This window comes from Onychostoma macrolepis, chromosome 06 (assembly GCF_012432095.1).
Source record: "Onychostoma macrolepis isolate SWU-2019 chromosome 06, ASM1243209v1, whole genome shotgun sequence".
NCBI lineage: Eukaryota > Metazoa > Chordata > Actinopteri > Cypriniformes > Cyprinidae > Onychostoma > Onychostoma macrolepis.
Window position 1 is genome coordinate 25,652,521 of NC_081160.1, and position 108,672 is coordinate 25,761,192.

At 37.1% G+C, this 108,672-nt stretch overlaps 4 protein-coding genes across 8 annotated transcripts in view; 2 read left to right on the top strand and 2 right to left on the bottom strand.

Moving 5' to 3' along the window:
• Positions 1 to 8,571: 8,571 nt before the first annotated feature.
• On the bottom strand, positions 8,572 to 47,459 carry shq1 (SHQ1, H/ACA ribonucleoprotein assembly factor). 2 transcript variants are annotated; one of them, XM_058779374.1, is made up of 12 exons: positions 47,358 to 47,459; positions 46,187 to 46,348; positions 45,200 to 45,264; positions 38,489 to 38,611; positions 38,203 to 38,360; positions 37,951 to 38,063; positions 37,701 to 37,801; positions 32,332 to 32,489; positions 30,965 to 31,018; positions 26,918 to 27,041; positions 19,222 to 19,342; positions 8,572 to 9,395 (listed from the first exon to the last, which is right to left on the bottom strand). In XM_058779374.1, exons 2-12 carry the CDS (start codon positions 46,327 to 46,329, stop codon positions 8,741 to 8,743), a joined length of 1,815 nt encoding a protein of 604 aa, XP_058635357.1. In that variant the 5' UTR covers positions 46,330 to 46,348; positions 47,358 to 47,459; the 3' UTR covers positions 8,572 to 8,740. The 2 variants fall into 2 exon arrangements, with proteins under 2 accessions (XP_058635357.1, XP_058635358.1); XM_058779375.1 differs by lacking the exon at positions 45,200 to 45,264.
• A 723-nt stretch (positions 47,460 to 48,182) lies between these two features.
• gxylt2 (glucoside xylosyltransferase 2) lies at positions 48,183 to 64,253 on the top strand. Its single transcript, XM_058780171.1, has 7 exons — positions 48,183 to 48,633; positions 53,541 to 53,736; positions 56,029 to 56,160; positions 56,254 to 56,505; positions 58,571 to 58,694; positions 60,747 to 60,919; positions 62,373 to 64,253. Exons 1-7 carry the CDS (start codon positions 48,365 to 48,367, stop codon positions 62,550 to 62,552), a joined length of 1,326 nt encoding a protein of 441 aa, XP_058636154.1. The 5' UTR covers positions 48,183 to 48,364; the 3' UTR covers positions 62,553 to 64,253.
• Positions 64,254 to 65,065: 812 nt separating this feature from the next.
• Positions 65,066 to 70,860, top strand: ppp4r2b (protein phosphatase 4, regulatory subunit 2b). Its single transcript, XM_058779912.1, has 9 exons — positions 65,066 to 65,308; positions 66,426 to 66,507; positions 67,063 to 67,233; positions 67,419 to 67,512; positions 67,931 to 67,968; positions 68,061 to 68,135; positions 68,213 to 68,353; positions 68,570 to 68,889; positions 68,974 to 70,860. Exons 1-9 carry the CDS (start codon positions 65,179 to 65,181, stop codon positions 69,300 to 69,302), a joined length of 1,380 nt encoding a protein of 459 aa, XP_058635895.1. The 5' UTR covers positions 65,066 to 65,178; the 3' UTR covers positions 69,303 to 70,860.
• A 14,053-nt stretch (positions 70,861 to 84,913) lies between these two features.
• pdzrn3b (PDZ domain containing RING finger 3b) overlaps positions 84,914 to 108,672 on the bottom strand; it is a 90,533-nt gene continuing 66,774 nt past the window's right edge. For all 4 annotated transcript variants that reach the window (XM_058778389.1, XM_058778391.1, XM_058778390.1 and 1 more), the window contains 7 exons: positions 92,318 to 92,571; positions 91,325 to 91,412; positions 89,436 to 89,534; positions 89,227 to 89,289; positions 89,041 to 89,142; positions 88,829 to 88,945; positions 84,914 to 87,202 (listed from right to left, as the gene is read on the bottom strand). In XM_058778389.1, coding sequence (XP_058634372.1) covers positions 85,667 to 87,202; positions 88,829 to 88,945; positions 89,041 to 89,142; positions 89,227 to 89,289; positions 89,436 to 89,534; positions 91,325 to 91,412; positions 92,318 to 92,571 — 2,259 coding nt within the window. In that variant the 3' untranslated portion in view covers positions 84,914 to 85,666. The remainder of the gene's footprint in view (positions 87,203 to 88,828; positions 88,946 to 89,040; positions 89,143 to 89,226; positions 89,290 to 89,435; positions 89,535 to 91,324; positions 91,413 to 92,317; positions 92,572 to 108,672) is intronic.

A 108,672-nucleotide genomic window follows, 5' to 3' on the forward strand; every position in this document is an offset into this window, starting at 1 on the left:
AAACCGTGACACTTTATTTTTCATGATTCTTTGATGAATAGAAATTTCACAAGAACAGCATTTATATAAAATAGAAACCTTTTGTGAAATTAGTGTCACTTTTGACCAGTTTAATGTATCCTTGTTGAATAAAGTTATTGATTGAAAAAATAAAATAAATAAATATGTGACCCTGGACCACAAAACCAGTCTTAAGTGTCAATTGAGCGAATTTATGCATCAATGGAAAGCTCATTTATTCAGCTTTCAGATGATGTATGATTTGTTAGGATCAGACAATATTCGGCCAAAATACAACTATTTGAAAATCTGGAATCTGAGGGTGCAAAAAAATCTAAATATTGAGAAAATCACCTTTTAAGTTGTCCAAATTAAGTTCTTACCAATGCATATTACTAATCAAAAATTAAGTTTTGATATATTTATGGTAAGAAATTTACAAAATATCTTCATGGAACAAAGAAAAATCAATAATTTTGACCCATACAATGTATTTTTGGCTATTGCTACAAATATACCCCAGCGACTTAAGACTGGTTTTGTGGTCCAGGGTCACATATCTTACTGACCCCATCCTTTTGAACGGCAGTGTACCTCAATACCATTGAGTCACAGTCTGGTTTTTTATAGAGTCTGGTATGGACCAGGTCTGGGTCTTGACTCTAACTCTGGTTTCTATTAAGTCCACAGTGTCTAGTTTCAAACAACAGAATTCTGGTGGCACTGACAAGGCGAGGGAAGTCCTTGACAAGCCCAAGAATCCTTGAGAGAGGAAGGAGAGAGAGAAGGAGCGACCCAGACAGCAGCAGGGTGACACATTCTAACGACATGCCGGGTTGATGAGACCTCCCTTCACACATCCCCCTCATTGTATGTGTGAGAGTGTGACATTGACAGAATACGTTTGAACCTAGAAATTTACAATCTGTTTGTTAGCACGTTAGCTGCACATGAAAGTGTGATATGACTGATGGATTTGACTTTCACAATGTATATTGGACTGAATGAGTGTCATCTACATTTGCACGGCACCGTGCAGGCTCCAAAACCTAGCGAGCTGCCTATCTAAACAGCATTTCAAGGTCTAGTGAAATATATCCTTCACTAAAAAGAAACCCAGAATGCAGTGGAACAAGTTCAGTGGGGAACAAAAAAAATTCATGATGTTTCTATATTTTAATAAATATTATTCAGACTATAAAAGACAGTCAATCTGATTAAAAATGTGTGCTGGATTAAAATGTATACTACCATTCAAAATTTGGCATTGGCAAGATTTAATAATGTTTTTGTAAGAAGTCTCTTATACTCACCAAGGCTGCATTTATTTGATAAAAAAACACAGTAAAAAACAATATTGTGAAATATTATTACAATTTGAAATAACTGTTTTCTACTCTAATATATTTTGAAATGTACTTTAAAATGTATTTATTTTAGCAAAGCTGAATATTTTGCAGTCATTACTCCAGTCTTCGGTGTCACATGATCCTTCAGAAATCACTCAGAATATGCTGATTTGGTGCTCAATAAAATTAATTATTATTAATGTTGAAAAACGTTCTATTGTGAATAGAATGTTTATTTGAAAGTATATAACCTGCATTTATTTGAAATAGAAGTCTGTTGTGACGTTACATCTTTACAGTCACAATTGATCAATTTATTGCATCCTTGCTAAATAAATGTATTTATTTAAATAATAATTAAAAAAATAATAATAATAATCTTACTGACCACAAACCTTTGAATGGTAATGTAGATTAGCAATATATTCTAAAAACAAATTCTACACTCTGTTTATTTATTTAAATAGGGACAGTATAAAACAACATACAGTATATAGTAGAGAGAATAACAGAAGTACAGCATACCATATTAGTCACGTATTAGTTAAGTTGTTAGTAAAACATTATTAGTTGCATTAAAGTTAGGATGCTATATAGCCAACAAGGCAGTTCACTAGGTTTTATTAACAGTGCTAGCATGTTTTGTGTGTGTTGGTAGGGCCATCACTTCCTGTTTCTGTCTATGCATATTACTACCATCATTCTGGTGTGTGTGGCTGTGTGTGTGTGTGCAGTTGTAACGCACACCACTCAGGCAGTGAGAGCTGTGCTACAGGAGTCACAGAGGGCAGTCTAGGGGGTGACAAGCTAACACATTCAGCCATGCACATGTAAGGAGATCTGTCTCTCTACACCATATCCCTAGGGGCACTGGGCCACTCTGTGTGTGCGTGTGTGTGTGGAATGAGAGAAAAGACACTAAGCCAAGCATGTGACAGACCCACAACCTTGCAATCTATGAACACAAAGACAGTGGTTGGAGTGAAAGGACACCAGGCTCTATCAATGCTAAGCGCTGTACAATGTAACAAGAGCTTATAAAATGAACAGCTAGAGTACCAATAAACAAAACAAGGTGGGAAGCTAGTCAAACAACATTCACTGAAAAGCTAAGAGCTCAGTGAGCGAATGAAGTGCGAAGGTGGATGAGGTAGCCTTTATCTGTTTTTCCATAGTATGTTTTGTTTAGGACAACAGCGGAACGCAAGTGTTGCTTTTCCTTTTTTTTGTACTTTTTTCCTTAGCTTCTAGGTTAAAGTGTCTCACTGTAAGGCATTGTTAGTGCAAAACTCTGCTGTGTGGAAAAGTTTAGACAAATGTTCAGAAGTATGCAAATGTGAAGTGGACAGACTAAAGTTCATGTGCCGACCACACTGAACAAGAGTTTTCAGTTTCACAAGTTAATTTACTGTGATTAGTTCAATTTAAAAAAAATAACGATCAAAAAGACTCTTAAATACATTTTATAAGTGACCTTCCTACCATCTGAGTATTTCAAGCCACAGAATAAATAAAGTGTACATGGTCAGTTTTGATCACTTTAATGCACTGACTGGGGTCAGTAAGATTATTATTTATTTTTTGAGAGAGAGAAATTCTTTAATCAGCAAAGATCCAATTAAATTGCTCAAAACTGACAGTTCTACATTGTTATAAAAATGCTATTATAATTTTCTATTCTGTTTTTTTCTCTAAAAAAAGTATCTGGGTTTCCATAAGAATATTGCATAATGGAACTGTGATAATTATAAGAAATGTTTCTTGAGCACTAAACGAGTGTATTGGAATGGTTTCTGAGGGGACTTTTGACTCTGAAGACTGGAGTAATAACTGGTAAAAATGAATCTTTTTTTTCAGATTTTAAAATATATTAAAAAGAAAACAAAATGTCATAATTTTACTGTATTTCTGACCAAATAAATGCAGCCTTAAACATTTAAAAAAAATTTTTTTACTGACCCTAAACTTTTGCACTGCAGTGTATATACACATGTAATTTGATATTTTTTAAATGACTGACAGCCCTACTTTGGGTATATCACCATACAAACGTATCCTCGTGCACCTGGACTAAAGAAAAATGTGCTTCAGAAGTAAACATCTATAAAACTAAATGAAAGGATGCCGTCCACCGCTGTTACCTCAACTTATGGAAAGAGGGAAGGAGGAATGGAGAGAAGTGCTTTGACAGGTTGGCTCGCTGCCTTTGTGGCTTCCAATTCCCCCAAGTCTATTCCAGCAGATCTTCTCCCTTCCAACAGAAACTTGCACTAAAATATTAATAATCTCTGACTTTTGTTTCAAATGGAAAACAAATAAGGGACTGCGGCTTTTCTCAAAGCAGCAGTTCTTCAAAGTTAAAATTTACGGTCTGGTTTAGAAAGCTCTGTGGTGAGAACTTTCAGATTGAATTTAGAAAACTACGCATTGCTACGCTGACTTGTGAAGCTTTTACACAAACGTGGCGCTCTTGAAAAGTTGAATGAATCTAAGAAAGAAGCCTCTGGCATGAAGAGACAAAAAAAAGCCATCTTCATTTAGCCTGGAAATACCTTCAATGGAGCAAACAAAGGGAGTATATTCACATTACTGTCAAGCTACTTGAACTTGACACCTCGGCTAATTGTTACCGTAGCCTTGGGAGTAAAGCTATACAGCACGAGATTCAGCGCAGCGTAAAGTGCCTTTTGCAATCCGAGAGCTAACGATGGGACAATGGCTTATAGACACTCACTCTCTCTCTAACATTGCACTAGTGTACCAAACATCGACCTTGTTAGATAGGCAGGGGTAATAGTTTCCATTAGGTAGGCTGATAGCAAACGTCTGCTGCGAGAGAGGAGTGATTTAACACACACTCTCAGGCACGTACTACTTTAATTTCTCTGTTTAACAGGAGCGATTTAACGGATGCTGCTTACGCCAATTAGAGTGCATCCGGAAGCTCGGCATGTGGGAACTGTTGATGCAAGCACTCTCTGTGGGCCTCTGTAGCTCTCTATAGCTCAGCTGCTTTATGCTTTTCGCTCTAGTTGTCGTGTGAATGAGAGCAAATGCATCCATAACGTGAGACAATCACAAGGACTTTTACTTGCAACTAAGTCCAGAGAAGAGGATTTGCTGTTTCTCGACTGAAGTAACAAATGAAGGTTCATTGCATCCCTGACAATCAGAGAGAGACAGAAAGGGAGACATGGCACATAAGAAAACTTACTTGCACGGTCAGTGGAGAAGCCAGGCCCCAGAGAGGAAGAGATTCATTTCTCCTTTAGGGTTATTCATGTGCTCAAGTACCGGAATCGCACCACTTAAAAGGAAAGAGACTGAGTTTTCTATTAGCATGGCACACAGGGGGATCCTGTGCGTGGGGGCGAACACATTGTCCTTGTTCTGTCAGTAGTAAACCTAGTGCAGGTCAGGACAGTTTGAGGCAATGTGTCTCACAGATTTCCCCAGCCTAATGTAATGACATCTGACGGAAAAGCACAGAATCTCACCTTTAATGGCGAACTGTGAAGGATTACAATATGTTCTCCTATCCAGGTTTAACGTAAAAGCAAATAAATATGTTACGTTACCAAAAAGCAGGGTTTAGACCCAAGAAATATTTTTTATTCACAATTTATATTTCTTTCAAAATTCTGGAGGCGCATGGCATTGGGTTCTGTCAACGGGTTCTCACGTGCACATTCTGGAACATCGCACCAAAATACTGATCACATTTGCCATTGTTTGGGGAAGTTTCACAGGCAAATCCAGGCATTTCAATAGGAATCCACAAAAGGTTTCCTCACGCAGATTGGTCTTGTGATTTTGCCATGTTGACCAACAGAAAGTTGCTTGGCATGAAAGTGACTTCTTTGTTGGCTGTGCTTCATACATCGCTTGCGCTGCAAAGAGGTGGAAAATTTCCGGTAAATTTCAGAATAATTCTAGGAATTTTGGAAACTTTCTGAATTTTTACCAGAAATTTTCCACTCCTTTGTAACCCTATACACAACAATACACAATGGACCTTGTTGCCTGTGAAATTTAGCTGAAATGAAACATTCCAGAAATTTTGGAAACTTTAAATTGTTTTAATTTACCGGACATTTTCCACACTTTGCAACCCTATAGACCACTACACTACTGACAATACACAATGGAACTTGTTTCCTGCGAAATTTAGTTGAAAAGTTTGATTCCCAGTTTGCTTCCTGGACCAGTCTTATAAGGGAGTTCTTTTTAGGTAATCAAAAACAGAGCATGAGCAGTTTAGTCTGATTTCCAAATTAATGATTTTTTTTTTTTAGTGAATGAAACACAGCTTAAAACTAACTGTAGCTTTATAGTTACACTGTAAACAAGCCTCTATTTGTGACCTCTTTTGACTTTGAAACACCTAGCAACCTACCAAAAGGCTAGCTTTGTGGTAGCAACATTGCACAGAGAGAAACCACTAGCATTTATGTGATTTTCCTCCCAAGCCAGTTCAGCGCAAAACCCGCCCCACAGCCAATTTCATTGGTTAGCTCAATCATGCAGTCACCTTTCCAGAAAAGTTCACACTTCATGTATTAATGACCAGTGAAATCTTAAGAATTAGCTGAATGGTAGGCTTGCACTGGTTTGGGAAATCACGCCACATATTTTCAGATCTAGTCATTTTTGCAATTGCAGTTGGTGTCAAAATGACACCATTGAGAAAGTGACGACTGGAATTATTAGTACCTTGTTCATACATTTACGAGCTGTTAAAGTTTGATTTGAGCAGCAAGATCCCAACAAAGCTAATTTGGTCGCTCACTGTTATGAGCTACCCACTGACAATACGCACAAACAACAGTTAAAAGATGAGATGTAGCTGGACTTTAATGAGCAGCTCACAGCAGAGACTCAGAGCTGCTCGTAATTACTGCACACTGCAGAGGACGGAGAGAGAAAAAAGCCTCTTGAAACACGACCGCATTCATCCAGTTTTGTCAGCTGAATACATTTAAAAGGCACAAATGTCCCTTTAGCTGCAGGTGAAACCTATTAAAAACTTGGCTGGAAAACGCTCAAGCCAGCGTATGGTGTGAAGCACCAGTCCTGCTCCCAGGGGTGGGCATCATAATGGGAAATATAGGCACCTCTTTACCATGAAAAACGGCAATTCAACAGAGTGTCACTTAATCAATGTTGGACCCCACAGGGGAGAGGCAGCTACAGCCTGTGGGCTCCCACAAGCTACTGAGCAATGAAGTGAGAATAAAAGATGGAGGGATGAAGGAGGAGGGTTTGATAGAGGTCGGCAAATGATTAGGCTCCCAAGGTGCTGCTGGAGAGCCCGGTCGGTCCCACTCAGAGGGAGCTACTTTAACAATATCATCCATCCTCAACACACTGCGACAGGAAAAGAGAGAAAATACAAAAAGGAGAACTGCGAAGTGCAAGAGAGACTGAGCGATGGGGAGACGGACAGAAATAAAGAGCTCTAGTTACAGACAGAGACAGCGTCTGTCTCCAAGGTATCAGACAGACTCAGAGAGTGAACAGGGGAGACAGCCAACAGGAACACATGGCCTAAAACAGCATTTCGTCCAAGCTGCTCCTCACTTTAACAGCTACCAGACTGTCAGTGACAATGGCATTCACAGCCTATTCTACTTCCGTACTTAAGACATATTTCTGAGCAGAAAATTCAGACAAACGTCGAATGGGGCTTAATTTTATCCACTGAATTAATTATATAGAGAAAAATGAGAGTTACATGCATTTACATCCTTCCTGCAGCACCAGCGGCCCTACTTTGACAAGAGCAGGGCAAAAAGGTCAAGGTCAATTTCAAACTCGCTGTTTCCCGGTGTCAAATATAGCATTATTTTCTAATATTGACACTACATGAAATTAACAATTTGTACAATTTTAGAAAGGCTCTTTTCTTAATAACTGTGCATATTTAATGTGAAATCGTTATCTCCTTCAAAGTTGTTGCAACCCAGTCCCAAATGTAACTATTTTATGTGCTGACAAGTACATACGGTTTGAGTTGTATGAAAGCGTAATTTATTTTTTTTTAAAAATTTTTAAGTATGACATTCCACTTCCAAACATAGATTGTGTTGGTCGTTGCTTTATTTTAAAGCTCTTTAGTAGATAAACGTCTGTTAAAGTGAGGCGTGTATGCAGACAGTTAAACGCTGTCTGTTTTCAGAAAGGACGGAGCTGGAATCTTCCCACCTTATCTCCTCAGTTTCCACTTGCACATTACACAGTTCCCCATCTATCTGCCTGACAAGTGCTTCCCTGTTTGTTATCTTGCCTCGCCGCAATATTGAACTGTTTTCACCAGACTCCAACACCGATCAATCAAATCAATCAATTGCACTCAAAACTAGATAGCAAGTGAGGCTGTTCTGCCATGCAAATTTGGACTTATATAACAATCTAAAGACAAATAAATCAAAATTAAACATTATAAAATGACTTTTAAGAACTTAATAGTGCAAATATGCTAAAGTTTAGAAGCACAAAACAATTTAGCAGAACAAAAATGTAAAAAGAAAAAAACAAAAGGGGCGCCTAACAATACATGTCTTTAGTTATCATGCTAGCAGGATGGTAACAGAACATTTTTCGGAAGAGAGGGCTGTTACTAACATTTCCTGTTGATAAACCCCCACCCCCATTTTTTCTACTATCGTAAAACGACCACCTCCTACTCCTTGACTTCCAAGGAAATGACAACGTGCAACCCAAACATGCTAATCTCACACCCATCAGAGTGGAGGACTGACATGCGAGGGTTCACACTTCACCGCAAACAGGATGCGTGTCAATAACAGCAGCATCACACGCTGCAGAAACTCACTGCAAAAGATCAGTTCATACAGATAAAGAAACCCCAAAATTTCTGTGAAGTGCCACAGGAATGGAGACATTTGCCTTGAATGGGTAATATTTTGAAGACAACACTGTATACTTAAACAAAACTTGCTGCTGTGCTGTTTTGCAGTGGATGCCTTTAACTAGAATGAAAAGAGATGCACTAAAGGACTGCACTATTTGTTGCACCTAAAAAATAAATTATCATCCATTTTTGAGCTAAAAATAAAAGTATAGACCTTTAAAACAATTATGTATATAACAAAATTTGTATCTTTTATTATTGATATTAATTGCAACTCCATTAAACACAAATAAAATGTTTGTGAAAAATGTGATATGCTTAATATAAAACTACCCAGAATGACAAATGTACAATGGAAAAAGTCTTATTTATTTAACACTGCGAAACAAGCAATTACGACATTTTTTCACAACATAAATCCATGAAAAAGCACAAGTTCTTTGACTGATTTAAGGATACATCCATTAGTCTTAGAATGAAGGAATCGTAATGTCCAAGCAATAATGTGCCCTGCCCACTAAGGTACTTTTTTTCCCACCGTAAGAAGTAGGTCTTCATCATCGTCACTGTCCAGTTCATCATTGCTTATGATACGCAGTGGATTCCTCTGAAGGCACGGATCAAGTAGCTCTCTACTGGTTGCTGCTTTCGTGGCGTCTCTTTCTGTCTCAACTGCACACTGATGGTAATAATCTCCCTCGCTCTTTCTCTCTCCCTCTCCCTCTGTGTTACTGCTGCTAATAGAGCGTCTTTCCCGAGGCACATCCTCCTGAATCGTCAGCCCCGCCTCCAGCCTCTCTCCCAGCTCCTCAATCAACCGTCTGGCCAGTCGTGGCTCTCCACTTCCAGGCTGGAGCTCAACACGGAGGGAAGCTTCAGTCACAGCATCTACCTTCAGATCCTCACAGCTAACCTGTGGTTCGAAAGGTCTGAGTCCCATTTGGTTATTTTCAGGTTGTGTTTCTTCAGGCTGTTCTTCCTCACTCTCTTCCTCATCCTCAGTGTCACTACCACTGCTTGAGTCTTCCTCCTCCTCCTCCTCTTCTTCTGCTTCCTCCTCCTTCACCACAAGTTCAGCAGCTTGTTCGAGTATCTCCAGCTCCAGTTCTAGATGGTTCTTCTGCAGTTTGGCATTATGTAGGGATTCAGCCAGTGCAAGCACATGTTTGGATCTGGTGAAAAAAAGAGAAAAAAACATTCGATTGAGTTTATTAAATAAAAAGATAATTATGGACTTCTGTTTTTAAGTAGCTCATTGCCCATACATTAAAGATCGAAAGGTTCATAATACATACTCATACGTGTATGATTTTCTTTTCTTCACAAACCGAGATAACTAGCAGATTAACCCACATTTTCAGAAAAAAAAATAAAAATGTGCAAAAATTGTACCTAGGGCAGTACCTTCAAAAAGGACAACTCTGTATCTTATTTACCCATAAAAGCAGTACTTAAGGGGACATATTACTAGTCTAAGGTATTAATGTACTGAGGTATTAAAGTAATTTTATGCTGAAAATCTTGCCCTTCACCTTAATTCTCAAATCTTATTTGTACGAAACTTTGAAAGTTGCTCAGGCCACATTTATGATGCTTTTTGTCATTTTAAGAGCTCAATAGCTCATCACTTACTTTGCATATTAAAGGAGCAGCATGAACATTCTGTTAAAGATCTACACTGCCATTCAAAACTTTGCTGTCAGTAAGATTTTATTAAATGTTTTAGTAAGAAGTCTCTAATGCTCATCAAGGCTGCATTTATTTGATGAAAAATAATGTAAAACAGCAATATTTTGAAATTTAAATCTATTTTAAAATGTAATTCATTCCAGTGATGGTAAAGCCATTACTCCAGTCTCATTCTAATATGCTGATTTGGTGCTCAAGAAACATTTATTATAAATATCAATGTTGAAAACAGTGTGCTGATTAATATTTTAATTTAAACTGTGATGATTTAAAAAAATATATTATTTGACGAATAGAAATAAAGACTTTATTTGAAATAAAATGATCACTTATGATCAATTTAATCCATCCTTCCTAAATAAAAGTATACATTTAATAATAAAAAAAACAAAAACAAAAACAAAAAAACAGTACTGACCCCACACTTTTGATTGGTAGTGTACCTTTACGTTCTATTGAAGAAAGAAAAGCATACAGGTTTAAAACGACATGAAGGTGAGTAAATGATGACAGAATCTTTACTACTGGCTGAATAAATCCTTAAATAATTCATGCACAGCCAACATGCTTTTGTGATCCAAAAAATTGGGTTTGGCAGTTGAGCGAAATGTGGCAGAGTATATTTTAGTATTCAGTTCACAATACAGATGTCTCCATGGCTACTGTAAGAACTCTAGGACTTCAGCGCAAGCTTATCAGCTAGTGGAGAACTTATTTTACAACAGACACTTCACAAGCACGTATTTAGAGTGATATAAACATTAACCAGAGAGACTAAACACATATGTACTTACTAGCCAATAAATCAACTGAAAAGTATCAACATACAAAGTTTTAACAAGCATAGAAATGATCTGAATAGTAGGTCATTTATATTAATTTGATTATTAATTAGGTGATGTAACATTCAGCCAGTAGTCATTATTTTAAATTAGGTAAACATACATATATAGTAATTTTTTTATTATGATTACTACCCAGTTGGACTGATCTTATGCGAATCATGCACAAAATATGTATTACATGCAATATTAAACGTCTGGACACTACAATAAATACATCAATCTGAGTTTCACTAATATCGCATGCTGCCACAAAATTCCCCTGGGGATAAGCAATATGCAAAGTAACCTGACAAAGCATTCACAAGGGGAAAAAAATATATTGCTACAATACACTCAATGCAAAGATCCCAGTACTACAAGGGGCCTCGAGGCATACATTATTCATGCAGCAAATGCGACCGGGTGCTGCCAAAACTCAAGTGGCCACTATTCAGAGTTGCGAGCTGCACAAATCCTTCATCACCATGGTGATTAGCGAACGAACGGGGGGGGTCACGCTCCCTGACGGTTTCGAGGTCGTGGTCATTCACAAAAAGGATAAAAGCATGCAAGTCTGAGCCCCCCCGTCTCTATTGACGTGCGTCGCCGTACTCTGTGCTTCAATTAACCCACCGCTGAGAACCAAGATGCCTCGTTATCACGGCGCAGGCCTACTGATGTCCCACACCGCCGGAGGACAGGGATTCCTAGCAGGAGAGCAGCGCTGCGGTCTCAGGAGGATACTGTGTACACAGCGCTTGAGTCACAAGTATGCTTGGCGCCTTCAGAAAGTGCTTATCTGAGATAAAGAGGCGGTCTGTGATATGTTGAGGAAAAGTCACGGTTAGATGAAGAAGCAAAACCGGTTGTGCACATCTCAGAGACTTTACAAGATAAATGACTCATAAAGGCCTTGAAGGTGAAATAAATTATTTTTTGAGAACAGCACACATGAAATGTCCTTACAATACCATAGATGTCACTGATAAAGATGTCTTGAGAAATGTAAATAGGATGTAAGTTTTGTTAACAGGGGAGCGGCCTGCACTTTTTTTTTTCTTTTAGAAAGCTTAGCTAAACAGAAAGTGCTTGTGAATCATTTCAGTAAATCATCAGTGAAAGATCAGGAAATATCTGTTGTTTCCTTGACGTACACTGTTTTTTTTTTTTTTTTTAAGAAATTAATATTATTTTTCAGCAATTATGCATTAAATTAATCTAAAGTGACAGTAAAGAATAACTTTTTTTATTCAAAGAATCCCATACAATCCTGTGTCAGTTTCCACAAAACTATTAAGCAACAACTGTTTTCAATATGATTTCTGGATCATGTCTTAAGTAAAAAAGTAACAAAAAGCAAGTCTTAAACCAGCAAAAAGGGTCAATGTGATTGTGTTTACTAACTAAATCAATTTTCAGCTTTAAAGAATTTACCATCAAAGACCTGAAATCATATGCCTAGCTTCAAAAGGTATAATAAAAATTACAAGAGGAGAGGTCCAATGTCTGAAACTAACATTATTTTAATGAGGGCATTTCCCCCAAAACCATTTAAGGGAAATAAATTCTCAATCACAGCACTTAAGACTATTCTTTACATAAATCAAATCAACATTAAATATTTAAACGAGTTTTTATACTTTCACAATAAATGCTCCGCTAGAATACATTTAAATACCTTTTTGTACAAATACAGATCTGACAGCTACAGGTCACTGCAGTGCAGTGTCTACAGAAGTCCATAACTATAACATTATCAAATATCAGATAACAAACAAGAAGCAAACATTTTGAGTGTTATTTTGGCCTGCCCTGACCTGACCCTTGGTTAATTTCTGACCCTGGACAAATAGAGTTCTCTGAAAAGCACCATGTGCTCTCAGAAGAAGAAAGAAGGTCCATAAAACTATTAGGCACTTCCTGCAGTAATGCGATTGGTGGAAGTCCCGTAGCAGTGGTGGCGGCGCCTCAAACATTTGCCATATTCGTTTTCTCCCCGTGGGAAGTCATTATTGAGTTAGCATTGTAGAGGATTGCTTGTTTTCTCCGTCTCTATCTCTCCCTCTCCTCCTTCACTTCTGCGGTGAGAGAATGCACGCTTGCGGTAGAAACAAAGGCCCCTTTTGGGGCAAAGGATAATGTTGTACACAATTCAGTCATTACGGTGGCACTGTTGTGGTTCGCCTTAATTAACCGAGAAGGGGCGGCTTTCAAGGTTGGGAGAAGGGGGAAATAAAAACAAGCTTGCCGCAACAAAGACACACTAGAGGCAGCTTGAGAAAATAGTAGAGACCTTTATGTCTAGAGAGACGGGGTGAACCTGCGGTGAATTACTCGTCTACTTCAAACAAAGCTCTAGGGCTGCATCTACATTAAGCTCTTAAGATATACAAATCAAGGACACGCAAGGATGAAATATACCTCCGACTTTTCAATGAGGTAATTAGTCTTTAAGAATATTTAAAATGGTATTTTCACAGATTCACAGTGTCGCTGAAACTAAGTAAACGATTCATTTTAAGGCTGAACTGTGAGTTGGACACATTTCAGTCAAGCCCTTACTACATTTACATTCATTGATTTTTCATTCAAAATGACTTTTTACAAAATTTTACAAAATTGTGCCATTGCTTTAATCAGCCCTTTTCATATTACAAGATGAGAGGATTCTGGGACACTGGAAGGAGAGACAGCAGAGTCACTGCTCACACTGACTGTACAAGCCGAAGTGTTCAAATGCCGCTAAACCACACACTGAGAGGGAATATGATCCACTTATCTGTGTGAGCTCTAAGACCAGGATCACTTTCCTCACACCAGCGGGACACTTGAATCCTCCCTCCCACCCTCTCTCTCTCTCTCTCTCTCTCTGTATCTCACGCACTCAAAAAGACTATGAGACTATGTCCTACAGAGAAAGGATAGTATAAATGTTCAGGACTTTTCTGTCATAGAACTCATATAATAAACAATGTAAGACTCTTGTTTAAGTGTTTCAGAAAAATCAATAAATCATAAATTAAATCTGTACTTCTGCTCGCAAAGATTTAACTAAAAGAAATGAACATTTTTGTTTTTTTGATATCAGCCGTCTAAAAAATAAATAATGTTGTGATCACATGACCACTAAAACACTACTTAGTTGGTAATCATGATATTGACATATTAATACCTTTCTACATAATTCTTGGATCATTCACTAAATGCAATCTTGTGGGCTTCTAAACAGAATATCACCAACTATTGTGCGTTCACCAGGAAAGAATGGTATCACATGTCATGGTTCACAGCCGGTAAATTAATATTTTTTTATGTGCTGTAATTATTCAAAATTTTAAATAACAGCCATGTATGCTTACGATGCAACAAATGTTTGACATAATATTTTAAGCTTAAGTTAAAAAACGAAATAAAATAATATAATATTAATTATTAAATGCATTATTTCATAACGCAAATTGTGGTTTTAGAAGATTAATTATTACCTAATTGGCATCATAATAAAACTATTAAAATAAAATTATAGAAAACGTTTTTGCATATGGTTATGGAATACTTAAACATGAATTTAATTCATTATTAGACTATCATTCTTACCATTATTAACTATATTGAAATGCAGTTATAAATCAATTTCAGCAATAAATCAGTCCTGGGTGGGAAATTCACCTGCAGGTATTTCTACATTGGCATGGGTAGCTAAAAACTTGTGTGTGATGCCAAGTCCCCAAATTGTCAGTAAAGTCCAACAATATTAATTCCTTTTCAAAATCAGCATGCAGTCTTTACACATTTTCCCAAACACCACCAAAGCTGATCAGTATGATCAGAAGTAAACCTCTCGAATCGGATGGCGAGCTAGTGAAATGTCAGAACACAAAACCAAAAAGGTCACGATCAAATTCAAAGCCATCCAAACTGAAGCGACAGCAATCCTTAATAACCTAAACAGCGCTATTAACATGCACACACACCAAACCCAGATATTTTAAGCCTGATTTCCCTCAATGCTAGAGGGGGATTTCACAATTCACTTAGCTACTGAAGCAAGAAGTGAAAACTGTTTCCCACACCTCTTTACTCTTTCGTGATTTAACACTAATTGACAACAGTAACGTCCACTCTGGGGCAACTGACCACAAAGCTTTACGAAACCCCTGACCCATGTGGCCCCTGGAGGCCTCCTTACCCTCAAGCCAGGGGCTCTAGTCCCTGGAGAAAAACACTTGGCTGAGCGTCAATACTCTGACAATGTGTCGTTTCTCAATGTCAGAGAAAGCAACTTTCTCATCCTGTCAAAAGATAAACCCTTAAGCTCACCTTTAACAGGTTGCTATGGTTGCCGTTTGGAATCCGACTGACCCAATTAAGGAGTTTGAACACAAAGGGAAAATGGAAAGCGAGGCTCTGTTGCACTTAGTGAAACACAGTAAGTTACACCTTATCTTTTCTGTTTTCTGAACTGGGTGAAGAGTCGACTCACTGGAGTGATTCTGAATGCTGAATGGGAGGGGAAGAAACGATAAGAAAATGCCAGTGGTCTCAGTAGTCTGGCACCGAATCTCAGAGCTCGGCATCAACGGCACACATTGAAGCCACACTGAAACGTGTAACTGAAGTTCATCTGCGCCGTAATTGGCTGCAGAGTTGTTATAAGGTGACTTGTAACATTTAACAAAAGTATACATTGTATGGAAGTTTTGCAACTTAGCTAATGTCTGTAGGCAAAATTTTGTATGATTTTAGTCTCTCTAGAGCTATGAGATCATTCCATACCAGATATTTGTTAACACAAATCTGCTTTTCTTTGTCTCCTGCAAGTCTGTTGTTTTAAACAAATTTAAACCTCCGGATACGAACAGAAGGAAGCTATTTTATTTGTTTTCATTTCCAAATGTTAAATATTCCTGTTAACGATCAGAAGTTCACTAGAAGTTTGTAAACAAACCAAAATGCTAAACTAAACAAAATAAAAATGCATTTTATTTAATTAATACCAAAAAGATAGAACCTTAGTGTCTATCATTATTTACTCATCCTCATGGAAGTTCACAACACAACAAATTCAAAATAATTTTATAATCGACAAAGACTGTCAAACTCCAACAAGAAAGTCCATATGACTTCCTATATATCTTCTGAAGATATATCATAGCTTTGTGTGGAGTATATTTGACTATTTTTATGGTGTGTTTTTCTCCATTTTGAAGCTTGACAGTCTGTGATGACTATATAATTAACACTGAATGGATAAATGCATGTGAAGATTCTTTCAAAATTAAATTTTTTACAGCATGTAGGTTTGGAACACCACGAGGATGTGTAAATTATTACAGAATACTATTTCTATAAATAATTTAGGTGTCATGAGTTCAGCTAAAAGAAAGTTTGGATCCTCTGCAACAGCAGATGGATATGGAACAAGTTCCCTGACACTATTCGAACCATTCATAAAAGTGATGGTGGCTACTTGTCAGGCATGTTGCCATCAGCATGACAGACCACGAATTCATGGATCCATGTCAGTCAAACAGCCAGAAAGGGGAGCGCCCAACTCAATCCACTTTGTTTCACTGTTGATCGGGGGGCCCGCACAGAGATTTAAATCACACTTGAAGTCTTTAAGACATCATAAATTTGAGCACGGCATTCCTGCAGTCGGGAGGACTTCAAGAGTGAGAATGCCGGTCAGACCGCAGAGAGACATTATAAATCATGCCCACAGGGGCAGCTTTTATTAATCCAAGCATTCATCATGAGCAGCTGATCGTGTCTGACTGCCGATAAGAGATTTGAGGAGGAACTGCTGCCACATACAAGCTGGATAACATCTATAATCTAGAGATCTCACAAAGGCTACTTTCACACAGTCAGAGGTTAATTCACTAAACAGTTGTGTCACATTTCACACCAAAAACCCGCAGGAACGGGTTAGAACAACGATAGAACAATGCACAGAGGAATGAATGGAACAATATAAGGAGGAATGGATGGGTGAAAGGATGGAATATACAGATGGATGAATAGATGGTATGATAAAACAATATACAGATGGATGGATGAATGGATGGAATGATAGAACAATCTACGGATGGACGGATGGATGGAACAATAGAACAATATACAGATGGATGGATGGATGGAACAATAGAACAATATACAGATGGATGGATGGGTGAAACAATAGAACAATATACAGATGGATGAATGGATGGAATCATGGAACAATATATAAATGGACGGATGAACAAATGGAAGATAGAAAAATATACTGTACGGATGGATGGTTAAATAGATGGATGGAAAAATAGAACAATATATAGATGGATGGATGGAACAATATGGATGATGGATGGAATGATAGAAAAATATACTGTATGGATGGATGAATGGCTTAACAGATGGATGGATGCATGGAATGACAGAAAAATAAAAACAATATACAGATGGATGGATGGAATAATAGATAGATAGATTTTGCCCTGCCCTGCTGTGAACATGAATATATGGATGGATGAACGGATGGATGGAATGATAGAAAAATAAAACAATATACAGATGGATGAATGAAACGATAGAACAATAAATGGATGATGGATGGAACGACAGAAAAATATACTGGATGGATGGATGGATGGCTAAATAGATGGATGGAACGATAGAACAATATACAGATGGATAAAATTATAGAAAAATAAAAACAACATACGGATGGATGGATGGATGGATGTATGCATGGAATGATAGAAAAATAAAAACAATATACAGATGGATGGATGGAATAATAGAAAAATATACAGATGGATGGATGGATTGAGGGAATGATACAACAATGTGCAATAGATGGATAGATTGTCGTTAAGTTCACAGCAGGGCCGGGCAAAATCAGTTTAGCATTCTAAAAAAAGACTGACAAGCGCATTCTGCTGCTGTGTGAACGCAGCCAAAGATAACTTGCTCAGATAACTGGACTGGGGCGTCCTTCTGGGAGGATTTTTTGGGAAGAGAGAATTGTTTAAATAATCTGACAGAGGATATGTCAGATGTTGAAAACGCTGTCACAACAAACCTGCTATGATAACAGGGAGTTGTCTACACAAACCAGAGCAGTGGGGATTTGATCAAACGCTCCAGTACTTAAAAGGAGGAGCAAGTCTCCTGCAGTCACTTCCCATGACAAGAGGGGCTTTGTCTGAACTCAAAGGAAAAGTTTTCAGCAGTCTTTCTAGACAACTAAAGATACTCTAAAAGGATGCAAACTGGAAATCAATTTTCAGCGTGATGTTGAGAGATGTCAAGCGCCTCAAGGCAAGTATGACTAAGATACATCAGCGGCACTAGTGCGCTGTGACAGATCCTGCAAGCTGTGCCTTTCCACAGCTCTCCGGTCTGCTTTTCTTTTGTTCTGTTCAATAAAGCATGGAAGAAGGAGAGGAACAGAGGAACACAAGCATTCATTCACAGGTCAATGCTACTGATGCCTCAGATGATGCATTTAGTGATCGATGGAGAACAAGGTGCACAGTCACCCTAAGGACATTTTTTAATATTTTATGTTTATTTTATTTAAAGAAGAAGAGGAGAGAATAAAGACACGATAGTGCTTTGCCTAATTTGCCTTTTTAACTCAGAGGCCCAGCAAACGCGATTAAGCTTTCCAGCACACTGATGGTGGAACCGTGCAGTTCTCCGAGGACCACGGACAAAGAGTCTCTGTACCTACCTCCGTTTCTCTCCCTCTCATTTTCTCCCTTTGTCTCATTGAGAAAACAGGCACATTTAAACTCTGCCATTTTACACATCCATTATTAATTAGCTGTCAAGGCTGCGTTCTTGCCAGAAAATCTACACTTTGGCAAAACATAGGCCTGAAAAATTTCGGCATAATCCCCACAGGACATTTATCGCGTCTGGGCACTGGGCCTACAACTTCAGATACACATTTTTCAACTGGACTCTTTATAGACAATCATACGACTTTAGCTGAACACCAGCCGGGAAGCAGAGTATATCTCATTACTGAATTATGCACCGGCTGTAGTTTGCATTTTAAACGTGGAAGTGATTACAAAAAATGGCGAGCAGAAATCATGATTGCAATACCATTCATCATGAATCAAGTTCAAGCACTGTGGTTCTGTTTAACCACCAGAGACTGAACTAAAACAAAAAATGATAAAATGGATAGTTTGGACTCCTAACTTCATCATTTTTGTCATACTATTGTTTATTGATTTTGCATTGTGGCTAAGTCTGGAGCATCTCTCATATCTCTTTCACACATGGTGCGAAATGTGATCTGGACATTACCCCAGGTAAAAATCACTGTAACACCCATCTCGTTTGGCTTACTGCTTTAATGAACTGATGATTTAGCTTTCATAAGGGATTAATGAAACTGGTATGATAAGCAGACAATCAGATCTTGGACACACTTAATTTAAGGTTGGCTGATTTAGGCGACATTGTGCTGGACTGAACATACTTGACCCTCTGGATCCAGATGCAGTAGTCTGTGATGTAGAGGTCATTGAGGATATAGGCTGGATCGTTCTCCCGGAAGATCCTATGGATGGCCAGCAGACACTTCAGGACACATGCCTTCCCTGTGACAAAGGAAACAAGCAGTAGATCAGTCTTTTTCTTGTTTTAAGCATAAATCTAAGAAAAGTTAGTGAGGCTTATGCTTAAACCAATGGGGTAACAAAATTCTCTGAAAACAGTTTGATATAGATGGAAATAGCAAATGTGTCTTATTCTAAGGATCCGTGGATTTTTTTTTTTTTAACCAGAATACAAGACAAAAATACAGATAAAAGTGAAGACAGCTTATTTAGTGATCAACTATGCAACTTTTGTTGGTGGAAAAGTGGAAATCTGTGCTGAGCCAACGCTTTTTCAGCACTCAGGAAGATGATTGTATTTTCTATTCTGGCAGATGCTTCCACAACACACAAAACACACCCACAAACACACAAACACCTTAAGGGCACCGTGCCACAGCGATGATATTTGTTGTCATAACACCCGTCTCCCAAATAAGGTGCAAAAATATCCCCTCAGCGCAAAGCAACGGGCTCAGTCATGAAGCGAAAGAAGGCCGTGAGGATTCTCGAGCCGCCCACAGAATAGCCTGGCAGCCGGTGGAGACATTCCAGCCGCCTCAGAAAACAAACAGTGCACTCGCACCGAGGAAAGCCTTACACAAACATTTGGTTCCCATTTAAGCTGGAGCTCTTACCCGGAGAAGCCGTCGTGGCTTCCAGCTTCAGGACATGCGAGAAAAACTCCAGGAACTTGAACCGTACTCTGTCTTTCCCCATTCTTCCTCTCTCTCTCTCTTTCTCTGACCTCCATCCATCTATAATTGAAGGGTTTTCTACTTTTCTTCACTGCTCCCTGGGAGAGTGGAGGAAAAGTAAGGTTTGGATTCTTCCGAAGACCAGCTGTGGGACTGTGCGGTGCAGTGTGTGCTGGGTTTAGATTGCATGTTGAGCCAGTTAATCATGTGCTGCAATAAGGCGTCTCAGGGGAAGAAATTGAGGAGAAGAGAGCAAAGAAGAGAGAGAAGAGGAATGGGGAGACAAGGTTAGATTCAGGCCCTGGAAGTACAGATGGTAAAGGTCCACGGGGTGCCAATATTTAAAAGAACAATCTCACGAAGCCTGTTTAAAAAACATGCCTAGGTCATATTTCACCAAGAAAGTCAAAAGAAATAAAATGAAACCCACTTTTATGGACATCAAAAGTGTGCTTTTTATTTAAAAAATAAATCATCAAGTGCATGCATCAGCAACCATTTGAGCCTGAAATGTGGCTCTATTTCCATTTCAGACTTTTAAAAGCACAACAAAGAGATTCAGTCACTGGTAAAACTTCTAATATAACAATGATATATACAGGTGCATCTCAATAAATTAGAATGTTGTGGAAAAGTTCATTTATTTCAGTAATACAACTCAAATTGTGAAACTCGTGTATTAAATAAATTCAATGCACACAGACTGAAGTAGTTTAAGTCTTTGGTTCTTTTAATTGTGATGATTTTGGCTCACATTTAACAAAAACCCACCAATTCACTCTCTCAACAAATTAGAATACTTCACAAAACCAATAAAAAAAAAAACATTTTTAGTGAATTGTTGGCCTTCTGGAAAGTATGTTCATTTACTGTATATGTACTCAATACTTGGCTCCTTTTGCTTTAATTACTGCCTCAATTAGGCGTGGCATGGAGGTGATCAGTTTGTGGCACTGCTGAGGTGGTATGGAAGCCTAGGTTTCTTTGACAGTGGCCTTCAGCTCATCTGCATTTTTTGGTCTCTTGTTTCTCATTTTCCTCTTGACAATAATAGAGAATATATGGGGTTCAGGTCTGGTGAGTTTGCTGGCCAGTCAAGCACACCAACATGGTCATTTAACCAGCTTTTGGTGCTTTTGGCAGTGTGGGCAGGCGGCAAATCCTGCTGGAAAATGAAATCAGCATCTTTAAAAAGCTGGTCAGCAGAAGGAAGCATGAAGTGCTCCAAAATTTCTTGGTAAACGGGTGTAGTGACTTTGGTTTTCAAAAAACACAATGGACCAACACCAGCAGATGACATTGGACCCCAAATCATCACAGACTGTGGAAATTTAACACTGGACTTCAAGCAACTTGGGCTATGAGCTTCTCCACCCTTCCTCCAGACTCTAGGACCTTGGTTTCCAAATGAAATACAAAACTTGCTCTCATCTGAAAAGAGGACTTTGGACCACTGGGCAACAGTCCAGTTCTTCTTCTCCTTAGCCCAGGTAAGACACCTGTGACGTTGTCTGTGGTTCAGGAGTGGCTTAACAAGAGGAATACGACAACTGTAGCCAAATTCCTTGACACGTCTGTGTGTGGTGGCTCTTGATGCCTTGACCCCAGCCTCAGTCCATTCCTTGTGAAGTTCACCCAAATTCTTGAATCGATTTTGCTTGACAATCCTCATAAGGCAGCAGTTCTCCTGGTTAGTTGTGCATCTTTTTCTTCCACACTTTTTCCTTCCACTCAACTTTCTGTTAACATGCTTGGATACAGCACTCTGTGAACAGCCAGCTTCTTTGGCAATGAATGTTTGTGGCTTACCCTCCTTGTGAAGGGTGTCAATGATTGTCTTCTGGACAACTGTCAGATCAGCAGTCTTCCCCATGATTGTGTAGCCTAGTGAACCAAACTGAGAGACAGTTTTGAAGGCTCAGGAAACCTTTGCAGGTGTTTTGAGTTGATTAGCTGATTGGCATGTCACCATATTCTAATTTGTTGAGATTTGAGATTTTAATTTGTTGGGTTTTTGTTAAATGTGAGCCAAATTCATCACAATTAAAAGAACCAAAGACTTAAACTACTTCAGTCTGTGTACATTGAATTTATTTAATACATGAGTTTCACAATTTGAGTTGAATTACTGAAATAAACGAACTTTTCCACGACATTCTAATTTATTGAGATGCACCTGTATGTGATTATCATTTTGGTTGCACAGCATTTTATTTCATTAGAATACACAGCTGCTTTTTTAGTGGAGAAAGATTTTTTTTTTTTTTGTTATTTTAATAAAATAAAAGATCATGACAGTGTAATTGTGCTTATTTGTCATGAAAATCATGTAAAAATACAAAACAAATAAGAGGTCCATCAAACAGACATTTTCTTTGATTTTAGCATGAAATATGACCTGGATATGTTGTTGACAAGCTTGGTGAGATTTAGCCTCAAACCACCAATTTATTAATCATACAAAACTGTGACACTGACTGCTAGCTGTGTGGAAAACCCTTACATGACTGAACAAAGCAGCTAACCTCGAGAAACAGCTGCAAAAATTACATTAAAGAACATTGACATCAAATTATGCTGCATCAAATGGCCTACATCTATCATCATGAATTCTGCAATGTACTTCTTAAGATTGATCACGTTGGGTTAGAGATGACAATTCCTGCAGAGCAAAACAATGAATCTCAATAAGCTACGATGGAACTTGGCAAAAAAAAAAGTCAAGCTCTGACTGATGTGAAAGAGTTTTTAAAATGCCATGAAAATGAACCTGCTTCCAAATCAAAAGACAAAACAACTTCCCCAAATGAAACAATTATAATGTATAATTGATCAAACTGATTGATTAAATTGATCAAAAATGACAATAAAAAAAATTTATGATGTTACAAACTATTTCTATTTCTTATTTTCTAGTCAAAGAATGCTTCAAACAGATCTATCATGGTTTGCACAAAAATATTAAGCTATTTTGAAGATACAATAACAATAAATCTTTCTTAAGCACCAAATCAGTCAAAAATGATGGATCAGGTGACACTGAAGACTAGAGTTTTGACTGCTGAAAATTCAATTTTACATCACAGAAATAAAATCACATTTTAAAATATACAGTTATATTAAATTCCATCTGTACATACATTTTTATGAAGGGGTATTTACATCAGCAATTAAGCTGAGTATATATATATATATATATATATATATATATATATATATATATATATATATATATATATATATATATATATATATATATCTATCTATCTATCTATCTATCTATCATGGGGCTATGGAGGTAGCTACAACAAAAAGTTGGGATACACTGCTCTAACTGGCAAGCCGATACCAGTGCAGAGCAAAACAAGTGGAAACCGAATCCAAGCTATGCAGTTAAATTAAATACAGGCAAGCCTCTGAAAGTTCAGATTATATACGAGCGTTTATATTTGCCCACAGTGCATCTTCTAGGCCGTTACCCACAGTCTCCCTCCTCGATCTCCTTGAGGGCCCGCTGGCTTTAGCAGGATCTCTCGGAGAACAACCAGACAAGCTGCCAGAGGGCTGTTCAAATATTTACCCCTGGATAGCATTTCCATCACGACTTTACTCGTGCAGCATCATTAATGGGTTTGTTTTCCTACTAACTACAACTGTTTGCTTTCACTGCTGCTTAAACGAAGTGCCTCAAATTAGAGTACACACACATCAGATACACACCTCCATTCATGTTCTGCCGACAAATTAATTACCCAGGAGTCACAGTGTGACAGGGCAGTCTGCTTTCCGAGGGGAGTCACACCGCTGTTACCGTTCATTAAAGGGGAGCCTTATTGCACGTGGGGCTTTGATGGTTGTAAATCTACAAATTGTAGACTGGAGTGAAATGTCACAGACTCTGCGTGAAAATATACGCCAGTGAGCAGATTACAACTCAGCGGTGTGTTTACAAATCTGTACCTTGAGGAGAAGAGTAAGAGGACCAGTGTAAACCTCAGAGAGCAGATGGATATTATCCTATCAAGGCACATTTAAAAACCTCTAAGGGCAGACAATTATTCTGAAATACAATTTCAACTCAATTATGGAGCGTTCCGCATTGACAGTGATTTAATTTCAGGAGATCACCAAGTTGCTGCACTGCTGGTCGCTAGCAGGTGTTTCTACATAGTTGATCAGGAAGATCACAGGGGCGCTCTTCCATTGTTTGTTACTACTCATTTGCACAGAGTTCAACATTAACAACTGCACCTCTAACTGTCACATCCAAAACCAAACTTCATTGGAAATTAAACTTCTGCTGTCAGTGTAAACAGTATTCGATGCAGTGCCATGGTCCATTGAATTGTTCCTCATGGATCAATGGAGCATTAAGGGGCACCTATTATGTAAAATCCACTTTTACATGGTGGACATAAATGTGTGTTGGCAGTGTGTGAACACAACCACCCAACAATGATAAACCCTCACTCCTTATTTTTAAATCGCCATTAAACCAAATCAGTCTCACTAGGCCCGTTTTGATTCTCTAAGCAATGTGATGTCACACTGCATAGGGCGCAGCCACGACGGCTGATTGACAGCCCTGCATTGTCGTAGTTTTCGCCCTCAGCGGTTGTACGCTGTCTTCCATTTTCTCCGCTCTTGAGCAGCTGCAACGTCAACAATGTCTCGCAAGCAATCCCGGTGTTCTGTGTTTGGATGTAAGACTGAACATTAGAGTCTTCATTTCTCCCAACATTGGCCACTAAGGACACAGCAGATTACTTCTATTTTTCAAGGTTATACGCCTCGAAATCTACCTAAATTCGTTTATGTCTGTGCAAACCATTTCACTCCAGACTGCTTTGTGAATGTCATGTCCTTATAATGCTTAGCGTTTTAACCGTATTTGTGTGTGTACATTATCGAAGTATTTTAATTGATCAGTGCCGCGTTTGTGAGATCAGTTCGCGCCGCGCTGTCCGTTTGGTAGATGACAGGTCAGTGCGGCGCGAGCTCTGTAACATCATGCTGATTCATCCCACTTTCAGTGCATTTGGCTTCCCATATGTATGACTAAATACCGGTTCTCTCGCTCTGTCATGTTGCTTCTAACAGCTGTTTATTGCTGTCATGCAAAGCAGAGAGACGTATACGCTACGCCCTCTTCTGGAGAAGAGGCGGGAATATGCAGCTATTTTTAACCAAAAAAAAACACAAAAAAAAAAACAGAAAAAGTTACGGACTGCAGCTTTAAAGAATAGGGTTTTTTGCCCACCTCTGAAAGGATTTCCCAGCTGACGTCACCAGGTCGCCTCCTTTTTCAACCACCTGTCACGCATGATTCAACCAGTTCCTGTTGGAGGAACACTGAATTTCTTCACTGAATGACCTTTTATGGGCCTAAAATGGATGGAAACACTGTTTTACATTGCCTTTATGGAATCTTCCATGAGTACTTTTTTTTTTTTTTTTTGCCAGCAGAAGAAGCTGTCAGTACCTGACATGAACCTGTGATCGGTGAGGTGTGATTTTGCTTATCTAATCTTGTTCTGCCATCTAGTCTCTCTTCTGACTTAACTTCACAATCAACCATACCCTGCTAATCCCAAATCTAACAAGGCCTGTAATTGCAGTTATTTATAAGCGCTAAAATCAACGTGTTGGATAATCTCACCACACACACCTGAAAACGTGTTTACACAGCACTTCTGTCTCTCCCACAGATGGCTTCTTTGATTTAAAGGTTGCTCTTCTCTCAGAGATATCAAAGCCAACAGTGTCTACTCTGCAGAATTGCTGATTTCTTCAGAAGTGAGGAGACATCCCTCTCGGATTCCCTCGTTCTTAACCTCCCTCCCACTTACGTTGACAGAACAGCAAGACTAAGCACACCAAGACATGACCAATCTGTTGACTTTCCTGTCATAGAAAACGTCTTTTACCAAAGCACCCCGCTGTTCAGGGAGGGTTGGTGAGCGTCGTGTTAAATTTGGTCCCGAGTGAGCCGCTCTGTCTGCTGTGGGTAAATATAGGTTGCCTGTCAAGCTCTTGTTCTCATTAGTCCCTTAAAGTCAACATGAAATAGCATTCCCAGCTCACACTTCAGTAATGTGATGTATTTCCGAGATTAACTAAGAAAAAAAAAACCCAGTAAAAATATCTAAACATTCCTAAAATCAGATAAATTCACTTGCGAAGCAAAACTGAATAATAATATTTAAGACTTGTTTTGAACAGTTGAACATAAATTTAGTTTTTATTAAATACATAATTAAATAAAATAATGAAATAGATTAATAAAAATAAATTAAAATAACTTTTGAGCTTTCAATATTCGAGATATACTCTCATTTTTTTGGACAAGGATTTTTGATGAACACATGAAGGTTGAAGGTCAGGTTCATTCTCAAGAATATCTCAATGTATGCCAATATTAAAACCTCTTATTTTTATCTTAAACAGTAAAAAAAATATATCAGTAGCAAAAATAACATCTTTAACAGTAGTCTAAAACAGTCTTAACTAGCTTTTTGGTTACTGCTTATTAAAATTTAAAGATTGCGAACATCAGAAATGTGTATTAAAGCAAACAGGTCCATTATGATTACTTGTTGACTTTAATTGTTGTTTTTCTGAATATCTCCATAACTGTCAAATAAATGTTAATCAGATAATTTTAAGAAACCTTCCCCCATTGAAGTTGAAAGAAGTATGCTTGCTTTCATTGTGGTGGCAGCAGGGATTCTGGTAATGAGGTGGAAGCACTGCAGGGTTTATAGGGTGAGGAACAGGTCACACGTTTAGTCTTGACCCTCAACCTGATCCCTTGGTGGCTTGGAAATGGCTAAAAGGTCTGGGTTTAATCTTTAAGTAAAGAAAGAGAGACAGAACTCACCAGACTGAAAAATGCAAGCAACGTCTTTCACAGCTCTTGTGATCAGGGAGAAGTGCCGATAGAGCGGGTAGCACAATGTCCTTCTGCCGAAAGACACCAACACATCTTGTACAGAGTGATACGTCTGTAACACACACACACACACACACACACACATAAGCATGGTCCGTAAATTGCTCCAGATCTGTCCATGCATATTACATCAATCATTTTTTAACTCCACTGGTAATTACAGCAATTTGCTCTAATTATTCCCAACGACTTCCCGTTTTATTAGCAGGGTAAATAGTAGGTCAACTTTTAAACACCTTGGCAAACGGCGTGCTTAATTGTAGACAGTGCTTAATCGCTTGCCTCCGAGTTCTTCATAGTCTAAGCATCCACAGACAAGCGCTTTGGGGAAAAAAAAAAAAGAAAAAAATAAAAAAGTCTTTTTTTCTCTCTCCCTTTTCTCTTTGCGTTTTCCAGCCTCCCACTCTCCCTCCCCTCCGCTACTCTCTTAGCAGCTTGTTAAGAATGCACCCGGAGTCATTCTAGCATGTCATCATAGCTCATGCACTCCCCCAGGCTATTAAACACTGGTGTAAATAAGCCTGCTGAGGGGGGCGGCTCACCGAGCACTGCCGGCCGGGGTTTACAGTGGTTAGGCAAAACAGAGGGTGGGAGAGGAAGAGAAATGAAGGAGATTGAGAGAGAAAGAAAGTAGGAGACAATGATAGGGTGTTGAGGAGAAACTACATTAGCATTTCCTGAAGGAAATACCAGTGCTTGCAAGATAGCTAAAGAATAGCGTTGAGGTTTTAGGACTCTTCGGTTTCAAGTCTTTGTTCTGCAAAAATGAAAGCGGTGTCTTGCGTTCTATTGGCTGTGCACAAGAATCGTCACACAATGCAACAGCATCTTTGCAGAATGAAGATGGCAATAAATGGTTAAAAAAAATGCAAGAATGAAATGTTAGTATGCAAATAATAGCAAGAATAATAACCTATTGTAATTTGTTACACAAAAATGTGAAATATTTCTATCATCATTTACTCATCACATTTTGTCAGATCTCAGTGAGAGAACCAGATCAGTCTTGAATGAAGGCTGTCATTCAGCCTGACTTTATGAACTGGATCGACCAATTCACTGGAAAGTAAAAAAATCACTCAAAATAACAACTTATATGCTTTTAATGAGAAATAGCAATAGACAAAAAAATAAATAAATACAAACTACAAATAAATTAATTACATTATAATAAAAAATGTAATTAAAACATATTAAAGATGAAGAATTGCCATTATTTGGCCATTATCTTTTTCTTTTTTTAAAATTAAACTATTAACTAAATTAAATTAAACCGAACAACTCATATGGTTTTAATAATAAAAAAAAAAAAAAGAGTTTCAAGTGGGCTAAAATATATACAATATTAATTTAATAACTTTTTTTTTAAACTACTGACAAGAACCATAGCGACAAATGACTCCAATTTGTCAACAAATAATTCAGTAAGGTTTTGTGCACTGGAGCGATCAGTACATTGAAAATAAGTTTTTATGAACTATGAAGGAGAACTAGGCCAGGTGTCAAGATTGTTCAGTAAATAACAAAAATGGTCCGTTTCTCACATAAAGCCTCAAGTCACAAACTAAAAACACAGAACACAAAAAGCTGAAATGATCTACAAATCCAATTTTGAGCCTGTACTTTAAATCATTCAGGCTGAATTAGTTGCAGAATTAATACTTGAGGTCAAAGGTTAAAAACAAACTCCTAACATGAATGTTTGAGGAATATCAATGTAGCACTGCTTTGCAAGCACTAAAAAGGAAACAGTGAACGAGACAATGAGGGGGCAGAGAGTTTGTGCTATGTGTGTGTGAGAGAGAGAGCAGGCAGTTGGAGGATGTCATTACCACCCTTCCATTATCAGTATTGCAGTGGAGTGCTGGCTCTCAGCGCTCTGAGCTGGGAGAGGTGTCGGGTTACTCGTCCTCATTGTCACACTAGCCGTGGAAATATGGGGGATTAGGGACTGCTGCCGCCCCAGGAGTCAGGATACACACACACGCACACAAGGTTTGGAGCTCTCACTCAAACCACACGCAAGCAGTTTAAGGCTGAATTTCTCTCTCGCTATGGCGTTAACTTTGGCACAGGATGCATTATGCGGATGGTGAAATGTAAATGCCTGTCTGCTATACACACATGCAAGTTTATGCAAACTACTGATAAGCAGGAGTAATCGAGAACTCAGGAGAGACAATGATTGTTCATGAAAACGTGTTACTGGATCGTTTGTGAACTTTGAAAGAGTCCTTTTTTCATATTGCGATTGGTTACAGGAGCATTTTGGGCGGTACCTTGTGACCCGATTTGCAGGATATGTTTGTTCCAAAACAGTAAAACTCCACCTTGCTCTTGTGATTGCTTGTTTTTTGGTTCCGTTGCACAGCATTTTTATATTTAGACAAATTAATGGGTGCTGAAAACTATTTTTGTTGCTGCTGGTTAGGATACATGTTAAGAATAGAACAACTTTAAAGTTGCTAAGCTTTCAGATGGACAGTGGCATAATCTAGTAATCTGCATGTATTGCAACGTCAGCAGTGGCTTCAAAAGGGAGATTCCATCAGAGGAAGACAATGTCTTATGTAATGTAATCAAAACACTCCATACCCTTATTTTAGGCTTTGTTCAGGCAGGCAGCAGCATTTAGGATGTTAAGCACAAGTAACGTCATTAAAGTCTACAATACTTTTTGGAGCTGCGTCTGAAAACACTCCCTTTCTAGTTTCTTACATAACAAAGCAGTGTTATTTTAGTAGTATTTACATGATGTGAATTTTAACCCATTTAATCCCACCGGTCACAATATTGACCGTAAAAAAGTTGTTCATTTATAAAGCTCTACAAACCATACCGACTGATGTTTTAGCGCACTTCCTGCAAATATGGAAAAAATAAAGGGTTTCAATTAAATATGTGCAGTTTCACATGATTAGTGCAGTTTATTTCTTGTTTGGACCTTGAGCAGATGATGGATGCATCAAAGCTCCAAAACGAAAGGCTAGTAAAGTATGTTAACAATGATATGACACAGATTTTTGGTACACATTATCTTTAGGGTGTCTACTATTAATATATGCGTTTGCATATATTCAGTTTTGTTGAGTGTGGTCATAGAGTGAGTAAACATGTTGATGGTCACAATAGTGACCGGTGGGATACACAATTTTTCACAAATTTGTCCAAAAATATTTCAAAAAATAATTATTGATTATTTCAAAGGGTTACTAATGACACATCATTTGGATATTTTCATGTCTGGGAAAATTTGGGATTAAATGGGTTAATATAGTTGATTCATATTATGAATTGCTTTATTTTAATGTTAAGTTTTCTTTTTATTTTAGTTTTAGTAATTGTATGTGCTTTTGTCATTTTTATATTTCTATTTAGATTTAATAAATTTTTTATTTCAGTTCGTTTTAGTAATTTTAATACTTCAGCTTTAAATTTTCCATCTAATGTCTATCATTTATTTTACTTCAGCCATATTTAAATTACCAAAAAAGATTGTTAACAACACTGTGACATAAACTGTGGCATTCATTATGTTGACAATCATGAACGAATAAACAAGTCGGCGGTATCTCCATGCATGTGTAAAATCTGAATGCGCAAAAATGCCTTGAGTTCAGCATGATAGACATGAGCAGAGGCACAATTTCCATATTTTTCAACCTTTCTTTCCACAGTGACAGCTACTCTCACTTGTAGTATGAGAACGTCTTTTGGCATTGTGAGATGCTTACATTATTGCTATAGCAACTGAAGTAGATACACCGGATATTGACTACACTGTTTGAACAAACAGATCAGATTTAATCACAGAACGGCAATGCAGACAGTCAGTCCTAAAGATCGGATCTGAAAAACAACTCATGCGAAAAAAGCCCGAGTCTCCATAAGTTAAAATCACTCGCTCATTCATTCATTTGTTTGTGCATTCAAGGCCATGTCACATTTTGTTAAGCTGCTAAATGTAGCAAATACCTCCAGCCAGCTGAGAGTACCGCTGAGCTTCCTGATGGTCCAGGCTGACTCTACCTGCAAATCACAACAACATCAGTCAATACTGTAATCAATGATGCTGTGTACGCTAAACGAAACTCAACTGTACTGATGTCAGACGCTATACAACACAGACTCTACAAAGCTGGACATATAACTATGACACACACTTATCCTTCATGTTGCATACAATTCAGCATATTCTATAATACTGACCATTGCTGTGAATGCAATGACGTCACAAACAAACTAAAATTGCTTTTTTCATTTTATTTTTGGCATTTTTGTCTCTGGATGCATAATGTATCAGTACAGCATCGGTTATTAGCAAATATTACAGATTATTTCAATTTTTTCCCATAGCAACTTGAACTTTCTATTCATCAACTAATCCTGAAAAAATGTATCACGGTTTCCACAAAAATATTAAGCAGTACATCTGTTTAATAATAAATGTTTTCTGAGCACCAAATCAACATATTAGAATAATTCCTGAAGGATCATGTGAATAGTGAAAATTTGCTATTGTCATAACAGGAATAAATGACATTTTAAACAATAAAATAGTAAAAAACTGCTATTTCAAATTGTAAAAATATTCCAAAATATTACTGTTTTTACTGTGTGTTTAATTAAAAAAAATACAGCCTTCTGGTATGCATAAGAGACTTCTTTCAAAAACATTTTTTTGTTTTTTTAAATCGTACTGAAAGTAATTACATATATTTATACATTTAAAACTATATTTTGTGGTATCCGTTAGAAACATAATATTGTATATCCCTATTTGGTCAATTTTCATTAAGTCAAAAGGGGTGAAAGAACAAGAAATGATGGTGAAAAGAGAGGAAAATGTGTCTGGATTAAAACTTACGTCAGTCACATGAGCACCATGGCTCAGTGCACAAGCGTTAACCACCAACCAAGCCACAGCTCCAAGGCTAAATTTATCACTTTAGACAAGAGAATGTTTTAAGAAGGTTTGATATGTTCTCTAGCTATTATGATTGAACCAAAGCCCAGATTTTAACTGTACATTTAACATATGTTGAAAGCTTTGGAGTCAATCCAGCAGAGTTCTTCACAACCGAAGCCCTTGCAACATTCTAGTACTTCAGCTTCAGAAGCAGTGTCTTAAAACATAACCACGATTTTCATATTTTTCAAACTTATTTTTACAATTACTACCATGTGCAGTGGCCTCCAAAGAGATTCTTGGGACTGTCTGGAAAACATTACAGGAATGTACCAACTTCCTGGAGCTTTGGTGCACGTGAAAATGCCAGGACCCGCACACCAAACCCACTTACTAGCAGAGAAATGTCTGTGGCGAACAAGCGTACACTTACATTGTGCTCTCCCTCTGTAGTGCGCACATCATAGACATACGCGAGAATGATGTCCACCAAACCGAGCCAGGCGTGGAAGCGTGCTTTCTTATCCAGCAAGTACGAATGGTTTGTGAATTTCCTCATCTGCTCTTTTTCTTCTTCTGTGAAAGTTATTGCTGGAAGTACAGAGAGAGAAACAGAGACATTCAGTGTTGTTTATCAAGTTATCTCAGGGAGGTACAGTCGAAGTCAATCTCTGATAAATTCTCCCTGAAAAACAAGTATAAACGCAGGGCTCCAGCAGGGAATGATGGATGCCTCTGCTCTGCTGAGAGCTTTAAGAAACAAAAGCATGTTCGCCGCAATTATTTTTAAATCAGAGTCGGAGACGAGGCTTTTGAAGCATAATAAAGTTACCGCACGGGAAGAGCAAAGTTACAATGCTTGATTGATGCCCTAAACTGACTTGATACTGCACCAGGGAGGAAGGAGTCAAAGGCAGGGCAGCAAAAGAGAGAGAGAGAGAAAGGGCAAGTCAGCACTTTAGTAGCAGCTGAAAGTGATCCCCTTCTTGGCTGCAGCACTGCCCCTGATAGAGCCCCTCGTGTGCATGCTTGCATGTCCATATACACACACACTTAAAACTAGTGCTGGCAGAGGTCGAGTTCTGGCTCTGTTGGGAGCTGCTGGATTCCAGCGACATGACGACTGAACAGCTCCCCCATTTTCTCTCCCTCTCTACCTGATTTACCCTCTAATACAGCTGCCTCTGCCTGGCAGGAAACACTGACTCCTGTGAGCCGAGGAGGGAGTTCAGATCCACCCCAGCTCTTGTCTTATCTTTATATTAACCAATTACAGATTTTGTTTTTGTTTCTTTGTCGTTTATGAAGGAACTCTTAGAATTTGTGCAACTGTTATATGGTAGGATAAAAATTTCAAAACTGTTCCATCTATATAAACAATTGGTGTTTTAAAGAAACAGTTCATCCAAAAAAATAAAATAAATAAAAAAATAAAAAACTATCATCATTTACTCAACCTTATTCTAAACCTGTAGAGTAGTTGGGTTGTAGTGATCCAAAAAAATAAAATAAAATAAAAAAACAAGCACCAAAGACCAAAGCAGATAAAAAAAATAGTAAAAAGTAATTGTGCAGTATATCCATTTGCTGAAGCCATACGCTAGATTTGTGTGAGAAACAGACTAAAATTGAATTCATTATTCACTGATTCAAATCTCAGCAGTGCGATATGAATATGTGCATACTCAGATTTGGTCACAACAGAAATGAAAACCAAGAAAACGCATTAAAGAAAAACCTAGTGTGACATGTTGACATGCCATATATGAATATACACATTTGAAACCAAGGCTGCATTTATTTGATCAAAAATACAGTAATTCTGTGAATTATCACTATCATTTTAAAGAACTGATATCTATTTTAATATATTTTAAAATGAAATTCATTCCCGAGATGGCAAAGCGGAATATTCAACAACCATTACAACCATAAGTCTTTGTTGTCAAACGATCCTTCAGAAATCATACTAACGGTAGCTGAATGGTAGTGTACATTAAAGGTAAACTTGTCTTATTTCAAAGCTGCTCTATTGACAATACACACGAGAACCACTTGAGTATCTTCACCTCCTCCTCTTCTGGTGTTGAGTGAATTGCATTTCTGGCTGTATGCGAACAAAAAAACTCATGTATTGTGAACACGCCAGATTTGAACATATGTCAGTGAATGAGGAGTTAAATATTGCCTTGTTCCTCACAGAAAGATATTCAGAAGGATTAAGCAGCATGATACAAAGGAAAATAGCATTGGTCACCATCCACTTTTGTTTTATCAAAAGTGGAGTCTGTGGATTGACTGATTCATTATAATCACCTGACATGTGTCGTCTGTTATATAATCACTGAGAAACAAAGAATTGTCACACTGATGAAGGCAGAAAATGCTTGTCTATTTTATCTCCTGCTTTGATTTTAATAAAAGACTTAAGTGCCGACCAACCTTTGTAATGATCAAAAAGAGCAGCCTGGACATTCTGCTAGATAATTACTGAGTTCCAGAAAAAAATAAAAATAAAAATCTGGGGTTTTGAATCACTGAAAAAAAACAAATAGTTAAATTTACTTAATTTTTATTTTGCAAGTTTTTGCACGCATATTTTTAAAGTAAAATTGAAACACGGAATTAAGTAAAATCTACTTAACTAAGTTATCTAAAATGAGTAAATTTAACGTGGCCAGGTAAAGTTTGATGGTAATTTCTACTTAATTATTTTAAGTTTACCCTGCAATACACAAGTACATTTCACAGTTGTAACAATTTTACAGTCACGGTTTGTAAACTTCACTCAAACAACATAGCACTGAAAAAAAATGCATATAAAGCATGTGGTTAAGTTACAATCACGTATGTAAGCAAGCAGACTGCTCGTTATTCATTTTAAGGTAATAATGTTGACCCAATATAGTTATTAATTATTTGGTACATGATACACAATGACGGTGATAATCAGTGAATAGTGTTTATGAATGGGTCATTTTGAGTAAGAAATGAACCCCAGATGTCACAAAACAGCAAGTTACTTCACCTAACAAAAAAAACAGCAACCATAAAACAGTGTAAATACATCTCGAAAACAGCAAAAAATAAAAATAACCTTACTAATTATTCATGCCCAAGTGCATGTTGGGAACAAAGGGATCATGACGTTGAAATTTACTTACACAATCTTTGTAAAAATAACAAACAATTCCAAGTAAAATATACTTATGTTCAAACTTTAAATTCTACAAGCTTAAATTGAGTACTAATATTGAATTTACTCTTTTTTTAAATTTTATTCTTGCCTGAACTAAATTTAATTTAATGTAGAAATTACATTTGTTTTTCTGTAGTATTTACTTCACCACAAAATCATTTTATCAGTGATGACAAAAGGCTATGGAAGCCTATTTCAGTTTCAGATTAATAAATAAATAGGTAAGTGTGACTTTATTTATCTTTACATATTTTATATTTCATTAACTTAATATCTAACAAACAGACTATTTCTCTACACTACTGTAAACTTTTTTAGTTTACTTACACATTTCTAATGTACAAATACTGGCAATGCCTTGTTGGGGCTATAACACACCTTCTTTAAAGGAATGCATTATAATTTGTCATTCATTCAATGGCAAAATCTGCAAAAACAACATCTGACACCACACAGGTGCCCAGACCACTAACACAAGCAGCTATTGGAGTGAGATGGGGGAGTGGAATAATGAAGTGCATACATGCATAAACACATACGGTGAGGCTGTCATCTCCATTGGGACCTAGAGTGTGAAGATACCCGATACACATGGGAAAGCAAGTACACACACACACAAAATAAAGGGAGAAGACAAGGAAGAAGCAGAAATCTTGAATTAGAATCTCAAGCAGTAAACAGAACATGTTTTTATGTGTGTGATCTCTGTCATGCAGGAAGGTTTCTCATCATGAAGACAAAGTGAAAGAATGAAGCCTTTGGGTATACCTATTCACAAATCTGTGAATTGCACTTAGAATGTACCGACAAGCCTGTAAAGTAAATGTCTGGGTATGAGTTTCTCTCTTCCAACAACCACGACTGCACATTTTCTTTTGAGGGCCACAGTGGAATTCATGGCTAACTTGGTGTCCTGCGGTGATAAAACATGACCAGAGGGAAATGATTAAATAATTATTTTGAAAATTGCACTTGAAATCCCCTCGTCACTACTGTGTGGCACAATGTATAAGATGCTTCTTTATCGACTAGTCATGGATCGTGTTATTTCAGTGGTGAGAGTGGGTTGTGGACATTCAACCATTAATCTCAAACCATTACAATGAAATAAAGCCTACCTGGTTTCACATATCTAATGATAGCTAAATGATAATGAATAACGAACAAGCTATCCTAATACCCAAAGAGTGAAGGCCCTAATTAACTAAACGACTTAATGGGCCATATCCAGTCAGGAAAAACTTAGAAAACAGTGAGGAGTAGATATTGGCACCAATTTGTGTGCACTTCACTCAGAATGTTCAGGATGGTCTGTCCAAGCAATTAGTAGCAATTAATCTGCTCCATGCATTCAGCATACTGATGAGAACACTAAAAATATAGTCGTATAGAAGTGCATGTGTGCTAAGTAGCTGCACAATGTTATTTGATTGATTGACAGCAGAGACAGACAGTTTGGAACGCATATCTTGAAATATCTCCATCTCCCTCTGTTTAATCCTTCTCCATCTTCTTCTTCTGTGATAGGACCAGCTGTGTAACCCCCCGTCCCCCCTGCACCAACATATGCTCGCAGCTCAGAGTAATTTCCTCATTCTGTAATCGTGCACTGAGGAATTAGCACACTACTCTAGTGATAAAGAACATGCTGGTGTGGGACACAATCGCTTCTCGGCTGTCCATTTCTGTGCCGCTTTATCACACACGTCTCACACACGTCAATATTCCATGCAACTTTAAACGTGCCAGATAGGTTTTTCAGAGATTGTACTATTACAACAGATGTGCCAAGAACGAAAGAGACAGACAGACAGACAAAACGATGGCTATATAGCTGGATGAAAAATAGAGCTAAGATAAATGTAAAGAAAAAGACAGACAGATTGAAGAAAAGATGAAAAAATAAGAAAAAAGGAATAGATAGACAGACACAATGACAGAACGCTAGATATAAAGAAACACATATAGACAGAACAGGCAGAACAACATAACGATAGACAGACCAGACAAAAAACAGAATGACAGAGAGCTATAATGATGGATAGACAAAGCGATAGATAGATAGATAACAACAGATTAAAGAAAGTACAGACAGAGAACAAGCTGCTTTGTGGGCAAAAAAGTGGGCTGAGAGGTGGTTTGTACCTCGCTGACTAAACTAACTGTGACTCACACACAGCCTCATCAATATGACTCAGCAGTTATAAAACAATGACAAAAACACATATAAATCTCCCAAAGAGTAAAAGTATGAGTATTAAAACAGTGCGAGGGTACAAATAGATTAAAATCTTCAAAAACACTATGCTGTCCTTAGTCTAATATTAGGGTCCCAAGATGATCAGTTTCCTGCAAAGGCGCGCCACCTGCTGGCAGAGACTAGGAACAGCACCTCTGGAAATATTCCATTTTACATTGTAACTTCTTGTGGAAACTTGGCGACCTTAAATAAACCCGAACTAATTCTTCATCCAGACCCATGGAGAGAGACACACAAGACAAAGCGGTAATTATGCACTGAATGTGTAAATGCATTTGGGGAGTTTAACTTTACTCTCTAAAGACAAGGCGATATATTCAATCTGAGGAGGTAAAGGTCTCACAGGTGTCGGACTGTGTTGAAGGGTCCGGGCTCAGTTCTCTCCACCACGGTTTAAACTTCAGCAGGTTTCTGATCTCCTCCTCGTCCTCATACAAGTTCACCCTGCATCAAGAAAAAAAAAAACTATCTGAATGTGTGGATGTTCTGTCATGTGCAAGATGTGAAATGAAATAATGTTTTAAATGTTCTTTTAACTGTAGACAAATGTGATGAAATTCAGTACAGGAACAGACATTTAACAGTGGACTTACATGTAATGGTCAGCACAAAATATTGTGGTCTCTGCGTCTAGTCGATTGCATCTCCTGAGCTCAGGAGCAGTATTGTCAGGATCCTTCACATCAATCACCTCATTCAGCTCTTCCTGATTGACACAAAGCAGAACAATGGGTTGTCCACAACAACTCCAAGTCATTTATTTTTCAAAAGGTCTTGTGTCATCTTTATCACAAACTTTGTAAAAAGACCATGTCTATAGTCTCATCGGGGACAGATGTTCTTACTTGAAGTCTGGTGAAGACTCCAGACCTAAGGTTTCCAAAGCCATACTTGTGGTATTCTTTCAGCGTCTCTGCTGGGGTTTCAGTGTAAACCTCCTGTACTATCTGCCAATCAAACTCCTCCTCTTCATCTTCCTCCTCACATCCTCCACCACAGGCTTCTGAAAGAACGCCAACAGAGGGCGTTCAGTGAATACAGAATGAGTGGAACATGAAATTAAAATAGACATCAGAGGAAGGTGCTGGAAGATGATCAGTTTTTCATACCCAAAGGAGAATTAAACCTTACCTGTGTCCTCCACCAGTGGTTTGGCTGACCTTGATCCCTTAGGAGCCAGGAGACTGGTGAGCATCTCCAAACCCTCAAAGTGCTGTCCGGCTGTCTCTTTAGGGACACACAGTGTGAAGAGGCCTGATACATACACACATACTTAAAGTCAGGTAACATAGAGACAAATCATTTATACTGTTTTTTGACATACATTTGAGTGAAACTGATTACTGAAAAAGAAAAAAGAAAAAAAAAAACATGTAGGATGGGGTTCAAACTATCAGTTGTTGATTGGCTGGAGGCTGATCTGAATGTAAGATTGCAGTCATTTTTAAGAAAAAGGTTCAAGAGGGCTAAATGATTGGAGAATACTAAGCATTATGCAATCAACTAAATGACTGCATAATACTAAGATGCTGCAATGCAGTTTCTGAATGCGTTCTGAATTATTGTTAAAGCAATTTTTAGGGTTAATAGGTTGTTCTTTTTAGGGCATTACTAGGTGAGGTTACCTGTATGTACTGGACCAAGTCTGGACCAAGAGTGTCTATTCTTTGCTTGTCTTTGCTAATTTTTTCTGCAATTCTGTTTGGTTCCAGTAATAATGGTGCAAGCTCATTAGGCAAGCAACTTTACATATTGCATTGGCATTGAAACAAAACAGTAGGACACAAAAAAATGAACCCATGGACTGAATCAAATCCCTGACCTCCTCATTTTTTTTCCAATAAGTAGTTGATATTTCCGTTACATCATAACTTTAAAGTGACAGTTCACCCAAAAAAAAAATTAAAAATCTGTTCTTTCTTCTGTGGAATGCAAAAGATTTTTTTTTGTCCATACAATGAAAGTCTGTGGTGTACAAAACAACATTCTTTAAAATACCATCCTTTGTGTTTAACAGAAGAAAAATAGAAAACAGAATAGAATAGAAAAACACTCTCCCCAGCTGCCATTGGTCTAGCAAACAGATAGTCCCACCCCAAACTCATGCCATTGGTTAAACCACTGTTGCCGTGTAGGTCTGGTCGGGATTCTTAAACAAACAGAGGAATGTTTTGAAAGCAGCCACAATATTTACTCTTTTCTGGGAAATCAGCCTACATGTGGCTTACTTATAGTTGTCTCTACCTATTAAGCTGCGACAGGAGAAAATATTTTAACCATTAAAAATGCTCACATCACCCTTAAAATGACAATAATTGCCTTGATTGTAATCCTTACAGATTTGTGAACGATTTATAATTTCTTATGTAAACACAGAAAGCAATTAGAGGTACTTTATGATGGAAGACTGCTAAATTATTCACTGGCTGTCGATCAAAGACAAGGCGTTGAAACGAGGCCAATGAGATGTCAAGCAGAGGATCCCGTGGCCATTAGGTATAATTAAAAGCGCTAATAGGCAGCTCATTAAAAGACATGTCGGGACTACGGCAGATCGGTCAGACACAATCACAGCACTGCTTCTGCTGTTTCTTTCTGAATAAAAGATTGATAAGCACTGCACAAAAGAGAGCGAGCACAATCAAAGTGAAGGTGGATCATAATAAAGAAAGAAGAGAGTGATGGAATCAGTGAGATGGATCGTTATGATGCTGACAGCTCAACCGACTGATTAAATGTGAGAATTCGTTGCTATAATTAAGACAGCAAAAGAGAGAAAGAAAGAGAGGATCTCCATTTCTAAAACTGTGTTCATTATTCCCATTACTGAAAACAAATATCATTTTAACTAAGCTGGTTTGCTGGTCTTAGTTGGACCAACTTGGGCTGTTTTCAGCTAGACTAGCTGACTGCCTAGCTAAACCAGATAAAAGCAGTTGGGCCAGGTTGAAAGACCATCTTAAAACAGCTGAAACATTTCAAGACCAACTTAGACTTTAAGTGTTTTTAGCAGGTATTACTTGTTGTTTAAAGATACAGTTCAATCAAAAACTACAACTCTGTTGTCATTTACTCATGTTGTTCCAAACCTGTATGAATTTCTGTTTTTCTGGGGAACGTAAAAGATTTGATAAATGACTTTTTCCCATACAATAAAATTCAATGTTCACCAAAACTGTTTGGTTGCAAACATTCTTCAAAATATCTTCTTTTGAGCTTCACAGTAGAAGTACAATTCATATTGAATTTTCACTTTTGGGTGATCTGTTCAACTCTTTTTATTATTTTATGTTATTGAAGACGCACAAAGAGTGAGGATGGAAAATTATGAGAAGGAAACAACTCCAAACCCATGCTTCTCACGTCTGCACAATATCTGGTGTGTGACAGTGTGCTAATTGCTAATCCATCATAGTGATTTTTGATCTTCGACTTTGTTTTCTTATGTAAACAGGAATTTGTGGAAAGAACAAAATTGTTGGGGCAAAAAATCAGAGGGATTATGTTCCACACATTACATGCCGAACGGTTACAATCTCAAAGTCTGTGCTTTGAGACAACCTTGCATTAAACAACCTATAATTTTAGACCCACTAGAAAGATTAAAACGGTGTTACGTTAAAATGACAATAATTGCTTTGACTGTAGTCATTCCAGATTTGTGCATGATTAATAATTACTTGCTACTCTCTGTAAATACAGAAAGCAATTAGGTGTTCTTTATGAGAGACTACTGCTAAATTATTCACTGGCTGTCGATCAAAGTAGACACGCTGAAACGAGGCCAAATACACGTCAGAAACAGGTTCCTGTAGCCATTACTAAGCAACTGGAAATCTTCATGCTATTTGGAGAGCAGTTTGACAGCCTGAACTATTGTGGAAATTGTAAAATCACAGATTGTTGTATAAACAACAATAAAAAAAAAAAAAAACTATCAATCAATTCCATGGGAACTGTAAGAAAAAGCAAATCCTTGGCAGTCAAGTAGCATGGTGCTGCCTTAAATTCCTTAATAATTTATATTTTAATTATTTTTGTACTGCATCCTGTCTGTATGATTTATTTTTTATTTTTTAACAAAACCAGTTTAACGCAATCTCCATCCCTAGCCGATTCTAAATATTATTGTTCCTAGGCAGTGGTGCCGAAATCATTATGTGAAAATCTTATTTAATAAAACGTCATAAATAATCAAAAGCTTAGTTGTTAAAAATAATGTAACAAAACTTTTTTGAAATTTTTTTTCAACGTTTTTTTGCATCTTTAATGAGTTCAAAAATGTGTTTATTATAAACTTATTAAGACTCGGAACCGCCGTATCAACAAACGGGAGATTTTTCAGACGCGCACTTCAGCTTGCCCTCAGCACCAGTCGCGAGTCAAACGAGCGCGGAAAAGGTACAGGTGCCAAATGAGCTTCAGTAGAACAACAGTGAACTGCGGTCTGATGAGATGTTGTTATGTCAGTAAAGCAAACTGTCCTGTTCTGTCAGAGGTTTTACTGTGCTCACGGCGCACGCTCTTCACTGTACGCGAATATGAGGCGCACGCTCCACGTCATCATAAATAACGCGCACAAGAAACTATACGAGCATACATCATCAGTTAAGTCATCAGAAATTACCTAAATGTTTATTTTGTTTGTAATTTAATGCACAGGTAGGCTAAATGTGAGCACAGTGCAGTTGTACTTTGTAATTTGTAAAGTATGAAAATGAAATGATATTTAAATGCATAAAATAAACATTTTACATTCTGGCATTTATGTGCCCTTTTTCACATTACTGCAGATGGGGAACTTTTTTTTACATTTTCCTTTGTACAGAGCTCGATTTAGGTTTGACAAAACTGTTGCAATGAATTCATTTTGACAACTAATAGTGTTAAACAATGACTGTTTTTTTCAGAGTTCTTTGATTATATAAAATTCGGTGAAGGTTGACTAAACTTTGAACTATCTGCATGTCTCATCCATGAATAGGCCTGTGCAATGATGGATGGAGGACAAGCTTTTGGGGTGTTGAGAGCCAGAACCAAGCTGACTGAACAATAAATCTATAGTGAGTCCTTTTATTAAAATAAATACCTGGAGGTAATACAAAAATGGTCATATTCACTCAATTACCTGATCTAATTCACAAATTCTCAATTACAATTAAGTAAAATTAATTTTATTCAGTTGTGTTTTAGGCACAAGTCAAATAGGCTACATTTCTGTGCCACCACAGACTGGCCACCTCTATGAAAACATCCATTGCCTAAGGCGGCAAATATCATTCATCGTTCATTTATTAGTATCTCAATTGCTCAAAAAAAAAAAAAAAAAAAACATGTTTGAATTCAAAATAGGCCATCTGTGATTCAAGTAGATCCGATGAGTTGAAAACTCTTGCTACTTCATACTTCAATACAAAACAATGCTGAATTTTGACAAAAAGGAGATTTTTAAATGCTATAATTGTGGTTTTTATGTCTAAATATAAATCCATTAGCAAAACATGTGAAAAGAACCATATTACAAAGTGGAAATGGTAAATGAGACAATAAATGATCTTCTGCTGCCATCTAGTGGTCATAGTGGAAATCATTACATTCATTTTACAGGGGTGGTTTACTGCTTTTTTTCTTTGCTTGATTGCGTTTATGGGGTGCAATATAACATGTCTTCGTGTTTCGTTTGTTAAAAAACGCCTTATTTTTCATATATTTCACCTTTATTGTAAGCCGCTTTCTCCTCTGTCATTTGAACGACCGGTTGACTTCCTGATTCTCTGAAACCACTCCCTCAGAAACAGGCAATGGGCTCAGATTGGTTAGTTGGGCCGGTGTGTTGTGATTGGCTAAACTGCGTACTGCACATTGTCCGGAAACTTCACGCCCATTACCTTCACGGGCGACAGTCACATGTGCTCCGGTCAAATGTAAATAATGGTGTCAATATTGCCGTATCAGTTTGAGTCAGAATCAGACCCAGAAAGCGGTAATGAAGAGAGTCAAGCAGAACTTCCGCAAGCACGGCTCTTACAAACGTTTCTGAATGAAGTTTGCTGTTGTGATTACATTTAATTTTTTAAAGTTTGTACACGTTTGTCTTATACACACAAAATAGCATCGAACTAACTGGCTACTAAAACCAAACAGCGTTGGCATGTGTTTACATTCTTGATCAAATCGAAAAATTACGTCATAAAGTATACATGGAAAATACATTTACAAAATTAGTACATAATTACAAATTCGGGTCCAAAATGTTTGTACGCGTTTGTCATAGACACACGAAATAGCATTTAACTAACTGGCTACTAAAGCCAGCGTTGGCATTTGTTTACGTCCTTGATAAAACTAAAACATTACGTCTGAAATTATACATGCAAATACATTTAAAATTATGAAATCCTACTTACAGGTTGTGGCCCAACAACTGCTGCCTCTGGTTTTAAAGTTGGAACTGCTCCATGTTTTAGTAATAGTTTCTGTGCGAATCCGGCATTGAACTCTGAACTCTCTTGATTCTGGAAGCTGTCTTCCGTAAAATGCGCAGCACAGAGAGCTAAATTAGGATTGTAATTGTCAGGAACATAATCAAACATAAATTTTAACCATTGTTGATTTAACTACAGCGTCCGTAGAAAGCCCGAACACAGAAGACCTGACAGCTGGGTGAAAATAACACCGTTTCGACGGCATGGCTACAACTCTCCACTTCGACAAAGCCGCAGAACATGGCCTTGCCCCCTCTTTTGCGTGTTCCGGAGGGAGGGGTTGATGCAAATTTATGGGTTTTTTACGTATGCAACCCGGAAGTATCTCGTTGTAGTCCCATATGAGTCGTTTGTGTAGGCATTAAACTTCCTGATTTTTAAAAGACGATATCTCCGCTTACATTGAACTTTCAGCGCAGCAACTTTGCAGATACTGTTCATGCACCAACAGCAACATTACACACTATTTAAAATGAAAAAAGTGAAATCGCAGTAAACCACCCCTTTAATAGTAGGCCTATTTGTTTTTCTGCCAGGTGAAATATTGGCAGAAATCTTCAACTTAGCATGGCCACTTTTCCATGAATTATCTCTATAAGTAAAAATGAAAAGAAACGAAAAAAAAAATGCAGACATTCTTTGAAGTAAATTTTACTCAGTGTTCTCATTTTATATAAAAATGTGCAAATATATGAATAACTTTGAGGCCATTGAATAATATAATTGGTCTATATATAAACTTTTCTGCAGGAGTTTGTTTTAGGGGCTACTAGAATACAGGGGGGCGCCAACACTGATCTTGCATAAGCCTCTGCAAATGTGCAGTTGCGCCCCTGTTCCTAGGCATTATAATGAATAGTGCTTTTGCCCTGTATGTAATGTTAGTCAAAAACCAAATGAATGTATGTTGCTCTGTACAAGTTTAAACCTCGTCATTTAAAGCGTAATTGTTTAATAAGGGCGTCCTTTATCTTGTTCTGTCCCACACTATCCTTTTTTAGATATAATTATGATAATGACAATATTTGCTCTAAAACTGCACAGCAGTTCTTTGTAACACAGAATTCTTATGAAATACTGACATTTCACTCAGGCAATACAGCTATCTACATCTACTACTCCTTAATTACTAAGTTCTATTTGCCTTAGACCTTAAGTAGAAGTTAGTAAGTAAAGATAGAGGGGAACCTTTGAAGAAATTGATTTTCAAAAGACTAGGTCAATTTTGCTGCTTCTGCTGAAGCTTGTTCATGTTTTGTCTTAAAAAATGGCCAGGTCTGAAGTACTGAGTGGTTAAAAAAAAGGCAGCATTTCTAAGACAGTTGCAGAAGAAACAATAAAAGGAAGTAATTGGTACCTTTATCAATATCGAATGAAGCTTTTTCCCGGCCATCTTCAACTATTCTCCGAGGCAGAGTCAATCTTCAAGGTAGATGATTACAAAGATGTATTAATAAATAAATGTGTAAATATATGACATGACCCTGGACCACAAAACCAGTCACAAGGGTCAATTTTTTGAAATTGAGATTCATACATCATCTGAAAGCTGAATAAATAAGCTTTTTTGTTAGGACTGGACAATATTTGGCCGAAACTATTTGAAAATCTGGAATCTGAGGGTGCAAAAAATTAAAATATTGAGAAAATCACCTTTAAAGTTGTCCAAATGAAGTTCTTAGCAATGCATATTACTAATCAAAAATTAAGTTTTGATATATTTACAGTAGGAAATTTACAAAATATCTTCATGGAACATGATCTTCACTTAATGCCCTAATGATTTTTGGCATAAAAGAAAAATCAATAATTTTGATCCATACAATGTATTTTTGGCTATTGCTACAAATATATACCCCAGCGTATACATGTATAGATAGAAAGATATATATATAGACACACAGCTAAAAATGGTTTTAAGTCTGTTATTTCTATCTTTTGCTGTAGTGTGTCAGTAGGAAATATCAGTTTACATTTCCAAACATTAATTTTGCCATTAACTGTAATAATCCAGTCTGTCTGGAATGACACGAAGAAACAGAACAAACTGAGACAGACTAAATCCTGAAGAACTGTGACATATATGTGTGTGTGTGTGTGTGTGTGTGTGTGTTATTATGCAATATGCTTTAGATAACCAAACATGAAAGCAAATGATATCTACAAACAAATTATTCCAGATTTTTCTCACAACTTGTCTAAGTGGTTTCTGAAATAACTACCTAATGCTTTTTTGGGTCTCTGCATTTGTAGTTAAAAAGCATTGTAAACATCTTATAAGGACCAATGAGTATTTTTCTGTGTTTTAACAGAACGCCAATCATGGTGTTTGCAGGTGAGTCACCTGAGAAAGTAGGGCTTGGCATAGAACTTAAAATCTTCTCCCTGGATGTAGATGTCAAACTCAGATGTTCTGGTGTAGGGTACACGAATAACCACAGTAAGGAAATCGGCATCTTGACTCAGTTCAAACGCCGGTGTTATCATGATTGCATACGGCAAAGTACTGCAGTGAAAGGAGAAAAATACAAACAGTTATTCAGACATCTTTAACTGGTTGAGTCAAATTTCAGTTTATTCAGCAGGATCTTACTGATTCAGCATTAAAAATATAATATAAAATAATGTAATAATGTTACAATGTACAACACAATCCTAATGGAATCAAAATTTTATTCAAATTATCAGAGATGAAGTTTATCCAGTAGAATATTATTTTACTTGAAGCTCCTTAGTCCATTTTTTTCTGTATTTTTATCTTGTGTTAATCTATCAATCATGCTATCTTGGTACGACCAACTAATAACTGAGCACAATCATCACTAATTACAGATAACATACAGAAAGTTTTCATTACTTTGACTGTGTGCAAATCTCTAAAAGTTGCTTCTAAAAAAAAAAACAACAACAACAACTACCTGACACTGTAATAGGAAGTGAAGACCTTAGAAAGTCTGCTCATCTAGTCCCTGGTATATTTGACATGAAGTCAAATAGATGTTTGAAGAGTAGAAAGAATAGGGCAGCTTACAACTCCACCTTGTGGCTACTCAATTTGAACTCAATGAGGCATAACCATAGACTGTATAAAAACGGGGCATAACCCATTTGCCAACTAGCACATTATAAACCTTGAAATGTGATTAGTTTCAAATTAAACTTTACTCTATTCCAATACAACATTATTATTCAGCAGTTACACATTTTTTAAATACTGAGGACTAAAATGAAACAACACCTTGTTAAATGTTTTCCAAGTAACCAAAGTCGCTATACTAACATAACACGTGCACGCAGGATAACCAAACCCAAAATAATAAACCAAATGATAACTAAAACCCAACGCATTTAAGGAGCTGTCAAAAGTCTGCCTATGTTGTTTGAACGAGCAATGTTTACGCCAACATAAAACAAAGAGGACATACTCCATGCACTATTTACGTTTTCAAATTATATAGTACGATTAAAATAAGGCAATGGCAAACAATATAAACATTATAAAACGAAACGGATACCTTCACGCTTGTTCTGTGAAGACTTCCATGCGATAAACAACATCAGTAACACATATGCAGCACATGGACTACTTCCTGCTTTCTCCACTGACCATGTTTTACCGTAATGCCACATATAAGGAGGACCACAAACTCGCTTGGATTTAAACTCAATTTCCAATTGGAATACTACATGGTGTAGAACTGTAGATGATTAAATACTTTGCAATTAATGTAATTTAAAATATGAATATGCATTTCAAATAAATCAAATTCAATAAATCAGTGTAACTGCAGTCAAAGTTAATAAATAAATAAAGAAGAAAAATATACATTTGAAAAAATAAAACTAAGTAAACAAGTATATCATAAATAAATGAATGTCATTTTTCAGAATTTTTTTCTGGTTTGAACAATTCTTTCAGCAGATGTTTTTTTTTTTTTTAATTCAGGAACTTATTAGAAGCATAAACCAGTAGCCACCATTATAGAATGAATATACAATTCTGTAATATACAAAAAATAACATTATTATGTCAGACAAACTGTCAATATCCTTCTGGCAGCCATACGTCTATATTTAAAAATATAATACTATTAATTAATATAATATTAATATTGCATTAATGCTATATATAATGCTATATATAGCAGTAATATAATAATGTGATATGATTAATGTGAACAAATATGGCCAGACATAATGACTATGTAAAAAAAAAATAAAAAAAATCTAAACACCAGAAAAGTATTTATATAATTTATTTTTTTGGTACAGTGCTTCCCCTACGGCAGCAGTAAGGTATTACGTTTGTGTGACAGAGGTATTATAAGTATTACGGTAAGGAGCGTAAGGTCCGCCTTCAGAGATTCATTTACGTGTGTGATATCGGCGCTAAGCGGAGCAGCATCGTCTTCATCATCACAGTACAAATGAAGAAGTATGGCTGCACACTACAAATATGTCCCCTTGTTCTAACCAGAGCCATGGTTAAAACACTTTCAAGCGGACGGAACACTTTTTCGCCATGAGGATCCACTGCAAGATTGTGGCGATCGCGGTATGTTTCGGAGTTTTTCTACTTTTGTACTTTTTCGGGGGGAACGCTGCGGACGAGCCGCCGCTGAAAGAAGTTGCGAAAGAAAAACATTTTCAATCCTTTAATCATATCGAGGATATAGCACCGGCGAAAGAAGCGAAACAAACCAACGAAGAGCCACAAAACCCACCGAAACTAATCCGCAAAGAGCCGAAGTTGAGCAGCAGAGGAGGAGGGAATGTCATCGCAAAGACTCGGTAGGAAATTCTTCAAGTGCAACAAAATTAACAACAGTTTGAGCAAAGCAGAATGTAAAAATATGTGTTCCAATTTGTATTCAAGCTGAATATAATATAATATAAAATAATGCAGTTTTTCCTCGTACTAAAGTTGATATATAGGCATCCTTTCAACTCCCTTCTGTGCACATGATCAGTGCTTTATTTTCTCAAGGGTATTTATGACCTCAGTGTGATTTGCAAATCAATGCAAACACACGATTTAATACCAATCCATAAATCACCGATCTTTTCCTGCATGTCAACACAGCCAATCCACCCAGACATTGCTGTCAAAAGCCTGCTTTGACAATGGAGATTTAGGCAAGAATGTCTTGCACTGATTGTGCAATCTTAATGTAACAAGAAGGAAACCATGCATGACACAATTTTTGCACTATCCACATCCAAATTACTATCCACTAATGTCTTAAATCTTACCAGAAACCAGTGTGCGTTGTGCCTGCTGCAAAGCCGAGTCCAAGAGCCCCCTGTGTGCATCTCAACCACGATTATCTCAATTGTATTTTCATTATGGCTTTATTAAAAAGGTCACCTTGAATGCAGTTGCCTCGTTCCCAAAGGGTCTCAACAGAGGACAAAATCAATGATTGGTTGCTCTGAGTGAATGTACACGCTCCCTTGTGAGTGGAGGATGGAGTAGTTTATTCATCAAGATGATCAGCCCTTTCCGAGACATAATTAAAAGGAGCTGTCACATTCATCCTTTAAGTGAACTGAATATTGGTTCATTTGTGTCAGTATTTTGATAGTGTAAAATCAATAATGTCAAGGTAGGCCAACTATAGAAAGATGTTTTTTTAATAGTGTAAAATCAATCCTGCACTGAGGATGAGTTTAATATTCATTGCTTGTCTTCTTTCAGCAAGCATATGTTATCGCCCCTCTGACAGCTTCACATAAACGCCACTAATTGCAGTTGTGAGATATCTCAACCCTTTGACCCTCCTGTTGGGTTTCCAGCAGTGATCCGTCTTGATGTCCACACCCCTGTGACTGCTCTCCGCTGATAAACCCACAATGCAAAGGGGCAATGCAACCAAGGGGAAATTAGTTAAACAGATCCACCGTACAAACAGGAGGGATGAGAGGGTGTGATTTGGAAACCGCTCTACGCGTTTAATTCCTGGCTCCCTATCCATCTCCGCAGAGGAAGGAGGAGGGGCAAAACCGTCTTGTCTTGTATGACCTGTTGTTTTATTTGGAAGTGATTAACTCTTCCGCACGTTTTTACTTTTTTAAGCGCATCCTCCAGACGTGCTTCCTGCCTTGCTGCTGCAAAACACACAAATGTGTCCCTGATGATACGTTTTGTCACGTACAGGGGGGCCCGGAGGGGCTGTTTTGCCCCTAGGGCTCTAACAAACACAAACCTTTTGATCCCAATCTCTAATTTCTAGTTTTTCATGGTTGTATTATAAAACAAGTGAAACTTCCTTTGTGTACTTAAATGGATAGTTCACCCCAAAATGAAAATTCTGTCATTTATTACTCACCCTCATTTCGTTTCAAACCCGTAAGACCTTAAATTAAGATATTTTTGCTGAAATCCGAGGCTCTTTGACCCTGCATAGACAGCAACGCAACTGCAATGTTCCCAGTCCCAGAAACGTAGCAAGGACATCGGTAAAACAGTCCATGTGACATCAGTGGCTCAACTTCAATTTTGCGAAGCTACAAGAATACTTTTTGTGCGCAAAGAAAACAAAAATAACATAATTTATTCAATAATTATTTTTAAGTTACCGTCTTCTGCAATTTTGGAGAGTACCACGACGCATGTGCGCGCTTTCCCCAGAACGTAATCAACGTAATCAGCATTGTTTACATTCAGCATGATCCGCTTTCTCCTGAAATGACAAACAACGCCGATTGAAGTCATGTGATCATGGTATATACTTCATGTATTGCCTACGTTTAGCTTTTTACTTCTGGGGACTGTATTTAGGCTTAAATTCATGAAAGTTGTGTTCATTTGTGAAGATTTTTCCAAACTTAAGTTACATAACATGTAAGAATCATATGGAAACAATATAACAATGGAATAATCTATTGGGTTTTTGTCAAGGGAACCAGGGTGATGTGAAATACGTCATTGCTGCACTGTTTTAATCTAAATAACATTGGCCACTATTGACTTTGATTGTGTAGAGTAGACATTCTATGGGCATTTTTCTAAATATCTTATTTTATTCCATAGATCAAAGAAAGTCCTACAGGTTTGTAATGACATGATGGTGGGTAAATGATGACAGATTATTTCTTTTAATACAACTAAGTAAAATTACGCTGAACGTGCAGCTGTACGTTCATGCTTCTTTTGCAACCTTTCCCAAAAGAACCTGCTTTACTGGAAAGCTGGGTGCTCATAACACCTCTCCTGTGGTTTGCCAAAACCGCAAAACACCGCTGCACACGTTCCTGCAGCACCTAGGAATAAGTGTCTACTAACTGTCAAACGAACAGCTCGCTCTGTCATCTGTAATGCAGCTATGACTGGAGGCAACTACCGCGTGGCAGCTACATTATATGAAGCCATAAACATGTCACGGAGGAAGACTAAGAACCCTCCATTTGTGTGTGTCTTTCTCTCTAGCCTCTTTATCACAGTTTCTACACGGAACACAGATATCTCTCCATTGTCACTCGTGCCTCTCAATATGTTGATTCCTCCCCTGCGATCTTTATCTTCTAGCCTGGAGCACTCTATCGTTTCACTTCAAGTTTTAAAGTCAGGGTGCCGTGGAACAGCTGGCTCTGCCAGGACAGGCATGCAGACATTCTGAAGAGGGGAAAAGTGCTAATAATTTGGACATAGTTTATGGAGTGCGGTGCATAGCTCTAGGAAAAGCACTGACTGAATTCCATGCACGCAGCCTTGCAGGCCTGGATTGAATCAGCCACCATATTCGTTCTAAATATGCTTTTTTGGATTTATTGTTGGTGATTTCCAGTGAAGTGTTTTAGCCTAAGATTTGTTAGCCTAAGATGAATTGAAATTATGCTGGATTTCATGCTGGATTGTGGGAAGCTTTGTGCATCGTGCGCATTACAGATCTGCTTTATGCCAGCTTATTCTAATTTTCTCTTCATGCCATACTGTCCAGTGGGACAGATAATTGGATGAAAAACATTTGCCTGCTTCACAAAATATTAAAGCAATTACAGTTGTGGAGTTACTTTTTTTTTATTGTTACATTTTTCAAAAATACAAAAATGTAAATACAAAAGTAAGCAGTGCACAATGAATACTGTCAGCACTGATAATAAATATTGCAAGTATCTATGACAGTAATATCAAAGTTACTTTTGTTGATGTTGCATAATTAATTGTGCAGCCAATTTATGTAAGAATTAAAGCCATTCATGCATAAATTGTTGCACTAATTTGAATGCATCCAAACATAAAAAGGATTTTCTGAATTATTTGCTCATAGATTTGTTCTTCTTGAATAAATGACGCTAAATAATCGAAACTTAAGGGAAGAGATATATTTATAGTTCACAATGAAGTTCCACCTTGTACACAGTAGAAATTCACCCTGTTTAATTTTCATTCATTTTTTGCATTGCTTTTAAGTTGATTTCATATTGCTAGTCTGTTTCACTTATCTGTGATCAATTGCTCAACAAGGAATCATCAGTATCAGCCTTAAAACTGTTTTAGGAACTTTTGCTCAATAAGGAGTGCATTATTCAATCGCCTTCTCAGAGTCTAAATGTTTCCAGATGTGTCCACTCAGACTGCAAGAATTTTTATAAGCTCAGCGTCTCATTAAAAATGGTACCAAATTCAGTGGAGTGTTGGTCATATGCTCGATGCGTTATGATCAAAGCGTAAATGCCTATCAGTGTTGAACAAATGATTGAAAAAAATGAAAAGAATAAATTGTTTGATATCATTCAATCAGACCATTGATGCAATTCCTGTTGCTTAATTTGCAGTGCTGTAAACAAGGGAAGCTTTTTCCACAGGAAACCACAGCCATCAAAGCAGATTCTACAGTCGTTTGTGATACTAGTCAGAAAAATCAGAAAATGAACTTTCAGGTCTGAAAATATCCCTTCTTCCCTTTTATCAAAAGCCCAAGGTGTTTCCTTGTTTTTCCTGTTCTTTATTTCACGTCATTTCGAGGTCTATGGTTCACTTGAAATAAGAGCAAGAGTGTTTGCACGTCCTTGGCTTAATGGAAGCTCTTTGATGTCTGTCTGAAAGGCTGTGTGCTTTTCTTGTGGTATGAATTTGTTTCCTCCACCAAAGCCTCGGATAAATGGAGGACTTTTTTCCCAGAGGTCGTCTCTTGGGTAAAGCTTAGAGGGTTAGAGAGCTTACTTCCCCGGAGTGATGGAGACTCAACATGAATCACAAAAGCAAACACCACACCAATAACAATTATGTTTTGGTGACTCAAGACAAGGAAATGTGTATTCAAGTGAAACACCGGGTCATGGCGAACAAGAGTGCTACTCGTCTACATGTTTAATGTCTCCTGTTGTGTTCAAAGTATTAATTTCTTTGAGAAATAAAGACGAATCGGTTCTACAAGTGGCATCTTTAATTAATTTGAATGATCTTAAATATAAATAATCAGTTATTTTTATTAAATTAAGTTTGCCCTTGTGTACTCTCATCAAGTTACTTGCAAGCTGGTCTGACTCTGACACAGAATTGTTTACCCTTGAATCATTTAAATGAGGTTTTCAATGTGCCAGAGGAACCATGTGCAGCATAAGGAATATTTCACCAGTGTGTCGTCTCATGGTTTGACCTAGCTGATTCCTACCAGATGTTTTTGTTGTTGATGTCACAGTTTGGATGAGTTTTGATGGATTTAAGTTTTTTTTTTTTTTCTCTTTACCTCTAGGCAGAAAAGTGAGGTGGGGCGGCCTGGGTCAAAGGTCACACAAGCAGAGGATGTCATGCACCTGGCAGTGGTGGCTTGTGGGAACCGTCTAGATGAAACGCTCAACATGGTGAAATCAGCACTGCTCTTCAGCATAAAGAAGATCAAATTTCACATCTTTGCAGAGGAGGACCTGGCCGAACAATTTGAAAAAGGGGTGAGAGCGTGTCCCATGATTCTTTCATCTTTTCTGTGGCTACCTGAGGTTTTTGATGTTGATGGTAATGTCTAGCAGACTGTTTTTTTTTTTTTTTTTTAACAGTGATTTGAGTATCAGAAAAGCAGTGCAGTTGGTAACTGAGTTTTAGTTCCTACTGAAAAGAACATCTTGCTGACTCTCCAGCCATTTAATCTCAGCAGTGGGCTATATTTTACCTCAGACAAAGCTTCATCCCCTAACTATGCAGCTCTCTTGGATCGAAAAAAATCTGGCACAGATTTCAGGCATAATTTTGTGGATGATTGCTTCACTCTTTTCCTTTAAAGTCTAGATGTAATATTCCAGTATAACTAATAGGCTTGTAAATATTTGCTTTGATAACGATTTAGTTTGATCACTTTTTTTTTTTCCAGTTTATTTATTATTTTGGTAAAATTCACAGTTTTTTTCAGTGCTTTGCTAAGGCAGACTCACAATTATTATCACTTATATTTGGGGTTATGGACCTTTTGCAAACCTCCAATAACAGCCAAATCACCATTGCTCTTGTTCAGGTGATATTTTTATGTGATATAATTAATATTGTTTATAGTAATTCTAATCGATTATTATGATGAATGTCTTTTTACATCCTTAGTAACTGGCTATACAATTTGTACCCAAGATGTCTTATTGTATTTAAACAGGCCTTTGACAAAAATCCTTACTGTCAGTTTTATTGTACTAGTGGTTTGTGGTAACCCTCAGACAATGTCAGGCTAACCCTGAAAACCAGTCTGGTAAGAAAGGTAATGTGAGAAACCTCTGTGCATACATCTATCGATCTCTTGCTCTTAACACATTATTTGGTTTCTAGTAGAGTGGTCTGTCTTCACAGTCCTAATCGTTTGCAGTGTTTCTCTCCACCGAGGGACTGTTATTGAAAATTACGCTTAGACAGCCGTTGCTTTTTGAGAAGTGCCCTCTGGCCTAGAACTGATCTTGATCTAGTCCCGCACCGTATTGCTGGAGATAAAGAAACTGAAGGCTTTGAAGAGCAATAGAGAAGGAATGCAATGTCATCTTTGTTATTCAAAAGGTTTCTTCAATATTTTTCTGCAGCCTTTTCAACAGTAGTTATTTGGCTGTCAGCAGGATATTATAAAGCGGTAGTTCTTAACTGGTGGGTTATGACCCAAAAATGGATTGCAGGTCTGTTCTAATGGGGTCGTGGACAGCTGGAAAAAATAATGCTAAATGAGAATAATAAAATGCAACCAACTGTATAATCATGGATGGTTAGGATTGGAAACATTCATAAGAACAGGAAAAAATGCTTTAAATGTGTTTGATGTTGACATGCATTGAAACAAATTTACACAGTTAAATATAAATTTAATTAAATTTACAATAGAATACTGTCAATTTTACAGTCAATTGGTATTATGGCTAATAATAATAATGTATTATTTGTATTAATTTTTGTTATTTATTTACCCACCCAGAGTTTGGTTCATGTGTTGCATTTTGAAAATGTTTTCTGATTCTGAATAATTTTGCATATTGCTTGGCCTTTGCAGTTTTTGGTGATATTAATACAAATCTTTTTTTGTTTTTGTTTTTGTTTTTGCCATTGTGTACAACAGGGCTGTTCAGTCCTGGTTCTTGAGGGCCTACGTCCTGCAGAGTTTAGCTCCAACTTGTCCCATCATACCTACCTGGAATATTGTAGCAATCCTGAAAACCTTGATTACTTTGGTTCAAGTGTGTTTAATTGAAGTCTGAGCTAAACTTTGCAGCACATTGGCCATCCACGAGCAGAACTGGACACCCAATCCCTACGATAAGCAGTTTTGGTACTGTATTGGATTGTCTCTTAATGCCTAATGTAACGTCTAGGTTGTGAAGTAAAGCCTGCATGAACCAGAGGTGGTATTCTTTACCTTGATATAATAAATGCAAAATAGCTAAATTTGTTATTTTTGTGCAATTTGCCTAAGTTAGCAAAAAAACCTCAAATTACAAAACAGGTTCGTGCCAAAGCAGAAAGCTGGGAAAATTGTTCTTCAAGATATTAAAAACATGTCATGTCTAACAATATGGGTAGGCTTTGGGACTCACCCATGCAACAAAACGACATTCTATAAATCACAATTCTTACAAATATTACAAAATGTTGCTTTTTTTTGAAGAATTGGTATAGGTTTCCTCACAAACTTCTCTTCGCTGTCACCTGTAAGCAATAGATGTGCGGTTTACTGAAGACTGACAGCCATGACATTGACTGATTCTTTCAATTTCCTCTCGCAGTTCAGTCAGTGGCCTCAGACGGTGTCCTCCAGGTTTCACTACAGCATATATCCAATCACCTTCTCTGTGGGGAATGCAGACGAATGGAAGAAACTCTTCAAGCCATGTGCTGCCCAGAGGCTGTTTCTTCCCGTAGGTTCCTGCCGCTGCTTAATGTTCTCTCTTCATTTGTTTGTTTTCCACCTCACCACACCGACTGTAACCAAGTATTTCCTCTGATATCAGGTTATCCTGAAAGACGTGGACTCGCTGTTGTATGTGGACACAGATGTTCTCTTTCTCCGGCCTATGGATGACATCTGGAAGTTTCTGAAGGCTTTCAACAGTACTCAGCTAGCTGCCATGGCCCCAGAGCACGAGATCCCTAAGATTGGCTGGTATAGCCGCTTCGCAAGACACCCCTTTTATGGAGTCACAGGGGTCAATTCTGGGGTCATGCTAATGAACCTCACACGGATTCGTAGCACTCTGTTCAGGGTGAGGAACAATAGAATTGACTTGACTTTTTTTTGCAGTTTCACTTGCCCAAACTTCAGAGGTCCAAAATCCACATTTTAAGACATTTTAATATCAGTACCAGTTTTCAGCTAATATTAGATAAATTTTTAATTAATCAATATCAGCCCATATTTACACCTAAAGTTGAATTTGAATTTATTTATCAGGATTAACCCCTTGAGATGTACCATCTTTTCGAGGGGGTCCCACAATGTATCACAATCACAAACAAAACAAAACACAAATTAACATTACATCCATAAACAACAAAACGCAAACATTAAGGAAAAAAAAAAAAAAGCCACCACAACATCAAAAAATAACTAGTAAAAAATATAAAACAAAACATAATACAAAATATACCGATCAGTGTATCTGCTCACAACATAAGCCAAAAACTATATATATATATATAATTTTTAAAAAAAATCAATACCATCTTCAAACATAACATGTACAATCCAAAGTAAAATAAGATAACAAAGTTTGCTTAAACATCTTAAATGACGTGATAGCTCGAATATCAGCAGGTAAATTATTCTAGTCTGTTGGACCTTTAAATATGAAATATGTTTTTTTTCTGACACGAGGAACAAAAAAATAGGTCTGAACAGAACGCCTAACTTGATAATTTAAAGAAAAGGTACAAAGTATTGTTGTAAATAACTAGGATATTTCAAATGAATACATTTGAATATGAATTGAAGCCAGTGAATATGTCGTCTTGTGTGCAAAGATGGCCACTGAAGTGCATCATACATTATACAATGATGAGTATAAAAAGAACACCCCAAAACAAATCTGCAAAGTCTATTATATGCTGTATTAAGAGGAGCAAGATCTAATTTTGATGCAGTCTGATAAACAACATCACAATAATCAAGGATTGGAAGTATAAGTTGAGAGGCAAGTTTCTTACGAACATTGTATGAAAAACTATTTCTAGATCGATGTAAAGTACTAATTCCAAAATTGATTTTATGTAAAATATGATTAATATGTGATTTAAATGAAAATTTCCAAGATATTTAATAGTATCAACTTCATGCAGAGAAGTGCCATCTTTACATAATATAGCACAGGAACAACTCTTGGATTTAAGTTTCCATCTAGAACCAAAAATCATAGTATAAGACTTAGTTTTATTAAGAACTAATTTATTATCCAAAAGCCAATCCTGTAAGATATTAAAACCATACTGAATAGATAACTAAATATGTAAAATATCAAAATTAGATACATATGACGGTGTCATCATAAAGTTGAACACTACACTTATTGAAGATTAACGGTAAATTATTAACATAAATAGAAAAAAGAAGTGGTCCTAGTATTGAACCTTAAGTTAAAAACACTAATAATTAATAACACTGAAATTTAGCCAATTTTAAAATAAATATACCTCATACTGTTGTTCTAGCAAATGACTGATTATAGTTTTTTGTGCTTTATTTTTTATTTATTTCGACCTAATAAAAGTTTAAATGTCTTCCATTTATTGGTTGTATAACTTAAATAATTATCATCAGTATCAGCTAGAATTTTAATATTGATGCATCTCTTTTAAAAACATTTTATTACAAACAGAAAATACTTTTAATGTTTTGTGAATATTTAGATTTCACACATTTGTGCTTTACTATATTTTTTGTGCTTGATTATTACTAGATATTGCCAGTGTTTTCCTTGTGTGGTTTATATCTCTTGGTAGTGGGCTGAGGCTTTGGCGTTCATATGTCTTCTGAGGTTTCTTTGCGCATTTAAACCCCTTTAACCTCGGGCTGTTTTTAGTAGGCAGTGATGGAAGTCTACTGATTGCCATCCGTTGAGAGCGAGTGGGTGACAGCAGCCTGGATTAGCATATTTCTGTAACTCAGCTAGAAGTGTAATTTCCAACCCAAGCACATTTTCAAGGCTGTCTGAGGGGACAAAAAGGAAATTTCTTCTTCTGAAAAAAACCTCAATTTCCATATCAACAGCTGTCTGAAAAGTGGCTGCCAGACTCACTGTTGAGGAAAATAACCTGCCACTATTGATTTTACAGAACAGCATGATCGCCAGCGGTCTGTCATGGGAAAATCTGCTTCACCCTCTCTATCAGAAATACAAGAACCACATCACATGGGGAGACCAAGACCTCCTCAACATCATCTTCCACTACAATCCAGGTACAAGACATGCTTGATTATGATGTGTAATTTGACAAAAAAGAACTATGGTAATGCAGTAGGTTTTTTGGACACGTACCATGGTATTTTTTGAAGTACCATGGACAGGGTTCCCACGGGTCCTTGAAATCCTTGAAAGTTTGTGAATCTGATAAAAAATTTTCAAGGCCCTGGAAAGTTTTTGAAAATAAACAAACATGGATACAGGTCCTTGAAAATTCCATATTATTCCCTCCGGTCCGCTAATGTATTATTTCTCCAACACTTTGTGCATACTAGCTTGCTTGATTTACATTGCACATTTATGCGTTACGTAAGTGTTTCCCACGTGAGGTACTTTGTGTTGTTCGTTGCCATGACGTTCACACGCACACGAAACTACTAAGATGGTACCTCGACGTTTCACAGACACACCGTGAAACATTGCAAAAATAGACTGAAACCGCTGAAACGTGATGACTGGAAAATGCAAGTTTCAAGATATTTGGCTCACCAAAGAAGATTACAAAGAATGGCTTGCCAGAGATCCAAAGGATGTAATGTTGAATTGCTTTGCTTGTTAAGATAATGTAAAGCCATGAGGCAAGAAAAACTTACAAGCATATTCATATATCCTAAAACTTCTGGTTACATGAGCCTAAGCTCTTTTCAATAAAATCCATGCAAAAGTTAATATCAGATCATTTTAGAATACAGTATAGTATGTACCAAATATTATTAAATTTTATGCAAACTATCAGATTTCTGTCATATGGCCAAAAATAAATGCAAAAAAAATTGCTTTTTTGCAAAGTTGTGTTTGACACATGAAAACGGTAACAATGTATCTTACAAGGTGACGCGATGTAACCTTTGCTCTCACTTGAAATGTGTCTCCACATTAAGTCCTTGAATTTGAGGGTATTGGACCTGGAAAGTCCTTGAAAGGTCCTTGAATTTGAAGTTAACCAAGGTGTGGGAACCCTGCATGGAGTATGCTGTAAATACAACGGTATCAAAATATCAAATGTGCCACAGTAATACCATGGCATTCTTAAAATACCTTGAAGTGTCTTGCCAATACATAAGTTTAAACCAAAATAGCTTTGTTTTAGCATGTTTTTTGGAAATGTTCAATGGTATTTTTTGAAACGCCTTTGGCGTATCCTGTAAATACAAATAGGTATGTTTCAAAATACATCATAATACATGTAACTATATTAATACCATGTTTTTTGGCCATGTGCCATGGTATATTTCAAAATACTTTGGTTTCGGACATGTACCACGACAATGCTAGGATCAAAAGTACTTTGTACATACTGTGGTCAATATCAAAATATGCAGTATTATCATGTTCTTGCACATGTGACATGGTGGTTATATGAAAGTATCACAATCTGATACCATTATTGAACCTTAAAGTAAGAAACCATTTTCTTACCCGAAAGTAAGATACATTTTCATCTTTGAAACTGGCATAGAAACCTGTCTACTTTCTTTATTTTTGTTGTTTTGCACTCTGGAGTGTTATTTCACTAGTTTAATTATGTTTTTTGCTGGAGGCTTAAATCCAATTTGAAAAACTGTTTTACTTATTTTACTTGTGAAGCCCTTGCAGCATTGTATCATAAACACCTTAACTAAACTTTCCAACTGTGATTGCTATTTCTAGTGCAGAGTCAGAAGCCAGGTTCTATGTGTTTCTTTTCTCAGAAAATCAAAAAGACTTGATGTGTCACAGGAAAAGTTTTTTTTTTTTTTTTTTCAGCTCTCTCTTTCCTCGCCCTCCTAAAAGTTGCCGTTTTATCTGGTTTTTTATTGAGATAAGGCTCTTTTGTGTAGATAAATACTTCTATCGACTGGAACAGGTGTGTCAGATACTGACAGGTGCAGTTATTAAGGTCTCTGAATTGGTGAGACACTTGGCAATCATAGTGTTTGTTTGACAACTCTAATGGAACGGGGTACAAAAGACTGCACCAACCACAAACAAAAATGAAGACACTAAGCGTTGCATGGGTATGTTTGCAGTTTGGATAAAATGTTGAATATTTGTCTTTGTGTCTGCAGAGTGTCTGTACATATTCCCATGCCAGTGGAACTACAGGCCAGATCACTGCATGTATGGAAGCAACTGTAAGGCTGCGGAGGAGGAGGGGGTGTCTATTCTTCATGGTAACCGTGGTGTGTACCATGATGAGAAGCAGCCCGCCTTCAGAGTGGTGTATGATGCCATACGTGAGGTGAGCTGCCACTGTCTCTTCAGGAGACAACTGTATGATAAAAGTAATAGAATGGCTGTTAGACTGATAATAATATGTTGCCAAATTTACACTGTAAGGGAGGCACAGAAGCACTTCTGAAGTGGCATTTAGGTGGTTTTACCCAGACTGTTTAATGCTGCATAGAGGTGGCATAAATGCATTTCCACAGCAACTTTGATACTAGGGTCTGAGGCGGGTCAGAGCAGGTTTCATTTAATCTGACATTTATTTTAGAATCATTACTTCAGTCTTCAGTGTCACATGATCCTTCAGAAATCATTCTAATATGCTGATTTATAATCGGTGTTGGAAACAGTTGTACTGCTTAATACTTTTTGGGACCTGTGATACTTTTTTTCAGGATTTTTTGATAAATAAAAAGTAAAAAAGAACAGTGTTTAATCAAAATAGAAATTTTGTGTAACAATTTACACTACTATTCAAAAGTTTGGGGTCAGTAATTTTTTTTTCTTTTCTTTTTTTTTTTTTATTTAATTTTTTAATTAATATTTTTATTCAGCAAGGTTGTGTTAAATGGATAAAAAATTATAGTAAAGAAATAAAATTTTGAATAAATGCTGTTCTTTTTAACTTTTTATTCATTAAAGAATCAAAGAAAATATATCACAGGTTCCAAAAAATAATATTAAGCAGCACACCAGTTTCAACACTGATAATAAATCAGCTTATATTATAATGATTTCTGAAGGATCATGTGACACTGAAGACTGGAGTAATGGCTGATGAAAATTCAGCGCTGCGTCACAGAAATAAATTCTATTTTAAAGTATATTAAAATAAGAAACCAAAATTAGAAATTGTAATGATATTTCACAATATTAATTTTTATTTATTAATTTTTTTTTTTTATCAAATAAATACAGCCTTGATGAGCATAAGAGACTCCATTAAAAATCTTACTGATTCCAAACTTTTGAACGGCACACACATTCATGTAATAAACTGGATGCAAAACACCCCCATAGCACCACACTAAAAACATGTGAGAACACCCTACCAACCACACAATCACTATTTTTCATAAAATGTAAAAGCCTAGTTGTTTGATTAATTTTTTCATAAGATTTTAAGCTTAAGAAATGTAACTCATTTGTCTTCGCTTTGCTAGTCCACTTTCTAATTTTCAGTGCTAACAAAGCAAATCCTGTGGGTGTTGAATCATGTGAGAATAAATAGAAGTGTTGCATTGTACATTCAGAGTGCAGTCTCCTTGAATCTCTCCTTGAAGGCTAATAGCAGGAAAGTGTCTCTTCAAGAGGAAGCCTTTTGTATGGTTGAGTCACATGGGCCCTCTGCTGTTCAGAATTCAGTCAGATATGAAATGTGGACCTTGTTCAATGTGCCTCAGCAAATAAACCAAAGCAGTTCCTTGAACACTTTGAAATGTAACGTATTTCATCTTCTCTTTCAGTATCCTTTTGAGGAGAACTTGTTCCAGTCTTTATTTTACCCTCTTCAGACTAAGTTCCTTGACACAGTTAACACCCTTTGTGGAAGGATACCACAAGTGTTCCTCAAACAGATCGAGAAGACCATGAGGGCTCTTTATGAGAAAAAAGTGGTGCGCCGTGTCCGACTGCCACGCGAGTAGTGAGCCTCGACTGCGTTTCAGTATCACAAGGAAGAATCTCTGCCTGCTGCTTGGATCAGAGATCTTTTTCATCGAAGACGAGCAATGCCAGAGGCAAGCTACATTTGGTCCATTAGGCACAGTATGAGCTTCATGAGCCAGAGGAGTCGGAGATCCAAGCTGGAACAATTTCTTTTGAGCAGATGTTTTGGTCTGCTGGATGGAAACAGCAATGCAGGATGAATGCAACACTAGCAAAACCATCAAAACTCTTGAGAGAGAGAGAGAGTAGTGAGCAAACACGTTGAGTGTCTCCAACTGTGGGTAACCAACCACTTGAATGTTCCTGAAAGAACATGAGAGACTCGTTGGCAGAGCTGTTTTTAGCCAATCCAAAAATATGGATTCAGAGCTGTTTATTTACAACTGTGTTGTACCATTTTTCAGCATCTAGTTCATTATGTCTAGTATTACGCAATTGGAGCATTTGTGTCTCACTTTATCTAATTCTTGTATTTAAGTGGCTGCACCAATTTGTTTGTGCATTCTTCTGCTTAATAGCATGAGGTAAGGCCTTGTTTTCAAGCCACAAAAATGAATGTAGCACGCAGAAACAACCAAAGAGAACTAGCCTGTAGAGCTCAGTAAGATGTATATTCAGTTTAAGCACAGTCCTAATGGTGGATGTTCACACTGTTTACATTGAAGATGACTTGTTAGTAAGACTAGAAAGGGGCCTGATGTTGTAATGTTGTCATTGGGATTTGGATTTTAATATATATAGAGAATTTCATGAGGAAACCTTTGGCCTTTTGTGAGAATTACAATTAAGTCTGTTGTCCTGTATATTGATACGACAAGCCTATTCTGATGGACATAATGAATTTGATGTTGAATTTGTGGTGGAATGTTTTTTTTAAGGTAATCTGCAACAGTTTGTGAGAGCTACGCAAAAGGTCAAAGTGTTAAAGTATTTTTAGCGATATTCAGCCCAGTCAAGTTCAAAGAAAACATTTTGTTGTTTTACTCTGTGTTTGTTAGGAGTTTGATTTTCTGCCATAGTGGGATTGAACTAATTTGATCATTTAAAATAAATCATGTGCCGATTAGAAAGGTTTGTTCATCATAACAGTATTATATACATACAAACAAAACTATAAAACCATACACATATGTACAGTTTCCAATTAAGTGCACTTTGTAATAAATGCTGAATTTGGAGAAAATAAAATAAAATATAAGGGAAAAATAAATGGTGAAATTAGTTTAACAAAACAAAAACTCTGCACCCAGTATGATCAGTTTACCCATTTCTTAAAAAAAAACAACTGAAATCATTTTAATTTTGTGTAACCACCATCTGTTAATTTGTTGATTGCTTCTGTGTGAAAGTATGAACGTCATATAGAAAGCAAGAGTGTGTTGTGATGTGCGATTTGATATGTTCATTAGCACAATGTGCTTAATTATATGTGTGAGCGGTTTCCAGCCTTCAGTCACTGGTCTGGGATCAGTGATGACATTTCTTTAACTGGAAACTCAGGAGACTCTTACACATTTCATGTTATCTCTGTGTGAAGAGATGCACCAGCGATGTTCATTGTATCCAGTGTGCTTTTCTGTCTTTCTGAATGTCTTTCATTGTATGTATTATTGTCCTTTTTATACAAAAGTGTGAATGTCAGAAATGTAATAAATAAATATTCATTTAATATTGATTTAGCTTTGTCTCACAATTATTTTTGCATTATATTTATAGTGGTGGCCAAAAGGAGACGTTGCCATGGTTCTTCTGCACTTAGTCTGTCTCAGTTTGTTCTGTTAATTTCATGTTATTCCAGACAGACTGGATGATGATGATGATCAGATCAGATCTCTGTGTGGAGCACTGGCTGTTGTCCTTGTACAATCAAAAATCTCACTGGATTATTACAATTAATGGCAAAATGAATGATGGAAAATGTAAACTTGTATTTCCTATGGAAACGCAACAGCAAATGATAGAAATAACAGACTTAAAAATTTTTTAGCTGGTGTAAATACTAGTGTTCTAATCATTTTGGCCACCATATTTCCATAATACAACTTCAGGATGTTCAGACAGTATTTTCTCAGGCAGCTCTTCATAATTAGTTTCTTTAAGAACATTTTAATACTCTAAATTACAAACATTGTTATAAATTATATAATATTAGATAGTTTGGTACTTTGGTCTGCTTACTACAATAAATTTTGTAGGTGGAGAAAACAACAGACCAGACATTTTACACTAAGTAGGTTCAAATTGACATGACTCATACTTGCTTTTAAATAAACATGAAGATGAGCGTTAAATAGGCTAATAATTCCAGTCAGCACATGAAATTCAGGCCGTGTTTCAAAACCTATTGAACCCGCCTTGACAGCATTTATAGGCATACAGTTTGTTAGAAACGCGCCTATTGCGCTCCAAAATGTTGCCTACATAGGCAAGTTCACTAGGTTTTGAGGCACATTTCCAAAACTCTTTACGCCTACAACGCCCCAAAAATGATTTCTAGGTAGGTGAGCAGCTGACAAGATTTTGAGACACAGCCATGCTATTGCGCAACAGTCAGCACTCTCGAAGAGCGGCCGGCAGTGACGTCGCAGGCGCCGCCATATTGAAATGTTTCCCCTCTCCTCCACTTCTTCACTGAAGCTGAGCTCAACAGCAGCCATCAGCTCTCGCTTTCCAACTGGAGACAGGGACAACAACACAGACATGGAGATAGACACTCTTCTGGAAGCTCTTAAAGGTGCCCGGTTGTGTGTTTTGAGGCGGTCTGCGTGAGTTTAGAGAGGAGTTATATGTGTTTATAAGCTGATAGTGTGAGTTAGCTAATGTTAGCATGGCCTGTAGCTAAATGGCTTTTCCTGTTTTTCGAGGTCTGATGTGTCTTAAGAGCAGATGAACAGGTTTCTTTTTCCTATTTTATGACTTCTATCGCTTTTTTGGCCAAAACGACGGGTTAGTTAAATAATTCGTTAATAAATAAGACTATTGTTGATTGAGATAACTAGTTAGTGGTTTGGGATGATCTAGAGTTGATTTGAGTATGTTACACAACTGTTTATTCAGTGTTAACTCTAAATTAGTTAATAATTGAATAATAAAGTCCGATTTTCTTGCTAAGTTTTCTTTATAACATGATTTTTTTTGGCATTTAACGTTACACCTTGAAGTTGTACTCAGTTCTACTACTAACTTGAATATTATTATTACTACTGTTATTATTGTTAATAATTTCTCATTCTTTATATATATATACCCAGAGTGGTATAAATAGTTTTTGTGATTTAATGACAAAGCTCAGATTTGTTGTACAGTACCTGCACTAATTCTTATGTAAGTGTGTTAGGAAATGTATTAATATGTTGTCATTTTTCATAAAAGTTCAGGGCTGAACTGGTTATAGTTTTCCTTTAGTGATCTTAGTTGGGGTCATTCAAAACCTCGTGGTACTGTATCTTGAGAGTGACTAGTAACAAGATGTTTAGGGTCATTATAATTGTACTTCTTACTTCATTAACTCTTCTTGGAAAATAATGATATGTTCTAATTTTATATGTTCTAACTTTAATAAAAGCATGCATATTATTCCAAGAGCGATTTATAGATGTTTTCTAAATAGTTGTAGAAAATAAAATGCTGATTTTGGAGCTTGAATATGACCTAAACCTAGGTGCACTGTAGTTGTTCTCATTTAAAATGTGAGATGTAGTTTTTTTTTCCATGAAAGTAGATCTAAATCAGAACTAGAATGGACTAATTAGATTTCGAATTGAAGGTATTTTAAAGTTGGAAGTTGCTTGGACTGCATCCAGTACACATGTTTATATGAAATCCATAATGCGATCTTATTGTGTTTGCAGATTTCGACAAGGAGGTGAAGAAAGAATCGTCTCCGGTGTTAGATCAGTTTTTGTGCCATATTGCGAAAACCGGGGAAACCTTGTAAGTACCTCCAGATATCAGTGGGTGATCTAAGAGGGGCATTGAAACCCCCTTTACCTTTTGTGTGACCTCTTTTTCAGTGGTTTGTTTAAAATCATAACTACTTTTCTAGGTAACACCACAAGGTGGTTTATTGCACTACCACAGCACTTTTGGTTTTGTTCCAAAACACTCTGAACCTTGTACTTATCGACTAGATCTGCTTTAGACAACCTGCTCTCATTTCATGAAGTAATTGTTAGAATACATAGTCAGATGCATATCAAAAGATCTGATCCCTGTATGTCTCTGGAAAACCTGCTCCTGATTGGTCAAAGTTCTGTGGTCAATTATTTTTGCATACTGAACTGTGTGGCAGACAGTGTTTAATTTATCATATTATCTCATCACTCTGGTTTCTTCTCACATAATAAAACAATTTCAAATGAATTTTGAAATATAAAAATTCTGTGCTCATTTATTTGGTTGGTAGCCGTGTCATGACTTGCGAATGTTGTCCCTTACAAAGTTTAGCTGTCGGGGAGTTACTAATGCTTAATATTGTTGCCTTTTCAGGGTGTCCTGGTGTCAGTTTAAAAGCTACTTCATATTCAAACTGGAGAAAGTAATGGAGGATTTCCGAGCATCGGCCCCAGAGCAGCGAGGGCCTGCTAACCCCAACGTAGAGTCGGTTCCTTTTGAAGAAATGAAGGAGAGAATTCTTAAGATAGTGAATGGATACAATGGGCAAGTAACACTCTAATTAATTGCATCGTGTGGCGCTATCACCAATTTTCCTTTCTGAAAAGCACTGGGTTTGTCCCTGTATCTTTACCCCAGAGCAAGTGTGCCATCTTCTGGCTGTTGAATATAACCTAGCCTACACCGTTGTGGAGGATGCAGCAGCTAATTCAAATATTTTCTCTATCCAGGATCCCATTCACTATCCAGCGCTTGTGCGAGCTGCTAACTGAACCTAAGAGGAACTACGCAGGGACAGAGAAATTTCTCAGAGGGGTAGAGAAGGTCAGTGTGTGATGCGCTATTTAGTAGTTTTGCTACTTTTTATTGTAGTTTTGCTACGTTCCATCCGAAGTCCGGTGTGAAATATTATTACTTGCTATCTTTGACTTCCATAAAGGCACGCTGTTGATTTATGGCCACTTGTATTTGTTTTGCAGGTGTGATTTATAAACCTAGAGGATCGTTTACAGTGTTTCACACACTTGTGTCTTCAAATGTTTGCAGAAAAGGGTTTTATTACCATGTGTTGGAGGAACTTTGACACATCAATGTGTTTTATGTTCTTAAGTGATTTGATTACCATTCAAGGCCCACATTTTAGTCCAAATTCAAGATTCACTCATTCATTTTCCCATATAGGAGGTTGTAAATGAATTTGCGTTGTTTGTTATTGACACTGATTGTTTTCTCTCTTCATCAGAATGTGATGGTGGTCAGTTGCATTTATCCTACATCTGAGTAAGTAATGACTCTTTACTATTAAAATGTAAAGTTGCTACATATTAATTGAACACTTAGATAACTTAAATCTATTGCTGGCCTCTTTGTAGGAAGAATGGCTGCAGTGGTGTCAACAGAATGAATGGAGTTATGTTGTCAGGGAACACATCTGCCTTTACAGAAAGGTGAGGAAAATATATGAGCTCAGGACTAGTCATTTAAAAAAAATAAAGCATAAACTTAATTTCCCTATATATTACAGGAAAGTAAATGGTCCAGGAACGCCCAGACCATTAAACAGACAGAAACATTCCATATCCAGTTCACTGGCCACAAATGGCCTTCCGGACAGTACAGAAAACAAGGAGACAAACACAGCACAAGGACACAGCAAATCGGCCAGGTAGACTAAATTTGCCATTGTATCTCCTCATCTGATTAACACTCAAGACCAGAGATGGTAAACAGCAAAAATTAAATGCTAAGATTTACATAAATTACTGGAAAACAGTAATTTAGTTGATTGAATCAATGAACGTTCATTTATCTTTCACATGATATGTGTATCATATCTATATAAATGCATCATTCATTCGTTCAATATATCTTTGTGTTCCAGTGATGCATCTGTATCGGGCATTGGTGGGCCTCTCGGCAGCTCTGTAAAGAACAAACACTTGGATGACGAGGAAGATGAGGGAATGGAGGCGGAGGAACATGAAGTAAAGAGGCTGAAATTCAACCAAGATGGCACTGATGAAGAGGAAGATGAAGATGAAGTAGACCAGCATGTTGTCGAGAGACCGAGATCCACATCAACTAATAGCTCCTCAGATAAATCAGAGGATGCCGAGTCACCGTCGTCCATGTTGCAGGAGGGGAGTGAGGAAGAGGAAGAAAGTAAACCTCATGGATCAGCTGCAGGCTCCGAGGACCAAGGTATCATCATTTTTTTTTTTTTTTCTCCTCCTCTTCTTTTAGGTTGTATAAAGCACTAACATAATCTATTCTTTGCTAACATAGAGCCTTCCAGCACACAGCCCGAGTGTCCCGTGGCAGATTCCAGAGAGGCTTTTACTGAGAGAGAGGTTCCCTGTGGCTCTGATGACTCTCCAGAAGAGCCCAGCGATATGGACCAATCAGAGCAGAGAGCCCCAGCAGGCGTGGCCTCTAGCCCTGAGGTGAGAGAAGGGGAGGAGCCAAGCGAGCAGGTCAGCAGCAGTAGCACTGATGAAAATGCCTCTGGACCCACATCCAGCAGCAGTAGCGTAGAGTCACCTACAGAGGGCGACTCTGGGTCAGGGGCCCTGGACTCGGAGAGTGCAGAGGAGGAGCCGATGGAGCAGGACTAGAAGCCTGCAGACTCAACAATATCTGAGTGCTTTTGTGGAGATTAAGAAGACACGCATTTAAGTGGCCTTCCACAAAGGCCATCAGAAGCAACATCCAACCTACCGCCATGCGCCTTTTGGTCGAGAGTCCACCTAACTTCTCCAACCTTCCCAAACGGACACTTTATGCAGATGTACATAGGATTTTATTGCTGAAGTGAAGGTTTTAAACTGTCTTTTTTACAGTTTTCTTTTTTTCCCCTCAATTGCATTCATGTCATCGGTTTCTGCCTGTCTGTTTTGTCACAAAGCTTAAAGCGGTTTGACTGAAGTTTTTTTGATGTCTAGTAATCACACTGACATCACTAAAAAGCTAATTAAAGAAATATTCACGGTTAAATACAAGTTAAACACTACACAGCTGTAGCATACCTTTGGTTACTACAGGAAATGATTCCAACCCAGTTAGAAAAAGCAGAAGTTGCTTGCTCATAGACTTTTATAATAAATGTATTTCAGAGCAGAAATATGTTGTCATAATTTACAGCATGACTGTTGTTGTTAAATCTTAACTTATATTTAACCATGAATATTTCTCTTAATATTTAAGTCTTGGTTCATGAGTTTAATCTGTATCCAGTCTTGTTCTAAGTTTTAGGTCGGCTAGGACATGTCTCCTCTGCATTGGTGTATTAATATTTTAGTCACCTTGTGTCAAGCATCGGGGCAGTGGAGTTTATCGTCTCACTCTCTCTGAAGAACCATAACTGGCTGCTGTTCAGGTTACGTTCCGAGCAAATACAAGCCATAGCTATCTTTTGTTCTGTTAAATGATTCAAGCCTAGTGTAAAATCGTTTCTTTCTGGTCGTTTGTGTGTAACTGACGGGATGTAAAATCTCTTTTCTCACTTTTGTATTCTTGTGCGGTCTGCGCTGCATTGAAAGTGAGTGGTTTATGTCAGGTACATTTACCTCTTGATTCAAACTGACTTCATGATTCACGTTAATTTATACCAGCATTTCAATCTCCTGTTTTATGAGAAGTTGTTTTGGCAGGTGGTTGTTGACTGCTCTGACTAGCTCAATTACGGTGTCATTTGTGGCAGTCCAACCCCAAGTTGTCTCACCGATAACAGCTGGCTGCCGTTTTGCAGCTGTGTGTTTTTGATATTTAGAATTTTTAAATTTCTGTAAAGTAGTGTTTTGTAGAGCATTGTGTTCACTGCCTTTTGTGCATCCATGTATAATTTTTTTTTTTTTTTGTGTATTACTGAATGCGTGTGATTTCAAAACAGTATTCAGACGAAGCAATAAATGTTATTGTTTTAAACATTTGGAAGACCCTTTAATTTGTCAAACAAATATGTTTCTGCAGCTGAAATTACAAAATGTTTGTTTCATGTTCTGTCTGTTGTTTTATTTCATTTACCATAGACATGTTTAAGGTAAACTTGATTTATATGTAAAGGTGTTCCTGTGATTTTCGTGATCAAAGACTTTCATTTTCAGGTTTCTAGATGTCTTTAAATCTGTGAGATTATTTTTGCCTGTTTTATTGAAATAAAAAGCCTGATCATTTAGAGAAGTAGTAACACAACTATCCTCAACAAGCCACACAATTTGATGTGTTCATGTTCGTGCTATGGACGAGTTTTACTCCAAAGTTTAATACTTGGTTAGCACCACTAACTTGTAGGATGTCATTCATAGGAGGATTATCGTTACGTAACGTCTCTTATGCTTTCATCCGGGCCTTTTCATAATCCTTAATCATGTTCCTCAAATTAATACATGCCTACTAATTCATTTTGCTGTTATTAAGCTCTTGCTCAAATGTTTCTGCTTCATTTCCCAAATACAAGTTTCCTTTTCTTATGTCACAGTCATATGTCTCTTAACAGGCTCCTGTTGACACAGAACAATAATTTCTGCAAGTTCTTTCAAGAAAGGAAAGCTTTATTTCACCTGTCTGGCTGGCTAATTTCAGAGTCGCATGAGTATGATTTACTGAAATTTACCCAGCCCTCTCAGAGGAAATAAAAAGTGGATTCCTGCCATGATGCATGGCAAGAGGTTAAGTTTAACTGTCGTCTTTGAACACTCGTCTCTTGGGAAATAAGCCTGCATGCTATGGGAATAGAAACAAGTCTTAAGTAAATGAATTGTAATTTGATCCACGGGACAGGGAACTGAAGCACTTATTAATAGTGATGAAGTTGAGTGACTATTAAGAAATTTCTTATGTTATGAGTAGCTCAGCTAAAAGAATACTTACTCAGGATCTAAAATATAAAATGTTTTTGTATATGGGTAAAATCTCGTCAATATGTTCAGATCATCTTAAGCCTATCTTTCAGACTATTCATTTTATTTATTTGCAGTAACAGTGCAAATAATTAATCTATTAACATAATGCATAATGAAATTAACTCTTATAGCATTAAAAGCTGCACAACAATAAAATGTGCTCAATTGTCGTGAAAGTGTCACAATGCAAAAATTAGGATAAGCAACCTCAAAGTAGGATTCATTTTCGTTGAAGTAATATGTTTGCTTATTTCTTTCTTTTATTTTAGTGGTGAAATATGACCTTGGCATGGGTTTCATGAAATTCGCCCATACAGTATATGGTTCCTCGATTGTTCAATACAGCCAAAAAGCTGTATCATTTTCTGTCATATAGCCTTTGATTACGTCAAACATTGTGTGCCAACTGCCAAGGACTCATTACTTGGGGATAAAGTAGGTAAATAACCACAATAATGTCAGATTTGCATGAGAAAACATAGCCATGTGCTAATCGTGATCTGAAACACAAAGTTTGCACATTTCTGGTAAGCTGATGCATTGACTCCGAGATAATGTGGGAATTATTGATGTTTTCCTGCACTCTTAATTGTTGGTCTGCCCCCATGTTATAATTTAAAATGAGATTTAATTAAGCAGAGAGTGGCCTGTCATTTACAAAGCTCAAGACAGATGTCTTAATGTTATTCACTGGGTGACAGGATATTAGTGGTCAGATATTGGGGCTTGACTTTATTTTTTCAGAACTTACAGTTCATCATCGTAGAGCAACATCTAGAAGGTGAAAAAAACAAACAAACAAAAACATAAAATGTGAAGTCCGACATTTAATATAATTCACACACTGGTGTCTTTGGAACAGAGGAAGCCATGCAGGGAGACCTTCTCTACTCCTTCTGTATAACCAATCAGGCCAATTCATAATTTGCAATTACCACATGCCCACTTCGTAAGACGCATGTCTAATTTTATATTATTCCCAACAGAGGACATGTTAAAAGTGTCTGAGAATTAGACTTATGAAAAGTGTTCAAACGTTTGGCTGCTGTGTGAAGTGGTCCTGCAGATCTCATTCTAAAGCAGGAAGTCTTTATCTTGTAATGAGGACCAAATAATAAATGCAAAAGTTTGTTAATCATAAATGCACTGGGCTGTTAGTTGGTGTCCCACAGTTCTTTGAAGTTCTTTGCATTACATAAAAATTGACTAATTATTTTTTTAATGCATTTTGTGATTCCGGATGGATACAATTAAGTTGAATATCATGTTTCTCTGACAAATGTCAAATAACAAAGTAAAATGAGTTGCAAATGGCAATTCACACTGACTTCAAAATCTGCATTTCAAAACACAGAACAAGAACCTGCTATGTAAGCAAACTAATTTCTAATTCTAAACCCGTCCTATATAATTTCATTCCAAAATGAAAAGTAGCTTATGTCCTTCATGCGTATTATCACATTTGCATTCTAGACGTGGCTTGACTCGGATCGGATTGGAAGTTCACTGCTTGGTCATTGCTGCAACCCTTAACGTGGTTCGAGTGAGGGTCAACCTCACCATGCACAATCTCTGTGTCATCCAATAGAGGGTAGTGTTTAGTCTCCCAGCCAGGCCTAACAGGTTTACCCCTCCCCAGAACGAGAAGACAGACTGACTGCCCCAGGGCTGTAGATATGGGATGCTGTCGTCCTCTGTTCTGCCTCCCCTTTATCCTTCTCCCTGGCATGAAGTCTCGATGACTGCTCAACTGCTGTGGGCACCGTGGCCAATGCAACCTTCAGCTGAGACTCCCACGTGGCTCTCAGCTTAAAGAGCTGTTTAAAGTATGTGGAAGCTGAAATGAGAGGGCAATCACAAACTCTAAAAATTTATGACTTTTTGAACTTGGTTAAAGGATACTTAGTGTCATGTAGCCAGACTTCAGACTACTTAAAGTCTGTTCCACTTTCCAATTTATCCTGGTCAAAAACTGCCCAATTAGACAGGAAGAAACTGCTTGAGCTGCATGCAAAGCGACCAGCCACCGAACGGTCAATTAGATGTTAAATAACATACTTATAATTTTACATTACATTTATGCATGATAAACTGTGTGATGTGAACTGTGTACTTGTGTAATGCCAAGGCTTTCAGCACATGGATGACAATTGGCAAGGGCGCAAGGATAAAATTTTATTTTAAACATCGAAACCTCTTGATGATCATACATTTGTTTGAATACCTTGTAAAGGGATGAGTTGTCAAGCGCAGTTCCCCAAAAAAGCTTGAAGTCTTGGAATTGCCAGACTGTTGAAGAAGTGTGATGGAAAACATACACTGTTCCCAGGCTCATGTTGTTTGAACTACCACTGACTTGTCAGACAGGCATTGACCAAGACCATCCTGGAGTCAGTTCACTTGTTTTGCCTATGGATGAGCTTTCAGTATCTAAAGGTATACCATTAAAAGGGAAAATAACTCACAAATCCTCCCATGTGTGCTATTTGGAATTTCTACTGAGACTTAAAACAAAGCTTGGTGAGAGATGAAGTAATGAGAAAATGACTGCTTTCTTATTGCAAAATGTATCCGACATCTGCTTTTTGCCATCTGTTTTCTCTGCATAAACAGGTGAGGGAACATATTGAACGCAGTCTGCCAAGCCCATTTTCTTGGCTCAACTCTTTACAGGGTAGTTACGAGATGGAATCGGTAGCAAAACGCCTGTCATGTAAAGTCCCTTGCCTGTTATGTATGGTCCTACTGTATACTCTTAGAAAAATTTACCTCGGTAACCATAGTTTCTGGCTAAATAAATAAATAAATGAATGTATGGGATTTTCCCAAAACAGAGTAAGAGGCATTTAAATACTTTGTAATTCTTATTTTCTTGTGGATAATAATAAGTTACACAGTTTAATTGTAGTGCCAGATAACCTATTCTGACAGAATCTATCATTGTCAAAATTTTACACAACTGATTGCATTAAAACACTCAGGTAAACAGTGACAGAAAAATAATTAAGACTCCTGTTATATTTATGTATTTATATTTATATTTATATTTATATTTATCACACTGATTAGACTGAATCATCCCTCGAGTGTAAAAATAAATGTGAGATTATATACAGCACCTGTTCAATATCAAGGGTTTTAAACAGTGTTATACAATGAATTTCAGACTTTTCTAGGTATTTTTCGAGGGCACTAGTACACTTATCTAATAGTCAGCTATCTACATTTTACATGTATTTTGGCAGATGTTTTTATCCAAAGCAACTTGTGTTGCATTATGGTGTAAATTTGATCTGCTCATGCATTTCCTGAGAACCAAACCCATAATGCAGTTGTTGCAGGTGCTCCACTGCTTGAGCTACAGGAAAACACAACATTTTCTGTGATACATTTGTGATGTGTATTAATATATATATATATATATATGAAGAGTTCAGTATACGAAGAGTTCAAGCCTCCAAGTTCCGTCTGAAATTTTTATCTAAAATTAGCATTTTTATCAAGCTGCTTTGTGTAGGTTCAGTAATTTTACTCTAATGGCAATGTATAGGTGCTTTTCTATGCAATTAAAGTGAAATAACTGAACAAATATAGGAGCCTGATAAAAATGCTAATTTTAGAAGAAAATTTCAGATGGCACTTCGAGGCTTTTGCATCTGAACTCTTCATTATATATATATATATATATATATATATATGAGAAATACTGAGAAGACTTGTGATGTTTTGTTGATGTACTGGCCGACACTGATCACAACAGAAATTGTCCACAGTGTACTGTTGCTATGGTTACTTCTGGTGAATGGGACTTCTTATCATTAATATCTATTTGGCAACATGTGAAAATACACACTTTCATTTATAATAGAACATCTGTTATGAAAACACCATTAAAATGATCAGAAACAAATGTTTTCATTTGCTTTAAGGGCTTCAATCCTTAATGTGAGGGGGTCAGACCTCCACAAAACCCCCCATAATTTGCACCCTGGTTTTAAATAATTTTAATGTTGGTGAAATGCAATGCAATCAATCAATCAATAATCAATCGCTTTGAGTGAGAGTTTTTGATGCTTTTTGTTGGATTTTTGGTTGTTCTTTTCTTCTTATCTCTCTCTCACTGTTTTTTGACAGCATTCTGTCCTCTTTTTTTATGATCTTCTTGTAATGGCTTGGAATTTTGAAAATGACATCCCGCTTAATGGGATTTTTTTGGTGCAGTGAAGCAAAACCAGTACAGGTCATCTATTTGAGTTTAGATGCTTAGTCAGACATTCAATTAAGTGTTACAGTATCACGACACAATGTATCATGTATATATTTATTACTGAAAGATGCAGGGGGAAATTATAAAATGTATAATATTATACCTATATACTATATTTGTTTTACATATAATTCCTATGTGAACTGTACGCATTCACTGCATAATGCAGTTCATTTAAGAATGGTTTTACAGATGACAAAAATGGTACAGTGTACATAAGTATAATAATGTAAAAGACTGCCTTCTACATCACTACAGGCTGTCATTTTAGCCTTCGCATAGTCTATCACTACCTCTCTTTTTCAGAAAAAAGTTGCTGTTTCAACAAACACAAAACTCATTTCTGACTCATTATTCATCTTAGCATTGTTAAGATCTAGTCCTGCTTCAGAGAGTTGACAGCTAATTCTGAGTAATACACACATTGATTGGCATCATTACAGGGTTCGCGGGCCTGTGGCCTCTGCTGGAGTATTACAGTCTAATGAAGTGCTTTAATTGACTCTTGTGGAGGCTGTTCCATCATTGCTCCATTTATAGATGTACCCTCAGCCTCTCAGGCTAATAGCGGCTGAGGGCCTGATTCACTACACAGCTAGGCTTTTAGCAGCCATTTTGTGCAGGGAATGCTGCTTTTTGCAAGAGGCTGTTAAAAGTGTAAATGGGAGACTAATAAAGGGGCAATTTGAGTGATTTTGCCCCTGATATAGCAGGAAAAAAGGTGCCTGTCTGCGTGTGTATGTTCACTGCCTGAGCAAAAGGACTTGAGAAATTGAGGGGAACATTTTGTGTTTTGGTTCTGCAATACATAACGAATTTTATACATCTGACTGGTATGGAAAAACCACATCTACCAATGAGTTGCACACCTGTGCAACATGCCACTATAAAGCTACGTTCAGTGTTTTGGGTGATCGGCAGGGTTTTCTCAATGGCCCTTGCCTGGCCAAAGTCAAAAATGCCCAAGCTAAAAATGACTGATATTCTGCATCCCACCTTCAACGCACATCTACAAGTCTGTTTTACAATTATAAGTCTAATATCAGAAAAAAATTCAGTATGAAAAAAATGGGTATACTGTGTGTTGTAATTTAGCAATGGAGAAATGAAACCCCATACCGTCAAGGTACACAACAGGTCAATCGACTGATCTTGACATCCAATTTGAGCATGTGCACTAGTTAGTGTTGATTATTGCAGTGAGTGCACAATTATGTGGACAAGTCTTTGCACGGCTCTTAGCGGTCATGCACTTCATCATTTTCCCAGTGTGATTACATAGCAGCTCATATACTGGTGACTAAACAAGCTATATATTACCAGAGGTTATTATATGATGTAATCTTCACCATTATAACTATGCGAAATAGTCGATTCTTCATAATACAGGTTGGCGGGTATTAAAGGACCTGACAAGTGAAAATCAATAAAATCAATAATGTCTAAATACAGTGAGTGGATTGATTTTGAGAAAGCTTGTGGATTTAGGACTTGTGCTGCCGTTAAGCTAGTCTTTGAACCGGCGTGTTGCTCTGCGGGCTCTGCCATCAGCACTGCATCATCCCCCGAGGGAGCTATTAATAGTTCTGATGGTCAATAAACCAAATCTCCCATGACTATATGTGACTCACTGTAGCTACACAGGACTGATGCAGGCCACCAAATGTAAGACTGTACTGTAAAGACATTTCTTACATGAAATAAATAAGGTGGACAATTTAGTGGAACAATTTAGCTAAATAATGTAAAACATTTTCATCTATCAGATTAATCCAATTTCAATTTATTTTATGTAATTAAGAAATAAAGGTCATTTAAATAAAATATAAATACAAAATGTGAATGTTAAATGTAAAAGTAATTGTAAAGTTTCCATTAATATGTGCTTTATATTTAACTAACATGCAAATTGTGACACCGCAAAAAACGAAATCTATGTAATTTATTTTTCTTGCTCTTTCAGTGGCACAACATTCCATGGAATCCTTAGAATTCCATTTTAGTCCTGCTTTCCCAACACTCTCAAAGGCAGTAAATCTACAACACTTTCACTCTAACATAGAAAAAAAGGGGCAGTAAATTAAATGAGATGCTATACCACATTGTTACACTGTCAAAGACCTTTTAACATAAGTCACTTAGAGTATTACGTTTATCTGTAGCAGTAGGGGCATTCAGAATGTTCTGTTCCATTTAAAACATTTGGCAATTTTGGAAACGTTACGCTAGCGACTTTTATCCGGCACTATCAAATCATCAATTTAGTGCCGCATTTATCTCAGTTTAGAGTTCCGTTATGTTACTCATCACTAAACTTAAATTAAACGGTTAAATAATTACTAAACAAGTCTATGATTCATCATCATATAATCTGTTGGCTTGCTGACTTGCTTAACAAAATTGGCAGTTTTTTGGCATAACTCATCAAAACTCAATTATGACCTACCAAGGCGTGCATAAGTCATTTTCAATGGGGGGAAAAAAAATAAAAAAAACAGAAGTGTATTTACAACAGCATTCTGATAGCAGTACAAAGGAAATACATGTAAAGCACTGTGCCTTTGAGATTCAACATGATGTTTAGCTTCTCAAAGAGAGGGTGAATGCGGAAGAAACAGGTCTTGGATGGATGCCTCAAGGCGCTCAGGGAAAACATAATGGAACAATGCTGTACAGTTGCTGCTGCCAGAGGAGCAGAGCGACTCACAGCTCAAAGACAGTTCCGACACAACAGTGCCTACGGCAACCAACATGACTGAAACATCATGTGGTTCAGTGTAACGTTTACATTGCACAGCACTTGTTTTCACCACTGCTCTCCATACTTCCAATATTTTGACACTGACCTACAGGTGTGGAAAAGTAAACGCAATGAGAAAATGTAGATAATGCTGCCATTCTACATTTTTAGACAGTATAGACCTATTTTAGTAAGACACAAAATGAATTTAATCGTGGAGACAAGACGTGACTTTTTGTTTGAATGTTTGATCTCTTTAAGTTCTAAAAAAAAAAAAAACACTTATGATGAACAGGCTTTTACACTGCAAAAAGTGATAAGTTGACTCAACTTAAAAAAATTGAGGAAACCCGTTGCCTTAAAATTATTAAGTAAATAATAATAATAAAGTTAAGTGAACTTGACAATTCACTTAAATTATTTTTTTAAATTATCATTAACTTAAAAAAATTGAGGAAACCCGTTGCCTTAAAATTATTAAGTCAACTTATCACTTTTTACAGTGTAGTTTTTGAATTTATTTTATTTTGGGGTGAATCACATTGTATTTCACAAACCCCACAAATATCATGATCTTCCAAAATAAATAAATAAATAAATAAATATTTTGTTTTTCATTTGGCAAGGTCAGTTCAAATAGAATAATCAAATAGAACGTCATGATATTCATTATTCAAAAAAATAATGATTTACATAGTATTCACTCACATGTATTACAGTAAAAAGAGAAGGAAAATATTTTATTTTTAATTTTCTCAGAGCCATAAAAGCAAATTTGTAAATTGAATTAACGTTTTTCAAAAATGCAGGAAACCAACATGATTTTTTATTATTTTTTAAACGGTGATGTACTCCCTATTTTTATTCTGTCCTTTTTAAATGATGGGAATAGAGCCCTTCCGCAGCGCTAAAGAGAAAAGCGTACTTTGAATTACTGCAATACTAAGCCATAAACAACATGGCTTAACAGACCTTTGAACCTAACAAGTCCGTGCTAAGTTCAGGGGTCAGATGACTAGTGGGGGTACATTTTACTTGCGGTCATGCACAGGGTCAAGACCATTCTTTAGCATTTGTGTGTTCACAAAACAAATGCATGAATTGCATATTTTCTGACTTGTATAATTTCCTGAATTGCACCACAGGGATCAATAAAGAACCTCTTTTTAATTTAGGACTGATGTGAAAGTCGCAACAGCATTTGAGATAATATATTGCTACAAAACCATCATCAGAAATTTGAAGTATGATGCTTGAACACAGCCATTCATTTTGTGTAGTCAAATGAGAGAAAGTTCTCTATGACAAGTAGGCTGCTGAAACATTACTGAATAAATGCAATGCATCATTGTTGAGTGAACTCCCCAAAGGACTTGTCTCAAACAAAGCTGAATGAATAGACGGCAGGCATGTTTCCTCATAACGAGAATAAAAATGGTTCAATTACCATCAACTCTATCATCTATTTCAAAGTCTGTCATCATAGTCATCAGATTTTCACATTAAAACATAAACAAAACAATAGATCTCACTTTTTGTGGAATGTTTTGCTGTGCCGCTGTCCTCCACACTTCATTTCTAGAGTTCAATTCACTGGTCTAAATGCATCTACGGCCCGGAGCCTGAAAGATAACAGTGTAAGCTTTGTGAGAGATGTGTGGATAAAGAAAAGGTCAGTGTGACTGAAGTGTGGGCTTTTTCAGCTGGGGAGACAGAGACAGCTCTGTGCTTGAAGACTGAAAGATTTCCACAGTTTGGTAGAACCGTTAGCGCAAGAACATTTGAATTTTATCTAGAAACCAGAATAGAATCATAAGGTGCGTTCAAGTCCTCTTGAGACGTTGTAAAGTTGTTATTAGGACTTCAGGTGTGTTCAAATAAATTTGGTCTGAGCAAGAAGGTTGATGTACCTTTCCAACATGAAACTCAAGATTGTTTAGCTCTACATTTACACAATGATGAATAAGGAGTGCATAATACACTGTAAAAAGTGATAAGTTGACTTAACTTAAAAAAAAATTATAATTTACTTAAACTTTTTAAGTAAATGATAATTAAAAATAATAAGTTAAGTGAATTGTCAAGTTCACAACTTTTTAAATTATTATTATTTACTTAATAATTTTAAGTCAACAGGTTTCCTCAATTTTTTTTAAGTTAAGTCAACTTATCACTTTTTACAGTAGCTGTTTTTGCCTTTTTATGTTTTTATTCAAATGCGCTGTATTGAATCTTTATATAGGCCATTCTATTGTAATTGTACAATGCTATGGTATTTTGTACATGCATGAAAAAAAAAATGAATACAATATTTCAGATATTACTTGCATGCCAGTAAGCCCTAGCAACTGTATAGCCACCATCCTATCAATGTGGTGATTACTTTTGCACCAGCAAAGGGCACTCACACTGTTTACAGAAAATGTAAAAAACTAAAAGTCTTTGCTTTCTACAGAGACTTTTCAGTGCTTGGTTATTCTTCAGTTTTGATTAAATAAACATTTTTGTTTTCCATCACCTTGCACACCAAAACATAAATCTGTTTTAGAAATCTATTAAAACTACGGAAGAATGGGTGTTCGCTTTGAAAATACTCCAAAGAGAAATCTAAATGTGTGACCTGCTATTATTCTACGTTCCTTTGAATCGAGACTGTGAAATTGCAAGTCTTACATGCCTATGCACCGGAGTGGTATACGCTATGCAGTTGAGCGCACTCTGAAGATTGCACATAAACTCTGTCCCACTTTTCAACTGATTGAATTGTTTCAGTGCATTGACAGTGGGCTTTTTTATAAACTACACCATCTTAAAAATAATGAGATGTCACTATTCAGAATTCATGGGTCTGGGAAACAGACAGCCCAGCAGAGGAGGTTTAATTGAATTGGGTGCATACTTCATGTTCTTCCTGACATCTTCATGTTGGAGGGTCTGTGGGTGTCTTTTATGGTGGATGATCAGATAGGAGTGTATTTTCCTGCTATCAGTCATTGTTATGTCTGATTTCACCTGTGTTATATGAATGTATTTACAAGCATGCATGTTTTACATTCTGGTTTATATATTCTGAAATATATTTCTTAAAGTAAATGGTAAGAACAACCCCATGCCTGGTCCACTGTGCTGTTTTGATGAAATGAATATATTGAAAGAAGGATTGCAACCTGGTTTCCCATATTATCATAGCAAAATTTCAAAATCTGAACCACACTGTATTAATGGCAGCTTGCTGGGAGATTGAATTCAGTTTATGCTGTTCGCAACACTAAAATGTAACATGTACACATGACTTAATAACAGGTCATCATGCAGATGGCTGAACGAAGAGATAGCAATCATACAACGCACATGAATGCAATCTGTGATTTTTAGTAATCAAGCTGACTGCTCATGCTGGAATCGATGCAGTGTTATGAATGATGTTGTATGGTATTTGCACACAAAGTACTTTAAGCTTGCAAATGTCAAACAACTAACAACACAAGACAAGAAACCAAACATGACATAAGTGCAGTTGCCTATAGCAAATTAAAAAAGGAGTAGGCTTAAGTTAATTAAAATTCAGTAAGTTTTCACATTTTCATCTTGTACTGTGACCTTTTCGGGACTTGGAGAAGTGTGAAACAAGAAACCCTACAGGGTTTGAAACGTGAACAAAATATTAATTGTGATGGGAAAATGACCAATTATTCAGAGTTGAATATTTTTCTTTTGATATATATATATATATATATATATATATATATATATATATATATATATATCAACATTAAATGAATAGTTCTGAAAATCAATTATGACAGGACCAACCATGAAGTAACAAACTCAGTTGCTACGTTACTTGGTAAATAACCAACCGTGAAGTGATCAGTTGAAAATTGGCCGTGACGCGACACAGTCAATCATAAAACAGCCAATCAGAACACTTATCTCTGGTGCGCACTCTCTTGTGCTGGCAATCATCTGAAGAACGTGAAATATAGTTATGCAAGTGTATAGTAGCCTATATAATTTATTATTGATTGCTTCTATTGTCATCATTTGTAAGTCGCTTTGGATAAAAGCATCTGCTAAATGACTAAAACGTAAATAGCCTATATAGCATACACAACGATGACTTTCATCATATTGCTGTTGCTGCATTTTTATAAGCAAAACGCCACTCAAAAGACCTTGCCTCACAATGATTTTACTAGTTAAGGGGGTTTAACATTTAAAAAAATGCTGAATCAATTGACAGGATCCATAAGTAAAATGCTACAATGGGGTAAAAATGACAAAACAACTGAAAACAATGCTCACTACTGCCCATTTCTCATACAAGGACGGCCCACTGGAGTTCATTCTCATTTCTAAACAATAAAACCATCCCCTGTCAGCCCATTTTCTCTCACAAAGCCAAACAAGAGCCAAGGACGCAAACAGTGGTCTTATCGGTCAACAGCCGATTTACTCTAGAGCTTTTCCTTTTCTTCTGCTGTGGCATTTAGACAAATGAGAGGAGCTCCAAAACTAACACCGGAGGACGGCCGGCCGTATCACACGCTGCCCACCTTCATTCATTACCAATATAAAAATAAAACCGAGAGTGTGATCAAAGCAATCTCCACTTCGCCTCTCTTCCTGGCCCGGAAAGGGAACAACTCAGAATTGATTGCTGTTGCTTCTTTTTGTTTGCCTTTGCATGGAACGCTGTTATCTCCTATTAAAAGAGTGTGTGTGAAGAGATGTCCGTGGACATAAATCACACAAACAGTCCTCCTTCAGGCAAGCAGAAGAGCAATCAATTACATACAAGCAGACAGAGAGGAGGAGGGTGACAGCATGTTACCTCTCCTCTCTTATTAACATAATTATTCCCTTAACGTTTGCACAAAGCTACACAATGGTATAGCTTTTTTTTCTTCCTCAAATTTTTTACATAGAAAGAGTCAGATAGCTTTGGTAGCATAGGCCACTTCATATCCCCATGAATGAGGTTGTTTTTGGGTGTTAAACAGGTCTTTGTGAAACATTTTTACTGAAAAAGTCTTTAGATTATACACTGATAAATGCCCCAAAAGCTTTACATTATAAACCCCACAAAATATCTGGACCCTTATGTTTATAAATGTATGAAGGTCATTAGATAATAAAAATATAAAACCAAGTGGCATTTATTTTAAAGAAATACACCCTTCAAGCTAAATATTTCACATAAAAAATAGATTTGCTACATAAACGAGGGGGAAAAAAAGAATATTTGGACACCATCTGGTTGTCAAACCTTGTAGAACATGTTCATATATGCACCACAAAACCAGTCATAAGGGTAAATATAGTGAAATTGAGATGTATACATAAACTGAAAGCTGAATAAATAAGCTTTCCGTTGATGTATGGTTTAATAGGACGATATCTGGCTGAGATACTATTTGAAAATCCGGAATCTGAGGGTGCAAAAAATCAAAATATTGTGAAAATCGCATTTAAAGTGGTCCAAATTAAGTTCTTAGCAATGCAAATTACTGATCAAAAATTACATTTTTATATATTTACAGTAGGAAATTTACAAAATATCTTCATGGAACATAATGTTTAATATCCTAATGATTTATTTTTGGCATAAAATAAAAATCGATAATTTTGACCCATACAATGTATTGTTGGCTACTGTTACAAATATACCTGTGCTACTTATGACTGGTTTTGTGCTCCAGGGTCACATATTGCTGAACTGCATATGATGAACAGCAACTGGGATTACTCTGCTAAGAAACCTGTGTGAACTTCATTCATTCACTAAAAAAATACACCAGTTGGTTACAACAAAATGACTAAGAAAAAAGTTGTAGCATTTGTTTGCACTTGATTTGATGTTTTGTTATCAAATGCAAAGAAAAGCAGTTTGCCAGAATAATACTGTGCTAGTGTGTGTGCTGGGAACAGAAGTCTTTTCTGCATGCAGCTGGCTGCGCCGCTCATTGCAGCTGTGGCATTGCAGACCTTTCAGTGTGATTGTAATGAGATAAAGGTCTGTTCACTGACCTGAGCTCTATGTTTCAGAGCTACACACAGCTGGGGACAGATAAGCAGAAACAGGGGCCTGGCTGGGTCAGTGGCCCTGAGGTCGAGTGGTCACTGAAGTGTGGACACTCTCCACCCACAACCCCTTAACAGACTTAGACATAAACAGATAGACACATATCTGCAGTACCCTTTGTGCTTTTAAATTGGTTTGAAGAAACTCCCAACTTACTGCGGTTGCAGACTGAAACTTCTTGTTAGTAAAAATGTACTGAAAATACAAAAAGCTCACCACAATATTTTGAAAGCTCATCAAATATAAAACAATAATTTATTATTTCTCTCATTTTACAAGACATCAAATTGCATTTCTAGCTAATGATTTGTTAAACTGTATTATCTTGCTGTAATACAATGGAGACCTATACAAAAGGCTTTTTGTCTACAACAGACATTAATATCAACAATAATACAAACAGATTTAGATTTCAATAAATGGCTGTGCTTTGATGCATGTCTAATGTAACCGTAGCTGTGTGAAATATGAACTTTAGGAAAAACAGCACCTTTTCTTTAAAGTCTGTAAAGCACAGTTATTTTTGTTGTAAAACCCTGTCTGAAAAGTATATAACATCTGTGTGATGACCATTAAGCTAAATATCTGTTACTTTAATAAGCAATATGTATGCATAAAAAGTACAATACTGCTGACTGTTAGTAGAAAATAAAAATGCTGATGGTTGTGATGCTTGATGGTCTTTGTATTGTTTTCCAAAACCTTTTAAAGAGGCCGAATGGTCATGAATCAGTTACTTAATAGAATATTCAAAACCACAAGCGCAACATAGAAATGAACAGAGCAAATAAGAAAACACCTTCTCATCACTTGTATAAATCCATTCTATTCAATCTTTGAGACTCTCATTGTACCTTCTCTTGGCAAGTGGCAAAGTTCCTTCAGACAAGGCATTCATATTTCCTATTTACAAATGTTGCCGCATTGAACGAGGCAGGATTGTCTACCCCAATCGGTAGTGTCCTATATACAGAACATTACAGAGCCTACACCGTGGTCACTGACAGTAGGGAGTTGTACACTCGTGTCCCATCGGGGGACTTTGTACCATGGGTCAACAGTTCCTGGATAGTCATCCAGTTGTCAAAGATTTTCTTGTTCCGCTTCTTCATCATCTTTTTGTTACTCAGTTCAATGATATTGACCTCCTTCTTGTCTTCAGTGCTGCCCACTTGCTCCTTCAGACAGTCTATACGGCTCTGCTTCATAAATTCCCTGCGCTGACGCTGTTCTTTGGCACGGACGGCGTGTTGCTTGCGCTCCTCTTTGCTCCAGTAGCGCCCCATCTTCATCTCGCTGATGGCATCATCGTCTGTAGTCATCCCACTGCGCTCCTCTCGGATCCGTAGGGCTCGCTCTTTCAGGAGTTTGTCCCGGACAGGCCTCTTGGTAATGTAACGCGTACCGTCGCTGCGGATCTTCACTTTCCATTCCATCTTGGGTCCTAAGTCAGCAGAAGCGACGGGGTCCCGGCACATGCTGACTAGGCTCATTTGGCTTTGGGCGTACTCCACCGACTTTTGCTGGATCAGTTGCATATAGCTCTGGTAGTGCTGGGCGTGGGCCGGGATGTGGGCATGCTTGTAGGGCGACTGGGGCTGGGCATGGCGACCAGCTTTGCGTTCTCGGACTTCAGGCTGGGTTCCAGCCTCGGACTCTTTTGACAAGGTTGGACGACCTCTGTTGGGGCTGCAAGCCTCCTGGACGGGAGACAGCAGAGGTTTGAGAATTCTGCTGGCGCCCGAGGTACCACTACTCGCCCCTGCTTCTGCCTGATTTTCATTTCCACGTCGCAAGGAGTTGTCTGGGGAGAGCTCTAGCGTGAGCGGTGTGCTACGACAACTTTCACCTGTGTTGTATGCGCTGGAGCTGTCCTTGTCTGACTTTTCTGGGAGTTCACTGATGTCCGCTAGTTCGTGGCGTCTTGCATCCACACTTGTGTTGTAGTTGCGGAATCCGCTGTTGTGGAGCATCCAGGACTGTTCACGGCACTGCTCACGCAACTGCTGCATGCGGTGTGCTCGGACTATGCTCAGGCACTCGAGCTCAATGCTGCGGAGCTCCTCATTCAGAAGCTCCAGCTCTTTGTCGACGCCCTCCTCGCCAACGCTGCCCTGTCCGCCACCTACGCCTCCACTTGGCCAGAACAAGCTCTGCTCTGGGGTACCACTGCTGCCTGCGCTCCGCATCTGGCACTTGAGCTCCAAAAGCTCACGAAACCGCTCGCATTCGTCAGCAGGAAAGTCACCCAAGAAATCCGCGTCCGCATAATCTGCAGAAATGAAGGACTCGCTGCTGAAGGGGAGGTCACCACTGCCTAGGGTGTCCTGACTGTAGGCGAGCCTGCGCCGGCTGCCTAGTGTGGTGGAGGCGCTTGTCTGGTCATCTGCAAGATTTTCCTGCTCAGAACTCTCATCGTTGCGAGTGCTGTCGTCTGTGCGGCCCACTCCACTGTCCTTCTCATGGTGGTGGGAGAGCAGCGTAGCAGTGTCTGTTGTACCTCCATCCTCCTCGTGCTTTTTCTAGAACAAAATAAGTCAGGGAATGTAAAAAAAAATCATATCCAACTGACTTACAAAAGAGGAACAATAGCAATTCGTCAAGGAGTCAACAATATTCTTAATATACATTGTCAGGTTTATTTGACAACTAGATTAGGAGGCAAACCACTCAAAAGCTCACATGTCTACAGTGTGCATTGGTTTAAGGGTGTGGGGGTGGATATTTGTACAGGCTTTCCCAAAGTTTCTTAGAGCCAGTACACACAGAGACGTGTTTAGCTGTATATGTAAAAATGTTGTATCGCATCAGCTTTTCATCCAGATGGATCTGCCATTTTGGGAGCCTGAAACCCCTATATTTTGAAACCGAGTCCCGGAGTGGATAAATCTGAAAACGACACCCTTGCGTTTTCGTGTGTACAGCCAATCCGTATATTTTTTAAAACGATGATGTCATCACCCCACGTCTCCACCCTAGTCAGACACCGCTACATCACTTAACAGCAACAACAATGGCGGACTACATGCTTGTGTTCGGGGTGCAGAAGCTACTGAGCCTATTAGTTTTACTAAAGCAAAAGTTGTCGTCTTGTTGTTGTGTTGGGTTTGTATACAGTGCGTAAGGTTTATGCACATGCTCCAAGTCTTCTTCTCTGTTTTTAGTATATCTCTGTGGCAGAATTATATCACCACATACTGGTATACTACATCGTTTTGAGTCGGTTTCAGTGGTTTCGTGTGTACGCAGGTATTTCTTGAGACGACGCCATGTTTACATGATTTGTTTTTAGAACGAGGAAAAAAAAGATCAGATAGGGAAAGCTCTGGCTTCGTGTGGATGAGCCCATAGAGGATGTTTTGGTTACACTTTATTTCGATAGTCCACTTTAGACATTCTACTAACTATGAGTAACTTCGTAACTACGTCAACTACATGTCAACTAATTCTCATTAATTTGCAACTACATGTCTACTAACTCTCAGTAGGGTAGGTTTAGGGTTAGTAGAATAAGTTGACATATACTTGCAAAGTTTCTTATAGTAAGTATGTTGTATGTTGTGGACCCATCAAAATAAAGTGTTAGACGATATTAAGCAGACAGTCTACTAACACTCTAATGACTGCTAGTTGACATGTAGTTGCAAAGTTACTTACTGTTAGTAGAATGTCTAAAGTGGACTATCTAAATAAAGTGTTACCGATGTTTTTGAAAACTAGATGGCAACGTTTCTAGCTTTGGCATAATGAATAAGTAAGCAATTATTCAATTCCGTCTAGGACGAATCTGAACACATTAGCATTTATATGACAAATTCAGAGCAGCCATATGAGATCTGACCACCTCCAAATTGGTTCAGTTAGATGCCAAGAAGCATTGGACCATGTTTACAAATGAACATTGCACAGTCCACTTCAAATCTGATAACCTAAAATGGATGTTAATACCAGATGCAAACGGGACCTCAACAAGTCATGCTTTCTTTTAAACTAGAGTCCCAACCTTGACTGCTTTACCTCCTGCTCAGTGATGGACACAGAATTTATGATTGATGTGTAGGATGTCAAACCATGACAGGCTGAGTTATGACTGACTGATATGCCTCCTGACCGACTCCACGAGTGACTTTCTGATGGATTTGCTGTACCTGCTGGAGCATGCTTGCTGTGAACTGCATAGCCTGATGGTGTTGTTGCTCTAACATATCCATGTGGAGGTCATCCAGGTAGTCGTTTCTGTCATCATCCATCCAGCCTTCATCCAGCTAAAACAACCAGAGAAAAAAGGAGAAAAGCTATCAGCTGTCCTTCAAAGCAGGTGAACAGCATGAATGGTGTGATTGTGGCTTGGGTCTCACACCTGTATCTCTGGTCGAGCCAATAGCAGGCACACATTTGGGTGTTCTTCACTGGTTAAAAGAGCCACTGCTTCCTCACGGTTCTGAATCTCAATGCCATTGATCTGAGATGTGGAATAGAGATTTGTTTAGAAAAATGCCTAAATGTGACAGAATAAGACAAATGACATCAAAGATATGCAGCAAACCTGGATGATTCGATCTCCCTCTCGAATTCGTCCATCTTTTGCAGCAATGCTGTTTGGATCAATCTGCACAATGAGGAAAATTGGTTACCAACAATACACACAATGAATCTAAATGGCTTGTAATTTATAACTGAAACCGCAAATGTTTTAAAGAACATACCTCGGACAATAGCATGCACAAAAATGGCTACTTTTATAATACAACTCACCTCACTGACATAGATCCCAGTCTCATCTTCATCATCGGTCCTGTAGCACACAGTTAACCCCAGTTTATCCTGGATATTAGTTCTGTATAAATCCACTTCCTGAAAGAAGAGTGTGATATTTTAATGCACAGCACTGACTAAGTCATTTGTAAGTCGACTTGCTGAACAGTGCAAACACAGCAGCTTAATCATAACAATGTACACAATCTGTTGTCTTGATCTACATGTTTGAATAATTCGCCCAGATTAAAGAGTGCTGCAACAGAGCTACGTGCTGCCACAAACATGCACATGAGTCGAGTCTCATTCAGTCTTGTCAACACCTGTAATCTACAAGATACATATGGAGATCACAGCTCTCACGGCGCTGGTATTACAGCAGCCATGAATGAAGCTGTTACTGAGCAATCAAACAACCTACTGCAAAAACCTGGCATAATCTAAAACAACCAACAAATGCTCTGCCATCAATCTTAGTCAATGTAAACAGGCGAATCTAGGATTAGGATCTGTTTAAACAGTAATATTGTAAAACAATTACAGTTTAAAAATAACTGTTTTCTATTTTAATCTATGTTTACAATTTTTAAAATATAATTTATTCCTGTGATGGCAAATCTGAATTTTCAGCAATCTTAAGTCTTCAGTATGACTTCAGAAATCATTATTTTATGCTGATTTGGTGCTCAAGTAACATTTCTTATATTTAGTTGAAGACAGTTGTGCTGGATAATATTTTTTTGTAAAACTGTGATACTTTTTTAGTTTAATCAGCATAAATTCAAGGCAGTACAACAAATACTACATGATTAAATAATATATTTTTGCCATTTTTTCTCATGACCGTATTGAGATTTGAGATGATGTTTTGTATTGAGGTAAAGAGAATTGGTGGAAATGTGCTTAATTGTGACAAAAATTATGTCCAAATGTATAACATCTAAATGACCCTAAACATAAACATCAACTGTTTTTACATATAACTGAAAAATACTATTGCTTATTATTTCCTTTCATGTTGGGGTGAAATATAATGGTAACATGCTTGGCAGTTTTCATGAGATTGAACCAAGCAGTAATTGTTCATAATAAATGTCTCAGACCTTGATCCTTTCTTTGAGTGTGAATTTACTTATGACCATATTGAGGAAGTATTTGATAAGCTGGTTAGTTCCTTACATAATGCGATTACGACATGTCTGCCAACACTGCACTACGGTAAGAAAACACTGCATATTAATGCATTTCTACCTTACAGCATCTAAAACTCTTTCCTTTGTCCTTGAAGTGCAAAGGAGAGCATTAATCAAGGTAAACAAGGCAGGAGGGTGGTGGAGTTGTTGGGCATTCAGATTGGCCCCATCCTGGTCATTGATCTCTGTCTGCAGGGCCCCCACTGTGACACCTGGAGGCCCTCAGGGGCCAATGAGAGGTCGTTGAGAGTGCTGCGTGCAGAGCATCTGCCGCTATATGTCTCTGAACTTCATCTCTTTATGGACTCGTTGGTGACCCCTCATGACTCACTGCCTACCACTATCATTACAGCGCAATCTGTCTACGCTTATTGTACACTCAGATCCATCACGCCAGTTGTTAGTCTAATTCCAACCTATCCAATTATCTCTTTTCACCAATATAAGTCAATGACAAAAGTAAATAATGATATCCCCATCTCGCATCTGTTCTAGGAAACAGGGCTAAAAAGGCTACTTGATATCAGTACAGCTGACTGCTTCAGAGCCTGTGTGAGGTTATGGATGGTGTGGTTGGTCAATTCACCAATAGATAAGTGGAGACAGTTTGCATCAGGCCTGGCGTCAGCATGTCTTAATTCACGTTTCAGGGATGACAGAAGACACAGTAAAGAGACAGAATCTGTGTGGCATTACCTCATATTCCAGCTCTTCTCTTTCCATCTCATGCTGCATGCCCTCTAGGAAATCATTGGGGTCGAAGTATTCATGAGCAGGAGAGTGTCTAGAAAACATAAAAACAAAAGCATATTATATCATAAAGAACAAGAACAAGAACTGTGCTTGACAAATGACCCCCGTATTCAAGCTTTAGAGGACTGATTAATTAATACATTCTATGAAATGCTACCAGTTTGGATGAACTGCCAATTTTACCACATCTTACATGCTTCATGCGTCTAAGAGATTTTACTCTTATAATCACTAAAATATGTGCTTTTCTTATTGATGACAGAATAATTGTAGGATAAACGACAGCAATATTTAATAAAAAATATTTTAAATTACTATTATTACCATTATTATTATTATTATTATTAAATTGAAAATCTTCAGATAAAAATAAAATTATATATAATGAAATAGCAATTTCAGAGCTGCAACTATCAATTTGCTAAATTTATATGACTCCCATTTTTATAAATATGTGTGACCATTTTTTATTTTTGAACAGAGCAAGTCATAATATATTTAATAACTCTTTTACAAAGAATAAGACTTAAGGTAAAAACAAGCAACTGCAGGAATTAGATATTAGAAAACTTCATTTTAGTGTGATTTGAAAATAATTAAATTCTTCTCTCTTGGCTACTAAGTTCCTGTCAGTAACGTGTGAAAGACAAACCCTGAGGACACATGAAGTGAGATGTGAGAGGACAGATATTGTGCGAGGGGAAAATGCAAATCCAAATAAATGAAAGCAACTTAATTTCATCTTGTGCCTTGGGCCAAAACATTGTTAGTTTTACAAGTATATTAAAGTTTAGATAGTCTGGCAGAGCAACTTTTGAAATATGAGCAATGGCACGTAATTGCTAGAATGTGTTTTACTCTCTACTATCTGCACTGGTTAGGTGTCAATCATAACTGTGATATGCATTGTGATCGGTCCAGGGAGCAACCACTCACCCCTCTGGCAGCAGGTACTGCTCAAGCACATCCACAGGCGGGGAGGACGTAGGCAGCTTGCTGAGGGCCATGATATGCTGGAAGGTTATGTCCGTCTGGGTGCTGATGTCCACTACCTGTGCTTCCCCACTTGGGCCCATAGGTTTGGGCCTGGGAGCCCGACGTAGCACCTGGACCATAATGGGCTCTTTAGCCATACGGAAAGCCTCCACAGCCTGGTCATGCGTCGCCTTTGACAAGTCCTTTCCATTGACCTGTTGAAACACACAAACATAACAACACTAACGTTAAAAATGGTATTAGCATTAATGCATGAGGAGTTTTGCATACAACTGAGCAGACAAAAACTACTCCACTGTAAACTGTAAAGCTGAACCAAGATGACAAATCCATTGAAATTGAAAACCAAGGGAGCAACGCATTAAAAACAACCATTACAACAGAACAAAGCATCTGTAGCGCCTCTTGCTGCTTTCAGGGGTCAAAGCTAGACTCAGCAAAACAACAACATAAATTAGAAAGCGCTCCCTTGCTAATTAATCAGGGTCATTAAACAAACTGAACCGGGAAACGTATTTAGCTAAGTAATTTGAAGACGAGGGCCTCCCTGGAAGACGATGTGGGCGCTGTACGTGAGGAAATGAATGTGAGCTTCAGGGCCGAAGCATGACACACCAATCAAGAGCAGTGCTCTGCTGATGAGAGCTTTAGTGCAGAGAACCAAGGCCAGATGAGGTCTGAGCTGCATGCATAAAGGAAAAAAAAGAAAAAGAAAAAGATTAAAAAAACAAAAACAAATTGCGTTTATAAAATTAGAATTGTCGCTACCCTTACAAAAAACAAATATGGAGGTAACAATGATGGTAATAAATAAATAAATAGATGCACTGTAACACTATAACTGAAAACAAATAACTTAAAAATTAAATTAAATGAACATGTCCAAAAAGCACAATATTGTCTAACAATGTCCAAATAATTTTTATTGTTGGTGTGTAAAAGTATTTGTAAAAAAGAAATATTCACTACAAAGGTTCTGGTTAGGCTGATGTCAAGCTAAAGCCAACAGCTAACACACTTTCATTAGGATGCAAAAGCATGACAGTTTCTGTTAGCGTGTCTGCTAACAGGGTGTTTGACCTTGAGTGAACCATCTCTCTTATCTCAGAGCTTATAGAGCTTTTCCCCATGTGCTCGTCTCAACAAACAAAGCATTCCCCATTTGTTCATTTTTGATTTCTAGACGAGAGACAGCTTTGATAGGATCTGTGCTTGAGGCATTCACATCAACTTATGCAAACCTGCTCGTGTACACACACACACACACACACACACACACACACACACACACACACACACGCTTACAGTAGTAAGGGTGTGATGAAATTCATGGAAAAAAACACAAGAAATTGGGTGATGCAACGCTTGAGAACACACAAACGCCTTATTAGTGCACACAAAGTGAATACATCCAAATGCGTGCACACATATTTTTACATACAAAATACTGAAAATAATAGTTTAGCAACTCATTTTCTGAGCAGCACTGATGATTTTCTTCAGTTGTATGCCATTTTTTTTTTGTGTCAAACATTTCCACACCTTTATAACAGAATCGAACCACTCACACAGCTTTTAGAAATGTATCCACTTAAATCCTCTGAGCATTCTATATTTTCTTTATAAATAAATAAATCACTTGTGAGAAATATTTATAAAGAGTCTAATTCACAAGCTGCTGGATCCCATTCTCGGGTTTCCAAACAGGCAGGATCAGAGCACTTCAGCTTTGAAGAGAGAATATGTTAACTAATAACCAAGAGGATTAAAACTAATCCTAGCCTGTGGGATAATTGGAACATCCAATATAAATCCAAATTCTGTAACTTTCAAACCCGAAACAAAGATTCACCATCTCTAATAATGGAACACTGTGGAAGCCTTTTAGAGAATGTTTGCCAAATTGATGTTCAATTGCAGTTTAATGGTACAGTAATGGTATAAGATGGTAAAACCATGGTGCATTCATTTTATAGGTAGTATGGTCTTGAATATTTATATATCATCTTATTTATGTGATGATAATATGACACTACCATGATTAATTCATTTTAGTACCAATGTATATTTCAAAGTACCAGAGTATTACCATCGGAAATCAAGGTACGTGTCCAAAACAACATGGTAGCAGTACTGTTACATGCCCATGGTACTTCAATAATATCATCATGGTATTACCATTTTACATGTGCAAAAAAACATGACCTTACAAAAACAATACTGTGTGACAGCGTCAAGGTTTTTACATGGTACTCAACAGTCCTTGTATAGAGGGTAGGGTGATATTAAATAAATAAATCTGTATATAATTTAAAACTGAACAAAAGTTAATTGCTTAAATCATGATATTTACACTGCACTCAAATGTCCTTCAGATAAGCATGGCATTACCATGGCAAGTGTCCAAAACCATGGTACTCTGGAGGTACTGTTTATAAAATCACAGTATAACAACAATATACTGTATGTATAAAAAACATGAAATACCAATGTACTATTTTTGCCATTACTGTAGATAACAGTTCTTTTTCTTTTCTTTATTTTTACCTTTACTTCCTTGAATTAAATTCTGTGTGGATTTTTAATTTCTGTCAGCTAGGTCAATAACACAATCATCCCTTTTTGTGTGTCTGTCTGGTTCTCAGTAGGACTTAAGTGCATAGGAATCCCTCTCCTCCTCGTAGCCCATGACCCCGAGACAAAGCCTCAACCCTGGAAACGTTCTGCCTCACTGCCTCTCCAGCAAGGAGGAGGGGGGGGGAAGCGAGACCCCCATTCACACAGCTCACCTCTGACACATCTCTCTGAAAAGTACACACAGCAGAACGGTGCAAACTGAGCCTCTTCACCCTCTGTTTAACACAGAGCCGCTGGAATGGCCATTCACAGCTGACACATGTCGTTCCATTAGACGTCTACTGACTGAGTCAATGAACAGAAACAATATTCATACACACAATATGAAATATCAATTCTAATATAGAAACCTCACACTGAAGGTCGTCACATTTACCATTGTTTGGCGAAATCCTGTCATTTCAATAGGAATCCACTCCATGCGAGAATTATCAGTAGCATTCATTTGAATTAATAGAGTATATATATATATATATATATATATATATATACAGAGTATATACACTCAGTAATGTTTTGTGTATTTATATATATATATATATATATATTTATATATATTTATATTTATATTTATATTTATATTTATATATATATATATATATATATATATATATATATATATATATATATATATATATATATTTATATATATATATTTGTATAATATATGCTAATTTAAAACAACTATTTTCTGTTTTATTTTAAAATGCAATTTATTCATGTGACAAAGCTGAATTTTCAGCAGCCTTTACTCCAGTCTTCAGTGTTACATGATCCTTCAGAAATCATTCTAATATGCTGATTTGGTGCAATAATGTTTGTTTATTATTTTGTGAAAACCGTGACACATGAACACATAGCCTTGCTCTAAATCTAGATCTTGGTTTATGGCCTTTAACAAGTCTGCCATCTATTTCCAATGTAGTTAATGTGATATTCACCTCAATCACAAGTTAGCATGCTATCTTGACCATTATAGATAATTTCAAGAACTTCGTGGCTCTGAAGGCCTTAAAGCCATTACTCCAACTCGTTTGTATCAGAATTATCAGAAGTCAAGGCAAAATCTGCCTGTTAATTCTTTCTTATGTGAGATGGATTGGACCTTTTTCACACCACTAGTCGATATCATTAAACTCAATAAAAAGTCAGAATTGGGAGACACAGCAAAAGAAATATCAGAAGCTTGATTTTCTCCGACTTTTCCTTTATATATTGTCTTCAGTTAGGCACATATTTCATACTCCAAACATTTTGAGTTTAAGAAGAAAAACATAAAAAAAAAAACAAGCATCTTTCAAACTTGACAGATGAAGTTTAAGCTTAAGGCTTTATTCCCAGAATCCCTCCAAAAAAAATTCTCGCTATGTGTGAGTCCCGACTAGAGACTTAATTCCTCTTTTCTTCCAAACATAACAGTCCTGAAGAAAAAAATGGGTGCAATTTGGCAGGGATGGATATGGTCTTTCGATGTGTATGTATGTGTGTTATTTCATTCAGAAGCAGGAAACCTCCTTACAGTTCTGGCTGACTTGAAACACAGCAACCTTTATACACTGCGGCATGCCGTCTCAGTGTGGATTAAGCAGCAAACAGAGGGAAACTAATGCCTCTGATAAGCATGGACGCCTGCTAAAAGACGCCGCTGTTTACTTGCTCTTAATCCTGTTTAAGCATGAGACCTTCTGTTATCCACAGAGGATCAATAGTGGGAGGCTAAATCACTTCCTTCAAGCTTCCTCTGTCCTTGCTTTCCTCCTATTAATGAGTTGTCCGTCACTTTCTGTTTGAGGAAAGTACAGTTTCCCACACTCTACCTCATTTTTTTTTTACCTTACTACTAGCAGCTTTTGAGGTTATAACCAGGCCCAAACAAGTACAGCGCTCACAGAACTCTGTAGAGTTGCACAGAATTCGAGCCATATTTTGGTTACTTTAACTTTAATATGCTTGTAGAAGTATTCAAATTCCCTCTAAAATTAGTGGGAAAAAAAATCTGCAGATTCCATCTGGGCCAGATCCTAAGCTAGTCTGGTAAACATGAGGTGAATTCCTAAGGAAAAATACAGTAAAAAGTATAAAAGTGTTTAGTTTTTAGCATCTAGAGTATGTGAGAATGAAATGTAGTGAGAACTTCAGATTCATCTGTCTCTGTGGCATCTGCATGGATCACATTTCAAGTGAATTATTTTTAAAGAGGACACCTGTTAATACTCAGTTACTGCCTCTAAAAATCACTTTTACAGTTGTTTCGTTTTTTCATAACTCGTAAGTTTGCGCTTTTTTAAGATTAAACAGCGTTAAAAACTGTCCATGTAAGAAACATGTAACCAAATATTTCCATTGGTGAGGAAAATTTAATAATAAATTAAAATATAAAAATTTGTCCCACCCAGTGTCTACGGAGTTTACAACCAAGGATTAAAGTATTTTATTCTATTTGCATAAAATGAAACTGTTACACCTTTTTACAGTACGTTGTAGTGGTAAAAAGAAATGGCAACTAACATTTTTTATTAAGTGATGTAAAAAAATCTAAAAATAAATAAATAAATAAATTAATTAAATTAAAAATATGGTCTGGCCATACATCCATTGTTTTTCCCTGCCTACAGCATCACTACGACCCTATAAATAGGCATAAGGAATAAAATGGATGGTTAAAATAACAATAATAAAATTAATATAATGAAGGCAAATGAGATGCATCAAACACACTCATTGTTCTAGTCACATGTTCCAGGCCTATTAGTTACTAAACATATATTTGACAAATGATGACATACCATATAAAAATCCATCTGGGCAACGATTGGAAATCCTGACAATGCTGTCATCATACACTTGCACAAAAAAAAAAACCTTTAGCACCCATGAATGTTTAAAGCAGTTCTTTAAGACACAACAGCTCAGTATTTTTAAAGTGAGCTGCACAGCAAGCGGTATTTAACAACTATAAGAGCGTTCATTCTGAATACAAATGAGATATCACAGGCCCATCATCAGCATTCAAAATCAGCCAACTGCTCCAGTCTAGAGAGTTGAAACTTCTCTGTTAGCATGTTTAATTCATGACTCCGCATGGACACCAGGGAAGCATGTCACCATTCACCAACATGCATACACTCGATACTTTAAGCTGTACAATTGTGTCTTATCACATTCTAAAGAATAACAAGTCTCTGGAGTGGAAAAGTCTCTGATGGAAATGCTAATAATGGTTTGGCTTCTCAGAAATGGGTCTATTAATATAAATGATTCATAATTAAGTCATAGCTTTGGTTAGAATGAATAAAGGCTGGCATGCTTTGCTTTTACTATTTCCTTATACGTAATTAAGAAACATCAAAAACAGTTGACCCCTATCATTAGACAGAACAAATGGCAGACGTTATATCACGAGTGAAAAACAAAGACAGTTGGGACACTTAATCTGGTCTTATTTCATTTTAATTGTGGAGAATCTGATGCATCTGTGCAAATAAAGCCGTCCATAAAAACGCGCAGGCACACCTGCGTTTGTCTATCACATCTGCGCCAGACTTATGAAGGCTAATGACAAAACAATGCAATCTATTCATATTCTCCACTGAGAATATGAACATGGATATTTCTATACAGACATGGATATTTTTTGCTGCAAATGGACACTATGCTTCTTCATGCTCAATATGTTTTGTTTATACCTTAACATGTTTAGTCGAACTGGGTCTATAAGCAACTTAAACAGTTATGTCTTTACTTTGCTACGGTAAATCAATATTGCGTCTACAACATTGTCAATGACATGTCAATATTGACATGTGTCTGCATTTCTTCTGCCCATTTGTCTCATTCCATCTGTATAATGTCACTTTGTGTATGGCTTTGTCATGTTCTGTGCTTTGTCTACCCATCAGTGGCGGTGGAGGAGAGTGTGGCAGACTGGAGGGTAGCGATCTCTCCCGAATGGCTGCTGGCCACCTGCTACAGCGTGAAGCAGCTGTGGAGGCGCTGTGGGGAGGACCTGTCCCTGATTAAGCTAACTAGACTGCGCTTAGTCGATTTCCCAACAGTAACGCGCAAACCGTTTGCTTTTTGCTTCCCATCGCTGTAAAGACTAATTAGGGGAAGAGGGAGGTAGCGAGAAGGATTGTGAGTGTAGAAGCAGTTCGGAAAAGGCGAAGCAACTCAACGACACAGAAATATAAAAAATATTTGCAGTAAATCTGAAAATATCTTATTGATTGATCGATATGGAGAACAAAAAAATAAATAAATAAATTGTATTATATTTTAAATGTATTATGGAATAATAATAATAATAATAATAATAAGAAGAAGACTGCATCATATATTTAATATATATTATATAATTTATTTATTTTGTTAGTTATTAATTAATTCATTAATTAATTAATGTTATGTAGTATTGTGATACCAAATTTGTTTATCATTAAGATCAAACAATATAAATAAAAAAAACAACTGATCAATATTATAGATATTTAAAAGCCTTTTAAAAATATTTAATTATAATAATTAGATTAATATTATTATTGCTAAATATATTCACATAATATTTAAAATGTACAATATAAATTAATATTTATTTATTTATATTATTTAAGCTCAGTAACAATAAGAGATTTCGCATAACTACATCACTATATAACTATCTATCTGTCTGTCTAGGCTAAATAACTGTCATACTGGGAAAAAAAACAAAACAAATGCATTAAGCTCACACTCATCCAGCACAAACCTATCTGAGTCTGTGCTTCAACAGCCTGACTGTTTTGATACTCTAATTAAAATGAAGGTCTTACATGAGGTGCAGACAGGCGCCATGACCATTACAGGCCACTTCTAGTGAGATTAGGAGCCACGAAGCTGTCAAACAGTCTCCACCAGTCGGCCAACATGGGCCCATCAGGGACAAAAGAGACTAGATCTCCACATGGTGCATACCTTTCCTGCTTTGAAGCACAGAGTTCAGCACAGTTAGAGAGAGATCAAGTTTACTCTGGGATGGCGAGGCATGTTCGCTGCGTCCTCTCTCCGTTCTAATTATCTTAACTAAAGGGGAAAATGACCTTCTCTCGACCTGTAGCTTTACAGGGACTAATTCTTTTTTCCTGTGAGCGGTTTTGTTAAATGGGGCTGCTACACTGAAATCAATAGGCCAACTGAACCGCTATTTTAAACAGAGGATTTTGGCAAATGTTGCCAGAATGCAATACAAAAGCACAGTGGAAGCTAAGCAGCTCTTCCACGATGAATGCTTGGCACTAAAAAAATTAAAATGAATAACAACCATTCAAACGATTGGGGTTGGTCAGATTTTTTAAATGTTTTTTTTGCATTTTATGCTGACCAAGACTGCCTTTACTTGTTCAAAAGTAATAATATTCTACTATTACAGTACTAATATTCTGATTTGGTGTCAACATGAAACAGTCTTATGATCAATGTTTCGTCTTCCTGCATAATATTTTTGTGGAAACTGTGATACTTTTTCTTTTTTTTTTCAAGATTCTTTGATGTCTAGAAAGTTAAAAAAAAAACATTTATTTGAATTAGAACATTATAAACGTCTTCGCTGTCACTTTTGATCAATTTATTGTGTCCTTGCTGAATAAAAGGTTTAATTCCCTTCCAAAAAAAGCCAGAACATCATAAAATACTCAATCACAGGTTCCTCCAATCCATGGAGAAACATAAAATAATACAGCAACCACTGTCACCTGAGTCACAAATAAATGACTCTGATGAAATTATTATTTTGAATGAATTCACCTGATTCACATATGTGTGACCCTGGACCACAAAACCAGTCTTAAGTATCAATTTTTTGAAATTGAGATTTATACATCATCTGAAAGCTGAATAAATAAGCTTTCCATTGATGTATTTGGCTGAGATACAACTATTTGAAAATCTGGAATCTGAGGGTGCAAAAAAATCCAAATATTGAGAAAAATCACCTTTAAAGTTGTCCAAATGAAGTTCTTAGCAATGCATATTACTGATCAAAAACAATGTTTTGATATATTTACAGTAGTAAATTTACAAAATATCTTCATGGAACATCTTTAATTAATAGCCTAATGATTTTTGGCATAAAAGAAAGATCTATAATTTTGACCCATACAGTGTATTTTTGGTTATTGCTACAAATATACCCCAGCGACTTTAGAGTGGTTTTGTGGTCCAGGGTCACATATCCACATGTGCTGTGAAAAGTCACATGTAGCCACATGTAGATAAAAACATGAAGATACTGTATTAACCATATCAATTACGGTGGTCCTATGATATCAAAAGTCGAATAGCATGATTAAATGCACTAATTTCATATTCTACTTATTATAAGCATTGTGTCCTGCAGCACATGGGCCTGTGAAAACATTTCTTTGTGCCCATGAATCTCTCTAGGTGAGTTCATGTGAGGAGGCATCTCTGTATCAGTTAGCCTCTGGGGAGCTCTAAAATAGAGAGAGAGAGGGACAGGAAGAGAAAGAGAGAGGGGGTAGAAGTAGTGCCAGACACCCTAATGAAGAGGATCTGTGCTAGGGACAGGCCCGGTCGGAAGCCTGATCCCCTGTATATGCCATCCAATGAACAGTACGCATTCTGACAGACCTCCAGATCTTTCCAACAACGCATCAATTTCAGTTGTAAATCCCCAAGATCAATATCAATCGATTGCAATAACGCAATTCCATATTGCAATCTACAACACACGTGTGTTTACGCACATGCTTTAAAGAGGTCAGCGGAGTCCAGCTGAACACATGGGTAAGCGGGCGCCTGGGAAAGGATGAGTCAACAGATCACTTTCACACTTCAAACAAGTCTTTCACTCTATTCATTAAAGCCCTGCGACATCCTGCCGCCACTCACAGGCCTTAATTGTGAGTGACCCCGACGCCAGCCAAAAGCACTCTGAACATTACCCCACGAAACAACAACCCCCTCTGCCGCATACTTCTCCAGGCACCTACTGTCTGTGTGAGCCGGACCGATCGGACATCACAAAGACTCCATTATCTGTCCGTGGTATCTAAACCTGTGCTATACATGAACAAAATACTTTTCCATCATGACTGATGATTTTATAATACTATCTACTAACACACAGACATAATATATCATATAATAATAATAATAATAATAATAATAATAATAATAATATACAATACAATAACATACAGAATATATACATGATACAATTTAATGATGTCAATCTGTTGCTGCACTTTCTGAATAATTTTTATGTATTGCCTTGACTTTTCCAGTTGTTTAAAAATATATATTGGAAACCGCAAAAATCATAAATGGTAATCACACTCTAAAAGAGTAATTTTTAACCCAAGTAATTGTTAGAATTAAGTACAAATTATATATAAAGTTGTAATTTAGACTGTAATACAACTTTGTATAACTACAACATCATAAACAATAACAGCATTAATAAATATTTAATATTTATTTTTATTAATTTTAAGTATATTAATTTTAAGTATTAAGTTTCATTTGTATAAACAGTTCGTAAAAACTGAACAAAATTAGTTTTGCATAACAGTTATCAAATATTTAAACATAAGGAATGAAGTGTTAGGAATGAAAAACACATTCTGGTGTTTTCAGCAGGGATGCCTTTTCTCTTCTGAAAGTGCTCTTTTTGAAACTTGTTTTATTGGTAAAGTCAACTGCTCATGTCTAATTTTGGCAATGTCACATCGTCTCATTCAGCACAGATGAATGGTGTCTCTCTATGATGTATTACATTACACAAAAATGGTACAAACAGCTGCATCATCTGCAATCCCCAAAGAAAACAGCAATTTCAAAGCTTCTCGAATGAAATGAATATCACGCGAGGTGTGATGAATGCCATTCGATGTTAAACATGGATGAGTTTCTTTGTCTGCCAAATCTCTTCTTAGGCATGCAATGACCCAGCTTCAAATAACTGGCAAAATAAGCACGCTGTTAGAGAAACCAGCAAGGTTCCCTTTACTAACAGCCTGCCAATCAAAAGTAATTGACAGCAGCATGACAGATGCTGTTGGACTGAGGAGTGGGTTGGATAAAGAGCTCATATGATGGGCCAATATGTCTTTGTCTCTTTTCTTGTTTCATTCAGTATTTTTTTTCCCAACAGGGAGTGATTTGAAAAGGCTGACGCTTCCTTTGAAACCCAACATCGGCTGTTGGGTTGTTAACAAACAGAGACCATTTACAGTTGTAGCGCACACACAAATACACAGATATATAGAAGGGAGAAAAAGCTTTTAGTCCCGTTTCACAGTCTGTGCGATCAAAGCGGAGTGTTTCACAATAGCGACTGCACTGCCATCAACAGCTAATGCAGAGAAACAGCCTCTATGGAATATAGTGAAAGGAGCAGACGAAGTGGCCACTCATTAGGTTTACTGAAAGCACCCTCCACACACCATACAACATGAAGTATGCATCCCTTAGTAGGTGAGGAAGTGCTAACAATGTAGTCGCACAATCTTTCCAGATGCATTCATGCAAGGAAATAGTGATTCCTTTTATCAGGAATTGAATAAATTAGCATCTTTTAGTTTGTGTAAACTTTTCAAATCAACAAAAAGCCCCCACACTGGAACAATTAACGGATAATTTATGTTAACAACTGTCGATATCTGTGATAATGAGTTTACATGAACATTTGCATAAATATACATACAAGCATCATCTTGAAGCATGTTTCTGGTTATGTTCTCAGAGGCCCCCTACTGGCTTTCATCTACAGCCTCCCAGCGATACTGTGTCAGACATCCTAAAGCCGTAAGCATCAGGATCACAAAACCCACAGGAAATTAAATCAGAGCTGACAACAATGTCTGACAAAAGAGCTGACGATACACACTGCTCACAAGGACATGGTTCTTATAGTACATGCTGCATGACATGGCATAAGTTCAGAAATATCTGATGGCTAGATCCAAAAATGCCTGTTAAACAAACAGAGAAATACTATTATAAAATACTAATGTATATATATATATATATATATATATATATATATATAAATGCATAAATACAACATATATATACACAAACATGTAGACAGATTCATTTTCAAAGGTATAAAAAAAAGGTACTTCAACCACATTTCTTTTTTACAATGTTGCATGTATTAAAACTCCAAATGCATTATTTATGAATATCAAAATAGGATTTTCCCTCTCAATAATTCACTTTCTACAAATCACCAGTCTAGCTTCAGAATGTATTACATCAAATATATTAACAACAAACTAAATATCTAGCCATGCCAAATTCATGGTTAGCTATAAACACACAAAATGACAATCAGCCTCAGAATGGAAAAGTTAGCTGTTCTAATGAAAGAAGAGGGACTGAGATCTGTCCACACATCAACCCTGTAAAATCAACGTTCTTAAACTGTCAAACTCAATATAAGATATCCCAACTTCAAGACTACAGACCAGAGTATTTGAGACCACAATGGCACAACATCACTCTCCAAAATTAGCATTCTGTCTGAAATTTTCATAAATATGATACACAACAGCATTACAATGGATCAAGCAACAATTCTGAACACTACTACGACTAAGAATTTGTATAGATAACTGCAAATTATATACATATATACATACATATATGTATATATACACATACATACACATTTATATATATATATATATATATACACACACACACATATATATATACACACACACACACATACATACATATATATATATATATATATATATACATATATATATATATATATATACATATATATATATATATATATATATACACACACACACATACATATACACGCACACACACACACACACACAACTTCCTGTAAGAAAATTAAAAAAAAAGAGATCAGTTACCTGGCATACTTCATACAGTAGTTTGTATTGCTCTTGAGGCTTCTGTAGAGTACAAACTCTGCACCCCATCATGGACAGATCACACCATCTAGTCTTACTCTTGGAGGAGAGCAGGAACTCAGTGTGCTCCCTCCCTCTGTCTGTCTCTCTCTCGCTCCTTCACATGTGGCTGCCCTCTTCACCATACACCTTGTCTTTTCTCTTCCTCCTCCTTCTTCAGTGTTTCTCACTTTCTTTCTTCTGAAAGCTTCACACAAGCTCTGCAGCATGAACTATCATTCAGTACGAGTTTGTGCATGAAGGTCTGAGGCAGTCCCCCTCTCTGGATCTGTCTGCTTACACCGGCAACCCTCTACTACTTATGCACACCCACTTATGCATATTAAGCACAGCCTCATTGCATATTCATTAGGGGGCTGTCCTACAGTGCTGCTGTGTGTACATGGTGACTTGGGTGGATTTCAGTCTGCTGAGAATGAATTCATTACTCGTTCCACCTGATGTGTAAACAAAAGCATTATACCAACAGCAGTGACTGCTGAATGGGGTCTGATAATTATGCAAATTGCAATAATTTGTGACAAGTCATTCAAATAATTGTTAATGCAACAAAAGATGTTTTCTTTTCTCCACTAATATTGAAGGATAATTGAATTTTAAAGAATTCTAAAAACAATAACATTCAGTTTCGTCTTTATTTCGCTGACCTTTGGTATCTAGCATGTAAAATAACAAAAGAATAATCAGGGCAATCCTTGGGGCTGTTTCTCCACTAATAAGTGGGCTGACGGCCAAGCAAACAAATCTACAGACCGAACATTTATTTTTTCGCCTCATGGACCAGGCCGAGGTGACTGATGCAAAACGACACTGTGCTCTTGGTTCCCCACTAATGCGTGAGTTGCCCTTTACGGCACCATAGCTGACAATAGGGCAGTGCAGACCTGGCATCGGCCATGTCCACCACTGTGGTGCCACTCAGCCAACCAAACATAAGTGCCAATTAGAAGGATGTCGAACCATGCTGGGGCAGTGTTTCTTATTCACGCAAGGGGAATCATGATATAATTTCATAAACTAATGGGGCATTTTGCAAATTGCTGTACAACAGGTTGCTAGTAGGTGCTCTTACTCAACCACTGTAATGAATCACTTGCATTAAGTGAAACAACTAGAATTTATCAATACTTTTACCTCAGAAATTAATGACTTCTATTATTTTTCTACTATGTTCCTGGGCCTTGAACGTGGTAGATCCCTTGCCGTCTATGCAGGGTCAGAAAGCTCTCGGATTTCATCAAAAATATCTTAATTTAATGAACAAAGGTCTCACGGGATTGGAACAACATGAGGGTGAGTAATTAATGACAGAATTTTAATTTTTGAGTGAGTATCATTGGCCAATGTATCATGCATCTCTAGTGGTAATATACCACACCGTACATGTCAACTACACAAAAGGAGATGATATCAATGAGTATTTCAAATGCCCGTCTGAAAATATAGAGTATGTTATTTCTTTGTGTCATAACAGCTGAATGTCTGTCCACATTCCATACACGTCTCTGTATTTTCATAAATGCATTTTGCACTCCAAAGATATCAGAGGAATGTGAATGGCTTGTCTTGTTGTATATTCAGGGTTATCAGATGAGAAAATATTATTTCAGACGTGTGTTTAAGCTGCCTCTGCCCTGCATGAGTTATCATCTCATTGACCGGGAATGTGCCATCAGGGAGCAGCACAGGAAGGTAGTTGGCATGGACCATCCTTTCCTACCAGCCTCTGTGAGAAAGGCTATGATGAGAACTGAAGTGTATTTGAATGCATGTTTATGTTTAATCTGGTGGCAGAGGAAGGATTTCCTCTGCCCAGATGTTTCCATATGATATATAACTGTCCCAGTTTCCTGCCGTTTCCCAGTCTGGCTCTATAGGATCACTCCTCTTCCAATGTTCACATCATTCCTGGACAGTCCTGATGTCCTCTATGTAAGCATAATCCCTTCCTGGCATCTCTGCTTTTGAAATGATTGACAGCCCTGAGTGTTTGAGATCAACTGATGTTATCAAAGCTCCTGGAGAAAACAAAGGACTGCAAGAGGCATCATGACGAGGAGATGATGAGGGTATGGTTTATTTGAAGACATGGTATCATAATCTGGACATCTTTCATTCTTTTCATCATCTTCGGTCCCTAGAGGTATTGTATTATTTGGCCTTGATAGGAGAGTGTATGAGTGTATGGATTAGCCTCTGACCTGCTTAAGGCTGAAATGATCGAAGAGATTTACAGACTCTCGACTGATCTCACCTCCAGCCAGAAGATTACAATACAGGCACGAATCTCATGCATTTAAACTTCACAAACACTTGCACACACAAACAGAATAACAATGATAATAAGAAGAATGACAATTATTTATTTAATTCATTTTTTAATATCCTCTTCAATTACCCAAATAAAAATATTTGCTTTCACTTTTCCTTAATCCCCCTTTTTTATATCTGAAACTGTGTATTACGAGCACCCCTGTGCTTATTTGCTCTTTATGATGAATTGCATGCTGTATGTCTCAATTGTAAGTCGCTTTGGATAAAAGGCTCTGCTAAAATGAATGAATGTAAATGTTATTTTTAATTTTTGTATAAGTTTGATATTAAAAAAAAAATTACATATGTAATATATATATATATATATATAATAATAAAGGTAAATAGGTTAAACATGAAATATTTAGGTTAATATTTTAATATTTTACATTGTTAAATTACTTTACACATGTACTAATTTTACTACTTTATTCTCAGTGTGCTACATTAAGATGCAAATTTCAACAAATTCAGAATTTAATAGCTTTAATGCCAACAAAACTTCTTTATTAATCATTATTCTAATCTGCAGACCACACAACTATGTACAAATTAATATGCTGTAAACATATTTGTCGTGGTAATTATTGGCTGCTGTGCCAACAGTGTATCTCGCCTCCTTTCCTGGGGAACTAATTTTTTCTACTGATCTTTAAATTCTGGAAAAATAAAAAAAAGAAAGAAAAAAAGAAAGAAAAGTAAAGAAAAAGAAAAAGATGAAAGAAAAAGATAAAAAAAAAATGGCCATTAGTGAAAGTAGGACTCCTGTTGCCTGAGCCAAACAAAAGAAGCAGCCCAAGTCACAGATAATGATGTTTCTTGGGGTGTCACGAGCCACATGGGAGGTGGAGGAAGGGCCAGAGAGGAGGTGAGCTGATGTGGGGGGGCTCATCCCCACTTTAATTAAGACAACACCGGCAGTGGGAGAGCACTGTCCTCCTGCTCAGGGTCTAAGCTCTGATGCAGACATTCATATTCATTGCCTGCTCCTCCAGATGTCTCACTGTGGCCCCATTGGACCGGTTTAACAGTTGTCTCTGTTGATGTTTTAACAGCCACAACAGGGGGCCGAGGAGATCTCAGTCGCATGAATTCTTTGTTAAAAACAACACTTTGAATCCAACCCTAAGGAGGTACTTGCATTAATTTCAGACTGAATTTCATGTTGTTGATACACACACAGTATATGTATATATATATACAGTGAGGAAGATAAGTATTTGAACACCCTGCTATTTTGCAAGTTCTCCCACTTAGAAATCATGGAGGGGTCTGAAATTGTCATCGTAGGTGCATGTCCACTGTGAGAGACATAATCTAAAAAAAAATCCAGAAATCACAATGTATGATTTTTAACTATTTATTTGTATGATACAGCTGCAAATAAGTATT

Excerpts from the sequence above, each read along its gene's own strand:
- ppp4r2b (XM_058779912.1), top strand. The coding sequence starts at position 65,179 with ATGTTTCCCCTCTCCTCCACTTCTTCACTGAAGCTGAGCTCAACAGCA. Across the intron at positions 65,309-66,425 it reads TCTTCTGGAAGCTCTTAAAG|ATTTCGACAAGGAGGTGAAG; the intron begins GTGCCCGGTTGT and ends TTGTGTTTGCAG. Across the intron at positions 67,969-68,060 it reads TGCATTTATCCTACATCTGA|GAAGAATGGCTGCAGTGGTG; the intron begins GTAAGTAATGAC and ends GCCTCTTTGTAG.
- gxylt2 (XM_058780171.1), top strand. The coding sequence starts at position 48,365 with ATGAGGATCCACTGCAAGATTGTGGCGATCGCGGTATGTTTCGGAGTT. Across the intron at positions 56,161-56,253 it reads CCCAGAGGCTGTTTCTTCCC|GTTATCCTGAAAGACGTGGA; the intron begins GTAGGTTCCTGC and ends CTCTGATATCAG. Across the intron at positions 58,695-60,746 it reads CATCTTCCACTACAATCCAG|AGTGTCTGTACATATTCCCA; the intron begins GTACAAGACATG and ends TTGTGTCTGCAG.
- shq1 (XM_058779374.1), bottom strand. The coding sequence starts at position 46,329 with ATGATAACACCGGCGTTTGAACTGAGTCAAGATGCCGATTTCCTTACT. Across the intron at positions 32,490-37,700 it reads TTCAACACAGTCCGACACCT|CAATAACTTTCACAGAAGAA; the intron begins GTGAGACCTTTA and ends CTGTACTTCCAG. Across the intron at positions 27,042-30,964 it reads GTACTCTCAGCTGGCTGGAG|ACGTATCACTCTGTACAAGA; the intron begins GTATTTGCTACA and ends TGTGTGTTACAG.